Source organism: Cyprinus carpio, chromosome A18, assembly GCF_018340385.1.
Source record: "Cyprinus carpio isolate SPL01 chromosome A18, ASM1834038v1, whole genome shotgun sequence".
In the NCBI taxonomy this organism is placed as follows: domain Eukaryota; kingdom Metazoa; phylum Chordata; class Actinopteri; order Cypriniformes; family Cyprinidae; genus Cyprinus; species Cyprinus carpio.
In genome coordinates this window covers 19259918-19403508 of record NC_056589.1, presented here as the reverse complement: position 1 = coordinate 19403508, position 143591 = coordinate 19259918, and the positions used below count along the sequence as shown (strand labels likewise).

The window sequence follows — 143591 nt, the reverse complement described above, 5'->3', positions numbered from 1 at the left end:
CTATCTCTTAGACGTTGTGCCCAGTCCATTTGTTACCCCTCTTGCCCCTGGTAACCTTCAACCAACTGAGGAGAATGATTGAGACAGTATTGTTATATAAACATAAGAGCCACAGGCAAAGAGAAATGGGAATGTATCACATATAAACCTTCCATCCCACAATGCATTGGTGCAGAGTACATTGCGCTCTTCTCTCGCTCTCTCACTCAGTGAACTTTTTCATTAAGAGCCATTTAGGCTTTACTGCTTTCTTTGTCATGCTAAGGCCGAGCATCAACTATTCCAATCATTCAGTACACCTATGCATGGCTTCTATCCAATCAATGACACAGATTGATGAAGACTCTTAACTTGACTATGTAAAACCTCTCTTTATCTCAATAATAACTGCTCATGTTATATATTTATTGTATATTAATAAAAAAAATAAGCATTAGTTCAACAGAAATAAAGTATAGCATTTACTCTTTTTGTTTCAAACCTGTATGATTTATGGTACAGCAAAAAATGTTTTAATCAGTTCATTAATTCATATCATCTCTTACGTTTAACTCAAAAAGAGATGTTTTGATGAATGTTAATGCTGCTGTTTTTCCATAAAGTGACAGTAGATAGGGGCCATATGCTCTCTAGTCAAAATGACTAAAAGCACCAAAAAATCATAAAAGTAGCCCATGTAGCTCTTATTACACTATACTCCAAGACTCCTAAAGCCAAATGATTGCTTTGTGTGACACAAATTTTATTATTTAATCAAAATCTACTTTTGTTGTATTGATAAGAGCAGCTTGGATGCTATAAATGTCCTCTTTTGTGTTCCACAGAAGAAATAAATTCATGTAGGTATCGAAAGACATGAAGGTGTGTAAATTAAGACCATTTTTTGGTTTAACTGTCCCTTTTCAGATGAAAGTAAGTCATCTAATATCAACACCTGCACTGACACTGTGTCAAAAGCTATATATCCAAGGTGAAGTATCTGAAATGAACATGTGATGTGTATACAGACATGTCACTGCTTTGATAGGTCATTGGCTTTCCTGTGTGTGTCAGTGTGTGTGTGTGAGAGAGAGAGAGATAGAGAGAGAGAGTCTGTGTCTGTTGGGCTTGATTGTGTCATTAGGTGAGCAGAATGATTTTCCCTTGGCGTGACACTTCAGCCATCTTGGATCAATGCCAGTGGCGGTTCTTAAATGAATGTAGCTTTAGCATTGCAGGGATTTATCTATAGACTCAACCTGAGACCAGAGAGAGAGAGAGAGAGCCTTATCTACTGACCTCAGTAATTACCCTGTCCTGCAGCTCTAATTCAAATGTGTTCTGACTGAGATAATTGCCTATTGGAAAGCCCAGTTGCATCTCACGATAATCACCAGCAACCCCCGCAGCCGTAGCCATGAGTGTGTTTGTGTGGGCGCAGGTTTATCACCACTGGCACTACTATGCTACCCAGGTCTTTCTAGTCTAGTTAGTGTCCTGCTGTTTAACGTGACAGGAAGAATCGAAAGTACCTTTTGCGTTGTGCTTGCCGCCTGGAAGGTAATCCTACCATGATCCCGCATGGCTGAGGCCGACTAATCAGGGGGCTGATAATATCAAGACAGAAACAGAGAAAGAGAATGAGGAGGAGGAGGTGAAGGGATGGATATATTTATCTAGTTAATGAGAGGCCAAACATGGCCGTGCTCCATGGGGAAGAGGGTAAGGCTAAGGAGCCATGAGGGGATGATGGTCTGCGCGTTAGACAGAGTCGCTTCTGCGCCGGCATGGTCCCTGCACCGCTCATTATATCAGCATCATTCTGGCCACCAGCTACTCACAAACACACAAACACACGCATCCACTGATTAATTCATGAGAATGGGGAAAGAGTGTGCCTGCAGAGACCAGCAGCTCACAAACCGTTCCCTGGCTTCAAAACAGACATGGACTGCCCCGCCCCCCGCCTCATCTGGCAATGAGACTGGGTGAAAAAAAAATATCAGCGATATAGATGTGTTGTGAAACATTAATGACTACTGCGGCATTTCTCCCACAGTATAAAAGAAGCCCAGCCAATTCCACACATGTCTGTGTGTGTGTTCACTTTTATTTTAATGAGCCGCTTTTCATTGTCTAGATGAAGCAATGTAAACACACCAGGCGGTCTCGCACGCTCGTTGGTGTGATGCCCACGCGTGTGCGCCTTTATCGAGATGCCGCAGACGTGCTCTCTAAAGGCGCCTGAGGGAGGGGCTCGCTGGCACAACCAAACAGGAAATGGGCCTGGATATGGATTGCTCCAATTGAATTAAAAACATTAGCTCTAGAACGATGGGGGTTCCTCGTGGAAAATGTGGGGAATTAATTTGATTGCAGGAGCATGGAGAACCGGCTCTAATGGAGCATTGGGAGGGAGAGACATACGGGAAGCAGGAAAGAGACAAAGGAAGAAGCAGAGAGCAAATGGTTTGAGAGAACAAGAAATAGACAGACATACAGGCAGACGGGCAGGATAGGGGAAGGAGGGGCGTGAGGAGTAGCCAGATAGTTTCAAATTAACTGTCATCATGGGCAGCTCCATATATGATTACCCATGAGAGCTTGGAGTGTGGAGCTCATTTCCAGAGAGAGGTCAGATGAGAGCGAGTGTGTGTGTTTGTGTGGTAGGCTGACTCGGCTTATCCCATGCCCCATCATGCACTTCATTCCCCGAGTCTCATTATCCCTGATCTCTGGGTGCAGGGGGTCGGATACGCACTCCTAATGATCACACACAACCAATGATTTTTCAATTAAGACAAATCGTTTAATTGCAAACTATTAATCCATTAATTTACTTGAATGACATGCTCGCTCTCTCTGTCTCATCTCATCTCCTGTCTGATTTGTTTACACAGGCAGCGCCTCCTCCCTCTAACGTGTGTGTGTGTTGTAGCTTAACAGGATGCTCGGGAGCGCAGGAGGTCAAGTAATGGCAGCCCGTCTCTGGTTTCACATCCACATGTTAGTTCTGTTGTCAGCGCTGTGAGGGGGTGTGAAACAGACCCCAAGGCCGGTGAAAATAGATCAAGCTTGAGTCCCCTGCCTCTTTCTCTCGCTTTGTGTGAGTGTGTGTGTATGTACTGGGAGCCATCAGTGCCACATGGTTACAGTCCACCAGGCATGGTCAGCCATGCGTAAAGAGAAGGGGGAACTGACAGCTTCTAACAAAAGCAGCATGACAATTGAATGCTATGTTTGCCAGTGATTGTAATGACTTATTATAATTGGTCTGCTTATCTTATATAATACACAATTGTGCATGATTGGATTGATTCCAATTTTTTTTTCCCTTCACATTCTTCCCTCACCCTCTTTTTTTTGTGGCGTGAATTAGGATGGCTGTGTGTAATTGATGTGACAAGCCAGAAACGCTTTCGCCATCCTCTTTTTGAAAGCAACAGGATGTGTTCGGCAATGTTTTGTTATATTATTAGGTCGGAATGCATTCTGCCTCATTATCGTGGAGGTGGAAAATTAAACTATAAATTAATCATTAAATTATTCTACTGACATGAAGCAAGCGATTCTAATTGGCAAGGCTTTAAATGTTATCTGTCTTTCTTATTTTCCCTCAAGAGCTGATGATTGCCTGCTTGGTTTGACTTTGGTGGGGAGTAAGGCAAGCTTTACTGTTAAAAGAGGCTAAACGGATGAAAAGCATTTGCTTGTACAGTAAGCCTGCATTATGATGCTTAGGCATGAATGAGGATGTGAAGCCGCACCAGATCGACTCACTGCACAGGCACCATGTGGTGATAAGATGCTCGGGCTGGGTTTCGCCACTGATGTCTGTGATACAATGGGGTTTTTGGAGGGGACATCACTGACAGCAATCATCTGACACCTGTTAAAAATGATTTTGTCATATTTTTCACATCTGAAAGACACCAGTTAAATACCTGGATTTTAGTTAAGTAGAAGTGAGTGGGGTAAGCTGTGTCTTTTTAAAAATTATTTAAATTGTCCTCTAATCAAGAAGATTTTGGGGTTTATGCTATCAACTGAAATTAAGGAGAAATTTAAAGAATTGTCTATAATAATTTCATTTATAACATTATGGGGCAATGACATCTTGCTCTCTCTCTCTCTTTCTCTCTCTCTCTCTCTCTCTCTCTCTCTCTCTCTATATATATATATATATATATATTTATATATTTATATATCTCTTTTTTGTATTTATTTCTCTATATTTTTATTTATTGAAATGTATGCAGCACAACTGTTTTTGACATTGATAAATAATAAGTAATGTTTCTTGCATAGCAAATCAGCATTAGAATGATTTTTGAAGGATCATGTGACACTGAAGACTGGAGTAAAATTCAGTTTTGCCATCACAGTAATAAAATAAAATTTTAAATTGTAATATTAAGCAATATTGCTGATTTTACTTTGTTTTAAATCATATAAATGCAGCCTTGGTGATCATAAGAGACATTATAAATTATTATTTTCTTCATATCTTGTGCTTCTGTATGGTAGGCTTTGTTACCCACTGAATCAACCCCCCCTCAAATTTTGTTTATAAAAGCTTTATCCTTTGAAATTAATAATAAAAATATACAGTACATACAAGTCAGGCACAAGTACAGCTTAATTTAAAACCTATTTATGATTTTGTGCTTCATAAGGCATGTCTCAGCACAATCCAGCTTAATGCAAAACTATTCATAAGGAATGTGGATCTGCCAACATCAGTGTACTTTAATGACTCTCAAACAGTGGTAGAAACAGTTAGGGGTTCGTTTCAAGTGTACACACACTCACACACGAGCACTCTCTAATGGACGCCAATTGCAGCAGATCTGGACCGCTCTGTTCATCTAATGGTGGGTGTGTGCTTTGATCAGCAGTGTGGCACAAACAGAAAATCCTGCACAGCGAATGACGAACTACAGACCCATTTAGGATGACATATTGGTCTAGGTTATCCAAGACTTAGCTCACAGAGATGAATTGTGGTTGGTAGATATTTTTGTGTGTCTTCCGCTGTTCTGTACTATTCAGAGTTTGTTTCCTGTATTTATAGGTTTTGAGCAGTACCGTTGGATGTGGATGTGGAATGTGGATTTGTTGTGTGGTGGCTCTCTGTGTCATTTGAGTGATTTGCAGTGAGATTTGTAGTGATAGCCATCAGATCAGTTCGGGACTCCCCCTGCAGATTATGGGCCGTTATAACTGACGATTATGATGGCAGGTTGCTGCTGTGGAAAGATAAGCGATTACACATGAGGCACAAAACTTGATAAAAGATTCTGTGTGTGTGTGTGTGTGTGTGTGTGTGTGTGTGTGAGTGAGTGAGTGGGTGGTTGAATACGCCTGAAGCTTTATTGGATGGTGCCACTGATTCACGTCTTATTCTCCATCAAACCTGCAGGTCTGACTAAAGACCAACTACAAGATCAGTCACAGAACAACCTCTTACGTGTGGATTTACTACTACACAATATGTCAGCTGTGAGATTGAAGCAGTAGACACAAAATCAACAGATTTTTGTGAATCACGTCCTAGTGACTGTGAGTCACAGTTTTTAGAACTTTAACTGGCAAATGCTTGTAAACCTCTGAATTGACTTGGCTACAGTTACTGCTCTGAAATGCAAAAAGTGCTGCTGCTGCGAAAAAAATAAAAAAAATTTAAAACATACAAGTAACAAACAGCAGTTAGGGTGAGTAAATGATGACAGAATTTTCATTCTGGAAGTGAACTGCTCCCTCCTTTAATTAGCCAGATATATTTGATGTACTACAATTTTATAAATCAAATGTTACAACAATGGACTAAATTTAAAACTGAATATACAGTATATGGCATATAGCAATTGACTCCAAAAACTTTATTGTAATGTTTTACGCAATTGTAAAGGTAAAATTGCAATTGGATCCTATAACATTTTGAGAAATATGTTATTGTTGCATAAAGTGGCAGCCTTTTCCTCTTTCTCTTTGTTTTCTATTTCTTTCGTACTTGTATATGGCATTAGTAATAATAATAATAATAATGAGCATTACTTCCTCTTGGGGGAAAACATTCACACCAAAATGAAAAATCTGTCATGATTTACTCACACTTGTGTTGTTCAAAACCTGTATGACTAAAAAAAGATAAGAATGTATTTTTGTCCATAATTGTCCAGTCAATGTGGTTCCAGAGATGAAAGAATGTCATTCAGGTTTGGAACTACAACTACGTGAGGGTGAATGATAAAAGTGATGATAAAAATCTGCAGCAAAAAAAAAAAGTCAATATGAACAGTATTGGTTGGCTTTTATGACAGATCCATTTCTGCTTTATCCATATTATTATATTATTTCTTTGGCCCAGTAGCATAAGGTTAAGACTTTAGGTTTGTAAACAGTGACCTTGATTCATGTCTGATGATCAGTTGTCCCTTGAGCCCCACTCAGGAAGTATCTCTCATACATACATACAGGTGCTTTATTAGAGTAGAAACGACTGCAGAGCAGTGGAGGACAGTGTCACCTTTCCAGCAACCATATTATTTTACCTCAGGCGGAAAGTTGCCCAGAAGACAGACTACCTGCCAAGCCCCCTGGGGAGCCCACTCTCCATGTCTCCACTCTCTCTTTCTTCCCTGTCTTCTCGCTTCTCCCTTGAGAGTGCTTTCTTGCCTAACCTCCTGAGTGAGACTCACATTAGCTGACATTTCCAGCAGCTCTGAGCCGAGTCTGCTCCCTGCCAGAGAAGAGCAGATTTATCACACCCAAATGTGCGCCACCTGTCTACCTCCCTCCCCCGTGCCACCTCACCACTGCCACCAGTCACCATTACGGCATGTCGCTCAACGGGAAGCGGTAATACCCTCTCCGTCTCTCTTATCATAAACAGCCAATGTGTCATTTTTATTAAGGTTGAGACATGAGACTGTGGCTTACAGATCATACTGCCTTGGCAGATTTCATGCTTGACATATGCGCATACACCGCAAAGTCAAAATGAAACCTGACATATCAGAAGGTATCATTTTAAATCTATTACTTGAACAGATTCGGGACTAAAGAGCTTTGCTGCATGTAATATCATGCCATGAAGGTGGCCGTACGTGTAATAAAAAGCAAAGCGTGATATTAAACAGTCACATCTGCCTTGCATTAATAAAAGCAGGTTGAAATAAGTAATTGAATTTGCTTTGACGTTTCCAGCACCTCGACAGCGAATCCCTTAGGTTTGAAAACGTTCATACTTTCTTGTGGTTTTCTGCTATTGCACGTGCATAAACCCCTGCTCAAGGTTTCTACCGACATAGATTCATATTTGAGAAATAAGCGAGGGTCACGCCTTCAAAGCAGCGTCCATTCGAGCACAGGTTAGGAGCGTGTGCACACAGGGAGACAGATGGCCTGGCACTCAAACAGAAAGGTCATGGAAGCAACAGTGTCCATGCTGGCTGTGCACATTCATTAGGAGGGCAAGAGAGCTGCGGGAACCTCCAGAGCACAAATTAATCAGCTCTGCATGGGATATATGGGGCCTTTAATCCATCACACTCTGCATTCCACTGATATATTAAGGTTATTAATAAAGACAAACTTGGATTTCGTTTCAAACCGTGATATATGCACCTGTGAGTAATGTGCCACAATTGGGAGCTATTTATAAATTAATGAAAAGTGAGATATGTGGGAAAAGATGTAATATTCACATTACTTCAAGAGAAAGTGCTAGCCACATTAACATGTTCTGAGACATTGCTAAAGATTTAAGGTAGGGCTCACAAATGAATACAGTTTTTATTTACACGATATGCTCATTAATGAAATGCATTGCAATTAATGTCAATAGATGCAAATAAATATGTCAGTAATTATTTATTTTTTATATGCATGTACGTGTATATGTGTATTATATATAAATGTATTATTTATCTAGGTTCATTTTAATTCATAAATGTATTATTTTTAATTTGCTAATTTAAGTTAATGTTAAATTATATTTTAATTATTACAAAAGTACTACTTAATATTAAATATTAAAATTTGTTAGACATTAACTTCAACCAAGACTGATAAATGCTTTAAAATTATTGTTCCTTCTTTTCATGTTAATTATTGCATTAAGTAATGATAAAGTACATAACCTTTTTGAAAAGTGTCACTGATTTAATAGTCAGTCTATTTTTGTTTTATTTTCATATCTTTAAACATTAGTCTATTACTGGCTTACAGTCCAAAATACATTCCATTAAGTAACTTGTCAGTCTGTCTGAGGAAACATTTATAGGCCGTTTTTAAATGTTTGGTCTGTGAACACGTCATTGGCTGTTGCATTACGTCTTGCTGCTTTTTTGGCACTTCACACCATAAACTATTCATATTTAAGACACTCTGTCAATTTAAAATAATTTTTTGAGATTTAGTTTCATTCCGTTGCACTCCGTCCAGCTGTTTTTGAATGAGAAAACATATCCAACTGGCAATTGACAGCCCTAATTTGTAAATAATTTGCATATTACACTTCACTACACATTATTAATTGTGTGATTGTAAATCTTTTTTTACCATATGAATGTGAAATTTCATTAAAAAAGATCTTAAAACAAAACTAGGCTGTAAGCCTGGAAGAGCAAAAAAGTGAAGAAAAAAAATGGTGTATAAAGAATTCATATTTAAAAAACTACGAGGGAAGGTAATATCATAGCTTATTCTCACTTTTTTTCCTCATCTCTTTCTATATCCTTTGTGAGTGTGTCTGCAGGCTGTGGCAGGTGAGAATTGTGGGTGAGGGTTCTAAGAATTCATTATAGACAAATGATTACAAATCTCTCTCCAATGAGCTTTTTTAATCAGAGGTGGCAGCGGAGGGTGTTAATTCATTCTGTAGGAGGGAAGGAAGGAAGAGGAGGAAAAGAGATTGGAAGGGTAGTCTCTGTTCTCATGGGCTCATGGGCTTCTATAATTTAACCACTGTGTGCAGGAAGAGAGAAACCACGCTCATATCTTTCCTGCAGCCCGCTGCACTTAAGTCCACCGCGTAGCGGAAAGCGTTTACAGGCTGATTATGTTTTTGGATCTGAGGGAGAAACTAATTAGATTTGCTATAGACTTTGCAAGGCCTGATTTGATCTCAGGTTGGAAGATCACCAGAGACTAAAGTGCATTTGTAAATCAGGATTTTGCTGATTTGTTGTGTAAGAAACTCAATCTCGTCACGCATCCTGTTGCAAAGCCCTTACGCTAAGTCCACGTCTTATTTGTTGTTGGAAATGTAAATGTAAGATGTTAATGACACTCAAGCTGTTAACTTAAGCCGAAAATAAGCCCAAAAGACGTGTTCTCCCCCTTTCCGTCCCCCGTTCCTTTTATTTCTCTGCAAAAATCTGGGCTTTGGAGCTCAGTGCTGGAATGAGCAGCTCCCAGATGCCATCCCAGCTTAATAGTGTCTCTGAGCTCCCCTTACCACCCAGGTTGGCACCCACTACAAAGAGTGAGGTTGGCAGTAGCTGTGAGAGACTGGAGGAGATTACCACACATGCTGCTTAGACTCAGTCCATACTGCATTCATTGAGGATTAGTTCTCATCACAACCTACAGTCCTGGTTCATGGCCCACAGCGGCTCTCTTTAAAAGCCCGCTGCCTACCTGGTGCCATCCGTCTGCCTGGTCCATTTATCTGGCTTTATCTGATACGCATGACCCGCTGTTTAAGCCCCAGTGGTGGAAGACACATTAGCAGATAAAAGACGTACGATATTGCTTTCATATACGGCTATGGGAGAAGCCGGACTGGTTAGTGGAAATAGAATCCAAGTGGACGTATATCATTATTTTTTCTTGGGCGCATAACATGAACGGGGTATAATTAAGAGCGACTTTATGGTCAGTCTCTTGAATTAAGTTGCTAAAACATGTCCATCTGCAACGTAGGTCACATTGCCATTATGATTCTGTAAATGGGCCTTAAAGGATAGTTCACCCAAAATAGAAAATTCTGTTCATTATTTACTTTTGTATGACTAACTTGAAAGAAAATAAACTATCCAACATTTCATTCAACCCTAATACACTACACAATGCAATGTGTAATTCAAACTATGTTTTATTCATTGACATAGTACATTTTGTGGTACTTTCGCTGACTTTTCTTAGAGTGTACAGTCAAAAAAAGTTCAAAAACAAAATCGTCTTTTGTTTTCTACAGAGAAAAAGGTTTTGACAACAACATGAGTTTGAGTAAATGATCAAAGAAATTTATTTTTTGTGTGTGTGAACAATCCATTTATAATTTGGTTGAACTATCCCTTTAATACCATAGAATTAAGTGTGCCCTAATCCATTTCCTCTGTCATTTCGGGCTGTATTTTAATACTCCACTCCAGAACAGAGTGCATTCTAGCAAAACTTTCCAGTAGCCCTCCTCTCTGTAAATAGCTTGCTTTTAGACAGATTATTATGAGTGTTTAATGCCACAAAAATCGAGATTAAAAAAAGAAAAAAAAAAAGAAAAAACGAGCCAAATGAAATGGTCCGGCGCGTGAATTGGCAGTCATCCACGTTGTAAGTGTAAATATAAACAGCATTAAACTAGGGTTGCAAATATTGAGTCCCTTGATACTAATGAGAGTGCTTTGCAGAGAGTGGGCTAGGATTACTGAGAGGCCTTTCACTGGTCCGCTCACTAAATGCCATGTATTGTAAGGAGAATCTTGTTTTCATACTGGATGCTTACACAGTCCGCCGCCCCCTTCAGCTGCCTTTCATTCTGACAGATGCAAGCAGATTTTTGCTGAAACGGATCTCGTTGCAGGAGCATCCCAGTGCGTTATTTTTCCTGTCGTTTAGGAGCAAGGCCAGCCTCCTGTGGGGAGGGGTCCTGTACTCACACACGCAGGCCTGTTATTTCGATCAGTTGCGGTCTGTTCTAATGACCCCACCCACTCAATCTCATGCTCAGGAAGGCAGCATGACTGTAAAAGTGTTGATGTGAAATCATCATAGCGTGTCAGCATGTGGGCTGCGGTTCTGTCAGAGCACACAGCTTCTAAAAGAACCGGAGTTCACTACACACTAATTTATGGGCTGAACTTTCCAATGATATAGCACAACTTTCCTGGCAATGGCTATATTTGCATCTGGTACGTGGGCTAAGGAGGGTCTTTGTGGGTCAAAATATTAACCAAGGTGTCATGCAACTGATCTTGATATCCAGTTACCTGAGTGTTAAGAGAAGGTCAGGGAACTTTAAACTCCACTAGTACAAATACAGTGCATGCTGATTTTCTTAGGTTACCAGGGAGGGCAAATGCATAAGAAACTTTTCTGTAAATAAAAATTATTAGAAGTTTAGGCCCATTCACTCCAAGAACGGTAACTATAAATATATAACGATAATTATATTAGGGCATGTTATCATTCTGTTTATTATAAGTATGAACTGCCATTTTTGTTTGTTTGTTTTATTTCTATAGCACAATTTAATACAACCATTGTTGCCCAATGTGCTGTACAGAGATAGAGAAATATTCTAAATATACAAAAACAATAACATCACACAGAAGAAACACAAAGAACATGTAACTCAACAACACCCAGAAAGATTAAAAGCCTAAGTCAATAGATACGTTTTAACAATGATTTAAAACTAGAGATAGTCGGATCTTATTTTTTGTCATCTGCAAATTTAAATGCTCCAGCTCTTTAAAGTCAGGTGGATTCTGATTAGCTGTGAAAGTTTTATCATTCATCAGCTGAGGGGGAAAAAATAATTCTGAAAATTATTTCCGACCAGGGTTATTATAGTTAACCAAAATCTTTGAGTTCATGTGCTACTTGCATTATCAGTGTAACATGATTTACAAGAATCACTTTCTTTGATGATCAAAACAAATATTTGTTGGTCTATCTGGAGATAGTTCTAAGTTCTGTGCTCATCTCTGTCTTCCATCGCATGAGTAATCGAGTCCTGCTGAGCTGTAGAGGGTGGCATGAGGATGAAGGGGCACAGCTTGAGGGTGCTGAAAACCAAGCTCTCAGGGTACATTGGAGCCCTTGTCTTTCACAGCAGGGCACTGTTGTCACCTCTTCTTCTCTCTCTCTCTCTCTCGATCCCCCCTCTCCCTCTCTGTGTGTGTGTGATAACGAAGGGCTCTGAGCAGCTGAGGTCAGTGCTGGTCGACAGCGAGGGGATTGTGTGTCTCTGCTCTGCCTGCTGTAAATGAAGCCCACTTTGGCAGGAATAGCCATCACACTTTATATGGGTTGCTGATGCAATGAGCCCACAGACCTGTTTTGTTTTTAGGTTCAATTCAAATAATGTACAAGGAAAAGTGTATGTCAGGTTTTTTATTGTTTTATTGATCAAATAAATGCAGCCTTGGTGAGCGTAAGAGACTTCTTTCAAAAACATTTTTAAAAACCTTACCGACCTTAAATGTTGATGTGTATGCTAATACTATCATTTCAAAGTTTATAATTATGTATATAAATTAATAAATATTTAAATCAATAAAATAGATAAGTATAAATGAACAGGAATAATGAACAATCCTGAATTAACAATAAACAGTAGTATATTTATAAAGTTAACTTTATCCCTGATAAAAAAAATCCAAAAGTATGTTTAAATATCAATGTAAGTATTATTTTTAAGTTTATAATGCAAAGCAATTTTTATCCAGATATTCTACATTGTCTCTCAATTAAAATGAGATAATGAAAACCGCATGACAAGTATAAAAAAATGATCAAAAAGCTGTTTAAAATAGTTTTAGATGGAGAATAGCAGGTCACACAAGACATGTCAACACCATTTCTGGCACGCAGCTCTCCTTTACCCTTATTCCAAACTCATCTTCCCAATGATTCACTTTCGCATGCTACCAGACTTGAAAAAGCAACAATCAATATTACACTGCTCGAAAAAGCTAATATGCAAATATGTGAGTTGCTTCAGAGCTAAACGTTTTTTCGCCCCCCTCCCCTGTGGTCCAGAGCAGTGTTTGTGTATTTTAAGTGCCTCTGAGAGTATAAAACTAGCAGCAGTTCTAGCAGGCCGGGGCAGACTGCGGGTGTCTGGTATCATGTTGAATTAAAGCACTGTCAACTCACTGAGTATGGCAGGGTCACATTTCGCCTCTCTCCCAGCCTGCAGTTATGTGGGCAGATGAACATAGCTGCCTACTGCACATTAGACACACCCAATTAGAACCCTGTGATCTGCGATGGGATTGCACTATTTTTTATACTTATGCTTTTGTACCATTTTGTAAGGTTCGGTTCAATACATGACAACCGGAGATGTTTTTCGATCCAAATTCCCCTTGTCACCAACTGTCAAGCTTTGTTTACTGAATATTCCCCCGTAAAGATGTAAAGTGTAAGTGAATGCCATTTCAAATTGATGACATCAGAAGAGAAAGGATGACATCTTTTGTCCGGCTGCATTACCGTCAGTATGAATTATTAAGGATCTGGGGGGGGGGTTGGCGGTTGTTGCTCTGTGGTGCCGTCTTTGAATATTGATGTGTTACGGCACTGCGTCATGTCTATAAAGGGGTGTTTCTGCTTTGTGGTTGAGAGGCACAGCCCTCCCCTTTCTCTCTCTCTCTTTGTCTTCCACTGTTTATACATCTCTCTCATCCACTTCGGGTACCAATCCATCTCTCTTCCTCTTTATTACATTACTGCAGGGCCGTGCTTAGAGGAGCAACAGCATGAGAGTTAGTGAAAATCACTTCCAGAGCCCGTCTGCCCCCCTTCTCCTGTATGGATACATAAAGTTCAGCCTTCATCTTATTAGGCCTGACAGCTCTACCACTGTCCCCGGTCACTCATACATTATAAACAGCAAAATCTCTCACCGGAGAGGAAACTGCTGGCCTTAAAGCAGGCATGCGTGTTTAATGGAGCCTTACAGGCACAATCAAGCTGACTAATACGTGGGTTGATGTAGTTCTCACGTTCTGATTTGTACAATCTGCAGTTCACTGGTGAGCTTTATATGTGCACACATTGTATTTTTCCCCTGGAGATTGTTGCTTGAAGGTGACATCTGTCTGTGGCTCTGTCAGTGCACTATAAATTTGCCTATGCGGTAGGTGTGTGTGAAAGTGCATGTGTTTGTGTATGTGTGTGACAGAAAGCAGTTGATCAGATGGTTTGAGCTGAGTTCAACTGCATACCTGCTACCCACACTGTCACCTCCATAGAACTCTTCATTATTCGGCTGTAGAGACTCCCTCCTGTATGCAGGTCCAGACATGGCTGAGCCCCAGGCAAAACACAATCTACACATAAAAACAGAGTCACACACAGGGAAAGAAACAAACTTTGGCCCGTGTAAGCAAATAAAGAGACTGTATTTGGTAGGCTCGATGTGGAACAAATAGTACACTTCAATTGCAGTGAAAATTCTGTATTATCTAGCAACTCTGTACAAGTATAATTTTTTTTGCATTTTTTGTTGTTGTTGTTGTCTGCTCAGTGCTCCATGTGATATTGCATCTTCAACTTTTTGACTTTGAAAATAACTAAATAGCACTCAAGAAATGAGAATTAGGATTTTGTGGCTTTTAGTTGATGTTGATGTCTAGCGCACTCCTAGAAACTGACAAATAAACTTTTAGCTTTTTATGTAACTTTTAGCTGGTAAAATACTGTTCTCTGAATCATATGCAGTTTTTTTCTGTCTAGAATGAGAATTTCCCTTCACCTAATACAGATGACTTTTGTGACTTTGTCTGAAGGCTGTTGGCTATAAATATAATAAGGTGAGCCCTTCACTATGTCCCACCCTAAATTACTGTTTTAACATAGGAAAGAAAAATGAGTGACATGCACACTATGTTCAAAAGTGTAGGGTCACCAAAAAAAATGTATTAATACTTTTATTCAGCAATGACACATTAAATTGATTAAAAGTGACAGTAAAGACATTTATGTTACAAAATATTTATATTTCAAATAAATACTGTTATTTTGAATTTTCTATTCATCAAAAATATTAAGCAGCCTAACTGTTTACAACATTGATAATAATACGAAATATCTCAGATTCAGCAAATTAGATTGATTTATGAATGGTCATGTGACACAATCATGGGGGCACATAAGACAGTGGACAAGCAACATTCTTATAACTTCAATATGTTGTGAATTTGTCATCATGAATACGTTCCTTAGACTGCATCATTTGGCTTTCCTGTCAAGGCCTTCATCCCAGACGTCTTTACTGGCTCTGTGGGCAATGTAAGTACAACCACAATGACTGTTTTGTCTGTCAGAAAGCACTGTTTGGGGTTAAGATGTGGTCTGTTAGGTCTTGTTGACTGGATAATGTTTGTATTATCTGAAATTAGGTTGTTTCAGTATGTTCAGCATATGTATTTGTACATGTGTGGTGGAGCGAAAAGACATAGAGACAAATTGCATGTTTCCATTAAGTTCAAGACTGTGAGTGAAGGTTCTCTGCTGAAGAGGGCCGCGCTTTCAATCTCCAGCATGTTTGTCAGCAGGTTGCTATACTTATGAGCCTCACAATGTGTGTCAGTGTGGCTTTTGCCCCAGCTCCACTTTATACAGAAGAAAAAAGGGCTTTCTTCATGTAAACATTTTCATTGGAGAGATTTCTCCAACCACCTAAGACCTGCTGTGGTTTTTGGCATAAGAACTGGGCTCTTGGCATTTTTAGGATATGAGAGGTTTGTCTTGGCTAACTTGACTGGCCTTATGTCTACAAATGTTCTTTCTGTCTCATTGAGAGAAAGATTAATGTTGATGTTTCAGCCCAGCGTCAGAGGGAAAAGGTAAATTTGCCATATGTCTCCAGGGAGGACACATGTTTATACTGCCATCTCTGCATAAACAAAAGAGGCACATGTGTCACAGGTGTCAAGCACTCACGGAGATCACAGCAGGCCTGACTCTGTTTGATGGGCAGGGCTATTAAACTAGCACTGTGCAATTTCCATCCAGATTTTTTTTTTATTTACACTTGATAAACTGATTTTTATGTTATGTTTATGGTGTTTTTTACACGTAATAGCTGTAATTCAGAGGAACTGTGTAAAAACTGTTTAAAGTGTTGCTGTTCATTTATGAATAACTGTTTATAGTGTCTACTTACCTCTGGGTCGGCCTTACGAAAATATTGCATATAAAAATATTTCACGTGGAAACATTGCTTAATCTTAAAGAACATAGGCACATAGCAAGATTTAATGGATTAATACAACCCTGGGTCTGCTTTTTATCAGACAGCCTTATTTATTTATTTAAGTCAGGGTTCCTGCTTTTTTCCTCTGGGGTCATGAGCCCTGCTCAGGGTTGGAGGAAATGAAAACAATCCCATAGTCGCTGTTTTTTTTATGCTTTTGAAAATTCAGAGTTTCTAAAGGCCGTTCTAAAGAGAATAAATGTCCCACTTCAGATATTTTGGATTCCCTTTATCACTGAAAAGAAAGCTTGAGGTAATATGAGGGTAAGCGCTGCATTTTTGCACTCACAGGCAAATAAAAATCTGAAATTGTCTCTCCCAGTTCCCCAGCTGCCACATGGATGTGGGCATGGCATTTATCGCCAGCATCAAAGCAGAGTAGTTGAATACCAGTCAGTAAAATAGAAGAACAATATCCCATCTAATCCCTGTCTTCATATTCTTCATTATTTTCAACTTTGACACATGATGCTGGCAGAGAACCAGTGAGCAGTCAAATGTTTTTTTTTTTCAAAGTGTTTTTTTTTTTCTTTTATTCGCATTTTTTTTTTTTTTCTGTTATATTAATTTGATACTTCTATGGCAGTGCAATATCTTTTATGTTTGTAAATTAGATTCAGAAGGTCACCGTGCCTCATGTCTCTGTCAGTGAGACTGTGTGGAAAACGGCAAACCTTTCCTTAATCTCTTTTATCTGGAATCATTTTATGTCATATGTTGGCTTCTCTAAACTGATGCTTTGATATGGATGAAGTCCTTTGGCACTTTGGCATATACAAAGATGTCCCTAATGGCTCCCACTCCACAGTCAAAGAGAACTGATGTCACACTGGATTTATATGCAAGCCTTTGTTTTAATGTTTCTACAGCAGTAAACTTAGAAAATCTGGTGTTTTTCAATGTTTTTTTCTGGTATGTTATATAATACTAATATTTCATACTACAAAGATCTGAAACTCTGGAAGTCATGTCTTTCAGTGCAGTGTTTTATTGTTGGTTTGTATGCAGGTATAATATTATTTATGTTTGTTTCTGCATCTGTGACATTCAGACCCAGCTCAAGATTCACTGATTAAATGCCGTGCTCAAGACACTTGTTTTGTTTACAGATGAAGATTTTGTTTACTTTGGTACAGTCAATTTGCTCTTTAAAGCCAGTTTTGTTTGCATGTTGTTTAAGCAGTCTGACTAAAATATAGCACAGGGGAAACAACAAAAAAGTGAGCAATGAAAAGAAAGATTTCTTTATTAGCGCATGAAATGTCACCTGTCACAGTGTAAACGTCATGCCCTTTCAAAATTGTACCCTCAGTTTTTAAATTCAACCTCAGAATACTAAAGATAAATTGGTTGCACTTTATTTTAAGGTGTCTTTGTTACAGTGTTATTATACATTTGATTACTTTGTAATATTGACAACATGTACTTACTATAGGGTTGGATTAGGTTTAGGAGTTGCATGTAATTATGCATAATCTACTGTTATTACTATAGTAAGTATCTAAATGTTACTGATAAATAATTTTACCTTTGAAAATTAAGTTACATGATTATAATAGAAAAAAAGGTGTGTATCTGAAATGCTGTGACAAAATGTCACACAAAAATGCATGATGATTAACGTCAAAGACAGTTTAACTGTTTATTAGGGCAGATTGTTTTAACTAACAGTTGCCAGCAGTTGTCTGACTTTGAGCCCAAAGTAGAATAACATTGCCATCATGCTCGCTGTCAGCTCTGGCAGATGACCAACAAACCATAGCGACCACTGCGTATGTGTATATGCGAGAAAGCACGAGGGCGCATGAAAAATAGAGTGAGTGATGGAGATGCCGTTGAAAAGATGACCAAATATAGCTCGACCATGTGATTAGACCCCAGGGTCGCTGGCTAAGTCACTTCAAGTTCTGCATCTGGGCTTTTAATTATTCATCAATGTATTGCTTTGGATGTAACCTCATTTAGAGCAGGCTCCAGGGCCAGGCCATGTGTTGTTAACACTGCACTGTGATCAGATTAACCACAGAGATGACTGCCAAGGGGAAGCGATACTGTGCGGCCTGGCGCAGGTCTGGAGACTCCAATTGGCTTGCATTAGCAGGGCTTCAAGTGTGCTTTGGATGTCTATTTGATGTCGAGGGACTGCGGTTAAGGCTGTTGGGGTTTAGGGCCTTTTTTTAGGACTTCACTCTTCACTCCTGTCTCCAGCCGAGCTAAGCACAGGTATTTGGAAGAGAGTAAGCAATTTTATAGATTATTAAGGGCTTGCAGTAGATGTGTGGAGAAGAGAGTAACAGACAAGTGCTTTAATGAGCTTAAAGAAAGAGCAAGCCTGGTACGGATTGGCCACACTCCCACTTACTCTGACCTCTGCAGTGGAGGCAGTAGATAACAGGTGAGCTGTCACTGAAACAGATCCAAGATCAGCATTGGACTACTGTATAATTTCCTCCGTCATCAACTGAGTCAAAAAAAGTAACAACAACAAACAGAGATCTCCGAATTGCACCAGGTGGCACAAAACGGCACACAGCTACATGCTAATTTGTGACAAACGATTTTACGGTGGAAGGAAAAGAGAGGAGATAAAAGCAGATAAATTCTCACAAGGTCGTTATGCTGCTCTGCCTTGCTGCCAAAGTCACCTGCTGGGAGTACATTCACCGGTGGGCTAACATGAACTCAGACTAATTAAAGCTGACTGACACTAACGTGACACCAGCAGAAGGTGCTCTGGCAAGAAGCAGCGCCTCCCCGCTAGTTTTTGTTCAACACGGACTGTTGAGCTGATGCCCCTGCTTGTGAACTCCTGCAAGGTGGTGGATTTTGCTATTTTTTGATAATCTAGCGTCGCTCTCTTCTGCCCCCATCTGACCCATTAATTATTGATCTGATAAGATCAACCTGCAAAGGGATAGTTCAATCAAAAATTTAAATTCAGTCATTATTTACTCAAACTCATGTCGCTCCAAAAATATGTTTTTTATTATTATATATATTTATTCATTCATTCATTTTAAACACACACATTTTGGAATTTCTGAGTCTTTATGCAGCTGGTTTGATATTAAGCTGAAAAAAATTACTTTAAACATGTTTAAAAGTTTGAGGTCATTACTTTTTTATATTTTTGAAAGGAGCCCCTTGCACTCACTAAGGCTGAATTTATTTGATCAAAAATAGAGTAAAATAGGATATATATAGGATATTTTACATTTAAAAATATATTTCTATTGAAATATATTTTAAAATGTCATTTATTTCTGTGATGGCAAAGATGAATTTTCAGCATCATTACTCCATTCTTCAGTGTCACATGATCCTTCAGAAATCATTCTAATATGCTGATTTGGTGCTCAAGAAACATTTTTTATTATTATCAATGTTGAAAACAGTTATACTACTTCATGTTTTTGTGGAAAGGGTTCTTTTATGAATATAAAGTTGCAAAGCACAGCAGTTATTTGAATTTGAAATAATTTGTAATAAAATTATAACATAATAACATTATAAATGTCTTTACTGTCCTTTTGATAAATTTAAAGCATTGTTGCTAAATAAAAGTATTAATTTCCTTGAAAAAATCTAAACCCTACACTTTGGAATGGTAGTGTACAGGGGTATTAGGTTTGAACAACCTGTGGGTAAATAATTAATTTCAATTGTTAATTATGCAAAGAATGATTTTTTTGAGTAAACTATCCCAACAGAGGGTTCAGTTTTCTTACAGATGGAAGGGTTTGGTGTTTAAGAGATTCTGTTAACAATAACGCTGTGGTGGGATCTTGTTGTCTGTGATCAGTGTGAGAAAAAAAACACATTCAAACTCAAAGCACGTAGACAGGATGTTTACCTTTCACTTCTTTGTCCGGCTTATCTTACCACTTCTTGTTCTTTATCCTTATCTCAGTGTGTGTGTGTGCGTTTGTTTGTTTGTTTGTGTTAGTACATTCCTGCAAAATCCTTGTTTTTAGCCACCTTCATATGGATTATGTTTGTCCTGGTTGGACTATCCCAAAACACAATTGGAATTCTGATAAGTGAGTGTATCTTTCTATAATAACGGCCGTAAAATATAAAACAACACAATATCCTCCCCTCTGTCTATCACTTGGTATGTCCCAGTGACGCATAAACATCCCCTGTTCCCTGTTTGCCCATCAACCCCTATCATGCATATCCAGGTAATGCTAATGAGCGATGCTGCCATGGAAATGTGTGACGAATGGCGCTTTCACGCTGCCTTAGATCTGGCCCTCGGCTGTGCCATTTCCTGTTCCTTGAGCCACTCACCAGTCAAAGCCTGACATTGATATCCACCATCTGCTCCACAACGATGGGACAAATCGCACACAGAGCCCTTCAATTTCCCTCTGCTGCCATTAAAGACAACTGATTCAATAGAGACCGAGAGTGCAGGCATGTGGGACTAATCTGTGAGGCAACACAGGAAAAACAACTCCTGCCCTGTAATTGACAAATGTCAGCCTCCAGCACTCCTGTGCATTCATTAAAGGAAGGAAACCTTGTGATTCAGAATTTCATCATGGCCATTCAATGAATTGTGTCTGCTGATAGAGCCATTTATTTGCACACACTGTCTGTGTTGTGTTATCAACCATTTTACCAAAAGAAAGATGCACCATGGAGCGGCATACATATTATAGATTATAATGCTCTTCTCCGTCATTTGATCAATTACTACATCCATGATCAATAAAATGTACATCTTTTTTTTTAACCTTCTGATCATCCTTAGGGTTTTTGTTTGTTTGTTTGTTTTTTGGCCTATGGAGCAAGTTAACTCGTGTTTTATTTATTTATCTTTTTTCCTGTTTTCTACTTCTGCTGAAAAAAAAGGACAATTAAGTAAATCATGTAAACAAACAGGCAATTAAAGGGTTAAATTCCTGAAAAGATTTTTTTGGTATTTATGATGAGACTGATGTTGGTTAAGAAATATCTCATTGGAGGTGGAAAATAAATAAATATATTTTTTTTAAATAATAAAAATTATCAAGTATTGTAAGTATTTGATAAAACTGTATACTTTTTTTTTGTTTGTTTTTTGTTTTTTCAATGATATTTTATGTAATTTGTCACTTTTCATCCATCTTCTCATTCATTTTACTAGACCAAAGCAGATCTAGAACTTTATTCTGACTATTTGAGTCTTTGATTACTCACTAAGACAAAACAGCAGTGAGAGCCAAATGTTAACCTTAGGAGACAATTGCCATGTTATGGAAAGCTCTCATGTACATATAATGGTTAAAGCAGAAGCCCCTTTGAGCTCAGGGAGAGGTTCCGTATTACACCCAGAAGTGCCTTACAGATGTCCCGGAGAAGTGTAAGCAGATCCAAGGAGCACATCCTGAAAGAGCCCTCAGACAGGAAACATGGCCAGATGGAATATCCTGTGTCATAAATAGTGAGTGAACTGTGAGCACATTAAAGCTCCACGTACACCACGTCAGATGACTTGCAAACAAACTGGTGTTTTGTTTTTTGTTTTTGTTTTTTTGATTCATGACAACAATGATTAGGGCACTGACTGTGAAAATAGCTACATCCTGCTCATGACTTTTTTGTGTAGACAGAAATGTCTTCCTGTGAAACACTAAACTACAGGATTTATTATATCGAACACATCAATTATGGAAAGGCCAAGAAATAAAGGGGGCATAGATACATGGAAAATATAATAATTTAAGATATGTTAAGATTTACTCTCCTACAGTCAAACATTGCATCTGAAGGGTCATAACTGTGCCCTGAATTCTACAGAAAATGGCAGTTTTCCATTGAGCATTGATAATAACTGGTATCTTTAGAACCAAATCAGAATACTAGAAAGAAAGATTTCTGAATTATCATGTGATATTGAAGAATGAAGTAACGGCTGCTGAAAATTCAGTTTTGTCATCACAGGAATAAATTACATTTTGAAAGATATTAAATTAGCAAATGCTATTTTGAATTGTAAAAATTTAATAAAAAAAAAAAAAAAAGCTTTCCAAACCCAAACTTTTGAATGAAAGTGTACAAAGCATATTGTGGCTTTCGGGTACATTTTAAATTGTGCAAGACATATTCGACAGTAGTTTGACCCCATGAATGTAAAAAATGAAAATGTAGGCATCCAAACTGTATTGTGATTTAAATTGATGCCTGGATGTCTGAATGTGTTTAATTGCTTACAGAGAGCATTTGGTGTTCTGCAGCAGTGGAGGTTGGCTTAGATGTGCAGTGCTTAGTGGTTGGTTCAAACATTGGCCTCTTTTCCAAAGGAGAACTAATTTAGTGCAGGCAGGCTTCACAGCCAGCAGTGCTTCACTTCTAACAAGAGCAAGGTGCCTGCAGTGCTCTGATACAGCCATGTGCTTAGCTAAATCAGGAATGGCCATGAAGGTCTTTCAAACTGCAGCAGACAGAGTTGAATTGAAAATCCATTACAGGAAATGAAGTCATTGTAACAGCACACTTGCTTCATATGTAGTAGATGCTGTATAGTGAATTACGCAAAACTGTATCATACTGATTATTATGCAGTGTCATAAATAAAAATATGATAAAGTGCATGCTCTAGACACATTAAACTGTGGGGCTTATGCAGACGACTTGAGGTTTGCGCCATGTCTTGGTTTCAAACCCGTGGTTTATCATGGTTAATTAAGTAGCTTCTGGTTCAGCTATCTATCCACATCCCTGCACAGCAGCTGCTTGTCTTTGTATGGGCATATTTTATCTCCTCCACTGCAACGCTGTAATATTCCCTTTATTGAGTGCATATCGCCTTTGTTCAGAAATATGAAGGTAAGTCGTGCCTTTGTCTGAGAGAGCTGATGATGAATAACTCCCAGGGCCCATTTGGGGCCTGGCTCGTGTTAACGGCTTGTACGCCTAGATTTTCAGAGTGGCACTGCTCTTTTCAATTGATGCTCGCTGCAATAAAAGAGCGAACATTATGATAACCCAGCTGAAAGAGACGTCAGGTTAGCTGTGCGACAGCACTGGCAGCTATGCACAGGCAGAGTGCCGTGATCCAGCAGGATTATCTGCGGTGGTGGTGTGGCAGACGCTAAGGGAGAGGAGCTTTTATTATGGAGTGTTTTATTGCTGACGGGGGTAAGACTGGCAGGGGAGGAGATGCAATAAAAGGGAGCTGTAAAATATTGCGCCCTGAGCTTCCAGTTGTCCTGTCACTTGGTGGAAGAGTTACAGTGCAGTTGTGGGGGGTGGTGAAGGAGGGTATGTGTATCTTGTCTATGAGTTTTATGCACATATACAAACAAGTGGGGCCGTGTGTGTGTGTGTGTGCGTATGTGCTTGGTGTCAGGCAGAAAGCCGAAGTAGGTGTTAATATTGGAGTTAGGCCTCTGGAATATTATAACAATCCTAAAATATCTTTATCTGTGGCTTTGCGAGATATGTTGTAGTTGCATTGACCTAATTTCGGTTTAATTTTGGTTTTACCTTAGAAATAAAAACACAATATTCCTCACTGTATGTATGGAAGATACTGAGCCCTGCTGGAAAATAGCCACATCTTTAGCTCATAGGATTAGCGCTTCAGTGTTTTAGTACATGGTGGCATGTTTGTAACTGGTTGACCAGCTAAAGACCTCCTTAGACCACCTAGAAACTGTCATGTTCCAAAACATAGCTACCATCCTAAGCTGGGTTTTCCAGCAGGGCGAAATGGCTGGCATTTTAACATCCTGTCACCTCTGTTTTAGGACTTAAAAAGGTCTGACTATAATTAAGTGACCCAAATATTTCGCATCAATCCGCAGTGTAGGGATGTTAGTGGACCCATGCGTGAAATGTAAGAGAGCAATAAATCAGTTTTATGATTTTTATATTAAGTATATATTGAAGTGCTGTGACTGAGAAACATTTGCTTGCTGGTTAGTTCAGGCTCATCACTGCCCATCACGTTTTTTATAGTGTGTGTGTGGTGTGTGTGTGTGTGTGTGTGTGTGTGTGTGTGTGTGTGTGTGTGTGTGTGTGTGTGTGTGTGTGTGTGTGTGTGTGTGGACATGGAACTTGGGACTTAATGAATAGTAATTAGGTAAGGTGATTGGGTAAGCTAGGAAGATTATCTAATACAGTGGAACAGTGGGATTCTGGAAGTAAAAATTAGCATATTTGTTTTGAAATTCATTTGAAATGCTGCATGGCGATTGTAGTTGTGTCCCACATTGAAGCCATTAATTATACATACCTTTTTGCTTTAAATCAATATTTTTAATATTGTGATTCGCCTTATACCTGGTTGGTTTGGTTCATGACATTTTAATTCTTAAACAAAGATTCTTTAAAAATCCCTGAGAAAAAAAAACTTCCAGAAACAAGGCCGCTGTACAAGTCGGCAGGCACTGTTGCATTCTATAACATCACTGTAAGAAAATTAATATGAAGTCCATCTTTGCTGGGTAACCTTCTCTTTGTTCTCACCTTACACTAACCAGCAAATGTATAATACAGTATTTCTTCTGTCATGAGTGCATAGAAATGAATAGGTTGCTGCTATTCTGTCTGTGCGTGTGGCATGCTGTGTGATAGAGAGTTTGCCAGCGAGGGCATGTTTGCTGCTCTCTCTCTCTCTGCGTCTCTTATTACTGCTGTTTTGGCAGCTGACTGTGGGTAATGGACGCCGAGCTGTCAGGGAAATTTGTAGCTGTCTGCTTTACAGGGGCTCTCCATTCCAATCAGCAGCTGTCAGCCTGGGCCCGGGTGGATATTAATGACGGCCACTAACTGCCTCGCAAATTCTCCACACTATTTGGGAGCTGGCATGAAATAGGGTTGTGCTTTCTCAGTGCGCTGTGGTAGACTAATGGAGAGGGCTCAGATATCTCACTGCACCAGAGACACAAGCTCTAAAAACTCTAGCCAGCCACAGTCTCGCTCTTTCTGAAGGATTAGCACTGCCACTGAAGGCTAAAGTGCCTATTTAGCGGGTATTTACAGGTGAGGCCTGTTGCCCCCATAATTCTGCCCTCATTAATTGTCATGTATGACACAGTATGTAATAGCTATAAATGGGTAATGATCATAAATAAAGCTCGGCTGACTGGGACGTAGGAGGTTGAACTAATAGAAATGTTCAGGCGAGGCAATAAATGTGTGCCTGACGAAGAGAGCATGTGTGGGCTGACTGGAGAACATGGAGCGCATTTGCTTTTAAAGAGACTTTGGGGAGCAGCTGACCAATAAATCCTTCAGGCCAGAAGGGCAAGGGTGGGCAGAGGCCACAGCTCATTCACTTGGTTGGCCCCAGCGTGTGGGAAAAAATGGTTGGGAGCATGTGATAGGACACCTGAGAATCTACTGATGACGACCAGATTTCCCCTGTCTGTCATAGTCACTTCCTGTTTGGAACTGGCTTGTCACAATTACAAGGAACTACTGTGTTAAGCTATGTCATTTCAGTCATCGGTAATGTTAAGGTGAAACCCTACATTATCTTTTGGGACCGCAAATGAAAACTATAGGTCACATCACAATGCAAACCTGTTTTATCATGCCATAGAATCTCTGTTTTGATTTTATACAACCTCTTTTTAGCTCTGTTTTCATAAGAGATTTCAGTTATATTTTTATTGACTGATCTGCTGCGTGCTGTTCAGCTTTGTTCTCCTTTATCTTTCATCTCTAGTCTGTCAGTCGTCACTCATCCGAGGGCTTGTGGCGCAATTAAGACTAATGCCATTATACATTCCTGACCTGTGACAGCCACTTATTATACACTTACGAGGTGTAACAAACTGTTGTCTTGAGATTTATTTCCCAGTCTCACTCTGGGGGAAATGCCAGAAGATGTCTTTCACTTTCCTCAGACTGAAAGCAAGCCAAATGTGTAAAATTTAAGCTGCATTTGCAGGTAATCTTAGCTTTTAGTGTCTTGTTTAAGCAGTAACACACAAACAAAAGCTGTTGTACACAACACGGCTGTGATTTGGCCATAGGTAATTCAGCACTGCAGCTTGCTTGCTTTTTTACAGTTTTATACAGACAAAAAAAAATCTTTAATTAATATTTTTATAGAGGTTTTTATATAACTTTATAAAAGCAAGCATGCTGTAGAGTATTGAATATTGCCAGGCTATCAGTCTGTGTGTTAGTGGTAGGAATCTTTAGTGGCTCTTTCTGCAGATAACAATAATAGCCTACTTTTTAAGTGAGTCATTGAATCATTCAACAATTTTTTTCAAAAACTCTGATTTGTCAGAAACTAAACAAGTGACTGGCTACATCCAAAATCACATAGTCTCTGAGAAGGTACTTCTGTTGAATAAGTAATTACTCTGGACTGTTAAAAAAGTATGTTTTAAATCGTAAAAATGTGTATAGTATGAATATAATCTGGACATACTACATTCATCATGTTGTCGTTGTCAGGTAACGGTGTTGCGTTCCTTCACTGCCATTCACAAATCCGTGGGCTCATGGGAGTGTCTATAAGATGAGCACTACAGAATTTTTTCAGAAGTAGTAGTAGGTCTTCTGGGTGCATTTCACCTACTGTTTTTTTTTTTTTTTTTTTTTTTTTAATGAATATTGTGAATTTGGACATACAACACTTTTCACGTTTTTTATTTTTATTTTTTGCCTACTATACAGTAGAGAAGTATGCATATTCACTTTGTTCAAAAACACTAATTTGTTCAGGATTGAAACAAGGGATAGTCTTGAATTTTCCCAACAGTCATTGAATTATTCACTCAAATGATTTGTTCAGAGATTAATTAAGTTGTGCCACTGTTGTGTGTTGTCTGGTTATGTAACAGTAAATTGTGCTGTGCCTTTGTTTGAAACTTTTTTTATTGGTGCATTCTATCATGTTAGAATGGGAACAATAGCACTTTTGCTCATGTGATATTGCTTAACAGATAGACAGACATGAGTTATCCTGACACAGTGAAAATTAAATTAGGTTAAACTTTAATCAGGAGAAACAAAAGATTGTAATATGATAGACAAAACAGCCCGAGCAAATATCTCTGTAGATCTGCTTCCCAATACGTCTAACCAGTGCAAGAGCTGATAAACACGCATGACGCATGTCAGTATTTGCATGCATAATAGGAGATATAGAAGAAACTTTTTCTTGGCACAGATATAGAGGTGGGGAGAAAGATATAAACAGGTGTTTATGAGAGCTACTGAAATGTGGTAAAGCAGGCGAAGTGAATTACTTGTGTTTTTACACCAGGATTTAATGAAAGGTAGAGAGGAGAAGCCAGTCAGCCTGGAGGCTTCCTACACCCTCTCTCTACAACACAAGAGTACACACACCCAACCCTGTCAGACAAGCACTCCATGTAACTGCACATTCGCACGCACACACACACTCACAAAGATATACAGAATGTGGGCCTGGATGGATCTCTCATCATAGACTTGTGGGTTATTTTGGCAACAGCCAAATAAGAAACGCAAAGACGACACACTTGATAACAGACAACAGCTCACAAAGAGACTTGTCATAATGATAAATCTTAGCATAGTGTTTTGGCATCTGCTTCCGACAGCCTCTTCTGTTTGTGTGTGTATCTGTCTGTCTGTCTGAAACGGCTCATTAAGAACTAGCCCACATATGAGACGGTGCGGAGATTCATTCCATCACACCTGGAGATGGGCAGCATCGAGTAATGAGTTTGTCTGAGTATTCAGGTGGTCACAAAAGAGAGTGCCGACTGCCCTTGCCTCAGGTTGGCTTCCTTCAAGAGTGTACTTGAGCGTGTCCAAGCCCATCCCTGGCACTATATTTAGCAAACTTTGACTACTTGTTGTGGTGCATGCATTCGTTTATAAAAGGTATGTGTGTAGCAGCACTGATTGTGCAAGGGGAGTTAATGAGCCAAAGGGTTGTTGTGAAGATATTTAGTACTCACCTGAGGCGTCAGGTGTGTGGCAGAGCTTGAAGCCTCGGTACTTGGTTGAGCCAATGGTCTACTATGGCATTGCATGTAGAATATTGAAGAATTTGGCTCTGTCGCACTGATGTATACTAGTTTTGATTTATGTTTTCCTGTCTGTTAATTTATTTTCATTTTTGAATATACCTCTTCTGTTTAAAAATACATTTTTGAATATATTTAAAAAATAATAATAATAATAAAAAATGTGTCTAAGATGTAGGTGTAATTAGTTATATGAACTTTTAGAACTAACAATGAATAATACTTCTAAAACAATTATTGACCATTGTTAATTTTAATACAATATTAAAATGTTAATTTAATGTAATTAAATATAATTTAATGGAACTGAGCTGACATTAACTAACAAGGAACATATGTATTGTTAACTATTGTTAAGAGAAATTAATCAATGCTGTAACAAATGTATTGCTCATTTTTAGTTAATGCATTAATGTTAACTATGGGGCCATACTGTAAAATGTTACACTATCATTATGAAAAAAGGAATTAGATTTTAGTGAAAAGAGTAATTTTTAAGAAAACATAGTCCTTTATTGTAGTTTCAAAAAAGATTTTTTTTAATGTATATAGAATGATATAAATATGTGTATAAACATGCACATTTTTACATACATTTATAAAAAAAAATAAAAATAATTTTAAACAATTTTTTATCATGGACAGACTTATTTGTCAATGACCCTTTTTGTTAGACAGAAGTGAAGACCTCAACAGGTTTTATGGGGGGAAATAATTGTGCACTATTTGGGTCAGAAGCCTTTGAGTGTATAACCATCCTTGAATAATAGGGCCAGAGGGACAGAGAATAGAAATAATGGGCGGGCGTTGATCTGTTGGCCCCAAGAAACCTGTAATTAGTGATGTGTGAGCTACGTGACTGAACAAAACACAGCGACCAAGCTGTGCCACCGCATCATTAGGGAGGTATGTAATCTTAGATTTCATCAGATCGCATTGTCTATCTCTACCAAAACTGTGTGCCTTTCACACCTGTTTTCCCAGGACACACTGAGCGCGCAGGCCTGTGAATCACTGTCTAAAGGCTTTCATTTGTTCAGGACTTTAAATGATGCGGTTTGCGTTTGGCTAAGCCAGTGGCTGTCATAATGAAGTTAGTATACACACGTTTCAGCATGACTTGGTTATGTTGTCCTTCAGCTATGGAAGAGATACATGGCAATCGTTTGAATGGAAGTGTGGCTGTGATTGTCAGGTGAGAAGATTGTTCCTCAACCAGACATGTTTTCGCAATGCTGTGAGATTTTTCATGCCTGAATGGTGGAGCTGTGATTTAATCAAATCCTCATTCCAGAGTGCAGTTGTTGTTTTTTTTGTTTGGAAACTATGCACAACCATCCTGAGTTCCTGTTAGTTCAGTGAAATTAATGCTCTGTGTCATCCTGCTTTACACTTTTGAGTTTACAGCTTACAACCAAAGTGGTTTGGTTTAATCTAGGCCACAAGCACTAATTCTTATTTGGAAGAAATAAATGTGTCACTTCCTCTTATAGTCATTTATCATCCATCTGTGGTGAGGACGATGATACACACATACATACACAAATCCACCCAGCACGCTGTTATTTCACACACAAATATTTCACAAGAATCATATTTTATTGGAGGAGACATTTTTCACACTTGTTTGTAGCCAACAGATTTAATTTCATAAACACTTTTGCCAAATTGTATTTTGATTTGCACAGGTAAAGTGCAATTTTTCCCACAACGGCTCTTTTTTTACAGTGGCTCTTTAAATAAACCACCTTGCACAATGATAACACTGTTACAATTATTTACCAGGACAGATTAAATTGTGGCCTACAAATTCTGCAGCGTACTGTAGCATGGAAACCATAAAATATGAGATAAACACATTTACAGTGGATAATTACACATAACTACACATTACACTTGATAAGAGTATTTCTGTACACACATTTTGTTGTTTGTTTTTATAAACTGGAGTACAACTTATTTAGAAAGTATTTAATTTATCAGTAGATTATATTTAACCTGGTATATATTTTTAATGGTTCAGCTATAGTTATAGTTAATTTAATTTGTCCTGGTGGAATACTTCTTTAAGAAGAACAGAAATATGATCTTGGCATTTTAAAAACATTTAATTCCAGAACCAAAAGCATTTGATACGTCCACTCCCAGATCAAAAGTAACAGTCTGACTGTTTTAAATTCTCAATGAAACATGAACATCGGATCTTTCATTTCTCACACCATGACACTTAGGTATCAGATGGCACTGTAATTATTGTATCTTGGTGAGACATACAGACTTTTCAGATTAATCACATCAAACTTTGAAACCAGCAGGCGTGAGAGAACAGGGCAGTAGGCATTGAAGAATGTGTTGAAGATTAGATCAAAAAACATATGAACTTTTGAATAAGTTGTGGAGAGGCATGTTGGCTCAGCGTAAATCCAACCCTGTTTTTCCTTCTTAGCGAAGTTCCGTTGTTTTGAAGAGGTAGAGAAGCATATTATTCATAGTGCCCAACCACACCATCTGCCATATTACACCTCTCCATAGAGAAAATCAGTTTGCTTACCCCACTACAGTCTCCTCGCACTTAAATTAGTCCTTTGGACATTATTGTTCTGTCATAATTCATTGTAATAATTTGTTGAGTTGGCTCATGCAAAAGTGTAGCTTAATTTGTTATTCAGATGCTTCACCACCTGTTTGCGAGCCTGTGATTCTTGGTGCGCTGCCATGCAAGAAAGGCATTTTAGAACACAAAGGGACCTTTCGTCTGTCACAGAGAGCTAGTTATTAGCGTTTCAGGATGGGAACAGTCTGAGAAGAGGCCAAAGCCAACCAGTTTACCAGGCTGGAAAATACCATAAACATCAGACACCCGCAGCCAAAAACCATGGTGGCTATTACTGTATGTGGGCAAATAATTGATCCAAAATAACACTCATCCACTGACAAAACAAGGGGAGGTATGGTATAAATCAAATTATTTAAGATGTATTTAAAGAACAAAAAGGCATTTCATTAAACACTTTCTCAATTAGACATAGTTACAATATTGTATTGTATTTATACCATTCTAAAATTAGAGGTTAGTAAGAACTGTTGAAAGATATTAATACTGCTTGAAAGTAAATAATACTTTCAATCAGCAAGGATGCATTACATTGATTAGAAGTGACAGTAAAGACTTTACATTGGTACAAAAAAAATCTGTTTCAAATAAATGCTGTTCTTATACTTTTTATTCATTAAAGAATTCTGAGAAAAAAAAATAATCATGAATTTCACAAAAATTTTAAAATCTTACCAGCCCCAAACTCTTGTTTGTTTTTCGTTAGTTAGTTAGTTAGTTAGTTAGTTAGTTAGTTGGCTATAATGCTCTTTGATCATTCTCAAATCATTCGGTTTGACATGATCACCAGGTTTTTCACAAACTTGTTGAGTTTGTGCATCTAGAGTGCTGCTGTCAATAAAGCAAAAAAGAAACTGTAATATTCATTATTTTTCGATTTAACTTTCCACCTTAAATTGTTATGATGATAATAACAGGGTATATGTCATGGAAAAAATGATATTAAAAATAATGCAAAACAGAAGTATTATGTACTCAGATTGTATATGAAATAACGCCTGTAATTTCTCAGGATCAGAAATCATCTTGCCCGTACAAGCCTTTGGGAGTCTCAAACATTCGGTCTTGGTTTGAGACAAGCCTGTACATCTGAGGAAGTGGAGCTGATCTATCCGTCCCATCAAAACAAAACACTCAGTTAAAAAGCCCTTAAGCATCCGAGCCAGGTATGGCATGGAATTAAACTTTAACCGCAATGCCACCCACACGCTTTACCAGCGCAAAGACTACGAATCAAATGAATTCGGAAATGCGCAGTTTTGTGGCTGAGCTATTAGTGGCTTTCGGAGCTGGCAGTTGTGGAGATAGATGGATTAGCTAACTTTAATAGCTGGCACAGCAGCATTAGATCCGAGCTGAAGCAGGAGAAGAGGAACAATACGGCACATTAGAGAGGCAGCCAGCAAACATGAAGCTAGTTCTAATTAGCATTCATTAACTGTAGGGGAAAGAGCGATTATGGTCTTTAAGATGTGCATTAGCTAATGTTGCTTTTTCACATGTCAGCAGATCTGAATTGGGACCGTGTTGCTACATTGGAAGGTATTTGCATTACACTCTCGAGGTTGCAGTGGTGGTGGGGGGTGGTTGTGTTTGTGTAGTTATCTCAAACAATGCTCAGCCTTTGTTTGTTTGGATTTCAAAGCTTCGTATGCAACTCAAGCTTAACTGGAGGTTTAGGATTGACCCCCGACTTAAACGTTACACCTGCTTATCCATATCAAATGACCCAAACCAAACACACATACAGGAAAAATGAAAGCAAGACTTTGGGGTACCTGTAATATTCCATACCTCGCAAAGCCGGACCAATTATTTGCCCAAATTAGCCCCAGAGCAAATCGTTTGCAATATATTTTCTTTTGCCGTCATGTTGACAGTTTTCCAGTGCCTTGAGGAAATTGCTTTAGGTGTATGTATTGCTGAGTGAGGCCTATTCCCAGACGGTCAATATTTGTCTGTTTGTTTGCCAGCGAGGCCCATAGATTAAATGGGACAGGTTAGCAAGCCTCATCTAAACAGTGAGACACTGTCATTTGAGAAGTTAATCTTTTCTCCTTATTCGTATTCTCTAATGAGACACAAGTCAAACATCAGTCAGTCACTTGTTGTTATTGGCGCTTTCACCTGCACAATCACTTCTGTGTTAGGTTATGATTCATGCGGAAATCTTTTGGTGCGTTTAGGGTCACATGACAGCCAATGTTGATTCTACCAAACCAACTGTTTGCACAGCTCTCAGGGCATAAAAGTGTCTGTGATTACTGAGCAGACATGTTGATACGGCTGAAGGTGCGGTGGGCGTGGAGCTGATGATTCAGTTACCTTTGTAAAGACAGACAAAGAGCTGACCTTGAGTCTGTTGTTTGGTGTCCTTTGACAAATTGACCTTCCCCTGCAACCCTGAGAAGACACAGCCCTCATTAATCCCACAGCGCGCTTATAATAGGTTGTAAATAAGTGTGATTTAGATGGAACGACAGGAATCTTTGACCAATCTCCTTCAGCGTGGGCCAGGAGCAAAAGAAGGAGAAGAATGCTTTGCTAAATTCCTGTCATCTCTTTATCCCATGCTTTGTTGCCCCTGTTGTGAACGGTCAAGGTTCACCAAGAGCGCACACTAGGCCCCCCTCACACACACTCACAGACGGTGCGCTCCCCTCCCCCACCTTCCTCCTGCCCTGTGTGCTCAGCTAATATTGACTCTCCTGGCTAACACTGCCTCTATTGAGCTGAGCCATTCACAATAATGTTTGACCAGCATTAGAACATCATTGAGATAACAGGGGAGGCGAGGACCAGGCCTCGCTAAGGTTACATGGCTAATGAAAACCAGAAGGGGAGTAAATGACAGGGGAACTGGGGGAAAAAAACTCAAGATGAATATGGCTTCAACACCGCACCATATTTGCAGTGTTGCGTACTGTGGCATTTCATAGAACAATAATAATATACAAACAGTTTTACAGTGGCTTTTCCATCCCATTTCATATCATTTGTAGTTATGTCTTATTCACATTTCAGCATTTAAACTCGTTCCAGGTCTCAGTATGCTTCCATTGCCCTTATCTGTAATATTGGATCATCATGTCATGTCATCTTTTAACTGAAAAGTTGGATTTCTGTTGCTTTCAATTATAATGAGCATTATAATTTCCCTGACTGAATTCAGAATAGCAAGCATATGAGCATACTAGCTCTCTAATAGCATACTACTCTTACTATTTCTGCAATATGGTAGTATGCTATTCTGAATGCCTCCCATTCATTTTTATACAAGTGGTCCATCTCCTCCCCCTTCCAATATTTCTACCCAGCAGAGCAGAAATGAGGAGAGGAGAGGAGATGGAATGGAGGAGACGCGGTGAGATTGGAGGAGAGTGCTGCCATCTCATGGCCATATACGGTCCTGCTCCTGACTGCTGCTGGGCCCCAGTTCATGCCTTGTTTGAATGGCTTCAGGTTATGTTTCCACTCAGCCATGTAAGCTAAATGAAGCATATATAATGCAGATGAGAGACTGAGTGAGTGTGAGAGAGAGAGAGGGAAAGAGGGGAGGTGTAAAGGAGAGTGATAGCACAACAGCCGTTTGTAGTGTAGCTGGTTGAGGCAAAAGAAGGAGATGTCAGCATCTTTTTGTGTGAAAATATGTCATTGTTTAGGGGAAGAAATTATTGATTAAAAATAGATCATTTATATTTTCTAATAATAAAGCCATTTTAATATGACATTAATAAGACCATAGAAGATTTATCTATAATCTAAAGCATTTGTTTAATTTCAGTTCTGATGTCATGTTTGAGATTTCTTGACACTATATGGCACAGGGAGTTTTATATCTGAATAGACAGCTGGAAAACATAGAAATAATCTGGAATGGCTGCGTGTCAGCTCAGGTGATTGTTATTTAACTTGACTTGGCAAGGCTGCCTCTGTGATATTTAGAATGAATTATTCTAAATGTCTGTCAGCAGTGCTGGCAGACCCTATGCGTGTATTGGACAGTAACTTGCATAACAATGCAGATTTGGCCTTGTCAACAACCAAGTTTCTGAGATTTAAGAACTGACTACAAGATTCTAACATAGCCCTATGCACGCCATGCAATAATACAAACTAAAAACACAAAATTCTTTATATAATATATTTTATAATAAATAAATGAAATGAAATAAAACCAAATGGAAAACAGAAATACACTAAGCAATAATTATTAACTTTAAATATTATGAATGTACTTTTTATTGTTGGTATTCTTCCATATATACACAGTACCAGTCAAACATTTGGAATATATATATAATTTTTTTTTTTTTTTTAAGTTTTGAAGTTGCTTAGGCTCACCAAGTCTGCATTTTTTTGTTATTGAAAATACATTAAAATTGTGAAATATTATTACAGGTCAAAATAACTGTTCTGAATATATTTTAAAATATAATTTATTCCTGATTTTGTGTTTAAGAAACACTTCTTATTATTAGCAATGTTGAAAACAGTTTTTGCTTAATATTTTATAAGATTAAAAAGAAGAAGAAATGCATAATTTTTTCAGCAAGGATGCATTAACTGATCAATCACAATATTTCTGTTTTTGTTTTTTGATCAAATAAATGAAGCCTTGGTGAACATAAGAGACTTCTCCCAAAAACCTCAAAAATACCAATTATTTGAAAAACTTTTGGTCATTAGTGCATATTGTATTTTTTAATGCATTGTAAAACTGATTTTATATTTGATATATATTTTGTAGTGTATATATAGCAACACATGGCGAATAGCTTATACTAGCTATTTGAAATGTGTTCAGTGGACCCCCAAAAAAATCTGGCAGTGCCCCTGTATTGGCTTTGACAGAGATGAGCGATAACAGAGAGACATTGGCTGTTCTTCATTAGATTCTCCTTTGCCCCTCAGCAAACAGAAGTAGCTCCGGCCAAACAAGCTCAATCAAAAGGTGACTTCACTGGACAATGTTAGCTCAGCAAATCCTGCTCTACACACACGGCTTCAAAGAATAGGCCCATCTCCGCCAAACCTTTGATGTATTGTGTATTGATCACGAGGAGAGCAGAGAGAGTGATGCGATGGATGCCCTAAGAGGGATTAGTGGAGGCCAGGCCAGGCTCAAATACAAATGTTCCTCAAGAGCAGCTTGGTCTCTGGGGCTTGGCCAGCTGCCCTGTCCTCTGACCAGCTCTATAGGAGTGGGTGCTTTAAAAATGCCGGATTAAAAAAAAAAATATTATCTTTTAATTAAAACGGACATGCACTGGTGGAAACTTCAGAATTGCTTGAGTGTGATTATTGTAAAGGTATTACTCCATACTATTTTGCTGGTCCACATGTGCTTTATATTCTCAGAGACTATCATGAAAAAAAAGATCTTGAAATGAAAAGGCCCAGTGATGTAACTGTTCTGGTGTCATGCAGTCATGCTTGGACAGCGCAGCACTCGTCTCCCTACTGCAGAAGTCTTTATACCTTGTTTCCTGTCTCTTGTCAGCTAAGTTAAGACATTTCGATTGTTGTTTCTTTCCCACTATAGACAATTGGAGTGGCCCATCTTGGAACAGTTTGCTCACACCTGTAGCCGACAGCCAGTGTGACAGGTCTCTTCAAAGTCTGTGTTTTCAGAATGGCTCTTCGTGACTACATGAAAGAATGGAAGAGATGAAAATCCTCTTCGAAAGACACGAGCTGGGTATCTAAGCAGCAGCTTACGACATTTCATGGAAGTAATATTTTCATTGATAAATGCTCCTGGGGAAAATACACAGTTCATGCTGCAGCTTGCCACCGCATAGATTATTATTATTTTTTTTCTGTATAATTTCAATCAAATCAAACAGATTTCAACAGGCATAAAAAGCAAGGCATGCAATAAACAAGCATGCCAGACACTCCCAGCCTAATTTTGAGGAATTAAATACCTCCCAGTACTACTGGGTAGAGCATATACTAGAGGTAGTGCATTTAACATTTGTAGTACATTTTCCACCTTATTTTGCGATGCGAAAGTGAGCTATTTCCTGTAAGTGTGTGGGAATTCTGATTCACTACAGGTAAATATCAAGAGAAATAACAAGAGTAACAGTAAAACTATTTGTGCTACAAAACAGTGTGTCTATAATTCTGACAATATATTAAAATAATGTGATAAAAAAATGCCAATTTGCACTATCAAGATGAGTAATGAGCTGTATCGTACAGCCTCGTACATTCAAATTACAAATCCGGTCTTATGTTAAAAATAAGGTGAGTACAGGAAACTCAAGAAATTTTTGTGCATACTGTATATTACACCAGTACTAAACTGATTTTGATCAGTATCCTGTGGAAAGATGGGGGTTAACTTTTAGGCTATATAACATTCTTGCTCTATAGTATCATTGGAAAGTCTGATTCATTTTTTGTAAAATGGTTTATTTGACCAGTTTGTTTTGATGAACCAGTTAAAACCAGAATTCACTTATTTGGCATCAAATAAAAAGTTAAATTCTATATGGTATACATGTTTGAAATACATGTTTGGTTGAGGTTGTGATGTAACAAATGTGGCAAGTTTTTTTCTTTCTTACTGCAATATACATCCAAGTGAAACATTTCAAATCCATCAGTTGCTGATTGGATGGAGGCAGATCTGAATACAAGCTCAAAGGTTTAAGTAGACTAAATAACTGGAGAAATCTGGCATAAAGCAACAGAAAGTTGTCACCTGAAGATGGAGTTATGACATTTTAATTAAAAATTCTGAGCACCAGAAAAAAAAGGTGCATGGATGAATCATTCACAGTAGGATCAATATCATGCATTAACTAAAGAGAAAAGGTAAATTTTCATTTCATGCTGATTTTAAATGTTTTTCTTTTTCATTTTTTACTCAGTTTTGGTGTAGATGCATTCGAGTTCCAGTGTTGCTATCACTTTAATTGAGATTCTGAATAAAATTTAGTCTGATAATGATTTTAATGTAATAGTAGAATCTTATATGTGTTTGAGGTAGCTTGCATGCTACCATGCAAACAGGTCTCTTGCCCACCTGCAAAACAGTAACTGGATGAAACCAGCAAGCCATGTAAGCATGCACCTCTGTGAAGGGCTTGCAGTGGTCACAGAAAAAGTGAGTCAACGGAAATCAGTTCTGGCAGACTGTCACCGCTGCGAGGTCACAGCCTGTTAGAGTGTGGGCTGCACATGCACTAGACTTCAAGAACGAAAACAACTGACAGCTGCAGAGAGTTAAAACACTGTCAGAAACAAAGACCCTGAGGGGAAAATAATGAACAGTTCATTCATCCTCATATTGTGATAAACATGAAAGGATATTAATTCTGTGGAAACTACTTGTTTCATATGTTGCTTATGCTGGAAGACATCCATGTTTTTATTATGAGTTTTTGGCAATTGTACCAGATCTGTTGATTGTAACATTCCTCTTTTTGAACAAATATCCTTCATAGTAAGAGAATCGTTGTCTCATTTTTACAAAGATAATTCCATTTCAAAATATAATGAAAAGTTCCAAACAGATGTTTGGCAGGCACCCATTAACTCCATAAAATAATATTTACCAGTATCTGTTAAAGGGATATTTCAACCAAAAATGACAATTCTGTACATTTATTCACCCTCATGTCATTAATTATTTAAAGCAGAATATCCAAGCTGCTTTTTTTTTTCATAGTGAAAGTGAATAGTGACCACGGCTATCAGGCCAGATGAATTTTATTTCTCAAACAAAGCTATCATATGACTTCCAAATACTTAGAATATAATGCATATGGCCCTATTTTATGGTGTTTTTGTTGGAGCTTGACAGACCTCTGGTTCCTACAATGAAAAAAAATTAAATATAGAAAGAGTTTCCACTCAGAAATTTCTAGAATTTTTTTTTACAGATAATTACAAAAAATCAGAACACATTGAATTATAGTGAGATTTTGAAGTAGAAATACTTCAAGTATTTTTTTTTTAAATCCACAAATAATTACAAAGAATCGACAAGTAACACAAATGTCAAATTTGAAGGAAAAAGACTCAAATAGTAGTTTTTTTTTTTTTTTTTTTTTTTTTTGTAAAACATACTCCAGTAATAGTTTTATTCACTATAATGACAAAAAGAGAGTAGCCAACATTCTGCAGAACTTGTTCCACAGAAGAAAGTTAGTACTGTATACGGTTTTAGTAAATAATGACAATTTAAATTCTGGACTAATTATCCATTTAATAATGAGTAAAAAGTGTGGTGAAAAATGTTCAACTCACACCGTTTTTGTTACATGAGAAACTAAAAAAAATCAAAACAGAGCATTATTAGATGGTCACATGCAGCATAGTCAGTTCAGGCGATATAGAACACATTTTCCGTCATCGCTCTGAACGTGCCTCAGTACAAGGCAAAGTAGACCGACCTGGTGTAACACATATCTCCATTTACCCTGCGTATTGGTATGCATGATGATGAGCAGGAACCAAAGTGGAGTGAAGCACCACAGTAAAGCGAGATGAGACCCCGAGGAAGGCACAAGACGTGCTGAATGACAGTTGCACCCGACAGTCAACACTCATCTGCATGTTAACATCCCTTTGGACTGACACACTGGCTCACACGCAGCCACGGTCCTGACATATCAAGATGTAGAGTGGGAACCCTGCTCTGGGCCTTCATTAGCAAAGCACCGGGCTCATGCAGTATTTACAGAGTTGTCCACTAATTGAGTTTTAATGTCAGTGACTGCTCCCCAGGACACATCAGATAGGTATATGTACCTTTAAAGGGCAGCCTCATCTGTGGTTCAACCGCCACCAACCACAACATGCCTTTCTAAACCTCATCGCCCCTGAGAGGAAGCTGCCACCATGATATGAGAGAGAGAAAAAACGCCCCCCCTCATTTAATTCAGCTAAAAGGCTGCTAGAAAACCGCCTCAGCTGACCACCATAACCAGCCTTTGTGCCGGTGGTTAAATGATTAACAGAGTCAGCATGGCAGCCTTGTTTACAGCATGTGAAGGAAGGTTTCCACTGCATAATGCCAAACACTGAGTGTTGACAATCCACTCCTTGAGTGTCTACATAATACATAACATCAGGCAAAATTGGGAAAACAGCAACAGTCTGTGCGCCAGAGATGATTCCACAGACATCACAGGACGTGAAGCTCAAGGATATCTAGTTTACCTGTCAGACCAAAGGTCGATCAAGTCAACAGGCCATGATTTTACCTGCATCTGTGGCATTGGTTGAAATGGGAGAAGAGTGGTTATTGGTAAACTGAATATTTAAATTGCATTAATGAGAAAATAAACTGAGTGCACATGCTGATTACATATACGCACAGAATAAACATGAAGAAATTTGCATCTGTAATGGTTCGGTGTGGTGAAGAAACATTGAGAAGCTCATTAGACAGTCTCAGACTCAGTCGGCTATATATATAATATAAATTATTTTGTGTCCGTTTCTCCTGCGGCAAGTGATAGACTCACAGAAGACAAAAAAAAAGACTCTTTGCAGGAATTAATCATCCAAATGGCAGATAAACCATGCAATCATTTATTTTGAAAAGCCAAGCTGACTAATTAGTGTGAATTCAAGCAGGCAGTTCTCCAGTATTTCTTTATTGTGTATTCTGCAGGTTAAGCACTTAAATAGAGAATCACTTTCACTTTGTTAAAAGAACGATCTTCCTTAGAAATGAGTCAAATGACTACTGTTTCATTCTGGAAAGTAGTTCTCCTCTGGCATGGTCCAATTTAATTTCTCAAGGACTTTTACTTCTTTTGTCAACACAAAATCATTTACTTTGTGATTCATTTGTGCACATTATTGCAAACAACTTTTTATGCTTGTGATCTTTAATCAAAATATAAGAATACGAGTTCTTCTGCTTAAATCATTGTTCTCCTCCACTTAAGTCACTTGGCTAAAGTCATTTCTGCATTGGTTTAGGAAATACACATTCAGGTCTTACTGTTTTCTGGTACGTTAAGGCCATTTTTAACCATCCAATTAATTTGTGATGAATAATATATAAAAAACAAAATATCAAATTCTACGTTTTGTTTTGTTTTTGCAGTGAGAATCCTATCAGACCAAATAAACTAGGTTCAATTTGAAACAACATTTTGAGTATCAAATGGACTATTTACTTTAAAGGTACACTTATTTTATTTATATATTCAATGAGCTTTTCACCATGTTTCCCCGTGTATTTTATTTATTTGTTTGATTGTTTGCATATTTGCTGTCAGCCGTGATTCTTTTATATTAGAAATGAAAGTTACAGTAACAGGAGATTGCTGAGATACAGCCAGTAGTAGACTCATGTAATTGCAACACATCAGTCCCCATTAGACAATCCCCTTAATTTAAAATTATTAATTTACTAATGAGTATTTTTTAATGAAGGAAACATTACTAGCAACTATCATAAAATTGCTTTTCAAATCTACCTTACATCATGCATAAATCAATAAGCTCACCATAATAGTGAAGGCTTTTTACAGTGCTATAGTACTTTTCACACCAGAGCATAAGTGAAAATGAAATAGCTATATTTTCATGCAAGGTGCTCTCTGAGTGGTTGTCTTCTAGTCTTGCTCATGCATCTCTCTCTTATTCTTTCCCTCACTTCATTGGATCATAATCTTAATGCAGTAATCTAAAGCTCTATCATAGTATAACGTTCTCCCTCCAGAGCCATTGCCAGCCGAGCCAAATGATTATATTGTAGTGTGGCTCATCAAACTGCGTATGGTCAAAAAGCAGAGCACTTGATGGCTTGCACAAGTGAGTTTAATATCTGCTCGTTGCTTGGAGCCCTTGACCCTCTCTTGGAGGCGCTCCATGTTGGTCAGTCTCTAGTGCCTCCAAATTGAAATAGAGTCAGAGGAGCAGATGAGATATCCACCATCAGGATTTGGCTGTGGAGCTAATAGAGAGAGAAACAGGGCCAATGAGCTGCTCTCTTTACAGAACTGAGACTTGAGATTTGTCACAGAGGACAGTTATTGTACAATCCATGGACAGATAGTTTAATCTTCTGAAATAAGACTATGTTTTTATTCTTGGCTAAAAAAAGAAATCCCAAGCACTGCAGAAAGACATGGGAGCAGACTCGGTTACAAAAACACCCTTGAGTCAGTAGAAAAACCTTTGCATAATGTCCACTAGATTGCTGTGGGAATGAGTAGAAATTCTTTCAAAATTAAATTTGCAGCTCGGGCCTTGTAAGCAATCTTTTTAATCAAAAGGTAAATCCAGGAAGGAAGTTGAAATATTGGGGAATATTTTGGAGGAAGTTTGCCTCATTTGAAATGGAATGTCTGGGCTCCAAACTCTTTAGACATGGTCCACTTCAGGTACTTCAGCAGAATTGCTGCCGCTCCGATCCCCTTGACCTGTACGCACAGGCACACTTTTTATCCTGATACAAAATTGCTTCTGCTCAAAGCAGCAAACACTCAATCACCCTCTAACAGCTTACTCCTAACCAAACCCAACCAACCGTAACCCACCAAAGAACATGATAACATACATGCAGTATGACTGTAGTCTTATATTTTGGAAAGCTTGATGGAAGAAAACCTGAGCCAATGACTTTATATAATAACCATTTACCACCTTTTAACCGTTTAGTTATTATGCTAAGCACAAAAGCAATTTCTGCAATATAATTCAACAATCTTAGTGTGTAAAGTACTGTAGAAGACTCATGGGGGAGCTTAATTTTCCTCAGAAATTGGTGTTTTTACAGTGTATTCTGCAACTGATCCAACAACTGAATAACTCATTCATACCATCATGAAGACGTGCATAAATGTTTGTGTTTATATCATATATATGGGAGATGTGTAAACAGTTTCATGTTAGACTATTCTTATTTTGATCCAGTGTCTTTGTTAAACTAATACTGTATTAAATATTTCATCAAAAAAAGAAGGATGGCACCATCCAAACACAAAGAGCTCAACAACTCAAATTCCAACAAAGAAAACACTTCTAAAGTTTTTCTTTGTTAGTGTTCACCAAATAGGGTGAAAATGGCCAAATCAAGTGCTAACAGCTTTCGGAATCTGTTTTAGGCAAACTCATGACACTTGTGGTCATGAACAAACAATAATGCATGATTTCAGTAACACAGGTGACATACTGTCTGGCACATTCACATCAGGTCTGTGTGAATTAAGGATTTTTATGTGTTTCAGTGATGCATTAATAAATACAATTGTTTGACTTAAATCAACTTAATTTAATAAAAAAAAAAAATCTACTTAATTTTTTTGGACTGGATTTTAGACTATTATAATGACGTGGATGTTGTTGCTCATTAAGGCAGAGGCGACAAAGATATTTTGTAGCTAATAACTTATGTTCTTAATGAGTCTTACATTGGTCCTTGTAGGTCAGAGGAAAGTCAATAGGGTACCAAGAGTTTCTTCAACTACTGGCTGTGGACTAAACAGCTCTGAAAACACTTTATTTGTCTACTAATAGTCACTGCACACACAATTAAACATGAAATTTCCACCACATCTCAGATTAATGATATTTTATGAAAATATTTTGTAATGGAAACAACATTTAAACAGAGATTTAAAAAAATAAATAAAATTGCTCAATCTAATTTCATGGCCAGTATTTTATGCATATAAGATTCACACTTTAATTAGTGTGAAATAACTTAAGTCACACCTTTTACATGATAACAATTACAACTTGATGACAAAAAAAAAAATACCATTCTGATTTTTTCCTTTATTTTTCACTGTTTACTTCACAAGTCTCCTACATCACCTTAAAGTATCCTTTGTCTACATGAAACAATAATACTACCCATGGCCAGCTTGGTTTAGGAATGAAAACACATAACCGCTATATTTTAAACACTGCTGCCATCTACTGCTTCCTTATAGAACCACAGTGCTCAGATAACTACACCATTACAAATGGATCAAAACAAAAAACTTAATAGCTAATGTAAAAAATAATCCACTATATGAACCAAACAAGTATACCAAATGCTGTTTATTAACAGTTTTGTCTGCAGCAATATCATACAAGTGAAACTACATGGAATGAGTGCTTTTCCAAGGTGCTGCCTACTCAAGTCATGAAAATGACTTTTATTATTAAAGGATTTTTAAAGAAACACCAGCAAACACTTTGACTGTCCTAACTGCCCCCATGCAAGAGTATACATTAACATATATATAAAAGTAATAAAAAAAAAATACAAATACCTAATGTGCTTAAGACAGTTAGAAAACAATACTTTTGTAACAATTTGTTTTGAAACCCACCCAGACCCACACTTACACCAAATGTGAATTTTACATGGCAACACCCTGATAGAAAATGCAGTACAAAAACAGCTTTGGTGAACTTGTGTAGTCTTCTATAAAAAGAATTTCCATAAAAGGATTTTAAAAAGTTAAATATTATAAAGTGAATTTGCTATTGCACACAGTGATAAGAGGCTTCGAGAGGAAAGGACTCTGCTGTGATGGCAATACTGGAGCAGTCTCAAGGCTTTCTGCGTCTACAAAATAAAATGGAGGCACATTTTTTAAAAAGCTGGTTTTCACCAGAGTGACTGGAGACAAGTGAAACTGTACGCAAATAAAGAGCTTACTTTGGGTATCCGTGATGTTGGTATCCAGGTCCTAGGTTCGAGCCAGCTCTCATCTCCAAGGCAACAGAGCACTAGAGAAGAGAGACGGGTTAGGAAACAAACATTTATATTATAAAATGTATACGCATTCCCACCCATTAAAAATACCAAAAAAGTAGTTATTGACCTTAAAATATGGGCATTTAAGTCTTTAAGTGTGCAGTGCCTGCACCTGCCTAGAGGATATCAGTAATCTTACCCTTGTCTCCACATCAGTCCAGTTTCCTTCCATAGGCTCACCATCCGGGCCAGTCTCTGATGATCGTCTCTTACGGCTACAATCAAAGAGCACAACAATACAGAGCATTCACTATGAGACCTAGAAATAATACATGCTGCCAAGTTTGAATTGTATTGGTGGTCATACAATTACCTGGCCGCAAGAGGGTTTTCCTGCTTGAGCGTTTCGATATCCGTGAACTGAACAGCCTGTCCTCCACCTCTAGTTTTGAACACTTCACCCTGATAATGAGCAAAAAATAAAAAAAATAAACTTTAGTTTCAGCTGACAACCAAAACCAGGAGCAAGACCACTTGAAAAAGGAAGCTACCTTGATTAGCTTGGTCTGAATCTCTCCATCTGATGCAACCTCCTGGTGTGTCAGAACGTACTTGTCACACTTGGACAGAGCTTTCTCATTGGGAGCGTTTACTTTGATGGCATTGGGGATGTTTGGTTGCAGAACTGTATCCAGGTCCACATTAGTGGTGGGTTTATGATCAACCCACCTCTCCCCACCTGCGGAGTGTGAGCGTCTGTGTAGAGGCCGGACCGGCGGCCCAGTCTATTCAATTGAAACACAAGCACAGTAAGACAAATAGAAGGCGGTCCTTAGGCATGCTGAAGTGTTAGTCAGTCTCTACTAAACTAAATGTCCCAAGCTGTTAAGAGGAAAGAAAAAAGCTGAAGATACGTTCCCATTCAAACAAGCTCCAAAAAAAAAAAAAAAAAAAAAAAAAAAAAAAAGCGCTTTTCAGTATGCAGATATTAAAGCTGTAAATGTTGACAATTTCAACTTTTACACAACCTATGACATTATTCAATTGCTTTTCATACACTTTAGACAAGTTCAATTAGGCGCAGGAGTAAGAGATGACATTGAGAAGATGAACTCAAATTTATTTGTGTAAAAGTGCAAAACAAAGCCATTACATGGTTAAAATAAGCAGCATATAATAACTTATTTTACATATAGATCTTCTGGGTAATAATTAGTGCAGCTGAGAAACAGATAAAAATGTCTACATTAGGCTACAATGAGTCTATATTAGTGTCTTGTTGAAGCTCTACCTATAACTACAGCAAGATACTCTACTGACCCAGTGACCCGTTTCCTCTAGATCTACCTCTGCTGGCTGGACAGGCACCTCTCTGGCCCAACACCTGCCTCTCCTCCTTCTAAGACTGTCAGGAAGGCCCTGAGCTCTCTTCCTACTGTCTGGAGGTGACTGGCTACCCTGCCTACGAGAGTACGGGACACCCTGCTCCCACTCAGAGATGCAGGAGGCCACAGACACACTGCCTGGTCTGGGGAAGTGAGGATCTGGCCTGATCGTCTGAGAGAAGTAATATATGGGTTCCAGGGAGGAGAGGGATGACTGAGAGCCATTGTAGGGAGACTGTAAGCGACATGAGATTAGTACACACATGGTTTGCATGCAACACACACCAGTACATTAAAAACAGCATTAATGGCATTAAAAACAGGTGGGAATCTGTTAAAAAAAAAAAAAAAAAAAAAAAAGTGCACAGGGTAATTATACACACAGACACAGAGCATAGCAGGCCATGAATGGACATATAAAGATGAGGTTTGTGGATTAGGTTAGGCATAAATCTCAGGGCCAAGCGGTCTAGAAACGCATGTCAGTTAAACGTACAGGAACAGGTGATGGGGAAGCAGATCTCTTGGCAGGCACTTTGTCCTTTTCTCTGGACGGCCGCTTTGGCTGCTGGTTCTCCGTCTTTCCCTCAGTCACTATGGCTTTGAGCTGTTTGAGTTTCTCATCCTTCACCCACAGCTTATTCTGCATTTCCAGCTGCTTAGCATTTACTCGCCTCTCCTATAGAGAACAAAAACAAATCTTGCATGTATCACACCACTAACAAATGAAATTGTACAAAAAAAATTAAAAAGTCTCGTTTCACATATATAGGGTCTATGGGAAGACACTCACACACTCCTTCTCCCACTTGAGCTTGGCGTCAGTGACGATGCCCTGCATGCGTGATTCCATGCGTCTCTTTTCAGACATTTCCCTCTGCAGCCTCTGTTCTCTGCTCTCCAGTTCCTGCTGTAGAGATCGTTTGTCCTCCTCATAGATGTTGGTGGTTTTCTGTAGAATGTCAATCTGCATAGAGTGTAACATATCGAAGATGCATTACAGATAGGCCAATAGGTGATTATTTGATCTAACCACCGCGATTGTGCTTTTTTTTAAGGCATAAATATAGGGGGAGTCATACACCATAAGAAACAGAAGAGCACCAGTTTGCTTTTAATGCACTGTAGAGCCTATATCATCTAAAGCCATTCCATATCTTAATGTGAGGGACAGAATTATATTTACATTGTTAAATTTAAGTTTACAGAAATTGATCTTCCTTCTGCTGCAGCAGTCAGTTATTCTCCGCTCAGCATTCAAACAGCACGTCACGTTCACTTATGACAGTCAGCACGGTAAACTCTCTCTCCAAGATGACATATTCCCATTATAATACTTGGTGTAGATAAAGGTCTGGGAATTCGCATAAAATTACCTCTTGCTAGAGTTCATTGCTCTCTCATTTCTCTTCTCTGTTTGTACCGTGTGGAGTGCAGCACGCTGTGACTTATGTTGCTTCAATCACATCATTCTTCACCCTGGATGTGCATAAGTGCTTTGAGCTGCTCTGTTTGAAGCGTTTTACATTATCAAAGTTTTGCACACAGAAAGATTATTAGAAGCTTTTATTTTTCTCATGATTCTGAAATTATCTTATTTTCACGCAGAACTAATATATGCTGACTTTTACTTTAATATGCTCATGTGACATTAGGGCTGTGCGATTAGTCGGAATCGAATCACGATTTGAGACGTTGCAGTTTTGCTAAGCGATGTGGACGCAATATTTCTCTGTTCCAGAGCATATGCATGGCTGCCAGCCTTGAGTGACAGCCTTACTAACCAATACAGTGAGCGCACCTCCGTTCTCCACAATCAGCACTGCTCTAGCCAACTGCATAAACGGCCACCGTAAAAAACACACCGGAAAGCGTGAATTTGAGAGAGTTTGAGAGAGATATAGAGTGTGAGAGAGAGAGAGAGAGAGAGAGAGAGAGAGAGAGAGAGAGAGAGAGAGAGAGAGAGAGAGATGAGAGAGAGAGAGAGAGAGAGAGAGAGAAAGAGAGAGAGAGAGAGAGAGAGAGAGAGAGAGAGAGAGAGAGAGAGAGAGAGGAGAGAGAGGGAGAGAGGGAGGGAGGGAGAGAGAGAGAGAGAGAGAGAGAGAGAGAGAGAGAGAGTGTGATTATGGCGTCTACAGGGTCAGATCGATAGTTGGTAAATTAATACTGAAGAAAAACTTGTGTAATTTGATATTATTTTGGTTTCGAAATGTCAGATACCAAACAAAAAAGGTACGTTAATGTTAATTTCCAAGAGCTGCGTCACAACACATATCAAGAAGAACTCCCTTATCGGTTCTGCTTTCAGTACTGGAGAATAAAAAATATATTCTTAGATGTTTTTATAAGTATATGAACGTTATCTTGCACATTTTATCTCCCCAACAGATTCTAATATTCGCTATTCCCAATTCAGAAGACCGCACACATAGCCTGTGTCTCTGAATGCTTCTTATACTCGCTCCTCTCATCCGCATCTCACGGAGGAGCCGTTACACTCGCCGCACACACGCAGTCTGTCTCGTAATGCTAAGTTATACTCATGCGCGGCTCCGCACCACAAGTCTCCACGAGCACATCTGGCAATAAGGACGAGGCTAGACGCACGCGCGCAACCTCACGCCTGGCTCCGCATTTAAAACAAGTGTAAATTTAGACTAACTGCTTTGCTAAATTCACTTGGATGAAATGAAACATTCAGTTCTTAAAATCCCAAATGCTTAAAAATTAATAAATCAGTCTGTAACCTATGTAATACTTTAATAATTTACTGAAGTAATACAGTTCTTTATTTGCATAAAATAAACTAACCTTTTCTGTGAAATTTAGTAATTAAGTAAATTCCGTAAAAGTAGTAATGCCATTATAATACCATAATATAATATAATATAATATAATATAATATAATATAATATAATATAATATAATATAATATATATATATAATATAATATAATATAATATATATAATATAATATAATATAAAATAAATAAAATAAAATTATAAATTCCCTGCTGGAAAAAAAAAAACAATAGAACCCCTCCCAAAACACAATATGAAATGTAATGGATTTAAGGGTTATATATACTGGGAATTATATTAGACTTTAATGTAAACTATAATGATGTCTACTGGTATTTCATGGATTCTATTGGTGGGATGTAATCTGGCAGATGGGAAACAATAGAACAACAGTAAATCCTAGTGGAATAATGACCAAAACGCACTACAAAAAGGAATTTTGTAATTGTTTTAATGGAAACCATAAGAATTTCTGTGATGATTTCTATTGTTTGTTTTTTTCAGCAGAAAACGATCCCCATACTGTGCTGCACACTACTGACAAAGTAAGCTGAAGCTTGATTTTGCAAAATTAAAAAAAACAAAATAAATAGCAAATCGCAATGTCAAAAAAAAAAAAAAACACAATTAGATATTTTCCCCAAATCGCACAGCCCTATGTGACATGTTCGCTTGTTTGTTTGATCTGCAAACGTATTGTCGTTCCCTTCAGCTATGATACAGACACTATAAGCCTGGAGTTTCTAAACCTCCTCCACTGTCTGTTTCATGCGTCAACTCCCAAAGTGTGTCCGAAAAGTAAGACAATGTTTAATACAGGAGATAATAATACAGCAGATTCAACCATAATCGTTGCCTGTGGTGCGTATGTATGTGTGGGACAGAGCTATCAAAATAGGGGCGAGACCCTTTTGGGGTAGAGGCATGTTTGTTCTGGTGATTTGAAATATCAACATTGGCTACCAGAAATCACTTACACCACCATTAAAGGGGTGGTTGATTGCAATTTCACTTTTAACATTAGTTAGTGTGTATTGTTGCTTTTTGAGCATAAACAATATCTGCAAAATAGCGGCGCTGAAAGTTCAGTGCAAACGGAGATATTGTCTTTTAAAATTCTGCCAGTTTAATGCCTACAAAAACGGCTCGTAGGGACTACGAGTTACTTCCCAGGTTTGTGACATCACAAACTAGGGCTGGGCGATAAATCGATTTTATCGATTAACTCGAATGTGTAGTTTACATAGGTTTTGTTTGAATGAAAATCGGTTTTTTTTTCTTTTTAACATCCACCAACGCTCCACTCAGGGCTCCCGTAGTTCCGATTGGGCTCAACCCTCCCCCCGTGCGTTTGTCATAGAGACATGCTGCCGAGCAGAGTATGTTTCTCCGGAGCGCGGAGTAGAGCGGTGTGATTTTGACTGGAGCGAGGAGCGGAATTTTTAAAAGTCGGAGCGTCGTGGTTTTCACTCGCTCCAGCACCGCTCCATCACGAGTACAAGTCATGCCAACAGCACGTAATATAACTGCATATTTAGCAAAAATTCACGTTAAACATATTTAGCTATAGCTTGATACAGATGGATCTCTCAAATCAGAAGATTATAATGACAGCAATAACCGAGCGGGAAGTTACAGGCTAGTTCTCAAGGAGTTTGTCTGTTCCTTTTACTGAATATTTTCGGCTTAAAGCATGATTTAAAATAGATACAGCATATTCACACACAATCGCTTTCGCAATAATGCAATTCAAACAAATGTAATCTTACAGTACTTCATCTGTGTCTGATTTTGAATGATTTTGAAATCTGTAAGAAATGCATCGATCTGTAGATAAAATAACTGACGAAAATTAACTGCTATTTTCATCACAAACAAAATTTGCACAGCAGAAAGCAGCAATTATAGCTTTTAATGCTGAAAATGTTATTAGTTTGGCATGTGGTAGGAAAAAAAAGAAAAGTTTGCACACAATAGCCTAATCCCCTTTGAAACTCTACTGTTATTTTATTTTTTATTTTAGTATAGGCTACATTATGAACATAACATTTCAAACATACTGAAATGCTTTAGCTTTGGAGTGAAGGCAAAGCTGTGTTTCTGGTATCAGTGTGCGTGGAGTGATTATTAAATCTTCGGAGCGCGGAGGGAAATTGTTGCCGCTCCACTCCGCTCACATACTCTGCTGCCGAGTGAGAGAGATGTTTTTGCCCTACAAAATGAACAAGACCGCGGCAGCACAAGCACAGCATATCCGCCAAAAAAGCAACCTGCAGCATTGCTCGTTGTGCGGCTCACCAACAACAACTCTCGCGTCCGGCGTAGTGTCTGCTCTATTTACAAATAATTTATATAAGAAAAAAATGACTCACTGTAGTTGCCAGTTTTAATCTTAACAGCTCTTAACGCCGAGTGGATGGTTAGATGCATGATGGGCTGGTATTAAATAAAAAAAAATAATAATAATAAAGGTCTTTTCCAGCATTAAGGTAATAACATTACTGCTTTTTTTTTTTTTTAAATCATCTTCTTAGTTATAAATTTGACTGGCAAATAATAAATAAAGAATTATATTAAAACTTGTTTCGATAAATTTCTTTGTCATTTGAATATTGTAGGGGGGCAAAAAAATCGATTTAAATGCAACAAAGGGGGCGAGGCCATGCTGCCCTGCTTAAGAGAAGAGGAAGGAAAATAGGGGTGTACGTAAAATTCTATTCATATTTGAATCGCAATTCTGTCTTCTAACGATTCTAATGGATTCACAAGTTTCAAAATCAATGTTCTAAAGCAGCGGTTCTCAATCCAGTTTCTCGCGTCGCCCTGCATCTCTCATTCAGGTCACCAACTCAGCTCAAACAATGAACGCTTCCATTTATACACTTATTTTCACATAGCTATGAGAAGCATAATACATGGCGTGTGGTTGGATTAAACTGCACAGGTTCTGCACGACCCTCTTCAATAATATCCTCTGCATCTCAATTGGGCTCAAATTGATAAGAAATATAGATGATGCCATTGTTAACAATACAAACGGAGCACGTGCCGCTGAGGTGAGGGACGGGACATTTACACTAGAGGCGGTATAGCCAATCGCAACAAATTGGACTAGCTAACCAATCAGAGCCCATCGCGTATTTCTGAGGGAGGGGTTTCATAAAAGCAGAAAATGATCAGCACATTTATAGGAGAAGGCACAGAACAGTGTGGAATAAAGGTAAATTGTGTGAAAAATAATGTGTTTCTTTAAAAACAAAAGCATTAACATGTTAGATTCCACCCCATAAGCACAATCAAGCCTAGAGAGAAAAAAAAAAAAAAAGAAAATCACCCCACCCCTTTATTTTTTTTGTGGAAACTTTCATTTTTTGTTAATGAACAGATTTACAAGAAAAATTTAAAACACTACACATGTATTCTACTGTCACTTTTGATCAATTTAATGTGATGTGAAAAAGTGTGATGTGATGGGTTAAATTTTTTTTTTTTTTTTTTTAATCCTGACTCAGTGATTGTGCAAATACCTTGTACTCCAACATTTTGGATTTCTTTTCCAGACGATCAATCTCATTCTTCTGGTTTTGGATCATTTTGTCCTTTTCACCAAGCCGACCACGTTGCTCTTGGATGAAGTTCTCCTTAGAGAGAAGGTTGCTGTCTTGCTCTTGAAGCACAGACTTCAGCATGTTGGCTGAAACCAAATACCACCAGAAATTTGGAAAAATATTGCATTTGAAAGACCATTTAAACAGTTCTGAATAAAGTGATGATTTTACCAGTTTTATTGTACTCCTCAACCATCATCTGTCGAACCTTGTGTCTCTTCTCCAGGGCCTCAATGAGTCTGGGCAGTGTAACATTATCGTTAGGGCCAGAGATCTCACAGGGAGGAAGTGGAGGGAACGACTGAAGCAGTTGGTTCAATACTGTTGGAGAATCTGTAACAGAACACATCACATAATTGACATTACCCAAAAAAAAAAAAAAAAACTAATAGTATGAGACTTTTGGATGGAATTCGGCATGTTAAAGAAAATGCACATTTTTAATGTCAACACACATTATGTGAGAGAATAACATGCAAGCACACACACACACACAAAAATACCTCCATCTACAGGACCACCACGATCTTCCAGCCTGCGTGTAAGCTCCTCTTTGAAGGCCTGGTTTCTCTGTCGGCGACCAGCAGCAAAGCCACAGATGGGCCTGTCAACAGGCCGGGCCACTTCAACCTCCTGAGTCATCTCAGCAAAGCGCATCACCAGCTACACACAGATGAGAAACCAAAAGGTCAGTGCAACTAGAATAAATCTGTAGTGGAACAATGCACCTTTTGACCTGGTAATATTGCTTACCAAGGTCTCCTCATAATCATCAGCTTTTGGATTTACACACACGACCATCCTCACTTTGCCTTCCCCATCAAAGTAGTTCTTGAATAGATGGGTCACTTTGGAGTCTCTGTACGGAACCATCTGAGGACAAAAGTCAAGAGAGCCTATGATGTTTCTAACTTTTTTAACCAACCATATGGTCAGTTTCTCTCTCACATACCTTATTTGTGCCACACATCTGATTCTCCCTCAGTACCTCAATACATGTGCGCAGAGTCATTAAAGATTGATTGATGTTGCCTGTGAGAAAACCACCCATATGGTCTTCATATAAAACATAACCCTGAAATCCTGAAGGTAATAAAATTAGTTATTTGTGCTGCTGCCTGACCTGCTTCACGGAGACGGCTGCCCTCTGCTCGGGTTCTGCTGGTGCGTTCACTGCCAGCCAGATCCACCAGACACAACTGGCTCACATTCACCTGACTCTTATCCTGAAAAAGGAACAACAAATCTTTTTAAGTGTTTGTCAGTGGTTCCACTGTCACAACTGAGAACCTAACATCTCCACATGTAGGGCCAAAATGTCACAGTTTAAGGTGTAGTTCTTGCAAAAATGAAAACTTACTACTAACCCTTGCATTAGACCAAATTCATAAGATTTGCATTCATGTTTTAAACACAAATTAAGATATTTTTTAACAAATCTTTACATTTCCATCCCTCCATTCCACCAACACCTCAAAGAGTTCATAAAGACATTGTAAAAGAAACCCATATGAATCAAGCAGTTTAATCTAAGCTTTCCATAGTGACAATCACTCGATATTAAGAGATTTAAATCATGCAATTTATTCACAGAAGAGCATTAATCAATGCACAGAGCACATCAAATATGGCAAAGGGAAGCCAATCTTGTGCATCACGCAAACAGATGATGCTGTTAAAGAGTCATAGTTTCAGTGGAATAAACTTTAAATGGAGAGACAGAAACCATTCAGGTTTCATTAAAAATATCTTCATTTATGCTTTAAGCATTGTGGGTTTGGAACAAGGGTGACTAAATTACAATTTAAATTTTTGGGTGAACCATTTCACTAACATCTCATGAATAATTAAAACACTTTAAAGGGGTCATATCATGTTGCTAAAAAGAGCATTATTTTGTGTATTTGGTGTAATGCAATGTGTTTATGCAGCTTAAGGTTCAAAAAACATTTTCCACATAAATGTACATTGTTTCTCCTCTATCCCCCACCTTTTTGAAACGTGTAGATTTTTACAAAGCTCATCGTTCTGAAAAGCGAGGTGTACGCTGATTGGCCAGCTATCCAGTGCATTGTGATTGGCCAAATGCCTCAAGCATGTGTCAAAAGTTACGTATGTCCCAGCGCATGCAATAGTTGATATATCTTGGCGCATGAGACAAAACCAATAAAAACCCATTACAAACAAGGCATTTGTTGCATCCAGTGGGGACATAATTACTGATCATAATGACTTGTACTGTCTTTTTATGCGTAAACATAAAACCATGTCTGCATTTGTGATCAGAGAAACAACAAACAATAAGCTCTAACAGTTACTCAACACTGCCCAAAACTCACGTTTGAATCAGTGGCAAATCCTTGAAAATGTTTTTACAGACAGCGAGTCAGAAGCACCACACTGTCCTTGCAAAGTTGTTATTGCCCCACTTTATAGAAACAGACATTATAGGCTACTCTGCAGGTTCAGGAAACAGTCCTTGTCCTCCGTAAAAAGCATTGCACACATCTGAATATTTGGATTGAACTGTTCCGGAACAGTGTTGTAAATACAACTTAACCACTGATTTCTAGCGGTGTCCTCTTATGGAAGGCCAAACAAAGTAGTTTCACTTTCACAATGAAACACAGCGTCTCCTCAACATGACGCCGGCGGCAACAGCGAGAATAAAAGTTGCCTTCTTTCTTTGAGTGAACATTTGGGCGGCGTTATGCAAATCTTCCCACATCGTGACGTAGACCTGTGGGGCCGTGTTAGAACGAGCCGTTTTAGGTAGTAGTGACTGACTCTTAACTTTTATAAAAAAAAAAAAACTCTTTGGATTTGAGACTTTAGTCTTTGCAAATTTACAGATCTTCTTTATGCAGAAATGTGTTGTAGTGGTGCCAAGGGGTTGTAAAAATTTAAATAGAATGGTATGATTTATTTATATTAATATGATAAATTTGATTCATTCAAATGCATTATCGGATTTACCTTTGACAAACTTATCACTAGGGGGTGCCAAACCCTTACAAATGCCACATTCATCAAACCAGCAACAAGATCAGGGGCCGGTTGCACCAGCTGGACATACATCTGGTTGTAAGACTAGGCTGGGCGTAAAATGCGCTTTAAGTCAGTTATCAGTAGTTGTAGCCAAAGACACTTCATATGTATCTGAATAACAGAGGTTAACCTTGAATCAAATGGCATTAGTATTAAAATTTATATTTTTAGTTTTATAATATTTACAAAAATTTCATTCCAAAAAATAAAGTCTTGAAGTGATTAGAATTAGCACTGACCTGAAGCACATTGTCTCCATCTGCATCCAGAGGTGCTTGTGCCAATTTAATAATGAAAACACTGTGAGAACGGCTGGATTCACGGTTCAATTGCGTGTTTGCAATCCGGCGCTTCTTCTGACCTGTTCAGAAAAGAAAAGATCTCATACTACAATAGCACTGTGCACCAACTACAAACAAAACCATTATGGAGGAAAAAAAAGAAAAAGAAAAGAAAAGAAAAAAAAAAAAAAGTTAACATCTTCATGAGCTTACCTCTCCAAAAGACTTCAAAAGCTTCCTCTGTTGACTTGACCTCAACCTCAGTGCACCCGGCCACATACATGTTGTGATTTTGATCTTCACGCAGTATTTTGGATTGGGGTGGTCTGAAATGTAAATAAAGTATGATAACATTTCTGTATCTACAGAGTAGGCAACAAAGCTCAAACTCTGCATGGGCGCCTACCAGCAAATAAAACAAAAGCATAAGACACACAGCCAAGACAAAGCAGATAGACACCCTAGAAGCACTTGAAAGCACAAGACAGGATGCACAGAACAGATACACAAAGGAAGGAATATCATTATCAAAAGGCAGCAAGTCCATCTATGAATGGATTTCACTGGCCACGTACATGAACTCAATGTTGTTTCTCAGAGGTGTGCCTGCACCATTCCACCTAATGAAAAACAAAATACATTTATCTATAAACTAAGTGCATAGACATTACTAAATGTAAAAAAATATGAATGGGACTAAACCTAAATCAGCTTTGTGTCAACTGTCAGTGTAAAATTTCAATTGACTAAATATTTAAGTAAAAAAGTATTGGTTACCCATAAATTGTTACTACTGACAACCAATCAAATTAGATTGGAGTTTTAATATAGACTAACGTTCAAAAGTTTGGGGTCGATACAATTTTTTTTTTTAATGGTTTTTGAAAGAAGCCTCTTATGCTGACAAAGGCTGTATTTATTGAATCAAAAATACAGCAAAAACAGCAAACTTACTTGGGCTTTATTGGGTCAAAAGGAGTCTCTTCCAGGAGATCATAGATGTAGTTATTGTAAATCTCAATGTAAGAGACAAAGACACTGTAGCTGCTATCTTCATCCACTCCGCTTGCCTTACAAGCCTCCTCTGGACTGATCATGTCAGCAAACTCAGGGTCAAATCGCCTACAAAACAAGAACAGCATATAAACTCACTATATTTCATTTAAAACAGATAAGGCAATTTGTAACTTTAACAACTTGAATTAACCTTGTTGTTGGGGTCTTTGGTACAGATGTCTGGCTCTCTCGCTTCTGTCGGTCCAAGAGCGCATCTACCTGATTCTGCACCTCCATGCCATTTTTATCATCAGGCTTGAAAACCTGATGAGTGAAACAAAAAAGCTCAAGGATGGAAAATTAATTTTACATAACGGAATAAAAGTACTTGATGAATTTTCTTACATATCTCTTGGCCTGGTAGGGGCTTATGCTGTTGAAGATCATGTCGAGTGAACGTGGAAGCAGCCCACCTTGACCAGGTGAGCCAGTCATTGTGTAAGTTTTTCCACTGCCAGTGACACCGTAGGTGAACAACAGACCTAGTTTAAAAAGAAAACTGCTGTCAGTTTTTAAATAACAATGATCATCATCATCAGCAAGCGCACAGAAAAGTATATTTACCGTTTTTACAGTGAATGAGGTCTTCTACTAGAGGTTTGGCAACATCTTCAAATAATTCCATCTGTGTCGTTTTAATTCCAAACACTTTTTTGAAGGAATATTGTGTCTAAAAGACAATTATAGTTCATCATAGTTAAAGGGATCATAATATTTTCACATGTAAATGAACATCCAAGAAGCACACAATGAGTTCTATAAGCAATACTTCAAAGTATAATACTTATATTCATTTCACAAAATTAAAAAAAGATGCTTTAATACCTCTGTTCCCAACCACTACAATATGGAAATAACCATAACTTCTACTGTACATGCAAAAATAAAACTGATGTTCTTTCTCAGTATTTTGTGTGTCGTTTTCCAGTACAAATGTCTAAAGATTCTTAAATCAAAATGCATTTACTTAAAAAGCAAAATGACATAAGATGTATTGCCTTGATAGTTTGATGTGATTTTATGCTTTAAAAAAATAAAATAAAAAAAAATAAAAAAAAACATATCTGCCAGTGGACTTAAAAAAACAACACACTTAATTTAAGTTTTCATACCCCATTAACAGATATTTGCTTAAATTCTCTTCATGTACAGTTCCTCAGAAAACAAGGCTTCATCTCAAATGTTAATGCCACAACTTTACGTATTTAAGACTTAAGGCCTGTTCACACCAAAGATGATAACAGTAAAGATAAAGATTTTCAAAAAAATCATTCTCAATATTAAAGAATAGCAGAGTCCACACCACAGCTATAATGATAAAGGCACAGAGAAACAATATCATTGGAATCCCTTTCAGTACGATTTTTCCAGTTGATGAACAAAGAAAACTTCAAATGACAACCAATCATAATCAATCCTGCTATAAAGAGCTCAAGAATTTAAAGCGGCAGACGAGCGTGCGCTTGGAATAAACAGACATATCATCGTCTGGTGTGGATGCTAATATAGTTCTTGCTGTGACCAGGCCTTTACAATGCAAGACCTATTTAAGGACTTAATTTGTGGAAGGGCAAACTAAAACACCAAGACCCACATAAACCCTGCATCAGATTCAAAGGAATAGTTTTGTTTTCATGTTGTGCTAGACCTTGACCTTTCCATGCAGCACACAAATAGATACAACAAAGTTTTGCAGACTCGAAACAGCAAACAAGTCATACTGACCACGTTTATGGTGCTTTTGTCACTTTTTAAGCTTGGCAAACCTAATACTCTTAAACTTTCATGATATAGAAAAAAAGTGTAGCCATTACACAAAATCCACCTTTGTGTCCCACAGAAGAAAAAGTCAAATAGAATTGGAGATGTATGACATAATTCCTAACAAAATCAGAAGAAATTTGTGTTTTAAATAATCATAATTGGCGAAACGAGAGCAGACAAGCACTCACCTCTTTGAATTCACCATTTCTGTTGGCTTTGAGCCCATCAGGGGCATGTAACTGGATGGTGGTGTTGCTTATAACCTCGATACAGCATTCCTCATCCTCTTCACCCAGTGGCCGCGCGCGACAATACACCTGCCAAACACGTATCGAATTAATATAACTTACTGATCAAGATTGCCATTATCCTAAAGCGAACAAAAAGTTACAACATACTCCAACAGGGTCCTTCTGGTTGTTGGAAGGCTTTTTTGGAGGAGGGCGGCGGGGGGTCTTGCCCTTCCTGTTACAAACGGAAAAATTCACACATCACTCAACAAACAAGTAAGTTACAGTTCAAGTAAAACGAGCATGATTAAAAGAGAATCTATAAACTTTCGGAGTTATGATAGGAAAACGCGATCTGCTCATTACTTCACTGATTTTTACCAACAAACAACATAACGTAACGTTAAACAACGTTTATGTACTGGCATAAAGTGGCTTGACGTTGGACATTTGATATTCGGAAATCTAGGGACCGTCTCTAAACTTACATTCGAAACTACTATACACTTCTCTAACGTCAATAGCATGCAAGGAGAATGACTAACAGTCATGAAAACAACTGTTAACTGTTCATCCAGGTGTCAACTATAATGCACACCTTTTATATTTTTTGATAATTATTCAAATAAACTGTAAATCATATGGAAAACAATTGCTACTTTTCATTACCGAATGTACTTAAACACAAATTTGAAGCTCAGTATTCTGTTCAAATGCTATTGAGCTTTAAATTATGGCATATTTTACATTTGAGCCCATTCAGTAATGAAAAGTAGTAATTTTTTACATTTGATAGTTTATTTGAATAATTATGAAAAATATGAACGGTGTGCATTATAGCTGACACCTAGATGAACACTTTAAAGTATGTTTTATGAATGTGAGTCATTCTGTTCAAATGCTATTGAGCTTTAAATTTGTGTTTAAGTTATTTGAATAATTATGAAGTAGCAATTGTTTTTCCATATGACTTACAGTTTATTTTAATATAATCAAAAAGGTGTGCATTATAGTTGACCCTGGATGAACAGAGTTTTCAACTGTTCATGACTGTTAGTCATTCTCCTTGCATGTTAGTTAGTTTCGCATGTAACTTTAGAGACGGTCCCTAGATTTGCGAATATCGAATGTCCAACGTCAAGCCAACTTTATGCCAGTACATAACGTTAGTTGATAATAAAAGGGATAACAAAATCAAACTACTGATATAAAAAGAAAACGTAACACATTAAGATGGATTATGAACAGAGCCTAAAGTACAAACAATGGATTAATAACGTTAAGTAAACGCGACGGGCGGTGAGTAAGGCTTAGTAACGTTAGTTAAGAAATGTCTGCTAAAAGCACTCAAAGACTTTCATTTGAAAACAGACTCGCTTATATGTTAATAAACGGACCTTTTAAAATTCGTTATCGTGCTAAAATAACTACAGTAGAATAGGTATTAAATACTTACGCTTGCCTAATCATGTTTGGGTGTTTTTATTTAATTCCGCGACGCCGTTGCCTTCTTGTCCGTATACAAAATTCGAAGTTCAAACGTTCCCTCCACTGCGTCAGAAACTGATTTTTCAAATGTGACCAATCAGCGAGCTCAGCCACGCCGTAGACAACCGGATGTCCCGCCCTAAGCCCCGCCTGATATTCTGGTGACACTTTCCGGTTTTAGCCAGAGTCGATATACTGGAATAAACAAGGAGACTTTTTATTTTTTTTGCCGACCAACAACTAATGTCTACTTGTGTTTAACGGTTAATATATAAAAGTATTCATATAAAAATAGCATATAGCATATGTTGTATAAACTAATATATAGTAGTCTATATTCTACAAAAACATAAAGACATCAAATTGTTTTCATTGCATAGTTTTATTCAGTAAAAATAACAAAACTTTACATATTAACAGGATTTATTTATAAGAAAGATATAGACTGTACACAGTTTTCAAAAAGACTTTTGAAAAATGATAATATATCTGATTAATGTGCATCAAAAACATGGAAGTGCGCTTTGAATTTGTGCAAATGTTAAGCATGTGATTATAAGTAGAAAACACAAATGACACACTCATTGCAAAAGCATAAATCTAACATACAAACTTCAATTATACAGTCTTATACTTTTCCAGTTTAAATAAAATTTTCTCAGGCCATTCATGAAATTGTTTCCATTGAACATGGCTATACAGTTTATACAGCATATATTTACTGTTTTAAGGATAACTAACTTAGCTGCCCTGAGTAAGCTTATCAAATGTCACAATTCAAATTAATTTGTCCTTCACACCTCTAGCAGAGAAAAGTCCCAGACTGAAGACATATACTATACAAAGTCCACTGACCACACTAAAGAATGCAGCTCCTGCTGTGTTTGAAAGGGTGACTGGTAGCAAATGAGCATGAAGCCACTGCTTTTGTGCAGCCATGTCAAGATCAATGGCAGTCATCTGGAAATGTGTGCCAATTATACCGAATACGTGGAAGAGCTGATGACTGTGGCATCTGAAGGATGCATTAAAGAACCACAGTTTAGAGTTTACTGAGGTTTGAAAGCATCCTACCAGCATCATGCGATCTAAATTCATGATTCTTTGTTTAAAGAGAAATGCAGGGATCTGTAATTGTGCCTATGTAGTCAAAACTGCCAGGAGCCAAGTGTTCAGGCAGGTGTGTGGCAAAAAGTGAGCCAGTAAAGACAGCCAGATGTGCTGATGGTGAACAGTACTGGCCTCATTAACAGTGCAACCCTCAACATTGCACATAAAGATCTACAAAAGAAGGCAGGACACATTAACAGTGCATACTTTAAAATTGATTTAAATTTTTTAAATTTGTTGGAATTTCAAATACAGCCAAAACAATGAGTTCAGACCAAAACAAAACAATTGACAACAGCTATAGGAAACATAATATTTGTGAAAAGTGCTATTAATCCATTTATCTGGAAATGAGTAAGAAAAGTAGGTGATGGCAGACCCTGTTGTTGATCAATTACACAAATAAACAAAAAAGTTAGGTTAATTAGGACATAAGTATATAACTATATTTTATCCAATAGTTCCTAGATACCAAGGCTGTAGAAGCTGAGTGCTCCATAATCAAAGAAAAAGCAGATGTGCCTGGCTCGTTCTGATATGGAAGGTATGAGCACAGCTGGAAGCGAGTGGGTACACACAGCATGACAACAGGAAAACCAGAAAGGGCCAGGTGAAAGGATCATACCGTCAACAGTTTCCATAAGAAAAACCTTGCAAAAAATAAAATACAAATCAATTTCTTTACATTTTAAAACCTCAAGCATGCATCAATAGCTGTGGTACAGCAGAGGCACCAATGCTCTTGCATTAAAAAGTATCTTTTAATATTAGTAAAAATTTGCACGTTTTCAGCACATTTTAAGTAGTTTGAAGTTTAAATGAATGTGGCAAAAATTAAGTTGATCTTGCAGAAGGCTCTATGTCACACTGTCTCAAGTTTTCTGCAACCTCTCTAATGTTTTACTGTACATGAGTAATGTAGAGTTCAGTCTTCAATGCAGTGAGTTTAAAGTATAATTTAGTTAATCTTGTAGGAAGCTCAAATGAAATTCAAATTTCTCAAATATTGAGGGTTTCATTTGTTAGCTGGAACCCTATGGCTGGAACAGACTTAGCACACAGTCTTTGGCAGAGCTGGATGGGTGGCGTTACCCTGAAATGATGCCATCCTCATGGAAGACCTATACAATGAAACAAATAGTGATTTGAAAATCATATTTATCAATTTAATGTGTCTGCTTTAATAATTCATGACTGACATGATAAGTACAGGTCCTTCTCAAAAAATTAGCATATTGTGATAAAAGTTCATTATTTTCCATAATGTAATGATAAAATTAAACTTTCATATATTTTAGATTGATTGCACACCAACTGAAATATTTCAGGTCTTTTATTGTTTTAATACTGATGATTTTGGCATACAGCTCATGAAAACCCAAAATTCCTATCTCAAAAAATTAGCATATCATGAAAAGGTTCTCTAAACGAGCTATTAACCTAATCTTCTGAATCAACTAATTAACTCTAAACACCTGCAAAAGATTCCTGAGGCTTTTAAAAACTCCCCAGCCTGGTTCATTACTCAAAACCGCAATCATGGGTAAGACTGCCGACTGACTGCTGTCCAGAAGGCCATCACTGACACCCTCAAGCGAAGGGTAAGACACAGAAAGAAATTTCTGAATGAATAGGCTGTTCCCAGAGTGCTGTATCAAGGCACCTCAGTGGGAAGTCTGTGGGAAGGAAAAAGTGTGGCAAAAAACGCTGCACAACAAGAAGGGGTTTTCTGAATGTATAGGATGTTGTGGGGGTGGACCGATTCCAGACCTTGGGGGACCTGCGGAAGCAGTGGACTGAGTCTGGAGTAGAAACATCCAGAGCCACCGTGCACAGGGCGTGTGCTTTTGAACCAGAAACAGCGGCAGAAGCGCCTGACCTGGGCTACAGAGAAGCAGCAATGGAATGTTGCTCAGTTTCCAAAGCACTTTGTTCAGATGAAAGCAAATTTTGCATGTCATTCGGAAATCAAGGTGCCAGAGTCTGGAGGAAGACTGGGAGAAGGAAATGCCAAAACTGCCTGAAGTCCAGTGTCAAGTACCCACAGTCATTGATGGTCTGGGGTGCTATGTCAGCTGCTGTTGGTCCACTGTGTGTTTTATCAAGGTACAGGGGTCAATGCAGCTAGCTATCAGGAGATTTTGGAGCACTTCATGCAGTGATCTTTAAAGCTTTATGGAGTTGAAGATTTTGTTTTTCAGCACGACCTGGCACCTGCTCACAGTGCCAAAACCACTGGTAAATGGTTTACTGACCATGGTATTACTGTGCTCAATTGGCCTGCCAAACTCTCCTGACCTGAACCGCATGAGAAAATGATATTGTGAAGAGAAAGTTGAGAGACGCAAGACCCCAACACTCTAGATGAGCTTAAGGCCGCTATTGAAGAGGGTTCCATAACACCTCAGCAGTGCCACAGACTGATTGCCTCCATGCCACGCCGCATTGAAGCAGATTTCTGCAAAAGGATTCCCACCAAGTCTTGAGTGCATAAAACTGAACATAATTATTTGAAGGTTGGCGTTGTATTTAAAACACTTTTCTTTGATGGTGAAATATGCCTAATTTTTTTTGAGATAGGAATTTGGAGTTTTCATGAGCTGTATGCCAAAATCATCAGTATTAAAACAATAAAAGACCTGAAACATTTCAGTTGGTTGCAAAATCTAATATTTATCAGTTTATTTTTTGTCATTACATTATGGAAAATAATGAACTTTTATCACAATATGCTAATTTTTTGAGAAGGACCTGTATACAACCAGTATACAACACATTCAACATTGCCATCTACAGAGTTCCTTGATTCTTTGTGACTGCTGGACTTCTTCTCTTTAGTGTTCTTCTTTATTATAATATCTCACAGTCCAGTCACCAACTAACACTTTCTATAAAACTCCTCCCTAAGTGTGCCTATGGGAGTTAACCATTTCAATACAACATTTGAAATCCATAAATCTTAAACATAAAGCTGTTTATGTGGAAAAACACATGAAAACTAATTAAAATGTAAGAATGTGTTGCTGTTTAATTAAACACTTGTGTTTCAGGATACATGGAGAAAATAAATGTCTCCAACAGCCTTTCATAAAGCTGTTATGAGCATCAGTGCAATAGACAGGGTTATCTAACCCTATTATTTTTATTACCCTAAAAATATTGATTTCAGTTATGATCATTTTTATAAAAAAAAAAAAAAAAAAAAATCATGTGCTTGGCAACATTTAGTGCCATCTAATGGATACATTCTGTATTGCGCGCAACGATTACAAAACAGTCGGTTTCATACGTCACTGAATGTAGTCAAAATACGTGTCTGTGCACGAGTAGCGGTGTTGACCTCTGAGGATTTCCCGATCTGGTGGTGAATGTAATGCAGATCGTTTTAGATTTGCAGGTAAGAAAGTAAATGCATGATTCCAGTCGATCGGAGCGTATCTACAATGTGTAACAGTGGTGTATTTGACATGCTTTGTTGACCTCTTTCAAACAGAAAGTTGACTTTAAATGGCACGCGGGAGGGCTCGGACAGATTCCTCCGCATCGAAGCAGACGAAGAACGTCAATTCAAAGAAAATACCGAATGAAGAACAACATCAAACACTCTCCAAGAAGCTGAAAGCCAAACAAGAAGCCAAGACAGCATCAAAAACGGGTGAGCAAATCTACGAGTTAAGAGTAATTCCACAGCTTTGTTTAAATATGCAAAAAGTTTCATTCATGAATAGAAAAAAACTTTTTCCATTAACCAACCAGTCACAAATATAGATTTTCTAATGTTCTAAACTGTTTTTATGTAATGTACAGAAACCTACATACAAGCAAGTGTCAAATGTATTGGAGGTCAGAAGAAAGTGGGCCAAACAAGTATCCTTCACTACATTTACAAAAGCTCCTTGGGACAGAGCATCCATGCTCAGCTGCGCCAGGTGATATCAAGCACATAACACAGGCAAATATATATGGTAATATGCTATGGCCTATTGCCTATGCACTGTGTACTTTATAGAAAATTTGTGCAAGAACCCACCAACTACAAATATTACAGCAGCAACTCTTCCTTGTGTTATAGTGTCTGCAAGAGCCTTTTGTACGCTCACTTGGAACCTACAAACTTCACCGCACAGCAAGTCCCTTTGATCGGAGGGTCACTTGCCTGGAATGGCATCCCACCCATCCCACCACTGTTGCAGTGGGCTCCAAAGGTGGAGACATCATCCTGTGGGATTATGATATGCTGAATAAGAGAACTTTCATACAGGGGGTGAGATGAAGCTGAACTGAAGTGAAGAATATACTGTTCAGAAAGAAGACAAAACGTATTTGGACACTTCCTAGTTGAATTTGCAAACATGACTCAGGAAAGTGAAGTTACTTTTGAAAAAATGTCTAGCGTCATTTGTTTGCAGATGCAACTTGGTTTTAATATTTGTCTAATGCAATGACATACATACAATTTAGGTGTCAATTAAGTGTCCAAATACCTTTGGGATTTCAGTACACTTTTTCAGTATACTGTTTTTCTCTGCAGTATAGTTTACCGATATACACAGTTTGTTTCCTCACTTAAAATAAACAAATAAATAAATGCTTAAATAGTATTATTCATTCACTCATTGTGCTTAGTCACTGATTATTTTGCTTTTAATTAAACGTAATGTTCTATTAGACTTCAGGTTATCTAAGATAAATGTGGAATGTATTGTGAATGTTGGTGTGTTATTGGCTGTGTTGAAGAACATCGTTTGTCTTCATTTCCTAAATCTGTAATCATGTACAACCCATATTCCTCCCTGATTATTGAGTTCTCCCTTCTCATGACTTGGTTTGGCAGTTACCAGTATATGTAGATATAACAAGCCTGTTTTTGTCTATTGTGTCCATACAGAAGGGAGCTGGTGACTTTATAGGAGGGATGAAGTTCTGCCCCACAGATGTGTCCAAAATCTTTGTTGCTTCTGGTGATGGCACAGTAAGCGTGCAGAGTTTTGAGGGCCTCCAAAGTCAGATATTGTCTCGAACCCCAGGTTGTGGCCATGACCACCATGATCTTTGGTGAGGACAGTGCTTGTGTGAACTCTTGTGGATTGCCCTACAGTGTTGGGAAATCAAATATACTTTACATATTTACATAATGCATGTTTATGTTTGGCATTTTATATTGCTGTTCTGCAAAAACAGTTGCCTTTCAGCATGCAGTATAGATCGACTGTTGATTTGTCTGAGATTGCTTGCCACATTTGTCTCTCAGAAAGTCTCTGCTTCTTGAAAAGGTGTGATCACTGCCATTTTAACTTGGTTTGGTGGTGTGTGTGTATTTGTGTGTATTTCACTGCCATTATATCCAGTATAAATTGGATATTATGTGAAGATGTATTTGTGTATAGTTTTAATGCCACAAATGTCACTCTCCCAGTTACTGGTACTGCTGTTTGGACGTGTCTGTTAGTCGTCAGATGCTTGTGACTGGAGATAATACTGGACGACTTCTTCTGTTTGGCCTGGATGGACATGAGGTAAGTGAGGGAAATACCTAAATAAATTTTCATTGCCAAAAAAAGAATATGAGTATATATAAATTATTGTATTAAAATTTTTATTTATTTTTTCCAAAACATTTAGATTTTCAAAGAGAAGCTGCACAAAGCCAAAGTGACCCATGCAGAATTCAACCCTCGGTGTGATTGGCTGATGGCTACATCCTCTGTTGATGCTACAGTCAAGCTGTGGGACCTCAGAAATATTAAAGACAAAAGCAGTTATATCGCTGATTTGCCTCATGAAAAACCAGTCAATTCTGGTGAGAGGCTATATAATCAGTAAAGCGAGGAGGGGAAAAGTAATTAAAAAAAAAAGTCTCTCAACTGTACAATGCAAATAAATTGAAATGAATGTTCTTTTTTTTCAGTGTACTTTAATCCAACAGACAGCACCAAGCTCCTTACTACAGACCAGAGGAACCAGCTCAGGGTATATTGTTCATATGACTGGTCTAAACCTTATCAAATAATTATTCATCCTCATCGACACTTCCAGCACTTAACACCCATCAAGGTAAGAGTTCCTTTAGCCTAAACTGCAAACTTTCCATGTTGTTTATGTTGTAATCAAGTTTACAGGCATATTAGTGATCCAGGACTATTGACGTCATAGAGTTTAGTTTTGCTCTTTTTTTTCTTATTTTTTTTTGGATTAGGATGTTTGGCATCATATTTGTTGGCTGTTAGTGGCTGGCCGTTACCCAGATGATCAAGTATTAGTCAATGACAAGAGAACTATTGACATTTGTTGTATTGTGGTTGAGCTGAGAGACCCCAATGCTGCTGGTATCATATCTGTAAGAATGTTTTTGTTTTTTTCCTTTAAATATAAAAAATATATAATGTTAATGATTAGAATTCCTAAAATTATATACATTACCACTCAAAAGTTTGGAGTTGGATTTTTTTTTAAGAAATGGACGCTTTAATTCAGTGAGGATGCAGTAAATTGATCAAAAGTGAGAGGGAAGACTCTTAGAATATTACAAAAGATTTCTATTGCTGTTCTTTTGAATTTTCTATTTATCAAATAATGAAGAAAAAATTATCATGATTTCCCCAAAGGTACAGTTTTAAACATTGATAAAAATGTTTCTTGAGCACCAAATCAGCATATTATTTTTTCAGAAGGATCATGTGACACTGAAGACTGCTTTGCCATTACATATATAAATTATTTTTTAGTAAATTTAAAAATATATATATTTCACAGTATTACTGTTTTTAATGTATTTTTCATAAAATTATCATAGCCTTGGCAACCATAAGACACTTCTTTAAAAAATGTTTTGAACGGTAGTATATATATATATATAATCGTAGGTGGACTTGATATCTGATTGCAGGCACCACTATAATATCTCATGTTTATTTTATTTCAGCTCAACAAGTTTAGTCCAGCTGGAGATGTGCTGGCTTCTGGAATGGGTAAAATATCATTTACTGTTTATAGTCAAAGTAGCCAGGACTGATAGATGATTTAATTAATTCAGAAAGTTGTAAACTTTAATTACAGGCTATAACATTTTGATCTGGAACCGGGAGGACACACTGAACAGTGTTAATCGGAAACAGACAATGGAGAAAGTGGAGGACAGTGGAGGCAGACCTGGAACCTCCAGATCCCAGCATCGCACTCAGCAGCATACGAACAGAGACAGAAGAGCAGCTGCTGATGATGCCAAACTCAAGAAAAAGCTGTCATCAACAGAGACCAAGTCAAAGACCAAGAGCAAGACAGAATGCAAGACATCAAAAGCAAAGAAAAAGTGAGAGAGAATACACTGAGCTTTAAAACTAGATACTAAAGGTCTCAGGCTCATGTCAATATATAAACCCTGGAACAACAAAAATTAAACTAAGGACTTGTTTTATTACCTTTTATAGGTCCTTAAATATGTATATTCTGATCAAAATAAACTTTTGTACTTTTTGACATTAAAATCTTCATGTTATGTGTCTTTATTGGTGTAATAAGAGGATCATATTATTTACAAACTATTCTTTGAGTCATATAAACCAGGTACAAATAATCAGGATGATACTTTAAATGATGTTTATTTAACAAAGTTCAGGAGGAACACGTTTAGATGATCTACTTAATCAGCACGAGAGGAGGCCCATATATATATATATATATATATATATATATATATATATATATATATATATATATATATATATATATGGTGCTTTTCTGAAGTGTGAAAAGTGAATCAATGGCATGTTTATTGCTAGTTAAGACTTGCGTAGCTGAACAAAAGTATTATTTGCAAAACGACCAAGAATATCCATCCAGGCCTGCTGCTCTGACTCCAGCCTCTGATTTCGTGCCTGGTAGGCTGAATAGATAGTCCCGAGGAGGAGGGTCTCAAAATGGGCCTGAGTGAAAGACTTGTCTTCCTCTTCCAGCATAGCCAGAAACTTCTCCATTGCAGACACAGTCTTTGGGATACTGTCGTTTATGAGAGATAAGAAAGCTCGCCCTTGTCGCATAGATGCAATTTCTTGATCCTGCATGACAACGTTATTGTCGACATCAATCTCCAGTCCTCTCCATAAGAACTAGGATAAAAAAAAAAAAAAAGAGCTGATCTGTATAGTATGGAGCTTGTTAATGGATGTGTTGATGGGGGAAAAATTAGCTTCTGTTTGCTTGCAAAACATTTGTGTTTTTTTTTTAAGTATTGTGTTCAAACCTACATTGATTTTTTTTTCTTTCACCTCATTAAAAATTTCTTAAGAAAATGCTAAAGTTTTTGAGAGTGAATGCAAAGTTTCTTGGGGAACCCAAAAGTTTTGCTTGCAAATTCAAAAAATATATTAATTTGATTATTATTATTTTTTATTTTATTTATTTATTTATTTATTTGAATCCTTTTATCTCATCTTTCCCGTCACCATGTGCCCTTCAGGGCCCCATTGAGTTGTTTCTAAAGCATTTGTTTATATTTGTGGTTAGATCATAAGATTTTAATCATAACATTTGGTTTCTGGAGTGTGAGAACTGATTAAATATTCCATATAGTCTCTCAATACAGTGTTATAAAATCTGCATGCATAAAGATTATGTACAAATTAGACATTTTTGAAAAATTTGAGATAAAATGTAGAATAAATTTCTGCATAACATGTTATGTAAATCAATAAAGTCTATTAAGTTTTATATTAAAAAGCCCATAAACAAGCGTGTCAGAATGTATTCAAGAGAAATTTTATCATTTCAGTGACACATTGCCATAGTCTATAGTTTTTAACTGATCTTTGAAATAAATCTGTTTTCCCTACAATAGTGATTTCATTTAATGTACATTAATACATGGTCAAATTAATTGTGGCTATGTGGAATGTATTATGGCTATACCTCCTTACCTCAAACATCAGGTTAGAATCACTCACAGATCTGATAAACCCTTGATGTGCGAGTCCTTCGTGCAGAACAGCTGAAACATCTGCATGACAGCACACAGACTCATGAGTTATGTGGAAAGCATTCAGCTTGAGCTGTAAGTCAAACAAGTCTGAGCTATTGGTCAGTGCTATATGAGCAATGACATGATAAACTGAATATGAATAATACAAAATCAGAGTTTTAAGTATCAAGCAGTGATCGCAGAGGGAAAATATGAGGCGATTCTGACGTCACGATTGACAGAAATCATGTCCAACATGCCACAGAAGTGCAAGTGCCGCAGCCCAACAGCGCTGGTATAGCTAATAAAATCAAGTAGGCTACTACTACTATGATCACAAGGGGAAAAAAAATCTGCACATATGATTAAAATCTAAACAGAAGTGTATAACAACAACAGAAGCATTGCACATGTCCTCACGTTAAGTTCAAAAATCTTTACCTGAGGTTTTCCAGGGCTCCCTGAAGCCAACGAGACACAGGACAACCCATAAAACTTTGATCTGAGTCAACAACATCGCCACAAATATAAAACTGCACTTGATTCACGCAGCTTTCAGTCGTCATCCGTTTTAGCCCGACAAAAAAGTGGTTCCCGAGTCAGTCCTTAGTGCGTCGCATTTTTCCACCAGCGGAAAAAGACCATTTGAGCCAAACTGGGAGAGTAAAAATGCGACTACAAGTGATAGTGAGTAATATCTGTATCCTTTTTATTGTAAATAATTGTAAGATGATATTGTGTATCCATCATTAAGACGTTTTTAACCAAAATACAATGAGTCCATAATAACGCTTTCCTTAAGTGATAGTTATTTGAGAAGACGTTTAATATATATATATATATATATATATATATATATATATATATATATATATATATATATATATATATATATATATATATATATATATATATATATATATATAATTTTTTTGATATGCATTGCAGTGACAGGCCTCCAACACATGGGCGCAGCAGAGAGTCACGTAAACACGCGGTGACGTCAATTCGAAAAACGTTCGGTTTACTTCCCGAGGCTTACAAGCAGTCTTCTGGTATGGCAAAGATTTAACACATGCTTACATTTATAAACGATAACGCGCATGTGCTGTCTACACTTTTACATCTGACACGTTGTTTTCTCCTGCATTCGATTGTGAATTCATTAGGATGGTGAAAGTTACCCAGACATTAATTTAGATGGCTAAAGTTAGCATTAGCTGCACAGTTTATCATAGATGGACATCATTTGACTAAGTGAAGTGCTCAGTCATTTTTTACGCTGATTTAAGTACCAAGTCGGTTCTGGTGGAACCGTATCAATGCAAAATCATTATAAATATCTTATTAAACTATATGATATATTATTTTGTGTAGATGGCAAGCAGCAGTTTCATTCATAAATAAATCTACATATGGCTTTACATTAATCTGACAGCAATTTTAGAGAGTTATATCCCAAGGCAAATCCCATCCTGCCAGTCAACAATTAAAACTACATGACTGTACCCTTCTGAAAGACAGCTGACCCAGTAAGTCATTCATTTAGTATTCAGGTGAATCTGCTTTAGATTAAAGGTGCCATGGAGTCCGGTGAAGACGGGGGTTACAGTGTTGGAGGTCCATCAGGGGATGAAAACTACTTCCAGGGCTACACCTTCACCGATCGCTCCCATTCCAGCCGTGTTGTGAAGAGCATCATGGACTTGTGTCTGGAGGATGGGTTGTTTGCAGACGTCACTATCACTGTGGACAGCAAAGAGTTCCAGCTTCACCGCCTGGTGCTCTCAGCACAAAGCTGCTTCTTCAGGTCCATGTTCACCTCTAACCTTAGAGAAGCTTTTGATCGTAATATTGAGCTGAAGGATGTCAGTGCACCAGTCTTCCAGTCATTGGTGGACTACATCTACCATGGGACCATCAAACTAAGGGTTGAAGATCTGCAGGACACTTATGAGATGGCTGATATGTATCGGCTCACTGCCCTGTTTGAGGAATGCTCTCGCTTCCTGTCACGAACTGTGGATATCAAGAACTGCCTCCAGGTGAAAGCTTCGGTTTTATTTACTACCATACACAAAAAATGCTTTGATAAAAGTCAGCTGAATCCGTAGAAAACTGGTAACCACTTTTTTTTATTTCAGGTGATGTGGTTGGCAGACAGACACAGTGACCAGGAGTTGTATACAGCTGCCAAGCACTGTGCCAAGATTCACCTGATTCAGCTGCACCAGACAGAAGAGTTCCTGAACTTGCCATTGTGCCTTCTCGTGGATATCATTAAAGGTGAACGAATGGCATATTTGATCCACTTTAGATGAGAGACTGTGATCAGAAAGAGTCAGAAATAATGTTAACTTGAGCATCTGCTTCTTTAGATGGTGTGCCAAGCTCACAAAATCCAACTGCAGCTATTGAATCTTGGATAAATCACAACAAAGTCGAACGAGAGGAATATTCTGATATGCTTCTAGACAGCCTAAAGGTCAGTGATAGATAAAATGGGTATCACACAATATGTTAAGCAATAATTTACCTTTAATGCTCTTTAATTTGATATTCTGTATTCTTTAGATAAAAACATATTCAGGGCTCAGCTGCTTTAGTTATATATTTACAAAGGTTTGTTTATTTATTGATTTTCTTTCACTGGCTCAGTCAGGTCTGTAGTTAAGATTTCTACTCATCCTCCCAAAATTTTCACTGGTTCTAACACAAACAAATTATGAATTATTTATATATATATATATATATATATATATATATATATATATATATATATATGACAGAATACATATATCTCTAACAGAATATCTGTTAACCAGCTAGATTATTTTACCTAGCTGATCACTTTAACACTTTACACATTTTAACACTTTAATATTGACAAAGCAGAATACACAGCTGTTGTTTTTTATTATAATTTAGTTTGCATGCTCATTGTTGACTTTGTTGTGTTTTAGGAGATTGGTGAAAAAGTGCACATATACTTAATTGGGAAGGAAGACACACGCACACACTCATTGGCAGTGTCTCTTCATTGTGATGAGGACGACGCCATCAGTATCAGCGGCCAGAACAGCTTGTGTCACCAGATCACAGCTGCCTGCAAGCATGGGGCTGATCTATATGTTGTAGGGGGCTCCATACCGCGACGCATGTGGAAATGCAACATGCACACTATGGACTGGGAGCGCTGCGCCCCTCTGCCCCGGGACCGTCTGCACCACACATTAGTGTCTGTGTCCACAGAGGATGCCATATACTCATTGGGAGGCAAGACCCTCCAGGACACTCTCTCCAACGCTGTCATTTCCTACACAGTACAGGACAACATATGGAAAGAGACCACTCAGCTGGACACAGCTGTGTCAGGTGCAGCCGGAGTCAATTTGGGAGGCACCATTTACCTTTTGGGTGGGGAGGAAAATGACATGGACTTCTTTACCAAACCGTCTCGCCTTATCCAGTGCTTTGACACGGCCACACAGAGGTGTCAGACCAAGCCCTACATGCTGCCTTTTGCCGGATGCATGCATGCTACCGCCCATAAGGACCTTATCTTTGTGGTGGCAGAGGGCGACTCTCTGGTGTGCTATAACCCTCTGCTGGACAGCTTCACTCGGCTGCGCTTCCCTGAAGTGTGGAGCTGCGTGCCATCTCTATGGAAAGTGGCCAGCTGCAACGGATGTATCTACGTTTTTAGGGACAAATGCAAGAAAGGTGATGCAAACACTCTGAAGTTGAATCCTGCCACGTCGGTTGTCTCAGTTATCAAGGGAATCAAAATCCTCCTCACAAACTGGCAGTTTGTTTTGGCCTGAGATGTTCTACGTAATGCATTGAACCATGATAAATGTACTATGGTGATATCAGTTATGTTCTGTGATATTGATTGAATAGACAGCAGTCATGTAGAAGTTGTTACTGTGTGTACAAGCTTTATAATGTCATGCGAAGTGTTACACAGTAGAACACCGTAAAGTGTTAATGAAGGCCAAATGTAATGTGTGATGTTTGTCATTTGCAGTTGACCATTGAAGTTTGTCAAGCTTTGGTGAAACCTTCCAACATGCTTTTCATTTCGATTTCAAAAGGACTTTATATTTAATTTCTTTTTACTCTGTTAACATTCCACAACATGTATCTTTAATCTTAATCCACAAGAACTTATCTGTACACAGCACTTACTGAATTAGCTGAATACATCTGCAGTGTAAACAGTTGTGAATTGGATATAGTAACTACCTTCTAATGAGTGATAATGTGCAATGTCTGCCAACATAATCTGCAAGTAAGAAAATGTTTTCAGATTAACAATGCAAAATATCCTCAAGACCACTGATAAAAAATATTTTAGTACCATTGTCAAGGGCCATTTAAGTAACATTCATAATGAAAGTTTGCAAGAAATTTGCTCATATTGCATCTATCTCGCTTAATGTTAATTTCTCTGTTGTCACCTTTGAACTCAGAGGTTTGTGACTGGACAGGAACTTCATACCACTTCAAGCTGGTTTGAAAGTTGCTCGATACAACTGTTTACATTTTACTTCATCATGCAGTATATGTAGAAGCAGTCCATTCATTGTCTGCCAGAGACACAAGTTAGCTTATTTTTGTTGACTTTTGTGGCTGGTTCAGAATATTGTTAGTTACAATGATTTGGCTTTTGAAGTCATAGACCAATAAATGTCTGTATTGATTTTTCTCTTGAATTAAAAGCTAAAAAATTAGGTATTACGTATTTCATGTTTTCCCATTTGCCTAACAGTTACAATAATGTCACCCTCACCTCCTTGTCATTCCGAACCTGTATGACTGTCTGTCTTCTGGAAAAAGCACAAAGATATTTTGAAGAATGTCTGTTTTTTGTCCATACAATGAAAGTAAGTGGGGTCCAATGCTGTTTTGAAACATTCTTCAAAATATCTTCTTTTGTGTTTCGCAGGAGAAAGTCATACTTGTTTGGCGAAACATGAGAGTGAGTAAATGATGACATTTTTCTTTTTTGGGTGAACTATACCTTTAAAGGAGACATTAACACCTAAAACATAATAAAATATTTGTAAGAAGTGTTTTTCTTTTCTCACTCTGTTTTAAAGTAGACTTGACAGCTAGAAGCTAAAAAGCACAGGCTCACAAGTATTTATTTCAAGCGATATATTTTGGTTTCCTCAAAATGTGCTGAGGCAGTGTGTTAGCATTTTAGGAATTGTGTTATAACAAAGACGTAACTTACAACCACTAGATGTTTATCTTTGGAAAGATAAGGCATCTTGTGAATGGCGAGGCGTTAAATACTCCCTATTTGTATCCATGAAGCTGGGTGTAAAGGGGGCAGGAAGGGCTGAAGAAAGCCAGGTTCAGTTGAGAACCTGACAATTCGATCCCATTGATGTGTTTCAAGAAGCAGCGGTACTGTAACTCAAGACAAATACCATGTCAGAGTTTGTGAACTATTCTAAGCATCAGTTGCTGACACCGAGGCTGGGGGGCTGGGAGGTGGCACACCAAGCGGCTTAACAAGGCCCACCCACAGGAACTGCCACCCTCTATGTGGACCATTGACTCCCTCTGCTTCACCGTTGTGAAATATCTGGCTGTTTTTAGACTTGTTCACATGATGTCCTAACCTCTGCTGTAGCTCGGGACTGAATATTACCTAAAGTTGATCTTCTTTGTTAAGAGTCCTTCACAGCCGTGGTGCTTGAGCCTCTTGACGGTGTGTGGAAGATCTACGGATAACCGTCTTTTGTGACCTTGGATCTTTTCAGAGGCTGAAGCTGGATTCCACCAGAGACACATGGTCCAGAGTGACAAGGCCATCTGCTGTAGCGCCAGTGCAGTGGGAGGGAGGGGAAAGATGAAGGGGTGGTTTGTGGGGGGGTGAGTGTACAGAGAATTCCTCCCCCTTCGGGTGTGGAGGGAGTAGATATTCTGGGAGATCATTGCCAGTACCTTGGATTGAGACTTATTTCTTTAGTGTCACATTTTTTTACTTCAGATTTCTTTCCCGGCTTTCTGGAGCAACTGAGGTTGGATCTTTAATGTCAAGAGATCATGGTTTTGTGATTCTTATGTGTTTTCAAAGTGATGAGCAATGGGGATCTGGACTCTGAAGACCTTTCAAGCAGTGGATCCAGTTTCTTCAACATCTCTTTGCACCCAAAGCTGAGAGTTGTGGATCAGCGACGCAAGTGGGTGCAGACCTCTGGTGTGGATTTTTGCTAACACGTCTATTGTTTTGGTGAGTTGACGGTGAAAGACAAAAAACGGTACGCTTGCGCTTCCCTAGAGGACCGAAGAGCCAAGCGGATGGTTATTTTTATGAGGGACTTTGTAGCAGAAATGGGTCAGGACCAAACCAAACAGCAGATTGAGAAGGGACTGAAGCTTTATCAGTCAAATGACACAGAAAAGGCTTTATATGTCTGGATGAAAGTGTTAAGAAAGACATCTGATCCTGGGGGGAAATTTCGAGTTTTAGGTTGTCTGATCACAGCACATTCGGAAATGGGGAAATACAAGGAGATGCTACAGGTAAGAGCCAATTAAGCAGTCATCCTCCTGAATACATATGAAGTTGATTCATATGTATTCGATCAACTGACATGGAGTGGAGTGAACTGTCAAAGGATTGTTTTTATGTTGTTCCAAACTTTTATGACTTGATTTCCTCTGCGGAAAACAAAAACAAGGACAATTTTAAAAACTGAAAAACTGTCGTGTCCATATACTGAAATTCAGTGGGGTTGAAAACAACACTGGACCCCACTGACTTTTTTATGTTCCACAGAAGAAAGTCAGTCATACAGGTTTGAAACAAAATGAGGTTAAATAAATGAACTATCCCTTTAAAGGTTGATATCTGCTATATGATATGCATATGCTTTGCATGATTTTGTCTGTAACCTCAGTGACGAAGATTTCTGATGTACTGAAATATATACCAATTCGAATAATGCGGAACATGCATATAATATGTAACTTCCATAGTTACATGTAGGGTAAGGAGAGACGCATGCAATATGATCCTCAGCACCGAGCATCTTGTTGACATAAACCTTCTTGCAGAGGGACTTGCTTTCCCGAGTTCAGCAAAGACTTCATTTGCACTATGATGTGTTTAAACAACTGTAGCTCTCACATAATAATAATAAAGCATGCTTGATATCTGTTGTGGTATGAAGACCATTCTAATTTAAAGTTTTTGTCTTGTCTAGCATTATATCAGGTTGCAACAGGATGGGGACACCAGAACTTTTTTTTATTTTAAATGCTAACTATCTGTAGTTTTAGATTTCTGTGAAATAGTTTTATCAACAAACTAATTTTTATTGTTTTATGTCCCCATGTACATGCAACCATCCATTAGTACTCCCTAGCTCAGATAAACACAGCCAGAGAGATGGAGGACCCGGACTACCTGACGGAGGGCTACCTGAACCTGGCACGCAGCAATGAGAAGCTTTGTGAATTCCAGAAGACAGTCTCATATTGTGAGACCTGCTTAAACATGCAGGGCACCACTGTTAGCCTACAGCTCAATGGGCAAGTGTGTTTGAGCATGGGCAATGCCTACCTGGGCCTTAGCGTTTTCCAAAAAGCCTTAGTGAGCTATGAGAAGGCCCTGCGATATGCTCACAACAACGATGACAAGATGCTGGAGTGCCGGGTCTGCTGCAGTTTGGGCAACTTCTACATCCAGCTTAAGGTATCAATACTAAAACCTACTTAAGTTTGGAGAAAAAAATTACATAGGCATATAATTTGGGCTTGCTACCACTCCTATTTTGCTTGTGACACACCTACTAATTACTATTACACATTTTACAATAATGGTGAAGTCATCAGACCTAAGAAATAACATAAAAATTTTATACTTAAGCTGCTTTAAAATCTGTCACAACTCTGTCTAGATTAAAGTCTAGATTGTCTAAAAAACCAGCCTTTAGATCAGGTTTGAGATCTAGTAGTATACAAGTACTACTGTTCAAAAGTCTGGGGTTGGTGAGATTTGTTTTAGAAAGAAGTCTCTTTCTAAAGAGTCGAGGCTGCATTTATTTGATCAAAATTGTTCTCATAAACTGCTTTCTATTTTAATGTATTTTAAAATGTAATTTATTCCTCTGTTGCAAAGTTGAATTTTCAGCAGCCATTACTCCAGTCTTCAGTTTCACATGATCCTCCAGAAATCATACTAATATTCTATTTTTTAGGATATTAATGAACAGAAAGTTCAAAATAACAGCATTTCTTTGAAATAGAAATCATTTGCAAGTCTTTACTGTGACTTTTGATCAATTTAATGATTCCTTGCTGAATAAAATTATTAATTTCTTTGAAAAACATTTTACTGACCCCAAACTTTAGAACTGTAGTGTATATATTTACTGAAGCAAACCCAAAGTATCCTCATTGTCTGTCAAAGACTGTATACTGTATACTAAGTATTTGTTTAATGCCCCTTTGGCCTACAGTCATTAAAGTCTATTAGTGACAGAGTAAAGCAGTTTTTACATAACTAACAAACTGCCTACATGTTATGTACAATGTATCCAGTGGCTAGATATAGGCATGTGTACTCACCTTGACACCAGATCTGAGCAAATCCCCTGGATTCCCAGGAAGGCCTGCTGTAATAAGTATGTGATAGAGAGGCATGCAGAGAATGTCAGAACTACTAGGAGCAATAATAAGACAGCCTCTTTTAGCAGTAGCAGACCTATATCTCCCTGCCACAGGGGAAATTATCAACTTTGAGTGGTTGGTTGCTTTGAGCATTCTGATTTACATACTCTCATATTCATATGTATTTAATATATATATACATATATTATTAAGCATTTATGCATTGACTTTAAATATCTTACTAGTAAACGCATCAGTCAGACTCCTTCCAGATTTGTTAAGTAATTTGTGGATATTTTTACTAATATTTGGTAGCCGTTTTGACCATACATGATACATTAGAGTTCCTATGTTCAGCTTGTTTTATGCTTCTAATAAGTGTCCATATCTGCATATTTTGTGCTGTTGCAGGATTATGAGAAAGCACTCTTCTTTCCTTGCAAAGCAGCTGAACTCGTGAATGACTATGGTAAGGGTTGGAGTCTCAAGTACCGTGCCATGAGCCAGTATCATATGTCAGTGGCCTACAGGAAGCTGATGCGCTTAGCAGATGCAATGGAATGCTGTGAGGTACAAACATCTAATTATGATACGTCAACCATTTTTAAATGACTAATGAAGGTGCATATATGTTGTACTGTGCACCAAAAAACTAAAAAGGCAATCTTAATGTGGAAACAGCTTTTGTTAATGGTCACCTGGACAAATATAAGGCAGCATCACCTAAATCCCCCAGGATGTTGCATGTTGATCATATTTATCAGTCCCCTTGGTGTAACCCTGGCCTCTGACTGTCTGCTGCTCGAGCCACGGCACAACTGACAGGTGCAGATATTTGTAGGACTAGTTGTGCCAGCCCCTTCAACCAGCCCCCTTTACTATGGCTGATAAAAATACGCCAGTCCATCCTGCTGAGGTGCCGTCTGAGAGGAGTGTTAATGAAGAACAGAGCTTACCCTTAGCCTCTCACTAATGACGAGGAGAGAAATATCACAGTTAGTCATTGCTTTAGACTGTGAGCATCACAATGTCCTGTCTGCAAGAGTGATTCACAGATGTCTTACATGCAACTTTTTTTATTTATATGTTGTATGAATGGGGTCTATTGGTTCATACACTACCAGTCAAAACTATGGAATAATGTTCATACACTACCAGTCAAAACTATTGAATAATTAGTTTTGACTGGTATATAATTATAGTTTTATATGAACCCATATATATATATATATATTTTTTTTTTTTTTTTTTTTTTTTTTTACAGAACCCTCTTATGCTCATCAAGGCTGCATTTATTTGATAAAAAATACAGTAAAACAGTAATATTGTGAAATATTAATGCAATTTAAAAATAACTGTTTTCTATTTGAATCTATTTTTAACTTCTTCCAGCATTGATATTAATAAGAACCATTATCAAAAACTGAGCATGAATAATAACTGATAACTGAATGTCATCATATGAATTGCCATCATAGGAATAAATTACATTTTAAAATATGTAAAAATAGAAAAGAGTTAATCAAATTGCAATATTTCACAATAGTGCTTTCTTACTGTATTTTTGATCAAATAAATACATGTGAGAATAAGAGACTTAAAAAAATTTCAGTTATTCCATACTTTTGACTGGTAGTCTATGTAGTCCTTGTCTGAAAAGTATTTGTGAAACTGCGGAGGACAACACACACATATGTTTGGAAATGATCTTATGTCTCTTAGGAATCAATGAAGATTGCACTGCAGCATGGAGATCGGCCGCTTCAGGCATTGTGTCTGCTTAACTTTGCTGATATTCATCGCTGTCAGAAAGATGTTGATGTAAGTTCTGCTACTTTTTTTCAGTATATTGCTATTACTAGCACATTTAGCACATAGCTTTTATACAAACAATTTTTTTCACTGTCCCACTTACACATTATTGGAGAATAGTGCTTCACAGTTATGACCAACATCATAATCGTCAATTATTTCTTGTAGCACTGAATTGTGTTTAGTACATTTTTACTTATAACATTTACATTACTATATAACATTCTTGAAGGTTTTACATTTGAAACAAGTTGTTTATAATTAGCTACAATGTTCAATGATGCAAAGACTAAATATGCATAATGTAACTGACACTATTCAGAATTAATTGCAGCACCATTTTTTTTCGATTAATCTTGGAGTTCTATTGCAAAATAGTCAACCAAGAGTGTCATAAGTGTTGCTTATAGCAATAACGCTTTTCTTTGTGTGCTCACCATCAATACAGAAAGCATTCCCTCGCTATGAGTCCTCCATGTGCATAATGTCAGAGACTGGCAACCGCCTTGGACAAGCATCCATCAACGTTGGTGTGGGGAAGTGCTGGATTCTGCAGAAGGAATACGATAAGGTCAGGAAACTGATTTGATTGTGTAGTTTCCCTAAAAATAAAGATTCTATATTGGCAGCTATGGTTCCACGAAGAAGCTTTAACACCCATATGTGGAAGAGCTAGAGCTCTACTGTGGCATTTAGAAGCTTTTTTACATTAATATGTGGGTTTGCTTGAGATGTAATGTGTTATTTTAAGGTTATTTTAATTTTATTAAAAATTTTAATTAAAATGGTTATTTTTATTAATATTCACAGAAAGGTTCTTTGGGGAACCCACAATTATTCTTCTATTGCATCACTATGAAGAGACACTTTTGAAACCTTTATTGTATAGATGAGCAATTGTGATCGATGTTTTATATAAATATTAAATGGCATCAGTTTATGATAATTTTTTTATAATTTGAATACTGTCACAGGCTTTGGACTCATTGCAAAGAGCACATGATCTGGCCAAGGCAACTGGAAACAAGGTGATGCATCTATTTTAGAATAATAGACGAACATTTCTTTTTCAAGTGAAGCAGTGGCGCTTTGATGACATAACATTAAATCCGGAAGATAAAGACACGTTCTCTAATAGTGTTAGCATTAGCGTTGTATTTGACTATCTCTGTGCACTTCTCTTCCAGCTGTGTATCCTGAAGGTGCACAGTCTGTGTGAAGGCATCTACCGCTGTAAGGAGCAGCAGGAGGAGTTGAGAGAGCAGGTGGTGAAGTTCCTGCAGTGTGTGGAAGAGCTAGAGCTCTACTGTGGCATGTGTGGGGAGTCTATTGGAGAGAAGAACCAGCAGCTGCAGGCCTTGCCCTGCTCTCACATTTTCCACCTCAAGTATGTATTTGTATGTTTATTACTCTCTGTGGCCATCAGCTATCATATCGCTCACTGTTCTTTTCTCACATGCAGGTGTCTGCAGACAAACGGCACAAAGGGCTGTCCAAAATGTCATCGTTCCTCAGTTAAGCTGGGTTTTGTATGAGATTACACTCCTGCCTTGGACGAAATGGCAGAATCCCATCGCAGTGACCCATCTGGGAGCAAAAGTTCCAGGGCCTTCTTTCAGGAAGCTTTCTAACTGGACAAAAGGAGAGTTTCCGGTATTTCCACGCTGTCTTTATGGTAACAGGGAATAATGTGGAAATGACAGGATATGGGAATAGTTCAACACAGAGACGTCATGAAAGACTACGGATATTTCTCTGAACTGACCTTATAATGCTGCACTGGTGTAAGACAGAAACATTAAAAACAGCCTTTTGGACAATGCAGCATTGCTGTCCTGTCAGTGAGGATATCCATCAAAGAGGTGAGAGCTTCACATATCACATGGTTTCCTAATGGACATTATTGCTCTATTATCACAGCTGAACATAACAAAACATGTATATTTGAAACTTTCTAAGTGATTTTCAAGAAAGTTTCAAGCTCTAATCAATTTCTTCAAGATTGTGTAAATAATTAATAAATGCTACAATCAATGTAATTTTAAAAAGATAAAGGTGTTCTCTGTCAGCGCTATAAGATATGCTGAGAGATGCTGTTCTGTTTGAGTTTGTTTGAGGTTTGTTTTGAGATTGTAGTAAACTCAAATGTCTCTAACTGCCTCCTGTTAGTGAACTGTAATATTCTGAAGTAACAGGGGCATGTGTTCAACTTATTAACTTGACCAATTATGAATTTTGTTAATTATTTATGACAATTATTTATGAATTTTAATAAGGATCTTATACAGTACACAGCATTACTATGTTTCTGATAACAGCTGAATTCATTTATTTTACGTTGAATCAACAAAATGTGAAAAGAAGTTTCTTTATTCAATACATTTGTGCAGCTAGAAGTGTAGTTTGCTGATATCAGCTTGAAAACCTTATAAATAATCTCCTTTATTTTCTTAAAATCTTTAGAGATTCACAAAAGTGCATATGCAACGAACTGTTTATACATTTTTCCCAACATGTATAGCACTAAAGTATTTGAGTATGTTTAATCAGAATGGCCCAAAGTTGGTTTTTATCTTTATTTCTTTGTGGGCACTTTCATTTCATTTTTTAATCAAAAATAAATGTAAGCAAATTGCCATATGTATGATCAATTTAACCTATATCATCAACATATATGATGATATTTTCTTTGATAATCTGATTAATATTCATATTATTTTGTTAATGGCTAACTAACAATTCTCTAACCTTTCATAAATGCTACATTGATTTCTCATCATTTTACTGTGTAAGGACTTCAGATAGAATCTGGGGTCTTGTGCATGTTTCTTCTGACTCCTGCTTTATAAGCGGCCCTTCTTTTTTGACACTTTTACAGTTATTCCATAACTAAATAATAAAAGACAAATAAAACACATCCAAAGACATTTTGCTATAGCTCTCGCCCCAAGCATAGGCATTTGCAATGGAACCATTTGTAATGGTTAATGTTGGATGTGATCAGGCGTATTCTTAGAAATAAATAATAAAACAACATGACATGGAGATTTCTTGTTGAACTTATTAATATATATGGGAGCAATATGCAAAAATGCTGCTTATTTATTTCTCTTTTACCATACTTTTATTTTTATAGTAACCTCCTTGTCCTATTCTAGCTAATCTCCCTGTTTACTAACTGCATGCTGGGTAAAGTGGTTTCACATCCTGGTTGTCAACACTTCATAACTACCTCTCCACATTTGTCCCTCACAATACTTGCATATTTATGCAGTAGAATCTTCTGAAAATGAGACTGAGCACATTGTTGAATTGAGAGAAGTCCTATATACATATGTTCAATGGACTTTTTCTAGTAAATATTTAATAAAATATTTTTTGCAGCTTTTTTTCTGATTAAGACTCGTCATGAACAAAACACCCAAGTATAATTAGCCATTGTAAGGTCTGTTTTGGGTTTTGTTTCATGTTCTTGTTTTCATGTCTTTTATTTTGTAATTTGAGTCATGCTGTTTGTGTCATGCTTCCCTTGCGCTCATGTATTTCTGTCAAGTTCTGATTGGTTGTTATAGTCATGTGTGTATTTATTCATTGGTTATAAAGTGGTGGAACTATGATGTCACTTTGTAGGCAAAAACCCAGAAGCGATAAGTTAGCATTTTAGCACTTCAGGTTCCATCGTCCCAGAGTCAAAGGGTTTTTTGAATGGGATTTCGGTTAAATCCCTAAAATAAGGTCCGTGGTGCACACAGGCTCAAGATATTTTAACATTCTATTCTACGACATAAAACACCAGTTACACCCCACTCTTGATTTTTAAAAATTGTTACGTTTCTTAAAAAAGACGGTTGCTAACAAGTTGCTAAATGGGACAACATGGCGCTGGCGGAGACATTAAACGTCATCACGCCGAACAGTTTATCAATTCACAGTATTTTCGAGTCGTAGTATAATTTGTAATACAATTAATTGTAGAATAACCAATTAATTGTTTCCCGCATTTTATATTGTTGGTCGACAATGTTTTTTGTTTTGTTTTGCCCTGAAATGCAACACAAGTCTTCAGATGGAAGATGCTTGTTTTATCGCTTTCCTACTGATGCGGAGACTCTGAATTCGTAAGGTAAACTCATATTACGATTATTCCATGTAAACACCACATTTACCGGTTTAATCACGGTGAAAGTGAAACTTTAAAGATGCATAATGCTTAAAGCCACGTTAAATTTAAAGGTTTATGGCCACATAAAGCTGTTAGAAAGCATGAGGATTTCCTAGAATATATAGCCTAAGTTTAGCTTTTAAGTTCTGGCGCTTTTATGTAGGCTTCAAAATTCATCAAAGTTATATTATTTTGTGAAGATTATCTTGATGGACAAAACGTGTACGTTTCATGAACTATGGTTTAACACAGAGCTTATTTTTTGCGATAATCCAAAAGCCTATGGAAAAATCCTATAGGCTTTTGCTAACAGCCGATCCGCCTACAGAGACTCTATTGTCCTGTCATGTGACTCTCAGAATATTTGCTCATTGGTTGATTCTTGTCATGTGACCCATAGTGTTTGATACAAATAGCCCTCATGTTGCCATTCTCTCTCCTTGTGTATTGAATGTATGTAAGCTGCTGTCGATGAGTCTGTTCCATGCCAAGTCAACTCTGTTCAAGTCAAGTCTCTGTGTGGATTATGTTTGGATTTTGGATTTCACTCTGTTAAATAAAACTGCATTTGGGTTCTTCAACTTGCCGTTCAGTGGACTGCTCATTACAGAATACTGACCCCAACCAGTTGTAAATGAGAAAGAAGTTAATGTGCCTTGTAAAAATCATAATTTAAATTAACAATTTATATGCTTGATTTATCCCTTTTCATAAAAATGGTCTAAATGTTGAGAAGCTGTTGTATAAGATTTTTGTTTTTGTGAAAACCTGTATATGAACTGTAAATCATGTGATTTTATGGCTCAGTACTGTATGTTACCACAGACATTGTCCAACACCACTCATACTGTGTTTATTTTACTTGTGCAGCTCTTAAAATGGGTCATAAATTCTGCAGATACCCTGTAAAGTGAAATAAAATTCCTTTCTTCATATTTGTTGATATCTGTGTATTGAAAATATTTTTGATTGACATTTAAATTCATATCTGATTTTTTTTTACAATTTGTTTTTTATTTAATATTTAAATTAATTTTCGTACTACCAAAATTTGAAGAGTACCTGCACAAAGGGCTACCAGTGATTTTGAAATTTTGCGAGCCCTGGATGTTAACAAATAATCTATTAATTGTAATTTAAATGTGAATGTATAATCTATTAATTATTTGTTCATGTTTTTGCAGTAGCAAATCTAAAGTGGAAACTATTCATCATTTGCAAATGTTTATAAATGTTTAATCATTAATACCTTTATGAGAAGTCATCTCAATGGTAAAAAGTGTCCCAAAATCTGTGTTCATGTTTTTGCAGTAGCCAATCTAAAGTTGAAACTATTCATCATTTGTAAATGTTCATAAACGATTACATCATTTAGCATCTTTATGGTCATTGGACTTTTAGCTAATATAACAAGGTTTGTGTAAAGGGTGGCTGGTTAAGTTTAGCTAAATGCTTGCAAAAGACATAACAGATTGTAATCTTAGTGCAAAAAAAAAAGTTTTTATTGCCTCAACACTCACATTAGTATACTACTCTTCATTATATCATTAAACAGGATATCCCTTAAATCATAAATAAACAGGGGAAAACAAACCATTTTTTAAAAGAAATATAACATAAACAGATTAAACCGTGCTCCTTTATAGTAATCAAACTGACCCCTGTAGCCTTCACTGTTGACCCTTTAACCAACCCTTAAACCTACCCATACCACCAAACCTGTCCCTAACCTTACCCCATCACACCTCAAGAGCAGGAAAAATAATACAAGATTTTAAACATTTTATAACATCTGTTAAAATCATTTGTACATTTTTAATAAGTCCTTGATCATATGGAATTTAAAGTTTAATGACATTTGTACGAATTTTAACTTGAAATGATTTGTTAGAACATTATCTAATGTTTAGTAAGTGTATTAGCAAACATTAACAACAACATTATCTCACGTTTCTAACTCTTTGAACATATATTAACTAATGATCTATTAAGCATTATATAAATTTAATGATTTATTAATGAAAGATGTTATAAAGTGTTACCCATCCATCACTTTTACGTAAAGGTATGTGAGCCATGTTACCTGTTGATAACTTTACCTCAGCTCATTGCAGCGGCGAAAAGCTCATTGGTCTTCATATTTTCCTTTGTTTTCGTATTCCTTTATCATGTTTGACTGTGTAACAGCTGGTTCACACAGAACGTGGTTAATTGCCTATTTTAAACTCTTTCTGGATGTAAACATGCACCTCTTTCAACCGCTTATTCCTGTTTTTTTGCGTCTCGCACGTGAGCACCTTGTTACGCAGTGTCAAGTGGAGTTCAAGATGTTCTGTGTGTACAGCCCTAAGCCGTTTTTGATGTAAGAAATCGTATATATTCTGCAAAGTCGTAAAATGGTTTGGCTCAAATGATTACAATAATACCATGTTTACATTTTCTCTATCTACAGGAATGTAAGGATGCAATAAAACGGTAGGCTACTGTACACAATGGTTTTCAATTTAAGCAGTCTGTCAGTTTTCTCTTTTCACACTAAACTCAACAAATAAAGCATTTATTACAGGACTACAGTAGCTACACTGCTCCTGAAACAGAATATCCAAAAAGGGCACTTATACCTTGGAACATTAAAGCATTGGGTCTGGAAAATAATGGAAAGTCATGTACACTACTGTAAGTACTTTAAATCTGTCATTGTTTACTCACTTTTATTTTCTTACCTGTAGCATAAAATGAGGTGATTAGCATAATTGGCCCCAAAGTACCCCTTTCATTACAAAAGTAAACAGGGACCTGGGGCTTGTCCATATGACTTTTTCACTATATTGCAAGTATTTTGAAACTAATATCTTTGTCATAGCTCTCAAAACTTATTTGCATTTTCGTGTGTTCAAATTGGACATCTTCAGATGCGTTTCACAGTGTTTGAATGTATAAATATCATAAATATCTACAACAGATTCTGTAAATCTTTTGTAATAAATATATGTAATGAACCTGCTAAAAAAATTAGTAGTCACTACACTACACTGACTAGGCCTATGCAAAATCATGAGAGGAGAATTGGCTTTTTCCAGGCTCTGTCAATTTTGATCCAAACACGTGACGGCACACCCTAACTTTATCATCAAAGATGAACTCACCACCATCAGCTGTGGGATAAAACAGCAGCTTCCTGCTAACCCAGAATGCTGCACAAGTCACATGGCAGTACTCGCTGCTAACAGCTTCAGTTCAGGAAAGCAGCGCTGGGATGTAGAGGTGGCACACAGCAAACAGTGGTATATTGGGATGGCACGAGAGTCAATAAAGAGGAAGACTGCAGTTTTTCTCAACCCGACAGAGTTTCTGGGTAATTTCAAACATTGAGTAATTCTTCTAGGTTCAGACCTCTCCCTGCACTCAAATAACCCCTGTAATGTGTCCGTAATGGGGCACAAAAAGAGTACATCAATTAATAATAATAATAATAAAATTGCATCTAGACTTTTGATTCACAAATAATTTTTAAAAGTGGTTATCATTAATGTCCCATTGCTGTAATACAGTATTTTTGTATTATCAGCTTAAATCAGCATAAATTATGTTAGTAAGTGATTATGTTTGAGTTTTGGAAGCTTACCTGATTTTGCCAGTGTTTGAAATTGTGATAACATCTGTTGAAATAGATTTGTTATACTCACTCACTTTTTTATACTATACTCATATTTGTTATTTTCACTCAGACCAAAAAATTGGTTTAAGTTTTTATGCTGTTTATGCATCATTGCACAAAAATAAATAAGTAGTTTACACTTCAGTTGAAATTTAGCTGAGCACTTCTTGATGAGAAAAACAATGCAGACCCAGAGCATGTTTCATACTCCTTTAAGGATATTTCCACTTTGTAACTATCTACTTGAGCTAAGTGGTTATTCCTGATTCAGAACATTGCAGAGATATTTTTAGGGCTAAGCATTTCAAGCGCAGAGTTTCATCTACCTGAGTCATCTGGAAGTCACACAGGACAGAAAACTACTACTACTGTACTTACAGTATTACAAATATTGCAATTCTATTAGATCTAATGTTTCAATCAGACCATGCTCTTAAATTGACAAATTCTTTAAATAAATTAGATTACATTTTAAAATCCATTTTGACACAACCTTAAAATTTGCATTGTACAAGGAAAGCTGATGAAATCAGACCACAAAAAAAAAAACTTTATGTTTTTAATGTAGTATTCAGGAACACATTCTGCAAGAAAACAAATTTTTTTTTAGCTCTAAGTAGCATGAGGGAAAATTTAAAAGCATTTCACAAAGACCAAACTATCAAAAGCTGCTGCACATAATTTTTTTGTCATAAGACTTTGTCCCCTTAAGTACTCCTTCTAATTCTTCACCATGCAAATCCTCCACTAACTGCATCCATGGAGCTCACAATGCCACCTGAGTCTCTTATGTCCTCTTGTGGACAAATATACCAAGCTACATGAGCACATGCTGTATGGAGACTAAATATATTAAATCCAGAATTAAATGGACCCAAGCCAAAGCTATGCTCTGCCTGTGCTCTTCAGAGCTTTATGAGATAACTGGGAGATTACATATGACATCAATAATCAATGCATCAGTCACTGAGAGACACAGAGGACCAACGATAATAATAAATAATAAATCTTAAAAACATAAATCTTGTACAGGGATTTCAGACCAGCATTAGGGTAGGTATTTTAAGCACAACCTAAGTCATTCAGAAACCCACTTTTCAGTCACAGTGCCAGACAGCAGTATTAAATATGACTGGTCTTTGTGTTTTGCTTAGCATTTAACCATGCCAGTGTAGATCTGTAATAAATAGCAGCTGTTCTCAGCCTTATTCAGGAACTTATTAGCCTCATAATAGCCAGCATGTTTGTAAAGCTCATAGAAATATTTCTATACTTATTTTTCAAGTAAATAACAATCACATTTAAATTAAACAACATCAGATTGATCTAGTGTCTCCTAGAATGTCAGTTCTCTGTGTCTTTGGCTTTAGTTTTTCTTTGAGATGCCATATCTTTGAGTTTAGAGTCTAGTTTTCTCTGCAGATATGCTTTTTTAGTTGGATCCACTGATTTGTCCTTCTGGCCACTTCCTGCGTAAAGCACCCCTTCTTTACTTATCCTCATTCTAGCTTGTGCTTTTGCTTTGTCTCCACATCCGTGCACCTAAAAAAAAAGGCAATACTTTATTTCAAACACATCTCATATCAAAAATATCTTTAGTATAAATGTTTTAAAGGTCATATCATACATTTTTTATTATCTCATAATATTTTGATGACTGTTTTCAACCCTTTTAAGACTGATGTCAACACCCTTTTCACACTTGATATTATTAGGACCACTGTTAAAAAGAAATTTGAGCCTCTAGGTTTCAAACACTGGGTGTTTTGTGTTTATGAATAATAGCATCTATCCAGCTTGCTTTGTATTACATCTTACAGAATACCCTGGATTCCATAAATGGTCAATTTAGACTGGGAACAAAGTTGAAGTTCTGAAAGTTACAGTCTGTTTATAAATTACACATTTTAAAAGATAAAGCAAAATTTGTTTCTTCATGATATGACCCCTTTAAAATAAAATAAAAAGCAAGTTACCTCAGGTATATGGTGACTCAGACAGTATTGTCTGTTACAGTAGAGGCAGAGCTGCCCGAGTGTCAGGACACTGGCTTTGCACTTCACGAAACCACAAACGCTGTCGGCTTTAACCACAGCATTGATGAGAGTGTCAAAATCATCATCTGGCTTGGCAGCTGCAGCTATATCTGTGACTCCTGCTTTTATCTTAGTGTTTCCTAAGAAAGAAACACATACTGACTATGATGTGTAACAGAGAATTAAAGTACTGAAACAATTCAGAAATGGGAATACAGATCACAAACCTTTAGAAGTTCCTTTGGGTTTCTTAACAGACTGGCTTTTACTAGTATTAGGTTCTGGTTCCCGTCTCGCACTCTGTTGTTTTTGCTGCTTTTTCTCCTCTCGTTTCTCCTGCTCCCGGCGCATTCGCTCCAAATGTAGGCTCTTCAGATCAACAGCTGGCTGTGAGGATCCTTTTTGCAACTCTTCTTGTAGTTTGGCTGCTGTACATGCAGTCACGTCTGGTTGTTCGGGCTCCACTGACTTTTCTAGTCCTGATGGAGGTCGGGACACAGTGATGCGACGGTTTTTCCCTTCTCCCTGGCTCTCATGCCTCAGTCCCATTTCTTCAGAGAGCTCGTGGACTAGCAGACGCTCGTGAGAATTTAGCGTGGAAGGAAACTGTAGCTCTGTCTCGCTTGAGTCTTTCAGAAAGTTCAGAAGTTGCTCCTTTATCTCTTTTCTCTGATCAGCATCTTTGGCTTTAGGATGGTGTGAATTGGTGTTTTTATGTTGCTCAGGCTGAACATTGGACTGATTCACTCCTCTACTTTTGATGTTTGCACTTTTGTTGTTTGCACTTTTCTTCTGTTCTTGTTCTGTTTTCTTGCCTTGGTTCTTGGGCTTCTGTTTTGCAGATGCAGCATCTTTGCTGTTGGTTTGTTTGTCCTTTTCATCACGGATGTAATTCTGTGCCACACAGTCTTCCAGGTACTCAAAGGCAGTACGAACCTCTCCATGTTCAGACATATAGTCCACTAGGGATTTGAGGAAGTCATGTTTTCGAACAGTCTGAGAATCACACACTACCACAAGCTGGCGTCTGGCACGAGTCACAGCCACATTGATCCTTCGGTCTTCAGTGAGAAATCCAACCTCACCTTTGGAGTATTAGGTTCACATACAGGTTTGGAATAACATGAGGATGAATAAATAAAGACAACAATTATTTATATTTAAGTCAGCCAAACTGAATCTACTAAAAGCACAAACTCTGGCGTACCCTTCCTGTTGGATCTGACCAACGACAACACAACTGCCTCCTTTTCTCTGCCCTGGAAGCCATCAACAGACTTGATCTCCAGCTCTGTATATTTATGGGACAGTTTCTGTCTCAAAAGATCCACCAAACAGACAAAAATCAAATTTTTTTAATGCATGACGGATATTTATACTGAAACAGCAGTGAAGGCATTGCTTTACAGGCATACAGTATATAAAACGTGCTCTTTTACACATCAGTTCTTTGAAAAGTACCTCACCTGGAGATTATAGGGTGCTATAATCGCAATGTCTTTAACTTGAACTCCAGCCTCGGTAAGTGCCTTTATATGAAGAGCCACAATGTCTACCTCTCCTGTGGAGTATTAGAGAATAAAAACAACATTCAGAAGGGATTACATAGCTTAATTAAGCACTAAAGTTGTGTTGGAGCTGACATCAACATCAACCTTGATTTCCTTTGGACTGCTCGTCTGTATCCTCCATCTCATTCAGGCCACAGCCTGCAGTGTCGATGAGCAGAAGGGGGATTCTGGTTTCCTCAACATCAGCAACACCAGCCAGGTCTCTGTTTAAGATGCAATCAGTTATCTTCATATTTAAATTCCTCTATATATAGAAGTTTGCTAGCAAACTTAAAATATACACTACCATTCAAAAGTTTGGGAAAGGTAAGATTTTGAAAGAAGTCTTTTATGCTGACCATGGATGCATCTATTTGATTAAAAATATAGTAAATACTGTGAAATATTTCTATTTTAATATATTTTAAAAATTTGATTTACTTCTGTGATGGCAAAGCTGAATTTTCAGCAGCCATTTCTCCAATCTTCAGTGTCACATGATCCCTCAGAAATCATTCTAATATGCTGACATTTCTTATTATTATCAATGCTGAATATTTTTGTGGAAACTGTGGTACAGGTCTCTTTGATGAATGGAAAGTAAAAAAAAATAATACTTCAATAAAAATGTAAATCTTATGTAACATTATAAATTTTGCTACTGTTACTTTTGATCAATTCTTGCTGAATAACTTGCAACTCATCCCAAACTGTGGACTGGTACTGTACATGGCCAACATTGCAATTAAAACGTTTAACATATTTTATATTACACACCTAAGCAAGTGTTTCTCCACTGAAGGGTGTGCAATCAGTTTGCCCTCATACATCTGCTCTGAAGCCCACTGCATGATGGCACTGTTCATACGGTACTGAGTGGTCAACATTCGAACCACTGAGTCTCCATATTTCTTTATCAGCCTCTCCATTAAGCTGACAGACAGGCCTTTAGATGCAGCACTGTGAGAGATATAAATAACATTTATTACATGGATAACATTTTATCATTATGCGAGTACATTTCAACTAAACATTCATGTAATAAAAACATTGATTATCTGAAATATTGACCAAATATATTAAGCATATAAATATTATGAAAAGAAAATGTTAAGAGCTCATCAAGAATAGATACCTATAAACCAGATAATTCACAACCGTAAAGATACATTCCCCTTTCCTTCATACCTCTGTGATTTGATTGTGGGTGGCAGCTGTTTGTAATCCCCAGCCAGTATGCACTTGCGTGCTTTGAGCAGAGCGATCCAACAGCTGCTCTCTAGAGCCTGAGCACACTCATCTATCACCACCAGGTCAAAATGATCAGTAGGAAGATGTTTGAGAGGACCATCATCAGAGGCTCCTATATTACACAAATCAATCATATCTGAGTTTAAATCTGGCATAAACAAACAAACATATCCGTAATAAACTCGATGACTGCTAAGAAAGGTTTACTTACCAGTGTTAGTTGCTAGAATAACATCGGCCCTTTTCAGGATCTGAGTGATAGCCAATTCCTCCCTGGTCCTCAGCTCTCGCCGCAGTTCCTTGATTTCCAGTCTCAGATTGCTCCGTTGGCCTTTGTCTCGAGCCTTCTTCATTTCATTCTGTCAATGCATTTTATTTTATTTTTTTACTCATATGATATGCAAATGTATAAGTTCTCTAATTTATCAACATGTTCAAAACGTTCCTCATAAACCTGTTGTACACAGTCTTCTACATGCCAGACCTTTTAGTATAATTGTAAAATTTATTTACAATTACACATTTATTTTATATTGTTGGTAATATTTTAAGATGAACACTCACTGAACTGAAGGAACTGTGCTTTACTTGATTATCCATATATCACTTTTAGAAAATCATGTTAAAAGCGAGTATCAAATCAGGCATCTCTCAATCATCATTGAATTGCAGTTTATTGCATGTTTTGCTCCCTACAATTAAAACTACAGAGCTTTGATCATAAAACTAAGCATTTAAATATCACCTTACTAAGACATATATATACACAAGCAGCTATAGAGTGACAAATGATATTCATATGCATTTTATGTATGTAGTCGGTTTTATTTTTAAAAAGATATCACAAAGATTTGCATTACAACCTAGCAATATTTTATCTTACTTTTTGGCCATATAAATGTCAGCAACTGCACCAAATTGCATATTTTTGCCCAGTTTGGGCCTCTGAATAAAATATGAAGTCCATATTTTCCTATATCATGCTATTTGAATAATAAAATCTGATGCATCAAATATGAAACTCAACAAAAACATATGAAAACTTTTTTTTGATTTTGTCTGATTTTGTCAACAAACTGTTCCATTAAAAAAAAAGAGAGAGAGATTTTTAGACTATTATTACACAAGTCAATTTTTATAGGGCCACTTTTTAAAAAGAGTGAAAACCAAGCAGCATCTGTAAAAAATGATGCTAGTCATAATTTTGAACAGTATATTTATTATTATTAATTTACTTTAATTTATTATTATTAATTACTTAAAAAAATTTGCTTGTGATATTGTTCTTTTAAATAAATTGTATAATTTTTAAATGTGTCTGAAACACTTTTTGTACCTAAATGTACCACTTGAACGGGCAGCTCAAAACAATTATGATAAATAAAAAGAAATCTTACAAAAGCTTTGTCCATGTCCTTGCGAATATCAGAAATGATGTTGGTGTTGTCACTGTGTGCAAGGACCGCATCCAGCGAGTGCTTCTGAATCGACTCAAGCAGGCGGGCTGGGTGACCCAGTCTTAAAACCTTGACCTTGCTCTTTGCCAGTCGCTCCACCAAGTTATCAACAGCCACATTGGAAGGAGCACAGCAAAGGACCTGTTAACATTTACTTAGATGTTCACCACAATACTGCATCTATACCACATCAAACAATTTATACCTTAATTAACCAGATTAAGAGTTTATCTTGTTCACCTTTTGTTCCTGTTTTACTGCCTGCAGGACTACTTCAACCACTGTAGTGGTTTTGCCAGTTCCTGGTGGTCCGTGTATGATTGCAACATCTTTCTGAGATATTGCAAAGGTCACAGCCTCTTTCTGAGAATTATCTAAACCAGTGTTGCTAAATTCCAGTGTATCTGCAATAAAAGAGATACAAACAGGCTAAGACCATATTGTACTAGGTAAGGTGTTCTTCCTGGCTGTATTTTAGATCCCTTTCACACGTCACTCCATGTATGTGCTTACGCTGATGTGATAATATCCCTGGTTCTGAGTAACCAAAGAGGACACTGATCAGGTGAGATGCAGGACCATTGCTGTATCCATTTAAAGTCTTTAAGGCACTGCAAGTATGAAATACATCACAAATACAATTATATGTGCAAAAACATAATGCAAGTGCAAAATGAATAAACCTGTGCATATAGAGCATATTTCATCAAACTAATTTTAACTACTGTAGCAGCTCTAAACATCCTAAAAATTAGAGATTTAATTTTGTTGAAAAAAAAAACTCATATTTAATGATACTAGCTGTATGAACTGAAAACGTACATACCTTGACTGTCTCCTGTAGGTCACGTCATTTGCCAGCTTCATTAGATTGTAAAGTCCATCTCTGTCCAAGTTCATACCGTCTTGCGTTTCATCAAAAGCCACCGTCAGTGATGCTTGAGTAACACGTGTCACCACACCTGAACCCAGCTGCTCCTGACCCTCTGCCTGATACAAACCTATAATATCACCTATAAGCAGAGTACAAAAGATAGTAAATAATATTTGAGTTAAAAAGTGCAGTGGCTCATTGGTCAGAGGCTTCGTTAAGAGTATTGTATGAAATCAAGTACTTCAATAGATAAGAATGTCTCACCAGGTCCGAAGGTGTTGCTGGGCAGAATTGAGGGTCCTATACTTTTCCTGGGTTCAAAAACTACCAGAAGTCTGCCATACATGCCAGTACGCTGGCTTGTGATCTGAAGTTTCAGCAGGTACACTCCTTTGTGTTGTAAATTCTTGGGAGATAAATTCTCCTGCCATGCTCTGACAATACAATAAATATTGAATCAATAAGTTCTTCATAGTTGAATGTGTGTGTGTGTGCCTACAGTTTTTTACTTGGGTTTTTGAAGTTGAATGGATTTTGTGTTTTGTGGAGTTTGCTGCTTAAGCTGTTGTGGTGTTCATTCACATTGTTTCTAGATTATTGTGTAGCGTGATCAGATGCATTTTAAATAATTGCTAAAGGCTTCATTGGCCAAAAAATTAACTTTTCACAAACTTTACTGTTTTTTGATCCTGACACAAAATCACCAGCTAACATTAACTGACTAATCATATACCAGCAGCACATGTGCAGTGTGAATGAGTACTAGTCAGGCAAAATCACCATCATACTGATTATACTGTAAGAGCAGACTGATTGCTACAAAAGGAGGGAAGAAGCGCTTCCAATAATTGTATTCTTGTTAGCAATGGCTACCTCCAAAGAAACACATCATCGCTTTGCATCAAAATAGCCTCATATGCAAGGAAATTGCTACAAAGAACATTGCACCCGGATCATCAATAACTTAAAGAAGAGAGGTTCAACTGAAGTGAAGAAGTCTTTAGGACATCCCAGAGTGTCCAGTAAGCTCCAGGACGTCTCCTCCTGAGGAGTCAGCTACAGAATCGAGTCTCCAGCAGTGCAGAGCTTGCTCAGGAATGGCAGCAGGTTGGTGTGAGAGCATCTGCACGCACAGTGAGGCCCAGACTTTTAGACAACGTCCTGGTGTCAAGAAGGGCAGCAAAGCAGCCACTTCTTTCCAAGAAAAACATCAAGAACAAAATTAAATTCAGCAGGAAGTACAAGGATTGGACAGCAGAAGACTGGTGCAAAGTTATTTTCTCTGATGAAGCTCCCTTCCGACTGTTTGGGACATCTGGAAAATCGACTGTTCAGAGAAGAAAAGGTGAACGCTACCATGAGTCCTGTAATGTGCAAACAGTGAAGCATCCTGAGACCATCCATGTGTGGGGTTGCTTTTCAACCAAGGGAGTGGGCGCTCTCAATTCTGCCCCAAAAACACTGCCATGAATAAAGAATGGTATCAAAATGTCCTGCAAGAGCGACTTCTTCCAATGATCCATGAGCAATTTGGTGATGATCTGTGCGTTTCCAGCATGATGGAGCACCATGTTACAAAGCAAGAGAAAGAAGTGATAAAGAAGTGGCTCGCAGATCATTACATTGAAATTTTGGATCCATGGCCAGACAACTCCCCGGATCTCAATCCCATAGAGAACCTGTGGTCAGCGCTCCAAAGGTGAGAGAACAAGCAGAAGCCCTCTAATAGTGATTAACTCTGAGAACAAATAATGCAAGAATGGATGGCCATCAGTCAGGATTTGGCCCAGAAGCTAATATACATCAGGCCAGAGCGAACTGCAGAGGTTATGAAGAACAAGGGTCAACACTGTAAATATTGACTCATTATAATTATTTTTTTATTTTTTTTGCCAATAAAAGCCTTTAAAACGTATGATTATCACTCCATCCAACGTATGCTTATCACTGTTTTTCAGTATACCATAGAAACGTGGAAAAATAATCTACAAATACTGAAGCAGCAAACTTTTTAAAACACAAAATTTATGTCACTGTCAAAACTTTTGGCCACGACTGTACTTAACCATATTTTCGGGACAAATTTGTACCAAAAAGTGAGCAAAACCTGACAAAATCGCCTAAAACCTCCATTTGGGGATGTCCTAATTTGTAAACTGGTATAAAAATAAAGTAAACAAAGTTTTTTTTGAAATTGTAAAAATGCAGAACGTTTTCTGTGAGGGGTAGGGTTAGGGGAGGGTTTAGGTTAAAAAGTGTATAACTTTCTATATATAAAAACAATAGAAGTCTATGTAATGTCCTCATTTAGATAGCCAAGTAAACGTGTGTGTCATTTACCGTGTTTCTTCTAATTCAGCTTCTCTCTCTTCTTGCAGGAGCTCAAGCGTCTTGGAAACGAAGTTTTCAACCTCCATAGCTGTCAAATAAGCTGGATTAATAACTAAAAGCGAGTATAATGTAAAAAAGAATAACAGTGTTTACAGACAAAAGCGCGTACATCAGGCAGCTATGTCTGTTTATAGATTACAGCGCACGCACTGGAATCGGTCCGTCTCTAAATTCAATCCCGCTCTGTACAGAAGATCCACGCACTATAATTTCGTCACGAACAGAAATAGCGTTAAAACATTAAAACAAATAACCACTACCAAATTATTTGAGTTATATAAAATAACTTTTATTCAAATTGTAAATTATAAAATATTCACCTTTAAACGGCAAAAATGAAGCGGAACGTATATTGTTGGAATATTGTTGTTGCACCGGTCATGCTTTGAGAGAACGATGGACTGTCAACGGGGAAGAAGGTTTGTGTTGTCACATATCTGACTGTCTGTTTCTATCTATCTATCTATCTATCTATCTATCTATCTATCTATCTATCTATCTATCTATCTGTCTATCTGTCTATCTGTCTATCTGTCTATCTATCTGTCTGTCTGTCTGTCTGTCTGTCTGTCTGTCTTTCTACAAACTCATTTGCTTAATTCTAGTACTTTTTTTTACATTGACAATGTGAGGCCAGTGTAAGAAATATTTTGTTTTTTTTATATATATATATTTTCGTTTTAATATTTGTTAATTTTTTTTTCCATTTTTATTTCAGTTTTAGTTATTTTGGTACATTAAGTTAAAATGAAAATGATAACTTGTGCTTTAGTAACTAGTTTAAATTAAGTTTTTTTCAACAATTTTATATATTAAATATATTGTACATTATTTTCAGGCATTTGGTCATCTCAGGAGCATCTCAAGAAAGCCACAGTCTTTCTGAATCCTGCTGCCTGTAAAGGGTATGATTATACACATGGCCCTCGCTGTGCCATAAATCATCTTTTTTTTAGCTATGTGAGTTTGTTTGTGTTATCACAGTTATATTTTCTCTGCAGAAAGGCCAATCATGTGTTTGAAAAGAATGCAGCTCCCATTTTACACTTGGCTGGTATGGAGGTCAAATTGTGACGGCTCATGGAATTGATGGATCAAACAGATATGCTGATCATTGCTGGTGGTGATGGGACATTACAGGAGGTACAAAAATATCTTCATAAAATGGGATTATTGAAAAATGACAACTTGTGCCTATTTAAATGTTTTTATGTGTCATATTTCACATAAGTGATAACTGGTCTTCTGCGCAGAGCTGATGAGGTTGCAGTAACTCTCTGAGTCAGAGTCTACATCTAGTTTCTAACAATAAAGTACAGTAGGTTTCATGACTTCACTTTTTTGCTAAAATGTAGAAACGTGTGTTGTGATCAGATGTAATTACTGTAGATGTTTCTGGTTTTTCAGGCACGTTATCTCAGCAACCCTGTCAATACTGAAAGGAGAAACTGTTCCACTGGATGTTCTGCAGAAAAAGGTAAATTTGATAGGCATTTTGAATAAGAAATCATTAAGATTTATCTACTATATTGAATTTTTTTCTTTCACACAAATTTGATTGTGTAATTTCTGTTTTTAGAGTGAGACTAGGCAGCCAGTGTTTGCTTTGTTAGGCTTACTTTGGGGTGCATTCAGAGATGTCACTTGTTCTATTAGCAAGTAAGCTTATAATATTTATTTTTTTCCACAGCATAAATACAAAATGCAAATATGTATTTCTAATGTGAATTTTTCTTTTAAGTTATTGGTACCTCGGCCTCTTGAAAACGAGAGCAGCACATTGGTTTAGTGGCCTTAAGGTGAGTGCTGCTTTTTGCATTGCATTTAAAGGAGTCCTTCATTGCACATTGATAGTTCAGTTGCATCATAGAGGCATTCATTTGAGTTAATATTGGATTGACCACAATATCTTCTCTCCGACAGCAGTGGCCACAGACTCACCAGACCTCCCTCTCCTATCTGGCTCCTGTACCTCGTCCACATGACCTTCACACTGAAATACCACCCGGGCCGAACCTCCTCAACCGCATCTACCACAGACTCAAGAACTACTTGAATCCTACTGTACAAGGTATTCAAGGTTATCTCTTTTACAGATATTTAATTATATAGAATATATCTTATGGATATTAGTATGCTAATTTTAATAAGCAGGTTCAGACTTATTGTTAAGCAATAAACCAGGGCAAGATCTAGTTGATGTCTGGTCTTGCATATTCAGACCTCTAGAGTCTAGACTGACGGCAGAGTTTCTGGACTCCATGCCATATTTAATTTGCCAAGGACTTAAACCAATCACTCCCGAAGTGTTTCTCAGTTTGTGTGCCTGATGCATTAGACTTTCAACCAACAGTTCATGGGTGTGACATCTGAGGCTGAGCCTAGTGGATGTTTAACATTTTAATTCATGTTTAATTCCTTTTCTGTTGGTAGAGCCACCGAAAGAGCCTAAGCCAGAGCTATGGGAGAACAAAGATTTTTCCACATTGGAGCTTACAGTTAGTACAAACAGTAAGAACCCTGTCAAAAGAGTGAGTAATGACTGAATAGTTGCTTTTTATGGGAATGTAAATGTAATAGGTTTCATCCCAATTTGGTGTCATCTACTGTCTTCAGCGTGAGGCTGATTCTATGCTGATAACTCTGGACCCGGACTCCCTCACAGCTGGTCAGTTCATCACTGAGGGGTGAGTGTCATTCACAAAACTGCTTTTGAAAGGAGAAATGGAAAGTTTACTTCGTTGAATCTGTTGCACTTTTTTGTCTGCTGAACATCTATGACCTAAATAACTTACATTTATTTAAATGAATAAATAGTATAAGCACTTTGTAATAGATTAAATGTTATATTAAGTGTTGTATTTTGATTGTTTAACAATTACATTTTTATTTTATTTAATTTGCAATTAGATCTTTTTGGTATAAAATAATAATAATGTCATACAGAACTAAGAAAGCATTGAACCCGATGGAGTCTGTAGAAAATGCTTTGCAGACAGAAGCCTGTGCTGCTTATCTCAGTCTCAACTTTTGGAACTGATTTCTATGTAATCATCCATTGATCTAAGCCAGGGGTCCAAACTCAGTCCTGGACGGCCGGTGTCCTGCAGAGTTTAGCGCCAACCCTAATTAAACACACCTGAACCAGATAATCAAGGTCTTCGTAGGCATGCTAAAAACTTCAAGGCAGGACAGTGGCCCTCCCAGGCCAAGTTTGGACACCCTTGATCTAGGCTGTTTTGCAGCTGCTCTCATCTATTGCTTTTCTTCTCCTGTACACAGGAGGGCGCCAGCTTTTATGACACTGACAATGAGGAATATGAGGCAATGTCTGTGGAAGTGAGACTGTTGCCACGGAAACTGTGGTTCTTTTGCAGTGCAGAGTGCAGAGAGCAGCTTGCACAGGCTCAGTGCTAACAGTGCCGAGATGATGGTTGTGTAAACGTGTGGAGAGGAGGCTGACAAAACCAGAAAACATACCGGTTACACCTAAAAGTGAAGTCAAATGAACACTGAGTTGTCATAAAGGTCACCATACTCCAACTGAACAATTTGTGTTCTGTGGACCTTAATGAAAAGCAGTTAAATTGTGTCATTTTGATGGTTTTTCAACAGCATGTATGAGGTTAACAACTTATTACAAGCACACACTTTTAAGGGTTTGTTGTTGTTTTAGTTTTGTTTTTCAAAAACTTAATATTATAATGAAGATTGAAAAGATTGCTCAAGAACTTGCTTAAGAAACTCAAAGCAATACATGATACTGTAAGTGTCTGACCAGATAAGGACCAACAATAAAAGTCTATCAATTTCTTATTTTGCTTACTTTTAAAGACTTTCCAATGCATTTGTGATAATCTTGTAGCTTCCTTTAGGTATCCCAGTGTTTCATTTTGTTTTTCTCAGAACAACCCCCCAATACTCCACAAACAAAGCATGTGATAGAAAAGAAGGAACCATTTATTTCAAAAAGGGGGGTGGTTAATAAGAATTGGTTTTTTTAAAAAAAGAGACATGTTGTTTTTTTTTGTATCTGTGTGTGTGGTGTGTAAGAAAGAGGCATTAGATTAGTGCTTTGTGATACCAGTAGAGTAAAACTCAACATTCCTTTAGCTTGTTACTGTGACAAAGATTTGTGCAACACTTAAATAACTCACAAAAAACATCGCACATACACAATACCAAACAATTCAACCTGTACAATAATATACATTCTCCATTCATTTACAATAGGACACTAAATAACCAACCAACATCCTACAAGAGGATGGTTTGAAAGATTTAGAATACAGAACGTTCTCTGACAGATAAGAAATGTAAAAACAAAATTCACATTTAATCAAATCTAGTTTATATTATTTCATGTTCATTTAAATATTTGAATTATTATAATTTAAAGAACTTCATCAAACTGTGACAAACCTGAGTGCCTGCACTCATTCCCAAGAAATCAATTATCACTATGCATTATTTTATTAGAAGATTGAAAATTAGATGAACAGAAACTGTAAACTCAAAAGGTCACCTTTCCATTTAGATTTTCTTTTAAATTTCTTTTTATATTAATGCAGCTTTATGAATAATTTGAATAATTAAGTTTCCAGTTAGGGTTTTCTCAGGATGAACATATAAATGCACACAAAACCACAATCAATCGGCTTTGTGAGGCCAGTTTGCTGCTGTTATCCAGAAATGATCAACCCGAATACATTTAAATAAGAAACCCCAGTATATACATATTCAAAGTCTTTAACAAGTATTAATCAGGAGCATTCACTGATGACAGACCGGAATAGAATCACATTCATTTCTTTAGAGCAAATGAAGGGACTCAAAAAGCTGAATGTAACATTTCTGCATCTGTATAAATCATGTGCTTCAGACTGTGCATTAAATGTATAATTTACATTCAATACCAACAGTGATAGTGATTAAAGGCCTGTTTTAGCACAATGATACCCGTTTAGTGGGTGTAAAAACAGCATAGACAGCATTGAAATGATAGTCACATTCATCAGCTTACATTTGGGTAGTGAAATAAGAATGAGTGAGAACCTTCTACACTGTTGTTCTTTCCCATTCATATACATCAATAAGCTCTGTTCATAACTACAGTAGCAAAACTGATTGTGTCTATTTGTCCATGCACAATAGATCACAAATAACACAACAAGCACAGTGAATGATGTCCGTTTTTTCCCAAATTGAATTGACTGTTCACATGTACGTGATTAAGTTCAAAAAATGTGGCATAGATTGTGAAAATCTTAATCATCACAGTACTGTGTGTAATATAATGCAACATCCATAAGAGTTTTAGAAATACAGATATGACATTCAAAGCAGGCTTCACCAAACCGTTGTTACCAGAAAAAACATGTGGCTCCATTGTGGAAGTGAGAGTTGCTCTGTTGATGGACTGGTTTTCCAATTCTCTGGTGTTCAAGTGAAGCAGATTTATATTCACATCAGTTCCTCCGGACAGCACTGGCTAGAAGAACAAAGTCACAACTGAAGACCACACAATAAAAAGCAGTAGAGAGAGGCACAGAGATCATCATGTTTTGGAAACAAGCTTGGGCAGAGTCGAGTAGAAATCCAAGATGGCTTGAAGGATACGAAGCACATAGATAGACAGACAAGCAGAAAGACATCACTGGATTGAGTGGCTGCAGAGTGCACCTTTTGGTGTTGGCAGTGTCAGTGCGGTCCAGAAGGGTCAGGAATGGCTCCTGAGATAGCCAAGCCAGAGAAAGAGAGAAAAGAAAGCAGGTAATCAGTAGGCAGTGTGTTGTAGCCCTCAAAGAAAATGAGCGGCAGAGGCGGAGAGTCTTACGGGCAGCAGGGGTTGTCGATAACCAGCATGACATCAATGGCATATATTTCCAGCAGGTCGACGAGAAAACCGCGGTCACTCTGAGGATCCAGCCCCATGGCTCTCACATGTTCAGCACTCAGGGTAGGATCGGCGCTCCCTGCCACCTCAGACAGGGTCTGGAAGATTCTGTTGTTTTGCTCCATGAAGAACCTGGATCACAAACGGGGAAATTCCACACAGATTAATTACAACAATATAAACAGTAATTTCCCATTGGTTTGCATAACAAAACACACACACACAAAAATAATACAATAAAATAAAAAAAACAGACACGTCAAAAATACTGAGGGCTTCATAGATATATTTATATTATATTAGACACTTACGAAATTTTGGAATTTATATTAGTAACACATTTGTTTTAAAGGTGCTGGATGTAAAATTTTGACTCTACTAAAGCATAAAAATACCATAATGTGTTTGCAGATATTTAAGAAACATGCTAAGTTAACATACTTGTTTATCTGAAAAACAATGCTACAGTCAGTTATTCTCCTTTGAAAATGTGCGTTTAGGGCCAGAATGCAGGTCTTTGTTTAATGACTGCTGATTAAAATTCTGCTTTGTCATCCCAGGAACAAATTACATTTTAAAACATATTAAAATAGAAAACAGTCATTTTACATTTTAATAATATTTCACAATCTTACCATTTTTATTGAATTTTTATGCTCATGAGAGCTTAAAAAAAAAAAAAAAACTTATCCCAAACTTTTGAACTGTAATGAAATTTATTATCCACAAAATATAGTATCAATTTCCCAACAATATATATATATATATATATATATATATATATTATATATATATATATATATATATATATATATATATGTATAGCTTAATCAGGGTTAAAGAAAGTTAAACTATTTTCACAAAAAGTGTATTGTGTTCTTCCAAACACTCTGTCTCATTAAAATCTGCAGATGTGATAAACTTCTATCATTGTGCTGAGGTGTGTATTTCCATCACATACAAAATGAAGAGGTCTTCCTCATTAGATGTGCAGTCTCCATCCACCTCCTGAGAGTACAGCAGCAACTGCCTGCAATGATATCAACATCATCATATGCCTGTGGAACAATATGTTTTTAGATTTTTTTTTTTTATATTTTCCTCATATGCCTTGATTTTAAAACGCCTAGGTACCTTTGCTCACAGAGCTTGCGATACTTCTCTCGGTCTGCACTGTTGAGTCTAAGCAGAGGCTGGAGGCTCTCTCTGTGTGTCTTTACATTCTGATTGTCAATGTATACATCATACAGCTCCTTCTTTTCCTCAAATATCTTCTCTGTTGTACCTGAGAACCCAAATAAGAATCACTGATTTATTCTTACTGGGTTACACTCTTACTAATTTACCAGCTAATACTTATGTTGGAAGTAAAGGTTCTTATTTCCTAAACCCGCTACCAAGAGCTACAATCATTTTGGACATTTGTTTACAAAGGTTAAACCCTGTTGTGTCTGTGGAATTATGAATTTTGCCTCCAACTTTAGTCCTCCTCTTGACTGAGACACTTACAGGCCACATAAGACACTTCAGTCTCAAGAGTAGCAATGTCAGCAACATTGATGTAGAAGAAGGGGCGGAACTCCGGAGCAGACACGCCCATCCCAGGAATGGACACATTAGCAAGGCAGCAGCAACAGTATACTAAAAGATCCCAAGCAAAAACATAGTACCAAAACAACCATGAGTTATAATGTAAAAACACTCAGATCTTATTTCCTATAGCTGTAGACTATAAAAATGCACAAATCAATGACAATGCCAAGACATGGACAAGAGTATGTACATGATCTTTATCACTGGATTCTCAAGCTATCTTTAATTTGCTATGGAAAATCTGCAGAGAGGTTAGTACAGCCATGTGCATGTAAATGGGTTTCCGCTCTCACCCCGATAGCAGACCACACCGACAGGGGGAGGAGAGAAAATGAGGATGCGTTTCCTGAGCAAAGCAAACTTCCAAAGCACCATGATCTGCTCTCCAAAGAAGCGGATGAACTGGGACATGCAGCCAGCCGGGTGTGTGATCTGATCGGAGGTGGACAGAGAACAGAAAAGGGGCATGATTTGTGCTTCTGAGCTCTTATTAAATGACAGACAGACACATCACATATATTATACGGGCTCTTAAAGTTTCTAAGAAAAACATGTCAGCTTTTATATCATAAAGAAAATGATGAATAATAAAATAATTTTTATCATAGCCGCTTAGCTGATTAATAAAAGTGGTCAATCAATCTAGTCTTATTTTTTTAAATCCCCTGACAGGTTTGTAAATTCAAAATGCATTTATTTAAAGTTCAAATTACAATTTAAATTTTCAAATTTTGTGAAATTTAAGCAAATATTTTTATTTGTTTGTATATTTATTACTGGATATCATTACATTTTTAATTGTATTTGCCAGCAACTGTATGTAACTATGAATATAAAAATCATAAACATGGATTTAGAAAGTGCATCTTCAAAACTAAATTTAAAAGGCTTCATTTAACAAATATCATATCCAACTCTAGTTCTGAGCACAGCATATTTTTCAACAAGAGTGTCTCCTCATATGAAATCCTTCTTTAACAATAAAGGATCTTGTGGTTTGTAGACAGAGGAATTTGTCTCACAATAGTGTTTTCTGTTTTCACAAAACTGAACTCTCCCATGCTTTAAATGCTGCTAGGAGGTGCTGCACCCTGGTTAATCAGTAACATGAAATTCCCTGAATGGCCTGGGCTAGATTTCTTCAGACTCTAAAAAAAAAAAATCTAATTATCAAATACTACTGTCATAAAAACATATTGAATAGAACTCCTTCAAAAAGCTGAAGCTTTGATTAGTGACAGATAATGCTGGGTTATATCTTCAAACCTTCATCTCTGGATGCATGCAGCGGTTGACTATAGGCCCAAGAACACTGGTCGGGCAGGCTGTTACCAAACCGTTCCCTCCCGAGGGCAACACTGCCTTTTTATCCTCGTAGAAAGCTTCCAGTGGAGAGTACTGACCTGGACACTGCAACTGGTGCCTGCAAGAAAGCATGTGCAGGCTGTTGGTGTTGTCATAAAATGCACTGCACTTAACAGGAAGTTGCTTTATTTAGATGCAGACATTAAGCAACAGATATTTTAACACAGTTGACTTTATATTACAATTTTGCATGCTGCATATTACTCCCTTGACTGAAGAAGAGATGAAAAGTGATTCCAAATTAAACAAATTCCATGTCACATTGCATGCAACTCAGAGCTTATGTTAATACATAACGACATCTTAAAATAGAAATGATGCATGCAAAAGAGTAAGAGAAAGAGACATAACAAGGTAAAATGTGAAGCAAGCATACACTTACCGGACTTGGTTTTCCAGGAAGTGCATGTAACGGTATAGCAGTGTGTAAGAAGGAGACAAAATCCCTACAGATTTCATCCGAGCTCCTCGTTCCAGCTCACTCTCCACAGGCATGTTGGCAAAGCACGCTAGTCCGAAGTAACAGCCTTTACGAAAATATCTACAAAATCAGACAAGCACATTTAATCTGGATTAATCTATATACATACACACAAAATGAACATGTTTGGATGAAAATACGCAACTACTAATCAAACAGTCTGCCTCATGATTACAAAGTATCTTGAATAAATTACTCATTAGAAAACAAAACAACTGGTTGAATCTTACGTAACAGGATGGGGGGGGTAGGCACACAACTACAACACAAAATTCACTTCATTTTTTGTCATGGTCAATATCTGGATTCAAAACATTTATTCCATCTCTAGATTGTTCGATAAAAGTTTATGTGATATATATATATAGTGTGTGTGTGTGTGTGTGTGTGTGTGTGTGTGTGTGTGTGTGTGTGTGAGATAGTAGTAATAGTAGTACTACAGTTTTCTAATTTTAGCCCAATTAAACCAAAATGTTTATTCCAAATAATGGAGGGTAGGTCTATAGTATAGATATGCATTATTAAGCAAAATGTTACAAATGCCCTGTCTCTTATATTTCCAGTGGCATTTATGAAAGGGATTCTCACATGAAGTCACTTGAGATCCGATGAGAGCCACTTGCCATAGACTTGAACTCTACTCCCTCCAGATTCACATCTTGAGGTAGGCACCATTCTATCATGTTCCCTGTAAAAGACACAATGTGGGATTATGTAAACAATTGTGAAGCTGTTGCACCAGGTTTTAATCAAACAGTGTCTGCAGAATAACACAAAAACTCTCTAAATGCCTTTTTCCGCTAAACTCCTTTTGGAAAAAAAGAGGAAGTCTTAAAAACAGCGCAGCAGTCAGCTGTATGACTTCATACAACTCTCACTTCATAGTATATTCATTTTCTTACATGTGATATGACAAAACAACCTCCCATGTGGGGAAAAATATGTACACTTCTATAGTGAATTTGTTTTAAGTTCTGAATTAAGATTTATTATTGATATTATGTGTAAAAACAAGTAGCCTTGTAAATGTTTGAATATTGTAATAAAGAGAAAAATCTCGTAAAAAGTCAAAAAAGGAGTAGTCAGCATAATCTTTCATTAAAATTATTTTTTAAAAAGAATGAACAGCAAAGAAAACAATATTACTAATACAAATATTATTTATTCGATTTGCATTATATTATTCAACATGTATTGCATATATTTAAAAAAAAAAAAAAAAAAATATATTTTTGTACGTTTTATTAGTTTTGTTGATTTTGTATTTATTCGCTTTATGAAATGTTTGTGATTGTAATTATTGTATTTATGATATTTATGAATGTTTTTAACTAGAGTTCTTCTTTTCATCATCATCTCGGTCATTATTTGTGACTGCCACATTTACAATTTTACCTCAATCAGCCATTTTACAGTATTTGACCTCACCCGATCTTGTGTCGAAAGTCACAACAAACACTGCAACAATTTGGTCTTTTTCTTCCCATCCTGTGACCCTCCGATCCCTGACGGACAGTCCGTGAAAGGCGCAGTCTCCCTCTTCGTCAGTGGCGGAAGCATCTCCTCCCGGGCCGCTGTGTTTATGGGGAGAATGTGCACTTTCACCTGAAACAGCTGTTACACTGTTCGGTCTCGCCGGGCTTGTGTTCAGGGAGATATCTGCCCGTACACCGCCCTCGGTCGGGTAACTAGACAGACCGGAATGTATTGAATCCTCAGTCTCCGGTGATGGAGCCGCTGGGACGAGTTCGGCCGGGGGAACCTCCTCCCAGTCCAGCAGCGGAGCGCGATCCGACTGCTCCACCATACTTATAACGATATTGCCTATCGAGGAAATAAACAAAGTCGTCGCACTCGATACCGAACAGTCAGACAAAACGACAAACGCCACGCATGAAACGGAACATAGCGCTTGCGCTCCAAACGGTCCCTAAATGTAGTTATCCAGTCAGGGTAACAGACGCTACCCAGGCGTACTCTGTTTTGATGATGTCACAGACTTCCGCTCACGTGATGCTAAAGGGTCATTGGTATCAAGTTCAACCTCCTCCCACCCGAAAAATAAATACACTGTAATGTTGTCTGTTTGCGCAGTACGTTACCCAAAAATAAATATGCTGACGAGTGACGACTCTACTCTCCCTGACAGCCAGAATTCCTGCTTAGAAATCATATGCTGACGAGTGACGACTCTACTCTCCCTGACAGCCAGAATTCCTGCTTAGAAATCACAAATTAAGCTTTTTTTGTGTTTTTTTTTGGATGTTTAATAATGATTTCTGGGGCGAATAATATATCGATAATGTATTTCTTTGTCTATAAAGGTTTGATGATTAGTGGTGTTTCAAGTTGGATCTTTTCTGAAGCGCGTGACCACTTTACTGCATTCAAAGACTGACTATTTTTGTATATAGGTTTTTTGTTTTTTGTTGTTTTTAGTTTTGTATTTTCTGAAGCGCGGTTTAAATCAGTCTGATAAAATCGTTTGAAGCTGCACTGTCGTTTGATATTAATATTTGGACGCTGTGGCACATCATAAGCATGGAAATCCAGAACTAAAGGCTGAAAGATCTATATAGTATGTTGACGGAGCTGGGCTGTTCCAAACTAGCGTTATAGTGTGTTGGTGTGGACGCTGCTGTTTCATGGTTGAACCTACTTTGGGTTTTAAAGGAACAGAAGACGAAATTTGCTGTGTTTTGCCCCACTAAATATAGACATCTCTTTCGTCCAATCACATCTACATTATATAATTTTTTTAGTCTTGAATTTCACAGAACGATTGTTAGGAGAGTTCAGAAAACATGATTTTGTAAAGGTGACGTGGATGGGACCACATTCTCGGCTTACATGGTGTACATTTTTGGGGGCGATATTTATAACTTGCATAATTAAGAGCATAGGCTTACATAGATAGCCTAAAACACAGAACAGGGACAGACAAATAATAATAATTATATATATTTTAAAATTGGCCTACACTTAGTCCATTTTTTATACCATTTAGAATTACGACAAAAATACTGAATCAGTTTGAAGCTTTGAAAAACGGGCAAAACAAAAAGTGATACAAAGTGTTTTGTGATTTCTGGGGCTTTTTTTCTTAATAAAACGAGTTGGACACGCTGTTGCTTAAACACTCTAAAAATTTGCAGAGCTAAGGATAATAAGACACGAACATTTAAATAAAGTAGTTTTATTTGCGTAGATGCAAATTCCCTGTTGAGAATAGATAAAAGAAAAGAAAATACAGGAAATGGAAAAAATAAAATACAGAAAATACTCAGTGTTTCACAAATAAACCGTAATTTCTTTCTAAACCACCGTTTTTCTTAGGGTTCAAGACTCATTTTCTAAACAAAATAAATAAACTATTTTCTGTGTGCTTGGTTTTAACCTGGGTTACACACCTCCCAACAGTTTATTTAAATGAACAAGTATAAAAACACATCTAGAACCCACAAACATTCACAACAATTCACCTGTGTGTTTTTTTTTTTTTATAATTAGCTTCAGGACAAACTGTTCTTCAACTTGAAATGGATTTTGCGCGCGCGCTGAATCAAATGTAACAAGTTTACTCGGCGACCAATAAGTAGCCTAGTAACGTGCCATGAGCAACCAAAATTATGCATTTTCCCCATTCTTTTATTTTATTACTTTAGTTTGTACAGTTTGAACATTTTATAATAACTAAAAGGGATTTTTTTTTTGGGCCACGCCAATCAATGACCGCTATGGGGGGGCACGCCCTCGAATGCCCCACCACAGCGCCGGCACTGTGTGGAAATATTATATCAATTGCTTCTTTTTATTTTCACTATAACATATAGGTCAATTGAATACAGACCAAAGATTACCTGTTAGATTTACCCAAAACGAATTATATTTTATGTTTAACCACTAAAGAGACATCAGAGCCAGCGGCAAATGTCAGAAGGACTAGCCGAGGTGAGGCTGCTCTCCACGGATACATGAGCACTGAGCCCCCGCTGATCGCGTGGAGCTGACCGTCTCCGAAATCGGCGAAAGACATTTTTAAATAGGCGCTGTCTTTCTAAATAAACCGCAGATTTGAGTTTTAAAAAACTACATTCTCGCCTGAAATACTTTTAAAATTACATTTCACGACACAATAACAGTAATATTTTGAAAATGATCCGAATAAATGGTGGTTGAAATCACAGCGCTGCGTGAACTCAACCAATCAGCATGCTCAGCGCCCAAGTCCCGCCCCCTTAAGTTCGGGAACTTTGAAAAAGTACTACCTCGCCAGCAGGGACTTTCTGAGGGGCATTTTTTTTACCCGGAACATTATTTAGTTCCTGGTTCCTGCGGTGGAAACACGCCGAGTACCGGCCCAAAGTCCCTAGTTCCTGGGTAAAGTTCCTGCGGTTGGAAACACACCGAGTACCAGCCCAAAGTCCCTAGTTCCTGGATAAAGTTCCTGCGGTGGAAACGCGGCTTTAGTGAACAGATTCAAAAGATTCGAGGCATGAACCAAAATATTTAACAGTAGTTAGCGGAGTTAATTAAGGGTCGAGCCACTCCGCCCATCGTTAAAGGACCGAAAGGGGGGACCAAAGGACCTCATTAACGTTGACGCCCCAGGTTCAAGCGTGGTGGCCTATGAGCTCATCTCAGGGTAAGTTGGAGTTGCTTTTAGGTTGTTCAAAACAGCATGATAAAACAATGGAAGTAATATATATTTTGAGAGAATCTGTAAATGTTTTGCTTTTCTCACAACAATCATATGAGATCCTCAGACGTTGTCGTTGAGGCCTACCTAAAGAGACTACTCTCATAACTTTATGATGTTAATATTTTTGTGTGTCCAAATTTTAAGTACATGTTATGTTTAAAAAAATAATAAAATAAAACATTAGCAGATCACAATTGATCCATCTAACATCCCACTCTCAATTGGTATTGCATCGACCAGAATGCTAATTTACAATGTTAGTTTAATTTACATGTTAGTTGCCATACTATAACTAACTCCCATAGACTGTATAAAAACAGGTCCCACCGCACCAGGAGTATCACAGTTTCCCCATCCAATCCTACCTCTCCCATACCGTATGCTGCTTGGAAAAAACTCTGGCTTTGTGACTTGCAGTGCCTCAGTTTCATGTAAACATTGATGTGCTGTCCATCTGCTGTATGATTTGCAGTAGCAATACATTTGACCCTTTAAAGAATTGTTTATATCATCAGACTTCCTCTCCCTTGCTCTAGCAGCAAGCCATGTCGCAGTCAAAGATTCCTTCGTTTGTCTACTGCTTTTGATCCTGTGCTCTCAGTGAACGTTAACCCTTTCACACCAGAGACAATGTGCAGGAACAGTGAACACCACAAGAGGAAGAGCCAAAGGAGTGAGGATGATGCACAAAGTTAACAGATCTTTGCTTTAAGCAACTCCTGTTGAGGAACTAGATTTACATTGAATTACTTTACAGATCTTAAGAAACTCAGAACTCGTCAGAGGGTGAATATTTCTTCCTCCCCTCAAAGGTACGGTTTTAAAGGCCATTGCTTAGCCTTGTCTATTATGTAGTAGGTTTATAAATCTTCATAATCCCACCAAAAGCTTTGGCAAATCTCTGTGTTCTCTCACACGGTCTCCCATCTGTTGCCCTTCAGAGGCCAGCAGTGTCAGCCCATATGCTGTCGCATTTTGAGTGTGAGTTTTTAGAGCTGGGCTGCATCGGTGTGGGCGAGTTTGGTTCTGTGTATCGATGTGTGAAGAGGTTGAATGGTTGCATGTACGCCATCAAGCGCTCGCGCAGGCCAATTGCAGGCTCCGCCAATGAGTGAGTCAGCGCTGCCAGCCACACTGGGCTTAATATTCTCAGTTTTCCAAATGTAAAAACTCAAAGGACAATTACATATATGGTTAGGTTCAATGAATCTTAGACTATAAGATTATCTTACATTATTAATATAATATTTTTTTTGCCCTCTTCAGGCAGGTGGCCTTGAAGGAAGTGTATGCCATGCGGTGTTGGGCCATCACCCTCACGTTGTACGATACTACTCTGCATGGGCTGAGGATGACCATATGATTAAACAAATTGAGTTCTGTGATGGTAGGACAGAAGATCACAAAACTACGTAGATGGTCATGTTTTTTTTATTTTTTTTTTATTGGAGTTGTGGCCGTTTTTACTTTGAGAAATAACTCGCAAGCTTTTTTGGTCTTCTAGGTGGTAGCCTCCATGATGCTATAACTGAAAAGGGAGAGCAAGGAGAGATCCTCAGTGTTCCTGAGCTGAGGGATCTTCTCCTACAGGTCTCCTTGGGGCTCAAATACATCCACAGCTCAGGCCTGATGCATCTCAACATTAAACCCAGTGAGCTCTGTGTCTATTTCATTGTTTCTCAGATGCCTATAACACTCAGTGGAACTGGACTTTTTGACTGGCGCATGTTTAAATTTCTATCCTTTTTAGGTAATATTTTCATCTGCTGTCGACCCAACTCGAGTGCTGGTGGAGAGAGAGAAAGTGAAGAAGATGAAAGCCCCTCCTCTGGAGTTGTATATAAAATTGGTATCTACCTACCTGTCCATGTTTTTAACCCTTGAATGCATAAGTGATTTGCCAGTCATTATTACATATTTGGGTCTTTAAATTTATGCATTTAGCAGACGCTTTTTTGTAACGCTCTTTAGTAACCCGGAATGTATTTCTAACATGGATCTTAGCTGCCCATGTTGTCCTGCAACTTCATCATATTTCAGGCAAAATGTCATTGTTTCGGTCAATGATTTTGGCACTCCAAAACCATTTTGCCAGAATTTCTTTGTTGTTGTTTTAAACAAATATTTTCAGTTGCCAATAATTCTGTGCATCACTAGATCTAATAATGATAATTACAAAATATAAAAAATAAAGCATATTTAATTATTGACGTTTTATTTGTAATTTTGACTTGCATTGCTAAAATGATGGATATACAGTATCTGTATATATGTGATATCATGAATATCTTGTTCTTTAGGTGATTTAGACTGCCCCAGGAGCCAGCACCCTTTAAACACCTTCTAAAGATTTAAAAATCTTAAATAAAAAGGTAAAAAGGTTTAAGTAAGCAGCACATCTTTGTAATGGTTTATTGCACTCTGTAATGGTTTAATGTTTTTATTTTTTATTTCTCTAAAGAATCATCAGAGTTTACTTAATGCTACACTCTCAGAAAAAAGGTACAAAAGCTGTTACTGGGGCAGTACCCTTTCAAAATGCGCAGCTTTATACCTTATTTACCCCCAATTTATGCATATTCATACCCTTTAAAACTGTACCACAGCTTTTGTACTTTATATTTTTTCCAATGAGTATGTATTGTGTTGTTCAAAATAGTTGTCAGTAACTCCAAAAAATCCATTTAAATATCAGAAGTACAGTTGTTGTTTTTTTTTTTCTACAATTTTTAAATACTTATCAAAGATTTCAGAATTAATATTTACCATATATTACTCAATTGTGCACAGTGTTGCCAATAAAAGCATAAATTTGCTTTCCACCAGCAGAGGGCATAAAAGCAACTATCAGATAGTGCTGATGAATGTAGTATCTGAAGAATTCTCGTGAATGTATTGGTGGTTTTGAAGTTGTTTTCAATGGATTCATACATTCAGTGTCTGAGGTCAAGATTAAAAACCTAATTCTCATTACATTAGTATATTTGTTTATGACAGACGCTGTTAGATCCTGATCCTGCTACAAGGCCATCTGCATCTGCGTTGTGTCGGCATGATGTACTCAAGGAAAGGGCCGGCAAACTGGCTGCACAACTTTGCAAGGAATTAAATGTGGAGAAGTTCAGAACAGCTGTGGAACAGTGAGGCAGGGGTTATCTAGCAGTGGATATAGAAAAGAATCACCCCCTTTCAAATAATCACATTTTATTGCTTTGCAGCCTGAAATGAAGACGGACAGAGTTTTTGTTTTATCCAGCTGTATTTACTCAGTGCAACTTATAACATCCAAGTGAAAGATATAACACCAACATGTCAGAAAAAATAAAAACACAGATTCACCGAGTTGGAAAAAGGATCACTCCCATCTAAAAATGACTTGTAAACTCAATCAGATTTATTAATCAGCTTCTCAGTGGCACACAAAAAAATCCCTTTGACTTTCAACTGTGATTAGCTCAGCATAAAAAGAGCTTTCCTGGAGCATTTCAGTCCATTTAGCTTTGCTAAAACGCACATTTTAGATTGAGGAAGATGAGACCAAAATTGAATTATTTGGCCTCAACACCAAACAATGTCTGGTGGAAATCCAATACAGCTCACCATCCAAATAACAGCATTCCTACAGTAAAGCATGGATGTGGTAATATCGTGTTATGGGGTGTTTCTCTGCAGCAGCGACTGGAGCACTTGTCAGGAAAGAAAGAAAAATGGATGGGGCCAAAAAAATCTGCTGTCCTCTGCCAGAAAGTTGTCAATGGGAAGAAAGTTCACCTTGCAACATGAGAATGACCCAAAGCACACAGCAAAACTGAGCTTGCATGGCCTAGTCAGAGCACAGACTTAAACCCCACTGAAAATCTTTGGAATGACTTGAGTCCACTAACTGTCACCATCAAATTTAACTGAACTTGACCAGTTCTGCAAAGAAGAGTGAATGAATATTGCAAAGTTAGAGTTCCAACAGAGTAAAGGCTGAAATTAAAGCAAAAGGTGGTTCAACAAAATACTGACACAACCCAATGTACTGTTCTCTAGTACTCAATTTCAGAAAGTAGCACTTGTATTATTTACCTTTTTGGATTAATCACTTATGTTATAGAGGTCTCAAGTTTCCATGCCTTTATTTCTACTTCTAGAGAACTCAAGGAGGCCCAACGGGCTGCTACCTCACCCCAGCAGTCATCACAACCGAACCAGGGCCTCTTCCAAGAGCTGGAAGGAAGCTTGTGGGCAGAAGTGCAGTCCGTTCCATGAGCTTTGGTTTCCCTGGATACTAGCACTGATTCCAGCACTGGCTTTGTGATGTACTGCATGTGTCAACAGACATACATACTGTATTTCTGGAATGCAATAGTCAGATTTGTCACTGGTGAAACTTCTGGTCCTCTTTTTGACTTAACCCTGAACACGCCATTGCACATAGTTTTATTTGTGGCATGAATCAGTGCATATGTATGGTCTACTATTGAATGGCACATTTATCTTGTCAAATAACTGGTGCATTTTTATTGTAAATAAAGTTTTAAAATGGTAAACTGAGTAAAGCTGTTTGATTTACCAATTGAAACAACTGGATTTCAGTCAGGTAATGTTTTCATATTGACAACAAGGGGTGATTCTAGCAGATTAGATTTCCTTGTACAGTGATTCTCAAACAAAGGACCTCAGCAAACCTCTAGCAAGGCCCCACTTCTAGGAGACATTTGTATATTATCTAGAACAGAGGCCTTGGAATAACAGTTTCAGTCTGAACGCTCAAGTTTATTTACTGCTCTCCCTCATATTCCAGTGTAGATGCTGTAATAGTTCAGCCAACTTTTCCTCAGTATTCCTTATCTAGCGTGCGCAGTCAAACAGAAGGGGAACTCCGTTTCCAAAAACCCCTCTCTCCTACAGTGAAGATAAGTAAAAGAACGAGGGTAAAGTCGCGTGCCGTGTTCACGTCATAAATTAAGGTTTATTTTAACCTTCCGAGTCATTCTCTGAAATGACTACCTTTAGAAAGGTCGCACATATGTTTTTTTTTTATGCCTTTACACTTTAAGTAAACGGCGAGAACAACATCTTGGTTTCTAGTTGCTTTCGCGTTTCCTTAGTCTGTGACCACGCCTTCTTTTTCCGCAGCGTCATCTGTGACGCGCAGGAAGGCGGGGGATTCTTCTCAAGAGTCGCAGAACAGTTGTTTTGTTTTTTTTATCGAGCTAAGTTACAAAGCTTCACGATTACGCGATGTTTTGACTTGAAGTTTATGTAAGTAACGACTGTTTGTTCTTTCACTGTAAAGTACAGTCGACACGTATATAGACACGATTTTAAACATTTACCTCAAAGGAGAATAAATAACCTTAACTGGTATTTTCGCTACTAGATCGTAGCCTAGTCGCAAGTGTTGTATATTTTCTGTGGATTCTGTTACGACAGTTCGTGCTATGTTTTTAAATATAAACATTCATTCACTTGTTTACTGTAATATTTACCCAGATAGACTAAAGTTTCACGCTTTCTTCGGTTTGACTTGTTTCCTGTAAAGTTAACATTAATGTTCAGAAGTGCTCTGCATCTGGCTGGTATTTTAATTTTTTATTTTAAATTAATTAACATAAGTTAATCACTGAGCTTCATCTAAGTGTCATTTGTGTTGTCCCTAGAAATTAATTTGGACTAGTTTAATCTTTCTTTGTTTTGATCTGAGAATCTTTTTTTTTTTTTTTTTTTTTACAACTGATCATTTTTTTACAAATGATTGGTTTTTTAAGAAATGGGAGATTTTGAACGGCCCTTGTAAACGTCATTTAAACGTGTATAAAATCAACCCCAATCCTTAATGATCACTGAATAATGTAAGCTAGCCTAAACAGTTAATATTCTCAGCTGCTAGCTAGTTAGCTGGTTCGAGCTGGGATATTTCATGATGTTATTATTTAAGCCGACCGTCACACAACCTAGGACTACATTTATTTACGTTTAGGTTATATAGATGTCTATAGCATTCATATAGATAGATAGTATTTTTATATACAGCTGAAATACATATTATATACAGCTATGGTTCTCCTGTAGACCTATGTTAGATTAAACAGTGGAGCATAGCGTTAGCAAGGCTAATGGCATGGGTTCGATTCCCACTGAATGCATAAACTGATAAAATGCATACCTGGAATACAGTGCAAGTTGCTCTGGATAAAAGAGTCTGCCAAATTCATAAATAAATACTACACCCTAACAGAAAACTGTATGCATGTTATGCATCAGGCCATGTATAGTCTTGTGTATAACCTAAACAAGGGCATTCAAAACAGTTGCAGTGACTCATGCTTGATCATAATGAAATGAAGTGCTTTTGTGTTTTTCTTGAAATGCAGAGCACCTGTATAAGGCATTGTACAGGTTTGTGCAATGGACTGCAACAGAAACTTTGACAGCTTTCCAGACACTTCCTTGGTGCTCCTTTCCTTCCTTAAACAAAAAGGCTGCCAAAATAGCGTGCTTAAAAGAGAGCTTGATGATCTTGATGAACAGCTAAAGCTGCCTACAAATCACAATTACATTGAGAGTGAAGGAGAATTACAAACCGATGGACATAATGTCTCATTCAGCTACAGAGAATTTTTGCTTGAACTTCAACATCAAGTTCAGCCTCAAGTACCAGGTATATTAGACACTGATAAAAAAAAACAAGTATGACAATTTTGCATGCCTAATTATTAGTTATATTAAAAGTACTATATTTTTGCCATTGTCTGTGTCTGTTAACGCTGCTAATGTATCTTTCCGTCTCAGTCAATGCTGAAGAGGCTCAGGCAGCAAGGGAAATGGCTGCAGAGTTGATCAGAATTGCAGACCTGCTTGAGCACCGAGTCCTGTCCCGAGCTGCTGTCAGTTTGACCGAGAAACTGTGCAAATCTCAGGAGCAGGTGAGACAAATTAGTGTATTGCAATGCAAACTAATCTTAGCAGTTTACACTAATCAGTGCTCCTTAAACCTGGAAACACCATTTCTCAATATTCCTTAAACATTTGCAGGTTTGGGCCAGCCATCTGTCTGATGGAGTGAAAGCCTTACTTCGCCAGGTGGCAGGTGCCAAAGAGTTTAAGAAGGAACTTGTGGAGATGGCCTTCACTTTTGTGCTTATGAAGAGTGTTTGTGAGCATGTGCCTGAATTTTTGTTTGGTCTTTACGGCACAGTGGTGCAGTATTTCTTACCACACAGATCCCACTGATGAGCTCTGTGTTTATAAAGTATAGTGTGTGAATATATGTGTATAAATAACTGATAGATTTGATACATTACTTTGCCTGTAAAGACAAATGCATATCCTTCATTTAAAGTGATTGTCGAGACTGAAACCTTACCAGTACCTTATGGAATTTTTTTTTTTTTTCTGAAAATGTTTCCTTGTATGTTTATTCCCTTGTTATATGATCTGAAACAATTGATTTACTTCTTGTTGATGTTTTGGCATTGTAGCCATGTTAAGTTTTATGGTCTTGTTAGGCATTTCTTTAACTGCCATGGAAAAATAATATCCTGATTAAACAGGAAACTGTACATTAAACCGCATTTGAGAAAAATATATGTGTATTCGATTTTCTTAAAAAAAGCATTGTCTAGAAGGGATATCACATGATTAAACGTCCGTTTTATGTACAACAAAGCTGACTCATATCATAACAAAATAGAGGAAGCAAACTTATTTTCTGTTTTTGAGTTTGCATGTCTTTTTTTTGTTGTTTGTTTTTTTAAGCAATGTTATGATACATTTCATGCTTAAATCAGGACACAAATCACCAGGTTTACCCTTGATGGAATACAGTTTTATTTCACAGCTTTTGTCCATCTATGACACACACACACACAAAAAAAAAAACTTGCAAAAGCAAAAAAAAAGTAAAATCACTTTCTCTGACGTGAGGTTGCCAACTACTGCCAAAACAGGTGGATCCTGTCTGTACATGACTTCTGCTTTTGTTTTCAGTTGTTTTGACCAAGGTTTCTTTTGGATAGGCACACAACAGGGAAAAGAGGATGACAAGGCTATGCCGTGCAGGCCTTTTTACCTTTCAAGGACAAACAACAGCACAAGATACAGGCAAGGTGTAAATCAGAGGCAGAAGACAGAAAATATTTTATGTGAGAAGACTAAGAAAATAATAAAGGGCCGATGACTGGCCCAGAAGACATTTAAGAGACTTTCTGGTCCCACAAACCTGAAGTCAGCATTTGATTTGAGCTACAGACAGTTAATGTTACCTAACACAGCAAATCACTTTTTACTCTAGAATTACAAAATCCATTTGGATGTTTCTGAATCATGGTGGTTTAAGATTAAACCACAAATTTTAAGGTTTAATCATATTCTCATTCAATATTTCACAAGATTTTATTGGAATTGCTTTTTACCCAGAATTAGGGACATTTAACTACAAAATACACACTTAGAAACATCATATTAGAAAACTAAATGACTTTTCATCTAGCATTATCTCCCGCTTCCTGACATTGAGATCAATTCAGTCAACTGTGCCCTGTTGCCATGGCAATATTGATTGTGCTGGTGTAGTATTTTTACGAGTGCTAAACAAACATGTTTTTGTACCTTAAACATTCACATTGTAGCGAATTGCTGTACATTAAGAAATTACAATCCCATAAACAAAATGTATCAGCCAAAATGGAGGGGTTTCCCATTCGAGGCTGTGACCTAGGCTTCCACTTTTCGTTTTTAAAAGGGGAATTCAAACAAAAGCATTCATGCAAGCCTAATCAGGCCTTATTTATTCAAAATAGACACTAAAGATGGTTAATACGAATGTCTAAATTAATTAAGGATGCGTAGAGACTGCTTTTGGTTGTTGCGAGTAATTTTGTATAAGTACTGATATATTTTGGGAGAATATCAGTCTCGCAATCCACCAGAAGAGCACAGCCCATAAAGTTTTGCACTTTAATATTTTTTATGAAAAAAAGGGTAACATCATAATCATGTACTCACACAAGCTTGTGTTTTAAAATCAAACTATTTTATTAAATCAGATATTTATATATGAGAATATGCTTCACTAACAAAAATGAACTTACTTCCTCTGAATCAGAAGCCTTGAGGTTCTTTGGAACCAGGAACCTAGGTCACAGCCTAGTGAACAGATCGCTACTGTGTTCACTAAAGGCCAATTCACACCGCACAGACAAACGCCAACAAACAGAATGGCCGTTGGATTTAGAATTTTATGAAAAATAACTCGTTCACACTGCCCCAACAAACACTGATTGCACATGTTCACTCTGGTGAAAACAAACCCTGACCAATGCCAACAGATGCGACAGGGGTAACACACTGATCAGACAAAACCCAACAAACGGGTTTGTAGGCGTTTGTCTGTGCTGTGTGAATTGGCCTTAATACAGCACAAAAGAAACCCGACTTTGCACCTGCAAGTTCCTCTCCAGTCATAAAGCTGGTTTAAAGAACTAAGCCAACAAATAAAAGCAATGAGAATAAAATAAAATGGTATGACACATAAGAGGAGTACTTTTCCCATAAAGTGCTGCTTGTGGCGGCACTGTGACCCACAGGGCTTCCATTAGGGCAAGAGATACAGAGAGGTCATGGACAGTCCTAGACTCTCTACTTCTTCCTGTAGGCCAGTGCTCCAAAAGCCAATACTGCAGCGATGGCCATCAGGGCAGCACCACCGTATAGCAGCACAGGGATGTCAGAGGTCTCAGGCTCTGGCACTGACTTTGTCTGTACCTCAGCTGGGGTAGGAACAGGGAGGTCATGGGCCAGGGAGGAGGCCTTAAGATCAGCCTCTGGAAGTATCTCCTGCTCCAGGGTTGCTTGGAACACTTCCGGCTCTAGATCAGGTGGGGGTGATGACTGTGGCTCCACAGGAGCTGGAACAGGCTGAGACTGAAGTTCAGGCTCAGGCACGGAGAACGAGGCGGTAGCAGCAGCAGGGGCAGCTGGGTGCTCTAGCTCTACTGCGACTGGAGGTGGAGGGATCTCCATCACGGTTGGTTCCACAATCAGCTCAGGTGCAGTCTGCACCGACTCTGCGGTTGATGCTTCTTCTCGGACAGCAGCGAGTTCGCTCTCACTGCCCAGCACGCTAAGTACGCTACTCTGCAGCTCCCCTTCCTCCACCGTCTCCCCACCTTCTTCGAGCAGTTCGGCATCTTCACGCTCCACATGGACAATGTCAGAGTTCGAGGAGTTGTTCTCGCTTTGCTCCTCAACTAACGCCACTCCCTCGGCGCTGTCCAGACTCTTGGCATCTTCTGGGTCCATCATGCCAACCTGCGCCCAAGACTCGTGTCCTGTCAGAGACACAGGAAGACTCTCTGTCTGCCAAGAAGCTGGCCCACTGCTATCTTCAAGAGTCAGTAGTGAAGCAGGAGGGCTTAGCTGATCCGAGGTCTGTTCACCTGACAGGATGTAGATGTCGTTACTGTCCTCGGCTATGATTACGCCAGGGTCTTCAGCTTCATCCAGGCTGAACACAGTGCCCTGTAATGTAAAGAGTGGAAATAATAATCAGTTGGTCCGTTATTCAGTTTTTATTACAAACACATATATTCTACTCTTTCTATTCTATTCTTCAATAAATGAGAAATAGAAAATAATAATATTAAGAAATCTATATTAATACATTAATGTTGCTCAATATTCCAATTAAGGGTATGTTACATAGAACACAACTTTGATGTTTTTGAAACATTGAGTCATAAGAACTTCCTTACAATTCATTTTTAGAATTGTGGTAAGCCAATGTACGCATTTCCGTTTATATTGACTATAAATGTTGAATCTCTTTACCACTGGAACAAAAAAAATGCAGTATGTTTGTTTTTGTTTTTAGCTGTCTGCATTTCCTTATATGGTAAGCCTGACTGTGTCTGCAAATGATTCTCAGTCAATGTATAGTCATTACAATACCAAAATTCATATGCAAAATTGTATTTTTTTTTTTCAAAAACGTGCACTAGCATTCAAAGGATTGGGGTCTGTAAGACTTTTTAAAAACAAATTAACACTTATTTATTAAGGGTGCAATAAATTTATCAAAAGTAAGAGTAAAGTCATTTATAATGTCACAAAAGATTTCTATTTCAAATAAATTTTTTTTTTTTCTATTCATCTAAGAATTCTGGAAAAAAGTGTTTCACAGTTTCTAAAACATATTAAACACTTATGCATATTAAGTTGAACTTTTTTCAACATTGATAATAATAGTAAATGTGTCTTGAGTACCAAATCAAAATATTAGAATAATTTCTGAAGAATTATGAAGTAACAGGAAAATGTAGATTTGCCACCACAGGAATAAATTACACTTTCATATATATATTAAAATTTTAATTAGTTATTTTAAATTGTATTTAATCAAATAAACGCAGCTTTGATGAGTGTAAGTTTTAATCAAAATATAAACATTTTAATAAAAAAAAAAAAAAAATCAAACCACCCCAAACTTTGAATGGTAGAGTAGCTCGTTAAAAAAATGCATTTATAAAATACACAAACACCAACTTTCAAACATTAAAATCATTTTAGTGTCTTCTTTAGCACCTGGAATTTACCATGACAGGCATCATTTGTCACTGAATTTCTTATGCCACCCAGTGGAGTGTAAGAGTAATACAACTCTAATAATAAATTCTCTCTACTTCATGGTTGACTAAACAAAATCAACTTTAAAATGCAAATACTTAACTGAATATGATAATAGTATCTGCATTTTAGTGTATTTCACTGATAAAAGCTTTTATTCAGTTCTCGTAGTTCTTGTGCAAAAACTGTATAAAAAAGACTACAGAAACAGATACAGCAAATCAAGTTAAAAACAGTGTTGATTGCTCCCTCATTATCTTAAATAACTTGAATGAAGCATCTTCTATAAAACCACACAAAAACAAACCTGAGGGCAACATTCAATATAAGGAAAGACTTCAAATCCTCAGCAGGAAGTGTGTTAATACACTCTCCACCTCTATTCACTGTACTGTTAGCCTGGCTCCCTCCTATCTAGAGTCATGTTTTTATCTTCCTCTGTCACCCACACAAATGTTATCACCATACAGATGTTGTGTGAGCATATACCACTGGGTTCTTCATGTCTATCACTACTAAGTCAAGTATGCAAAATGAGCCTATTTGAATTTGAACTCGTGGTCTGTAAATACGTCAGTTTCTGCTCATTTGCATTAAACAAATACTGCCCCTTGCTTACTGGTCTTAAAAAACACCATTCTGCTCCCTGTGCCTTTTCTGGTCTTTTAGATTTCAGTAATCCACCACTGTGCACGTGCATCTAGTTTCACATGTAATCCTGTCTCACATTAATGTTTTCAAAAACACATTAGACCCCAGCATCTGGATTAACATCTGATGGCCAACAGAGAGAGGACCATAAGCACACAACCAGCAGAATGTGATAGTGCCTTATACATATCATATATAGATAACCATCACGTATAACCTAAAAAATAACTAAATAGTCATATGGCTTTAGAGAGATTCCAAATAAACCAGTGGACCATATGCACTTCAATATTCATACATTAAGACAGAAATTCTTTTTTTTTTTTTTTTTTTTTTTTACAATACATTTTTCAGGATTCTTTAATGAATAGAAAGTTCAAAAGAACAGCATTTATTTGAAATTTATTTGAAATTGTATATCTTCACTGTCATTCTATACTGTCATACATTTAATGCAAATAAAAGCATTAATAAAAAAAAAATTGTAAAGAGCAGTATTTTTTTATAATTGTATATGTAGCACCGCACATATTATACTTTATACTTACTATACTTACAGCTGATAATTTTTAATGAAAATGACACAAAATAATCTGTGGCAAGTATTGACACCTACTTAAATCCACGTGAAGCCATCACAGAAAAATAGATTGGGATGGATTGAGTTGACATTAATAGCTGCATTTGCTCTCGGAATTTTGACACCTACTTAAATCCATGTGTTGTTTTTAAAGAGATTTAGTTTGGGATGGATTGAAGTCCAAATTGACAATACCTTTCTGAACCATGGAGTAAGATGGATGCTTCCTGCAAGATTAGGCTTGTTTTCCTATCCAGAGACTGTCTAAAAATTAAGTAATGCTGTGAGGCGTGTTCCCTTGGGTGAGCTTTACACCACTCCACCCTAAGTACATGTACCCACCCTCACCTAAAGACAAAAACTCAAGCACACCTGCCAAACTCAACTGCTTTTGAGTGCAATATTGCAGATTGGGTGGGGCACAGAGCATACAACCTGTCTAGTAATAACCATTTAGTAATACGGAGCTACTAATAAGTATGAGAACGAATGTGTATACTAAACATACACTAGTATAATTGAATAGAGTGGGTCTCTAACGCTTACAGAGACTGCACTTTTCTGATCAAAAATACAGTAAAACAGTAATATTTTTACAACTTAAAATAACTATTCTATTTTAATATATTTCAGGAACAGCATTTACTTGAAATAGAAATCTTTTGTTACTATATAAATGTCTTTATTAATTGATAAGAATAGTCTTTATATTTGTATTTAATGTGTTTTTTGAGGTTTAGTGGGTTTTTGATGGTATATATATATATATATATATATCTTACTGATCCCAAACCTTTGAACAGTAATTTCCATAAATGTGAATGCTCATATATTCTGAATCACAATCACTGTAGACACTAGACATCTTTAGACAGTATATACTACTTGTAAGGCAGTTTCTATTGTTAAGGCATCCACACCAAAGAAAAACATCTTGTCTGTTGAGGGTGCACCACACATGTGGATTTCCATATACTGTACCATTTAACTGTGAATGCTGAACTGTGTCTGCTGATAAGAAGACCAGTTTCCCCACTGCATCATGTAACCTACTGGAGGAAACTCACCGCATAAGCCTGCTCATTCATTAATAAAAAGAACATTAGCCTTTCACACAGACTTGACCAATAATGGGTTAACACTGCTCCCTTTTTAAACTACTAAAAACTTACTAAATGTACGCAAGCAAATACTTAATATTGTTAAACTATATCCAAACCAAATTTGGATACTAGGTGAAAGATTCCTCTGAATCTTCCATAGGATGTCATGCATACAGGTCACATCTCATCTAGCAGTGTGAATAGTTTGAAGGCAGTCAAACTGGGACAGCCTTGCTCCAGCTGAATCATAGGAGGATTTATCAGATTTATTTCTGTTCTTCATCTCTGGAGTGTGTGGGGGTGGCGTATGGCCTCTGTTTGTGTGATGAGCGCAGCACATCGCCTGTAAAATGTAGTTACGTAAGAGGCCGGGCCGAGCGATGCGATCTGACGTGACTTGAGCTCCACTCTCAGCACCTACTGATATACGGACAGGGGCACACTGCTTTGGTTGCGGTTTGTCTGTACCAGCACAACAGGAGTCAAATTACATCACATCATGCCATCTCAAGAATCTTTGCTGTGCCATGTGACACAGACACCCTGAAGGTCAACTCTGTTGCATGCAGAGGGACAGGAACGGGATAAAGGGGTGGAGTAACTCGCAAGACAAAATGTCCCTCACGTCCCACACAGTGGGTATCTGTAACCCCTTTGAAGGTGCACTGAACACTTTCCCTTGACCTACAGGAGTTATCATGATCAGAGCAGACAGCGTGATTCAGCGGGAACATGTCATTGACTTCTGCTGTATTTTAGTTTTCAAAATGGCTCCTCACAGCTTTGCCCTGGGTTTTGCATAATAGACAAACACAAAGATCCCTTTTCATTCATGTCACAGGCTTTGGGTTTAATTCATGAAAACTATTTTCTGCATAAACTGCATATTAAAGCCATTCATACATGAATTGGCACTATATTGATGCAGCAATTAAGAATGTTTTAGCAAACAACTTACTCAGAAATTAATTGTCATGTTCTACTAACAAGGCTTATTTTATGGTTTTGTAATACTATAACAATTATTGTGCTTCTTCAAGGGTGCAAAAAAAGTGACTGCCCAAAACACCATTATATTAATCTAAAAGCAGAACAAAATCACTCCAACTGCAGTCACTTCTACACTAAAACAGGTTTAACATCAAATTAAATATTTACAGACTGGCCTATTTAATGGACCTTGTGAGAGTGTCCTTGTGTTTGCTATTTTATTATCCATTTACAACTTTGTTGCCACAGCCATTACGTAATGGAGAGCAAGAAAGCGGTCAAAAATCGATAAAATTAATATATTTTTGCGCAAATTGTCCACAAGAGAATAGTCTCATCTGATCCAGACATCTAGAAGAAAGCAGCTGTCCTACCTGCCTGTGTTCGGCTCCTAAGTGCGCACAACTCCAGCAGCGACCACAAGGAAATAAAGTGAATGAGAGAGAGAAAGTCTAGACAGGATAAAGGCTGCTGTCAGAGTAATGGGGCTGGAACTGCTGAGCAGGAGGTCTGGTTTGTTTGCACACGGTCTCCTCCTCATCAGACTCCTCCCAGCTGCATTCAAACTCTCACAGATGCTTATCCTGTATCATCTATGCCAAAGCTCTCGCTCCATCACTGGAATGTGGTCCTGTACTGAGCGGCAGTATAAAACAATGGTCTCCCCTCCTCCCTGTGTCAGTGTCAACGGCACTCTAATTAAATTAATCCTTCTGACTGAGTTCTTCAGCTTGCACACAGAATGCATGAACTGAGTCTTTCATATGGACGGCCCTCATCTGAGATACAGTGTGACCTAAATAGGATGTTATAAACAAACAAGACCTTCATCATGCTTTACGACATCACCTGACAGAAGAGAAGAGCTGTTCTCATTAAACATTTGCATGAGGGTATGATAGCCTTCCGAAATGGACAATCTTGAGTTTGAACTACCAAATTACATACAATTACATTTTGATAAGATGAATGGGAATGAGTGTGCACATTATGCAAAACATTAAGTTAAGTTAAATTAAGTCATTTTTATTATGATCTTTAATGTGAAGTAGCAAAGAGCTGTACCATAAACAAATATGCTCATGATCACCACAGCTTGACAGAAGCACCCTAAAGTTATCACTGTCCATAAAGGTGAGAGGAAGGTAAAACACTAAACAGTTATCTAAGCCAAAAAATAGCCACGTAATGAGTTTTTTAAAAAAACAACCTGTTAAGTACCGTATGGATGACATTCCTTTACACTTTAAGCAAGAAACAAACAATGTGTTGGTAAAGCTACACTAGCATTATCCAGCAGCAGCTGAATTAGGTAATATGTTAAAAATATGATCACAGCTCTGGCTCCCTCTCCTGACAGGAGTCTTGAAAAACACAGTGAATGTCTATTCCTCCAGTTTTGTATTTCTAACTGAACTTCACCTCTTTAGGGCAGTGGTTCTCAACCAGACAGCCTCAGCAAACCCCCAAGATGAATTATTATAATTCATATATCATCTTCAATACAATTAATATTCATAATATTAATGATAAATTAAAATATTGAAATTTTAAATGCTAAAAAAAAACAAGAAATCATGAAATACATTTTTCCCCCCTCTCAATAACTAGAGTTTCCCAGTTTCAGTTTATAAAAAAGATTAAAAACAAGCTACATTTTCAAAATTGTAGTAGAAATACTGGGGAAGATATCTTATCTACAGATTTGTGTTGGACAATGGGGACCTTTTAGTTAAAAAGGTCAAGAACCGCTGCTTTAGGGACACCTAGTTAGACACTTATACTATCATTTGTTTCATAAGTTGCTAATAGGTCGCACAGCCATTAATTTATCATTGAGTGCTGTGCATTTGTTTTGTGAACTCACATAATGCACAACTGCATCAGAAAAAGAGACATAGATGTGCATATAGAAAATAAAGTTTGATATGGAAGAAAACTGGCTATACCATCTAGGTCTAACTACAGACAGTACATCACACATCAATTATAGGTCACTCACCCATCCTCCCTGCTGAATGATGAAGTCTGATTGCGATTCTTCAAGGTAACGCAAACCATAATGTAGCAGTGTTTCCAGTGGCTGCCCCTCATTCTGTAGGGCTTGTAACAATACTAAGGGTACCAACACCTAAACAGTGTAACATAGAATAAGAAAATGAAGGACAGATACATTCACGATTCAGTGAAAACATCCCAATGGCCTTCAGGGGGCTTTGTGTGCACCTATGTAGTGAGTGTTTTGGATTACCTTGCTCCATCCTCCTTGAGCATGAGAGGACACCTCCTCCACCGCTGCTCTGAAGTGCTCAAAGTTCAAATCACTGCACGAGAGGCACATACATAATGAACATTGCTTTGCATTCATTCGAATTTGCTTGTTCTTCAGAAAAAACATCAGCATAACATATGTTGAAAGCTTTCGGCAATATTTAAGTTAAATGTCAAGAATAGTCATTTGAACTAATTTAAAGCCAACTTATAATAACTGTGTGTGCAGGCTGTTTACACAGTGCATTTTTCTGGCATAGACCTCTGCCATGTACGTTGCTAGATCTTTTTTCCAACTACTAAAATTGTCCAGGAATTTTCCCTGGATGTTTAAAAGGACCTGCTCAGAAGCGTGTGAGTGGCGGAGGACAGGTGTGTGTCCAGGTCCCGTAAGACACGGTCCCCCAGCACTGCCAGGCTGTCTTCTATGGAGCTTTCTGGATTGGATGGACTGAACACTGGGGATATGAGCTGATCAAAACCAGTCCTGGAAAAAGCTGAGCAAAAAAAAAAAAAAAAAAAAGAGGCAGATGACTTTAAACTATGATCCAGATTTCAGATTCATTTTATCATGAAATTATAATGTAATAACAAAAAACATCTTACAGGCTGCAATTTCCTCTTCCAGCTGCTTCATTTCATTCTCAATCTGTTTCTTCAGGCTGCTATTCCGCTCTCTTTCCACTTCCTGTATAGGATGGCTCTCTCCTGCACAGAATCATAAAATGTCTATTTATCACCAAAAAAAAAAAAAATTCTGCCCTCAAAAATGTAGACCTTACCACTATATATATTTTTTCTGAATAATTTTAATTTCTCTTATTTTGATGTTATCATTTACCTGGTTAAGTATGACTGAAATTTATTTTACATATTTATTTTTTTTTAAGGAAAGAAGAGTTTACTGACTATTAATTTGTAAATCTAGACAAAATAGTATGCAAGATACAATGACAGATGGAATCCGAGGATCTTTTGGAGCAAAAATATTTATATAATACTATAACCTTGTTTTTTTTTCAAACATTGGGTGTAAACAAAATGTGTAAGTATTATTACATTTCCACCAGCTCCTTAAATATTTTTTAATACTGAATTGGTTTCAATCTTGATTATTTGAATTTGATGCAAATAAATTAAGCAAAAACTAGTCAGAAAACGCCAGCTATTAAAATCCTCAGCTGATTAATTTTATACATGACTGATGAAGCTAAAAAAGGTGAAGTGGAAAGGAAAGGAAACTAAAGGTGAAACTGACTGGACTGTAACACAGATGCACTTATTTTATCCAAATACTAAGTGACTTTAATAACCCTTAAACAATCCAATAGATGTATTTATTTTCAAAATCTAAACTCAACACTTTTGAACAATGTCACAACATATCATGTGCTCCAGAGAATATGTGTAGGCCTAAAATAGCAAAAAGAAAATTAAGCCTATGACCGTTTTCCTCAAAAAATTATCATGTGTCCAGGAATTTTGATTATGGCACTTTTACTATATTATATTCCAAATACATTATTAGAAACAATTCTGTAATATACTGGCTGTAATACATTTGGCATTTCTGTGGTGCTTTAAACCATTGCGTGGCTATTCATTCATACACTGGTGAATTATTTAGTGTTAGTGCAGGCCCAGGCTTTCAGCTCTCTCAACCACACAGACCCAGTGAATGACTACAGGAAAAGGGAAAGAAAATGATTTAGAGAGAGTGTGTATAAAATGACTATGAAGCAGACAATAAAGCCTTTTACAACATTAAGTTGATGGGAGCTCACATTGACTTTTCCCAGGCCAGGCCGGTCTTTGGTCAGTTTTGTTCAGGCTGAGCTTTACTCTGAACAGTGGCATGTGAGCAAGCCAACGCTGATCGCACATGACAGTCTGTCAGAGTGCAGAGCGGGTCGAGTGGAAAGAGGGATCAGAAGCTACTTTCAAAGCTGACAATGAAAACCAGTGCAGGACACAGGACATACCTCATTGAACCGCTGATATGCCCAAGGCTCCAAAATCTCTAACAGGCAGCTTAAGCCCATAGCCCCATACCATCCTCTGTGTTAAAGTCAACTAGGCTAACTGTCAATGACAAACTCTATGTGTGCTTTCCTTTCGCTTAAATAGAAGACTAAATAGAAGAATGTAAAAGTCAATATTCATGAGAATCCACCTTAAAATGTCTCATCTAAACAAACTGCCATGAATTCGGCAATTGGTCAAAAGACATCTAAATGATACCAACAGGACCAAATTTGCCAACCGTATATAGACTGCAACACAAGTATAGACAACACATGCACTCTGAAGGATTTATTAATGCATTACTTGCAATACTTACATACGTTTTTCAATCAAATTACACTAGTTACGACACTCTGTATATAGCACTTTGAGTTATAGTCCATGTTCAAGGGCAAAATGGAGAAGGAATGTGACCTCAGCGACTGTAGACAAACCCTACTAGAACTGTAATGGTGCTTTTAGCAACCCAGACACAAAACAGCTCTATGGACAGTATAAGAAGTGCTTGAGCAGGAGGAGAGAACTATTGCTGTAGTTACTGTTGAGTTTTATTAGTTTTTTCCCACAACATCTACACTGCTTTCTCTTGCTGTTACAGTCATGTAAATTTATGTATATAAACTATACGCCATTAGATTCATACTGAATGTATTTTACAAAGCGAAAAACAAACTGACAATCTAGACAGCACAGTTAACATATACAATAGTGTGGGTAAATGTTTATATGGTTGACAACAAACAGGACTCTATTTTATTTAAAATTGAAATGATTAATGATTAAATATCTTCAATTTATTTTGGTTTTATTAAGATTTCCCTAAGAAATAGACAGGAATGAACCTGGTGTCCTCAATGATTCCTATTCTTTCTGACAACATAGCACTTGAACGCAACAATAATTATGATTCCAGAATTGGGAACTAAGATATTCCCAATAGCATGTAAAGGCAGAGTTTGTTCACCGTGGTATGTACATGACTTTTGTGATAATGCATCTCAATAATTCCCAAGTCTATTTGAAAGATTCAAGATTACTTTTTTCCATGCATGTATGGAAAATGCATGCATGGGAAATGTGAATTTGTGCCTATCTACACTTGCACTACAATATACAACTGCTGCCTGTTTTCTTGCATAGGCGAGACAAGCATACCATTGAAAGTTCTGGCATTGTTTTGAGATTAAATTAAACTCCTTATGATTCTTGCCAGGCAGGCAGTTTGTGCGTACTGATTTGTGGATGTGAATTCTTACCCTCCGTTGTCTCTAAGGGTCTTGATCTTGATGGAGGGGGCAGGCTGAGGTAGCTGAGGATGACATACTTGGTCTCATAGTGAAATCCTTCAGGCACTGTGGTTGAGGAGCCAGAGGCAGCCATTGAAGAGAAACGTCAGGCTCTCAGAGACATGCACGACCAAATGACGGTGTTCACAAGCCCTAGAACAAACAAACAATTTATAAAGTTAATCGTATAATTTGGGGAAACTCTGGCATCTGTTCCACTCAGAAAAACAAAAGCTTTTTTTTTTTTTTTGTTAAGTAAGTGAACACAAACTGTTGTTATAGCCTTAAGACAATGAATTTCACCTGTGGAGAACAAAGATGGTGGTAGGCTGAACATTAGTGACTGACAGCCTCAGTCACCATTCACATTTATTGCAACCTTTTTTTTCCATACAATGAAAGCAACTGAGGTTGTCATTCAGCATAACATTCCCAGTATAGGTAAGTTAACCGATGACATAAATTTTATATTAGTGAACGATTTCATGATAACTCAGCAGCTCGTGTGTAAGCTGCCAGTCTGAAAAAGAAATACGGATGTAATTAAAACGGTTACGTAAGATTATTTCACAAACCCCTTGACTGATACGTGAATTCTTTCCATGCATGTAACACTACAAGACACCCAAATTGAAAGTTGCTCAAGTTTGTCTCTTGACCACTTCAAAACTGTACAGTTCTTGTAACACTACAACGCACATTTCTGATGGCAAATGTCCCGAAGTGACGTGAGATATCTGCACTAATGAAATCCGCCACAATTAATAGAACACGGTGTACAATGTAGCGCACGCGGACACCCACTGAACCTATCTGCGTGCTCGCCACACCTACTCGCATGCCCGAGCAGCCAGCTAGCCGCTAAAGTTTAAACATAACCTGTTAGTGTCACTCATAACATAACATGCTATCCATTTAAGGTGAACATGCTGCGACTTAACCAGAATGTGTCGTACCTCTGCGCCAGTGATAATTTTGTTCGCTCAGAGGGTCTGACAAATGTGCTCACCCGGTTTCTTTCACAGTTAACTAACTATAAACTGCTTTGCCTGTGGGATGGCTAACAGTTTAGACGTGCGCGTGCGTGGTGCCCATGTTGCGCGTGTGCGGGAGGACGAAGTCAGGCTCGCTGCTCCGCCTTGATTGTATTCCTGCTCCTATGACGCGGGACGCGCGAGGACGTGGATGAGAAGGTCAAGGATAGAGTGGGGAACAGAACGGAGTCTTATTCAACACCCGTTCCATTTTAGCAAACGTATTTTCGTTTAAGTTCAGTTCCGTTAACAGTTCTCGAACGCGCAGGAATGACTCACATGTGTGTCGGCTCTTTTTAGTGAATCAAGCATCGAGATCAGTTTGATTCACGAACAAATGACTCTTATGAACATTTTCTTCTCGAATCAGCACACGTCCGAGCGGTTATTGCTTGATTAAACTTATTTATTTTTGATTAAACTATTAAGTATCACTTCCTACCAGTGACTGTTGTTGCGTTTTATTATATGACAACGTGAATATATACACAATATCCTCTTGACACCCGTAACAAAGTGTTGTGATTTTTTATTTTTTATTTTGTCATTACATTGGTTGGAGCATAAAAAAACAAATGTAGAAAAAACATTTTTGAAAAATATATTTTATTCATATTTTATTTTATGTCCTTTGTAGAGTAAGTCTGGACTAAGTTATTAAAAAATAAATAAATAAATAACATTCCGTTTGTCCTGTTGTCCTCTACAGAAGACATGTATGAAAATTATTTCATAACAAAAAGTTATATTCCGATTTAAAACACCTTAACATTTTTCTGTGATGTTTATTTACAATTGGAAAATTAGTCAGATTGAATTGTCATAATTGCAAAATATTATCATATTTCCCTGAAGGTGCTAAATTTGCTGATTCTGTCAATATCAGTCATTTTTAAAGAACAAGGACAAGATGTTTTTATGATCAAACCTGCAAACATTTGATATCCCTGAATGTGCTCTGTACAGAACATCCAGACATAAAATTGTGGCATGTATGGTCTCGAAGAAATTCACTAAAATAAAATGTCCTCTACAGAGGTCAAAAGTCTATGCCTGAGTCCCAGGAGGACACGAGTTGTACTGCAATCTGTGGTAGGCCTATTTTATGAATGTATGCAACATTAATGTATGCAATGCTATCGCATTTTTTGTTTAATATTTTTAAACTACTATGAAGTACTAATATTGAATTGCATTGCCTGTAAAAAGTAATTAAAAGTCAATCTAAGTACACCTTTTTGTTCTGTTGCAGGTTTTAAAATATGATGCATGGTATAAGAAATCAAATTTTAAGTAAAAGGCTTTGTCTTATTGGCAAAAAACAAAATAAGATGTATTAAATAAAAACATCTGAGTCATATGCATGGATATGTAATCTAATATGTGCCCCAGAAGCAACCATAATGCAATCCAGTCAAGTGTGCACATGGGATTTAACTGTATTTGCTGCCCTCAAATGGTGCAGTTGTGTTTTTATTTTTTTATTTTTTACTTAATGAAGAACTTTAGCATTTTTGAATTTTTGAAAGTTTATCAGGTTATCAAGTTCAAAATTAGAAAATTAGATATCAAAGAACATAACAAAAAGTTAAATAGTTATATATTAGGTAAAACTCTATATAAATATATTGCATAATTAGACAACAATTTAAATGCAATAGTATACAATGTGATAATTATATATTATAAATCTCTTGTTAGGGAATGTTTTTTTAATAATTATATCATACACATTTATGTATCGAAACAATATCCCTTGTTGAGGCGGAATACATTTTACCATTTACCATTTTCAAGCAATATACTGTTAAATTTTAAGAGCAATGCTAAAATATGCATAATAAGGCTATGGTCTTTACAAATTAAAAGAGTTTTCAGATTAAAAGAGTTTTGCCATTTTCTGTTGTTTCTATTTTCATGTTTTCATTTATTTTCATGGTTCATTGTTTGATTATCAAAATTCACCTCCGCCTGTACAAATATTGCACAATAATAATAATATGTCTAATATAATCTGGGTCTTATTTGGAGCCACTGAAGGAATGAATCGGAAAGGAAAACTTTTACTTGGCTTTACACTGACTGAATATCCTTCAGACACAAAAAGTGTTTTCCAAAATAATGATGTTTACTCAGTCTAGTTATGAATTATTTGTACAACAGACATATGAAAAAATATCAGTTAACATGTCAAACATCTAAAACAAATATAGTTTCTGATCTTTACTGGAAAATAAGACAACAAAACTTTTACGGACAACTATTAAACATAACATACAAGTAAGTTTTATTTTAAATTACACAGTTTGTATTTACATTTCAAAATATGAAATACATTAAAGATAAGCATTACAATGCTTCAAAGCTGTAATAAATATGTGTGTTATGATGGGGAAAAATAATAAGATGGTAAAACTACTTAAGACTTCACAAAGTTGTGATACAACAAATCTGAATAGTTGCTGGTCATTTGTGTCTGCCATGCTGAATAGACTTTTATCTAATTTGCCACAGAAAAGCAATGTAAAAAGTCAAAGGTTTGAGATGGGATCTTTACTCTGGATGGCTACTGAAGTGCAGGAGTGGTGGGGTCATGACTGGGTTTTGCAGGTATGCACATCTACCTCCTCTTGGCAGTCCCTGCAGTGAACAGCACAACACCAGTGGAACTTGCACTCACATTTGGTGGTGCGGCTCATGCGTGATGTGTCATAGCCCCGCCCACAACACATGACCTCACAGCTGTCAGCCCCACGGGACGTGCGGTTGCACACTCGCCCACCAGTGCCCACAGAACCTGCAATAAAGCAAAAATTTAAATGAGACATCATAGGGTTTAGTGAGATAAAACATGAACAGCTACATCAAAAATGTTCAAGGTATAGATCCTCGCTCAAATAACCATGGTTTTATGGCCATGGCCACTGATGAAGTACACAAAATGACCTAAAGAAATCTAAAGGACAAAGTCAGTCATTTAGCTACATAAGCTACATTAGCAACATGAGAAGCAGAAGCTTTGGGTAAAATTGCAAAAATGACTTGCAATTATCACAAAAGCATCAGTAAAAATGTGTTGAAAACTAAAACCCAGTCAGCAATGTTTCACATCATATATCAAACATTTTCCAGCAAAAGTGTTTGAGTTTATAGTTACATTATAGCTGTATAATTTCCAGCTTTTTGAAAAGTGTTCATTTGTAAAGCAAAAACACTTTTTGTACAAACTAAAAAAATCAAAGAAAAAGGTAAAAAATTCACAACATACAAGTGCAACACTGTTTTTCTTCCAGTCTTTACAAACACACATTGGCAAAAAAAAAGAAGTTATATTTTCAGTATTGTTTGTCTCATTTTCACTTAAAATATGAAATATACACAAGACAAATTTACATGAAAAGCAAAATTGTGTAACTTATTCAGAACTGTGCTTACAAAAAAAAAAAACATTAAGATCATGTACACAATTTTGTGTAACATTATAATTAATATGCAATATAATATATAATATAATATGCAATATAAAATTAATTTTAATTTGACAAACACTGAAATTGTTTTACAAATATTTATTAATTAATGTAATACATTATTTTGTATTTTAAATTTAAATTGTTTTTCATTTATTTTTTATTTTTATAATTAATTTTTCATTGATTTAATACATTATTTTGTATTTTATTTTTATGTTTATTTTATTTTTATGTTTTATTAAATTTTACTATCTATCTATACAACATATATAAAATAAAAAGCATCATATATATATATATATATATATATATATATATATATATATATATATGAATATTTTATTTATATATATTTTTTTAAATAAGTAATAAGGCCAGTAAAAATATTAGCAGGGTAAAATTTTTTACTACTGGCCTCAAATAGCCAAGTCTATGAATTAAGTAGTTGTCCACATACTTTCATCCATTTATTTATACATTTTCACTGTTGTAATCTATTAATGCAGGGAATATTTGAACAAATTCCTGAAGCAAGCAGACCTCGACTGAATAGTCATGTGTAGTGCCTGGCAGATGTCTGATAGTGTCCAGACAGTGCTGTCTTGAAGAGGCTGGGTTTGTCAGCACCATGTAAAAGGATGACCGCTTGGTCCTTGGTCAGATGAGGGACTGATGATAGAAGCTATCAAGCATTGCTCTGGGTCTTCATCACGTACTCATTTCATCGGCTCTAATCTCAACAACCCCGCCTTCTATGAGGCTGACGCGTCGCTGATTGTTGCTGATACAGAAATTGCTAAAGATCTTGTATAAACCCTTGCTTTCATGCTCCCTCCAAGTGACAATCTGCAGCCTTTGTTTATAAAGATCCCTTCAATGCCAATCAACACTCAGCAGTATACAAACAACCACGTTTGTTTCTTGAGGTATCCAATATAAAATGGTTTAGTCTAAGATTTTAAGGTAAGAACAATCTTACAGAGAAGGCCAGAACTGCAAAACACTTCAGTCTACCAGTAGCACCAGCATTGGTATGTCACCGCTGGTCTATTGAACTCAATTGCAAGTAGGCAGGCATGTGTCTGGGCATGACACGGCCACTCCCCCCCACAGCAGTTCATCAAGCTGGTATGCTGGGCTCATATCGTTTACATCATGGGCAGCCTTTACCTGAGCATGCATCTGCTTATTGAATTAAGATGAAGGGGTGCCAAGAGATGAGTTTAACATGTGTGACCATGGTGAGAGCTAGAAATTGATTTCACACTTATGCAGTGGAGGTATAGTCTATGTCTCCTAAAACTGACATCAAACGCACTGCCCGGCCAAGAGAGTTTCTCACAGACCACCACACTAGAGAGGTCAGCACTAAAATGTGGTGGTCTTGATTTTTTTAAACGTTCCTTCTGAGCTGATGAGAAAAAAATAGACCAGATTTAAAAATATTACCATTAATAAACATGATGTGCCATATAGTAAAGGAATTGTATTAATACTACACACATTCATACTATATAGAACTTATTTATACTATAGATACTTTTTTAACTGTTGCAAAGTAATTACTTGTTAAAACGAAGTACCCACTTGGAGAGTAAGTGATTTGGGACAGAGGCTCAGTTTTTTTTTTATCCATATGTCTTGACTTTCATTGTATGAAAAAAACATTATTGTGTGTTTTTTTTGTATTCCACAGAAGAAATAAAACTCATATAGGTTTGGAATAACATGACATTTTAATTTTTGGATGAACTAGTCCTTTAACTGTATATCCAGTTGTTCCCCATACAATAGAAGTCAGTGAGGTCCAGTGTTGTTTTGGACCCCATTGACTTCCACTGTATTTTTTTTGTATTCTGCAGAAGAAAAAGGTCATACAGGTTTGTGAACGACATGACAGTTTTAATTTTTGGATGAACTAGCCCTTAAGCTTGTAAGATCTAAAGATTCTAAATTTACATGCTTATAAATGAGCAGTTATACTGACATACAATAAATAATAAATACCTAAAGTGGGTTTGACATCTCAGGGCACTTAAAAGAGACATGACCTACCTCTCTAAATATTCCTGCCAGTTTTAGGCAAAAAAAATATAGAGGTGCTGCCGTAGAAGGCAGTGATTTATAGCATTTGCGCATAGGGATTAAATTTCAGCTCCCGTTCTGCCCACAAAACTGTGGTAATGTGTCTAAACACAGCGTCACCTGATAGCAGGGATCATCTGCAGTCTGACAGGCACCCCCTCCCTTACTGCTTCCCACATAAGTACACCTGGTGTTATTCAGTACGTACACACACACACACACACAGAAAGGTAAAAAGAGATAAACCTCTGCCTTAGGGAAGGAATCTTAACCGGCATTCAGGTTACAGGATTGGGTTATGACTATTGTGTATGTAATAACCAGCTAAATAGCTCACGTCCTCTGATTACAACTGTGTTTGGGGGCAAAGACTAATGCCTGCTGATTTTGAGCAGAGTGTGGGAGTCTTGCAGTGTGGAAACACAAACAGTGGGTTATAAAACATGAAGGAGTACTATAGCTTTGATTTATCAACTTAATTCACCTCTTGAGGTAATGCAAATAAAAGAATAGTTCACCCAAAATTTAAAATTCTTGCTTATTTACTCAGCTTAATGTCGTTCCAAACATGTATGCCTTTCTTTATGATGCAGAACACAAAAAGATGATATTTGAAAAGTCAGTGTTGTTTTGGATTACAGAAAAAAGTACAGTGAAACATTCTTCAAAATAGCTGCTTCTGTGTTTCACAGAAGAAAGAAAGTCATACATTTTGGGTGAATTATCTTTTTAAGGTTAAGGTTTCCCTCGGCACACTTACCAGACTCATGGTCCCATATACAGTAGTCAGGTGAGTCTTCAAAGTAGACTAGGTCATTTTTGGTAGGCCTCTTAAACATCCTGTAGGCACTGGTGAAGCCTGTTCCATACTGGTTCATCACCACCTGAATGGCACTGTTGTACTTTTTGCGGAGATAGTCACCGGTCTGCCTGAAGTCTGCCATGGCTAACCAGCAGGTGCGTACATTGCATGAGCCACTGACACCATGACACTTACACTCTAGGTTCATAAAGCGCTTTACCGCCTGTGAATGAAAAAGGAGACAGTATCTAGAGTAAACCTCTGACTAGTCTCTCTGATTGCATGAGCCATGCAATGGTCATGGATTATTATTTGTCAAGAGTTCATTTCTCAACATACTGTATGTCTCAACAGCTGTTTGTAATGTTACCTTCCTCCCTGCACGGTTGTTGTGCAAGTTCATGAGCGCCCGTGCATCTCTCTCCTTCCTCTCCTTGGCATCAATGAAGACCTGAGTGAACTTGATTGCGTGGTCAACATGATCGCTGCACCCACCCCAGTCGAAAACTCCCTTGGCATCACGAGATGAGCCCTTTTTGCCAGGGTCGCAAGAGCAGTTTTCTAGTTCCCCCTGACTGCACGCCCTGGTCAAGGTGTAGACCATACCAGCTGATGAGATGGCATAGACAAAGGCGGCCTCGCGACTGCCTAAGAAAAAGAAAGAAGGAATAGTGTTTAGTTTAGTTAAGAAATTTTAAATAAATTGTTGAGGAGTTGCTAATTATTTAAACTTAATATAAAATACACACACACACATATAATATATATATATATATATATATATATATTTATATATATATATATATATATATACATAAACGCATTTAAATTGTATATAATTGTATATAATAAGGGTTAAGTTCATTTTATTTTGTGCATTACACTATATAATTATTATTAATATCATAATAACAATTATGTTAATCAAATTTTTTATAAATAAGGACTTTTTGTACTAATTTACACATACATAAAAAACTTTCTCTTTAGTCATTACATTCAAGTTCAGTCCCAAAATATTAATGACTGTATATATTTTTCAGATGAAAACATAATAATCTCATGACCCATTGGAAAGACATACAGTCTGACTGTATAAAGAGACGGAAGAAAAACAACAGTAACAAGCAGCTGCCTGAACAAAAGTTACAAGCTGCAGCTTTTCACGTGTGTACCAAAGATGTTTCCATTTGGTGGCTTTGTCAGACAGGAGGAGAATGCCTGCCTCGAAATCCCTGCAATTGTTTTAAATTAGTGAGCTGACATTGACATTAAGTAGATTCTCACAGTGTCACAGAGAAGTTGGGAGTCTTTCTGGGAGGTCTGAATACCTTAAAGCAAGAAGATTAAAGTCAGAGGTTTAACCTAACTTTAATGTGCAGAGCAGCTTAGAGGCCTGGGACACAGAGTTCCTTTGTGGATGTTCCCATTAATATGATTTTATATGAGATGAGAAAATAGAGCCAGAGACACTTACAGTTGCAAACCTAAAGTCAATTACACCTAGTTAAACCGCTGAGCAGTTCTAAACTAACTCACCAGACACAATAATCCAGCCTTTCTTCTCTAAACTGACAAAAATCTTAAACACAATGAAAAGTAAAGTATACACTTGCGTGCTAAGTGACGCTATTGTGACTTATTGATTCAGATTACACCTAGACATCTTGAGTAGACAATATTGAGTTGTTTATGGGTCAATGACGTGACTTTTTTTTCTTCAGATCTGTATTTTCTATGACTAGAATATATTTTTTTCTATGATGAACATTGCTGAATCATTTTAATATTTCTTATTGGGCTTAAAGTCGCAGTTCCATATGTTAGAATTTCCAGGTTGTATAGAAATTGGAAAAAATAAATAAATAAAAGAAAAGCAAAAAAGGATTATTATTATTTGTAAATAAATAATTCTATATAGATAGATATATTTTATAATCAGTACTATATGTTCTAAAAATGTGATAAAAATCAAACATCATCATTACATACACAGTGCTGCATACACAGATGAGAAAAGAAGGGTCGAAAGCACACCTAGTTCAAGTTTTACTGTCTGTAATATGATCTAATATCAGATAAGAATTTCACTGCAGGTTGGGCGCAGAGAACATACTCTATGTGCAAACAGCCGTTAGACTTGAAACAATACACTTGAGCCTTACTTCGATGCAAAAGCCTTCCAAAAAGATTGTGCTCGCGCGCCATGGTATTGCAATTCCATCGGTGGTTTCTGAACTGGTGCTGACATTCTCCGATCCAGTTTTTAATTCCAGCTCCAATAGCCTGCATCACCTTGGGATGCTGGCGGCACAACTGGCGTTGTTTGTTAATTAAGCCCGGGATGTTGTCGCACATCACTTGTGGTCCAAGAGTGCCCATGTACCTGCATAAACGATGAAAGCACAGGGAATCTCTTGAAGTCATCAGGTTTTAACACCCAACCGCGTACTCTGCACATTCAAAATAAATACAAATAAATACATAAATTAAAGTAAACATCTATCTATCTATCTAATATGTGTGTGTGTGTGTGTGTGTGTGTGTGTTTGTGTGTGTGTGTGTGTGTGTGTGTGTGAGAGAGAGAGAGAGAGAGAGAGAGAGAGAGAGAGAGAGAGTAGGCTATGTAGGCCTCTCTCTCTCTCTCTCTATATATATATTTAATAAAAATCATCATAGCTTAGATTTTTATGGAAGAAAAAACTTTTTTTTTCTTCAGTTTTTCAATAACTCTAGACCAATGATTTACTTTTTAACAACAATCCTAGTCTAAAACATAATTTTATTTAATATTTAATCTGAAATCTTTACTAAAGTTGAAATAAAACAAAAACTGTACCCACCACCACGATGCGTCGACCCTTGATGTGAACCAGCAAATTGCCACGGACAGATAAAAACATATTCCACTTGGCAATAAGTTCATATTACAAAATTTGTATTGATACACTCATTCGTTCAGGCAATTGTCTTCGGTTTAACAACAAATAAATGAAACAGAGTGCATCGAGTGCTGAGGCGGTCCGAGCAAATTGGTTATTTACTCTCCCAGATTAAAAATCTCTGAAGTGACGCGACGCAAGTGTCTTGAGCAAGTGAGTCAAAGCATCGTGGAGCGAGATGTGTAGCGCTGCAGACACAGCCTGATGCTCTCCCTCGGTCTGCAGTGGCTGCAGATAGCTGATGATCTCCTATCAGGTTTAAATTGCTTACACAAGGGGTGGGCGCAGCCCTGCCTCAGGAATGAAGTGAAGAAATTAGATGTCTGAAAGTATCTGTTCAGGCTAGCTTGACACCAGCCACAGGTTTGGCTTATTTCCAAAGCAGCGAAAGAGTAGAATGTGGTCCAACGTGAAATGTCTATTCATATCCTCCCGAGACCCAGCAGTATTTGCTTTTTTATCATTATAGTATTTGGTACATAATAAACAATAATAATGTTAATAATATATTTGATATTTTATTCCCAGTAAAATTTCTCGAAATGGTATTTTCTTGGAAAATAAGGCTTAATTGACTGAAAGCGCAAACACTTCTCCATCTGTCTTCTAATCGAACATGTTCTGCTCTTGATGATGTGCATTGAGATTGGATTATCACATTCTTTTGAACTTTCCACGAACTGTTCAATTGTC

At 37.3% G+C, this 143591-nt stretch overlaps 9 protein-coding genes and 3 pseudogenes across 22 annotated transcripts; 5 read left to right on the top strand and 7 right to left on the bottom strand.

Annotated features, from left to right (window-relative positions):
• Positions 1–43795: 43795 nt before the first annotated feature.
• LOC109103629 (kinesin-like protein KIF23) lies at positions 43796–60223 on the bottom strand. Of its 5 annotated transcripts, none has more exons than XM_042775284.1 (24): positions 60087–60223; positions 58799–58865; positions 58589–58717; positions 57201–57306; positions 56982–57118; positions 56788–56900; positions 56535–56702; positions 56156–56200; positions 55794–55906; positions 55539–55660; positions 53375–53477; positions 53204–53283; positions 53005–53124; positions 52755–52914; positions 52423–52584; positions 52171–52337; positions 46635–46808; positions 46338–46520; positions 45777–46076; positions 45008–45241; positions 44830–44918; positions 44656–44731; positions 44418–44488; positions 43796–44324 (listed from the first exon to the last, which is right to left on the bottom strand). In XM_042775284.1, exons 1-24 carry the CDS (start codon positions 60098–60100, stop codon positions 44309–44311), a joined length of 2949 nt encoding a protein of 982 aa, XP_042631218.1. In that variant the 5' UTR covers positions 60101–60223; the 3' UTR covers positions 43796–44308. The 5 variants fall into 5 exon arrangements, with proteins under 5 accessions (XP_042631218.1, XP_042631219.1, XP_042631220.1 ...); XM_042775285.1 differs by having other exon boundaries at positions 45804–46076; XM_042775286.1 differs by lacking the exon at positions 56156–56200 and having other exon boundaries at positions 60087–60222.
• A 471-nt stretch (positions 60224–60694) lies between these two features.
• LOC122148638 lies at positions 60695–63279 on the bottom strand (annotated as a pseudogene).
• Positions 63280–64480: 1201 nt separating this feature from the next.
• Positions 64481–68712, top strand: LOC109109984 (DNA damage-binding protein 2-like). Its single transcript, XM_019123028.2, has 11 exons — positions 64481–64625; positions 64722–64883; positions 65036–65157; positions 65301–65492; positions 66117–66283; positions 66645–66744; positions 66851–67028; positions 67137–67282; positions 67425–67565; positions 68151–68196; positions 68285–68712. Exons 2-11 carry the CDS (start codon positions 64736–64738, stop codon positions 68539–68541), a joined length of 1497 nt encoding a protein of 498 aa, XP_018978573.2. The 5' UTR covers positions 64481–64625; positions 64722–64735; the 3' UTR covers positions 68542–68712.
• Positions 68713–68756: 44 nt separating this feature from the next.
• LOC109109978 (protein FAM180B-like) lies at positions 68757–70758 on the bottom strand. Its single transcript, XM_019123020.2, has 3 exons — positions 70623–70758; positions 70141–70220; positions 68757–69333 (listed from the first exon to the last, which is right to left on the bottom strand). The coding sequence occupies exons 1-3, from the start codon at positions 70696–70698 to the stop codon at positions 69007–69009; spliced, it is 483 nt and encodes a 160-aa protein (XP_018978565.1). The 5' UTR covers positions 70699–70758; the 3' UTR covers positions 68757–69006.
• LOC109109967 (kelch repeat and BTB domain-containing protein 4-like) lies at positions 70729–74917 on the top strand. The gene is made up of 6 exons (XM_042775281.1): positions 70729–70868; positions 71130–71236; positions 71753–72226; positions 72326–72467; positions 72560–72666; positions 73145–74917. The coding sequence occupies exons 3-6, from the start codon at positions 71765–71767 to the stop codon at positions 74003–74005; spliced, it is 1572 nt and encodes a 523-aa protein (XP_042631215.1). The 5' UTR covers positions 70729–70868; positions 71130–71236; positions 71753–71764; the 3' UTR covers positions 74006–74917.
• Positions 74918–75072: 155 nt separating this feature from the next.
• LOC109109987 (43 kDa receptor-associated protein of the synapse-like) lies at positions 75073–84185 on the top strand. Its single transcript, XM_042775282.1, has 8 exons — positions 75073–76724; positions 77560–77898; positions 79227–79385; positions 80538–80636; positions 81076–81198; positions 81602–81655; positions 81815–82014; positions 82090–84185. Exons 1-8 carry the CDS (start codon positions 76500–76502, stop codon positions 82160–82162), a joined length of 1272 nt encoding a protein of 423 aa, XP_042631216.1. The 5' UTR covers positions 75073–76499; the 3' UTR covers positions 82163–84185.
• A 4807-nt stretch (positions 84186–88992) lies between these two features.
• LOC109109554 (DNA-binding protein SMUBP-2-like) lies at positions 88993–98179 on the bottom strand. Its single transcript, XM_042775280.1, has 15 exons — positions 97956–98179; positions 95880–96049; positions 95568–95754; positions 95255–95352; positions 94982–95145; positions 94682–94882; positions 93496–93643; positions 93222–93396; positions 92811–92993; positions 92139–92257; positions 91950–92044; positions 91691–91814; positions 90711–91568; positions 90424–90623; positions 88993–89989 (listed from the first exon to the last, which is right to left on the bottom strand). The coding sequence occupies exons 1-15, from the start codon at positions 98030–98032 to the stop codon at positions 89792–89794; spliced, it is 2997 nt and encodes a 998-aa protein (XP_042631214.1). The 5' UTR covers positions 98033–98179; the 3' UTR covers positions 88993–89791.
• A 916-nt stretch (positions 98180–99095) lies between these two features.
• Positions 99096–101831, top strand: LOC109109990 (annotated as a pseudogene).
• A 207-nt stretch (positions 101832–102038) lies between these two features.
• Positions 102039–109397, bottom strand: LOC122148587 (DENN domain-containing protein 11). Of its 5 annotated transcripts, XM_042775278.1 has the most exons (11): positions 108770–109396; positions 107930–108029; positions 107243–107401; positions 106762–106918; positions 105789–105927; positions 105412–105543; positions 105037–105187; positions 104864–104932; positions 103843–104034; positions 103689–103738; positions 102039–103497 (listed from the first exon to the last, which is right to left on the bottom strand). In XM_042775278.1, the coding sequence occupies exons 1-10, from the start codon at positions 109146–109148 to the stop codon at positions 103726–103728; spliced, it is 1491 nt and encodes a 496-aa protein (XP_042631212.1). In that variant the 5' UTR covers positions 109149–109396; the 3' UTR covers positions 102039–103497; positions 103689–103725. The 5 variants fall into 5 exon arrangements, with proteins under 5 accessions (XP_042631212.1, XP_042631209.1, XP_042631210.1 ...); XM_042775275.1 differs by lacking the exon at positions 103689–103738 and having other exon boundaries at positions 108770–109397; XM_042775276.1 differs by lacking the exon at positions 103689–103738 and having other exon boundaries at positions 102039–103493; positions 108770–109397.
• A 3276-nt stretch (positions 109398–112673) lies between these two features.
• Positions 112674–116591, top strand: LOC109110488 (annotated as a pseudogene).
• A 3246-nt stretch (positions 116592–119837) lies between these two features.
• LOC109109968 (bcl-2-like protein 13) lies at positions 119838–133898 on the bottom strand. 6 transcript variants are annotated; one of them, XM_042775274.1, is made up of 7 exons: positions 133876–133898; positions 132533–132715; positions 129858–129959; positions 129592–129748; positions 129232–129304; positions 128983–129111; positions 119838–122552 (listed from the first exon to the last, which is right to left on the bottom strand). In XM_042775274.1, exons 2-7 carry the CDS (start codon positions 132654–132656, stop codon positions 121671–121673), a joined length of 1467 nt encoding a protein of 488 aa, XP_042631208.1. In that variant the 5' UTR covers positions 132657–132715; positions 133876–133898; the 3' UTR covers positions 119838–121670. The 6 variants fall into 6 exon arrangements, with proteins under 6 accessions (XP_042631208.1, XP_042631206.1, XP_018978545.1 ...); XM_042775272.1 differs by lacking the exon at positions 133876–133898 and adding an exon at positions 133572–133793; XM_019123000.2 differs by lacking the exon at positions 133876–133898 and adding an exon at positions 133519–133791.
• A 1440-nt stretch (positions 133899–135338) lies between these two features.
• Positions 135339–143190, bottom strand: wnt2 (wingless-type MMTV integration site family member 2). Its single transcript, XM_042775271.1, has 5 exons — positions 142800–143190; positions 142122–142342; positions 140327–140604; positions 139915–140179; positions 135339–136393 (listed from the first exon to the last, which is right to left on the bottom strand). The coding sequence occupies exons 1-5, from the start codon at positions 142880–142882 to the stop codon at positions 136188–136190; spliced, it is 1053 nt and encodes a 350-aa protein (XP_042631205.1). The 5' UTR covers positions 142883–143190; the 3' UTR covers positions 135339–136187.
• Between the last annotated feature and the right edge of the window lie 401 nt (positions 143191–143591).

Excerpts from the sequence above, each read along its gene's own strand:
- LOC109103629 (XM_042775284.1), bottom strand. Across the intron at positions 53,478-55,538 it reads ATGGAGACAATGTGCTTCAG|GATAAGAGTCAGGTGAATGT; the intron begins GTCAGTGCTAAT and ends TTCCTTTTTCAG. Across the intron at positions 46,809-52,170 it reads CCAAAATGTTGGAGTACAAG|ATTGACATTCTACAGAAAAC; the intron begins GTATTTGCACAA and ends CACTCTATGCAG.
- LOC109109984 (XM_019123028.2), top strand. The coding sequence starts at position 64,736 with ATGGCACGCGGGAGGGCTCGGACAGATTCCTCCGCATCGAAGCAGACG. Across the intron at positions 67,029-67,136 it reads TGAAAAACCAGTCAATTCTG|TGTACTTTAATCCAACAGAC; the intron begins GTGAGAGGCTAT and ends CTTTTTTTTCAG. Across the intron at positions 67,283-67,424 it reads AGCACTTAACACCCATCAAG|GATGTTTGGCATCATATTTG; the intron begins GTAAGAGTTCCT and ends TTTTTGGATTAG.
- LOC109109978 (XM_019123020.2), bottom strand. The coding sequence starts at position 70,698 with ATGTTGTTGACTCAGATCAAAGTTTTATGGGTTGTCCTGTGTCTCGTT. Across the intron at positions 70,221-70,622 it reads GGAGCCCTGGAAAACCTCAG|ATGTTTCAGCTGTTCTGCAC; the intron begins GTAAAGATTTTT and ends GCTGTCATGCAG. Across the intron at positions 69,334-70,140 it reads ATTCTAACCTGATGTTTGAG|TTCTTATGGAGAGGACTGGA; the intron begins GTAAGGAGGTAT and ends TTTTTATCCTAG.
- LOC109109967 (XM_042775281.1), top strand. The coding sequence starts at position 71,765 with ATGGAGTCCGGTGAAGACGGGGGTTACAGTGTTGGAGGTCCATCAGGG. Across the intron at positions 72,227-72,325 it reads ATATCAAGAACTGCCTCCAG|GTGATGTGGTTGGCAGACAG; the intron begins GTGAAAGCTTCG and ends TTTTTATTTCAG. Across the intron at positions 72,468-72,559 it reads TCTCGTGGATATCATTAAAG|ATGGTGTGCCAAGCTCACAA; the intron begins GTGAACGAATGG and ends CTGCTTCTTTAG.
- LOC109109987 (XM_042775282.1), top strand. The coding sequence starts at position 76,500 with ATGGTTATTTTTATGAGGGACTTTGTAGCAGAAATGGGTCAGGACCAA. Across the intron at positions 81,199-81,601 it reads TGCAGAAGGAATACGATAAG|GCTTTGGACTCATTGCAAAG; the intron begins GTCAGGAAACTG and ends ATACTGTCACAG. Across the intron at positions 82,015-82,089 it reads TCTCACATTTTCCACCTCAA|GTGTCTGCAGACAAACGGCA; the intron begins GTATGTATTTGT and ends TCTCACATGCAG.
- LOC109109554 (XM_042775280.1), bottom strand. The coding sequence starts at position 98,032 with ATGGAGGTTGAAAACTTCGTTTCCAAGACGCTTGAGCTCCTGCAAGAA. Across the intron at positions 96,050-97,955 it reads GCTGAATTAGAAGAAACACG|AGCATGGCAGGAGAATTTAT; the intron begins GTAAATGACACA and ends TTGTATTGTCAG. Across the intron at positions 92,258-92,810 it reads GTGGAGAAACACTTGCTTAG|AGACCTGGCTGGTGTTGCTG; the intron begins GTGTGTAATATA and ends CATCTTAAACAG.
- LOC122148587 (XM_042775275.1), bottom strand. The coding sequence starts at position 109,148 with ATGGTGGAGCAGTCGGATCGCGCTCCGCTGCTGGACTGGGAGGAGGTT. Across the intron at positions 108,030-108,769 it reads GACTTTCGACACAAGATCGG|GGAACATGATAGAATGGTGC; the intron begins GTGAGGTCAAAT and ends TGTCTTTTACAG. Across the intron at positions 105,188-105,411 it reads TGAAGTGTCTTATGTGGCCT|GTACAACAGAGAAGATATTT; the intron begins GTAAGTGTCTCA and ends TTGGGTTCTCAG.
- LOC109109968 (XM_042775274.1), bottom strand. The coding sequence starts at position 132,656 with ATGGCTGCCTCTGGCTCCTCAACCACAGTGCCTGAAGGATTTCACTAT. Across the intron at positions 129,960-132,532 it reads ACCCTTAGAGACAACGGAGG|GAGAGAGCCATCCTATACAG; the intron begins GTAAGAATTCAC and ends GATTCTGTGCAG. Across the intron at positions 122,553-128,982 it reads TCATTCAGCAGGGAGGATGG|GGCACTGTGTTCAGCCTGGA; the intron begins GTGAGTGACCTA and ends TTTACATTACAG.
- wnt2 (XM_042775271.1), bottom strand. The coding sequence starts at position 142,882 with ATGAACTTATTGCCAAGTGGAATATGTTTTTATCTGTCCGTGGCAATT. Across the intron at positions 140,180-140,326 it reads ACAACCGTGCAGGGAGGAAG|GCGGTAAAGCGCTTTATGAA; the intron begins GTAACATTACAA and ends TTTCATTCACAG. Across the intron at positions 136,394-139,914 it reads TATATGGGACCATGAGTCTG|GTTCTGTGGGCACTGGTGGG; the intron begins GTAAGTGTGCCG and ends GCTTTATTGCAG.